Source organism: Canis lupus, chromosome 19, assembly GCF_048164855.1.
Source record: "Canis lupus baileyi chromosome 19, mCanLup2.hap1, whole genome shotgun sequence".
NCBI lineage: Eukaryota > Metazoa > Chordata > Mammalia > Carnivora > Canidae > Canis > Canis lupus.
The window spans coordinates 3,991,875-4,135,026 of record NC_132856.1 but is presented as its reverse complement, the minus strand read 5'-3'; the positions used below and the strand labels follow the sequence as shown (position 1 = coordinate 4,135,026).

The 143,152-nt window shown below is 48.2% G+C and overlaps 2 protein-coding genes, 2 long non-coding RNA genes and 1 pseudogene across 8 annotated transcripts; 3 read left to right on the top strand and 2 right to left on the bottom strand.

Moving 5' to 3' along the window:
* Nucleotides 1–50,731: 50,731 nt before the first annotated feature.
* LOC140609726 (uncharacterized) lies at nt 50,732–92,683 on the top strand. The gene is made up of 3 exons (XR_012011468.1): nt 50,732–50,830; nt 51,622–51,681; nt 92,294–92,683. It is a non-coding gene; the product is annotated as an uncharacterized lncRNA (long non-coding RNA).
* Nucleotides 92,684–93,156: 473 nt separating this feature from the next.
* LOC140609724 (E3 ubiquitin-protein ligase makorin-1 pseudogene) lies at nt 93,157–113,147 on the bottom strand (annotated as a pseudogene).
* Nucleotides 113,148–114,977: 1,830 nt separating this feature from the next.
* Nucleotides 114,978–123,788, top strand: GATA2 (GATA binding protein 2). The gene is made up of 6 exons (XM_072784901.1): nt 114,978–115,189; nt 115,844–116,120; nt 116,532–117,173; nt 119,049–119,194; nt 121,149–121,274; nt 121,829–123,788. The coding sequence occupies exons 2-6, from the start codon at nt 115,892–115,894 to the stop codon at nt 122,126–122,128; spliced, it is 1,443 nt and encodes a 480-aa protein (XP_072641002.1). The 5' UTR covers nt 114,978–115,189; nt 115,844–115,891; the 3' UTR covers nt 122,129–123,788.
* Nucleotides 123,789–127,882: 4,094 nt separating this feature from the next.
* Nucleotides 127,883–141,819, bottom strand: LOC140609723 (uncharacterized). Of its 5 annotated transcripts, XR_012011465.1 has the most exons (5): nt 141,638–141,819; nt 137,675–137,787; nt 136,644–136,867; nt 128,269–128,436; nt 127,967–127,981 (listed from the first exon to the last, which is right to left on the bottom strand). It is a non-coding gene; the product is annotated as an uncharacterized lncRNA (long non-coding RNA). The 5 variants fall into 5 exon arrangements; XR_012011464.1 differs by lacking the exon at nt 128,269–128,436 and having other exon boundaries at nt 127,883–128,234; nt 141,638–141,815; XR_012011467.1 differs by lacking the exons at nt 127,967–127,981; nt 128,269–128,436 and adding an exon at nt 130,956–130,979 and having other exon boundaries at nt 141,638–141,815.
* A 24-nt stretch (nt 141,820–141,843) lies between these two features.
* On the top strand, nt 141,844–142,942 carry DNAJB8 (DnaJ heat shock protein family (Hsp40) member B8). Its single transcript, XM_072784902.1, has one exon. The coding sequence runs from the start codon at nt 142,123–142,125 to the stop codon at nt 142,822–142,824; it is 702 nt and encodes a 233-aa protein (XP_072641003.1). The 5' UTR covers nt 141,844–142,122; the 3' UTR covers nt 142,825–142,942.
* The last annotated feature ends 210 nt before the right edge of the window (nt 142,943–143,152 follow it).

The window sequence follows — 143,152 nt, the reverse complement described above, 5'->3', positions numbered from 1 at the left end:
TCTCTCCATACTTTTAGGACTGTTATGGGTACAGCATCCATAAAGGGCCTTGGGGAGAGTAGGTGCTTGAGAACTGTTAGCTAGGAAGGTAGTAGTAGTAGTAGTAGTAGTCTGCTGATAACCTCTCCCCATCTCTCTACTGGCAGTTATAATTTTTAAAATATTTTATTTATTTATTCATGGGAGACACAGGCAGAGGGAGAAGCAGGCTTCTTGCAGGGAGCCCAATGTGGAACTCGATCCCAGGACCCCAGGATCACCCTCTGAGCCAAAGGCAGACGCTCAACCACTGAGCCACCCAGGTGTCCCTCGGCTGGAGGTTATGCTTACAACTCGGAGAAAGGAGAGACCATCACCTCAAGGGTGACAAATACGCGGTCTGCACACTGCCAGTCCCCCATTCCACGTCGGGCAGACATGGCCCATTGGCCACCAATACACTCCTTCAAGTTTGGACTGTGCCTTGAATTCCCATCGCAGCACCCGGGCAGCACGTCAGCTGACAAGAGGAGGCACATGAGAAGAAGCTTCTTTCTTATTCCAGCCCCAACTGACAGGAGGGGTGTAAACTAGCAGGGCAAGAAGTCTACACTCTGCTTCCCACTCCCTAAAATCCTCTGAAGTGTCTTGACCCTTCCTCTAGGAAGCCACCTCGTTGGAGGGCCTGAACAGGGCAGGGATTGGAGGAGCCAATCACATCTCCTCCTCTGCAGGCTTCCCACCAACCACGACCATGAGTGAGGAGGCCCCAGCCCGGGATGGGACATGATAGTGGGGCCTGGGCTTGGCTGGCACAGGATATCCTTCCCACAGGGCCTGGGATTTGGGCCATCTGTTCAGCAAGATGCTCCCAGGCAGCATTGTCCAGGCAAGGCCCGAGTGCCTGGGGTGTGGAGTGCAGAGGCGGTGGGGGGGCGTCATTGCAAAGCCTTGTAGCCAAGCTCGGTGGCATCCCAGCCTGTGAAGAATGGGCTTCAGGTCCTGAGCTCAGGAGACCAGCCCTTCTTCCTGTTCAGGGCTGAGGGGAAGACAGGGCTGGCAGAGCCATCGGGCCACATGCCCAAACCATGGCTATCTAGTTAGCAAGCCCAACCTTGGGATGCCCAGCTGGCCATGTCTGAGGGCATTAACAAGAGTGATGGAGGGAGCATTTGGAGTCAGGATGGTCCTAGCAAACCCAGCACTCCTGTCCCTCTGGCCAGTCCCCTATGCTGAGTCCCCAGACCCAGTTCTTTTTCCTTGCCCTTTAAACAAAGATGACCTCCCTATCCCCCCACTGTGGCCCTTCTGAGCACTTCCTTAGGGGGTCTGCACGCCTGCCTTCTCAGGTCCACGGCCCTTCCTATTGTGTTAGCAGTGGCGGAAGGTACCTGTCACACAACCTGTGGCACCTGTTCCCTTTGTTTTGGAGATTGTGACTATTGGTTATAGTCATCTGCCTTGTTCTCTTGTTTTGGTGTTTAAACTTTTCCTTTAGAGCACCTGGGTGGCTCAGTTGGTTGAGCTTCTGCCTTCGGCTTAGGTCATGAGCCCTGGGTCCTCCCGGGATGGAGCCCCAAGCTCATTGGGCTCTCCCCTCAGTGTTCCCGTCTTTGGCTCCACTGGTGGCACTGATACCAATGGCCTTATATACACATCTTTGGTCAACAGGAAAAATGCCCATAAAATAAATTCCTAAGAGTAGGTTTGCTGGATCAGAAGACCTGTGCCTGTAATATTCGTTGGCCAGGCCATATCACCTTCTAACCCCTTCCCCTGTCAGGAGCCCCCACGGACTCGCCCCCCAGGGTCTCCCCACATTTTACCACCTCTGCTGGTCCCCATCAATGATGTTCGACAGAGTTGAAAAAAAAAAAAAGATGAACAGAAACATTACAAGTTTAAAACGAGGCCTCCGAATTTGTCTCTGAACTATTAGATGGCATCAATGAAATATGATTTTGCTAGTGATGATTTATTTCAGCTATGTATGAAAAGATGGTACTTTTTCAGGAGGTGTCTTGGAGCTGCAGGGGTGGCGCGACATGAGCTAGGTGATTTACTTTGATATATATCAGTATAAAAAATAAAATGAATTAGAGTTTCCTTCTGCTGTTTGACTTCAGCTCAGAGTTTCATGTCTGCCCCTTGAGGGATGGTGGTCATAAAGTTGGGGACAGGCTGAAGAAGAGGTGGCTCTGAGGACAGAGGGCTCATCATAGGCAAGGCGCGGGGAAGCTGAGACTTGGGCTTGGAGAAGCAGGAGAGGGCCAGAGGGTCTGGCAGGAGGCAGCTGCGGGGCACAGTGGCCATGGGGGTGGCCCTGCGGCACCCCATCTTTCCTCCTCTGCCCGTACCCTGGAGCTGGAGGTGAATGCTGCAGGCAGGTCAGGGCAGAGCGGGGTTGGGGATAAATTTGAGGGTGCAAGATGGGCAAGGTGATACTGGAGAGTGGTGGGGCTTTGGGGGTGAGCTGGTGAGTCAGAAATCTTAGCACAATCCATTGTTACCACTTCTAATAGCAACTTAGAAGGACTTATTACTGGGGTGCCTGGGTGGCTCAGTGATTGAGCATCTGCCTTCCACTCAGGTCGTGATCCCAGGGTCCTGGGATCAAGTCCCACATCAGGCTCCCCGTGGAGACCATTATTTTGGATATATACCCAGAAGTAGGATTTCTGGGTCATATAGTAGTTCTATTTTTAATTTTTTTTTATTTATTTATGATAGTCACAGAGAGAGAGAGAGAGAGGCAGAGACACAGGCAGAGGGAGAAGCAGGCTCCATGCACTGGGAGCCTGACGTGGGATTCGATCCCGGGTCTCCAGGATCGCGCCCTGGGCCAAAGGCAGGCGCCAAACTGCTGCGCCACCCAGGGATCCCAATACATTTACATTTAATTAACTCATTTGGTCTTTGCAGCAACCTTATGAGATAGATATTGCTATTGTACCCATTTTAAAAATAAGGACACGGAGCCAAAGAGAGGTAGAGAGCTTGCCAGCCACCCTCAGCAGGGTAGTGGAGGAGCCGGGTGGGAACCTGGGCACTTTTCGTCCAGGGTCTGCTTTTGAGCACCAGCTTCACGGTGACGGGGGTCCTGGGGTAGCCTGGAAGCCTTGAGATTCCTCCGGTTTTAAGACTCCATTGATGTAGCCTGAAATATTATTATTTTTTTAATTTTTATTTATTTATGATAGGCACACAGTGAGAGAGAGAGAGGCAGAGACACAGGCAGAGGGAGAAGCAGGCTCCATGCACCGGGAGCCTGACGTGGGACTCGATCCCGGGTCTCCAGGATCGCGCCCTGGGCCAAAGGCAGGCCCCAAATCGCTGCGCCACCCAGGGATCCCTGTAGCCTGAATTATTAAACCAACATAACATTGCAAAAAGTCTTCAAAATAATGAAAACAAAACAAACAAAATTTTTCCCACTAAACTGCATCCCCACTGAGATCGCTTGGGCATGTTTTTGCCCAGTGAACTTTTCCATGGATATAACTTTTCCTCTCCTCTTCTTTCCCTCCCTCCATCCCTCCCTCCCTCCTGCCTTTTCTCCCCTCTTTCCCTCCTTCCTTCCTTCTCTCTCCTTCCATTTTATAATTTTCTGTGGCTAGATTTCCAGAAATAGATGCATGGGGCAAGGTGGATAGGTTTTTTTTGTTTTTTTTTTTTAAAGGTTTGTGGCAGCGATGGTGTGAGACCCAGCCTTAAACAACGGAATTCCTGTTTGTGGAGGCTGAATATGGGGGTTTCACAGATCAGAAGATGTATCTTAGATCACTTTTCAGAGGCTTATGGGAAGCACCCAGGAGGTCCCACGTCATTACCACTGATGGTCATCTTCACAGCATTATCTGAGGCACTTTCAGGAAGTGTGAGGGCCTGGGAGAGAATGACCCAGCTTCCAGCCTCGGCCCTGCCCTGGGGCTTTCTCATGAGAGACAGAGGCACACCACAGAGGGGGAGTACGGAACACATGGGACCCTGACCGTGAATGTGCCACCTGAGTTGGCAAACGCCAAACCTGCTGGGTCAGGTCGTGACTATAGGAGGTACAATTCACACGGATCATGACCCGATGGGCATCTCCCGCCCTCTGGAGATGAGCAGTGCACAGCCTTGACAACTTGATGAAGCAGCTATGGCCTAGCTGCTCATGGGTGACCAGGACATGTGTCTGCAGTCTGACTCCATATGAATATTCTTCACTCCCTTAAAATAAAACTCATGGCCCTTTGATTTACTTTCCATTTAAAAATTTTATTTATTTTTTAAAAATATTTTATTTATTCATGAGAGACACACAGAGAGAGAGAGGCAGAGACACAGGCAGAGGGAGAAGCAGGCTCCCTGCGGGGAGCCTGATGTGTGACTCAATCCCAGGACCCTGGGATCATGCTCTGGGCTGAAGGCAGATGCTTAACCGCTGAGCCACCCAGGTGTCCCTCCATTGTCCAATTTTTTTTTTTTAATTTTTATTTATTATTTATGATAGTCACACACACACACACACAGAGAGAGAGAGAGAGAGGCAGAGACACAGGCAGAGGGAGAAGCAGGCTCCATGCACCAGGAGCCCGACGTGGGATTCGATCCCGGGTCTCCAGGATCGCACCCTGGGCCAAAGGCAGGCGCCAAACCGCTGCGCCACCCAGGTGTCCCTCCATTGTCCAATTTTTGATAGAAACCTGAATCTGAAGAGCCGTGTCTCCACCCTAGGAAGAGCCACGGTTTATATGTGGCCTTGGCAAATGAAAACAGTAGCTCAGCTTCTGTGTCCTGGTGGCAATAGGAGTTGGGGGGGGGGGCGGTGGTGATGGTTGTAGCAAACTGGGGAGCACACATAGCATGTGTGGAAGTGCCTGCTACTTGGCTCCGGCTGAGGGGTGCTATGTGAGGGTGTGGGCCTAGTGCTGGCAGATGGTCCATATTTTCCCTAGAGAAATCCAAAATTTGGATTTTTAACAAATGTGCAACCCTTCAGTCTTGACCGGCTGACTCGGGTGTGTTGGAAATGTTGCTGAGGCCTGACACAGCACACGGTGGGTTGGATGAGGGCCGGAGTGGCCTTCCTGGCTCCCCAGGGCTGAAAACGGCACCTGTCTCCCCTCCATGTGGCAAGAGGCAGGCTCTCACAGGGGCCCCTGCCCACCCATGTCCGCCCCTTCGTCTCTAGTCCATAGGGGCCTCGTCCATGTCTGCAGGTGGCAGTGAGTGAAACAGAGATAAGACTCTTTAGCCAAAGGGACTGATGATAGCAGATGCAAATCCCTTCATCCGTATCAGCTCCGTTTAATCAGTTTACAAATGAGGAAACTGAGGCACGGGCAGGTTAAGGGCCTCGTGCAGGGTCACACAGCCTGAAGGAGGCAGAGGCCGGACACATCGTGGTTTCCCAGCCCTGTGCTCGGGCCCAGGAACTGGCAAGTTCTCTCGAGGAGGAAGGGTTGCTGCTCTGATGAAGCATCTCGTGAAGGGACGTGCTGGTGGTGTTTTTCAGTGAACACGGTTTTGCTTTCTGCAAGTGATTCCTGCCAGAAGGGAAGGGGCTCCAGGAAAAGGAGAGGGATGTTCTTGAGAAGACCACAGAACTCTGCTCCATCACTTTGGTTTTCCGAGGGGAAGGAAACCACATTTCCTGAGCACCCACTGCCCGCCGGACACTGTTAGAGTAGTCAGCCCTGCGTGTTGCTAGCCCCCCAGCACGCTGCCACAGTCCCCGCGCACACCCCATCAGACAGGCAGAGGCCCCAGCTCTGAGAGCAGAAGCCCCTTATCTGGAGGCACTGGCTGCGGCTCCAGCTGGGCCTGCCTCTCAGGTGAGAGACCCCAAAACGTCCACCCCAGTCCAAGTCGCAAAGAGCTCCTTCTGCGGTCCGTTCTGCTGAAGTCTGCCTCCCCGACTAGGCCTGCTTCTCAGTCCTGGCTCCCTGTGCAGCGGCAGGGAAGGCCGACTGTCCCACTGCGCAGACCGCCACGGCTCCTCCGTGGTCCCCTTGGAGGGCACGGCGCATGTCGTAGGGGTGGTGAAACCTTGATGGTCCTCTCCCGTCTTTCAGGCGCTCGTCTCCTTAATCCCATCTCAGCTCTGTCCTCAATACTCAAAAACTCTCTTCTAATCAAGCCTAAGCTTATGAAGCTGCAAGATGCACGTGCACTTTTAAAACTGGAAATCTGTATTCAGCCGATGTGGATCACAGTTCTTCCACCTGCTGGCCTTGCATGCACAGATTTTCATGATGGGCTCCTGAAGATAGAGAGAGACCTTCCCAGCACTGGGCTCCTTATTTGAGCCTCTCGGCAGCCCTGGAGATCTGTACGGGTGGCCCGCCAAGGAGTGACTTTGCCCTGATCCCACTGCTGAGACAGTGGGACCAGGACCGGCTCAGGACCATGTTACATCCACATACCTTTCCTTTTGCCTCGACCATCACATTATTGCTATTACTAGTATTTTAAAAAAGATTTTATTTATTTATTTGAGAGAGAGCGAGAGAGAGAGAGAGAGAGAGAGAGAGAGCGAGCAGAGCAGGGTGGAGAGGCAGAGGAAGAAGGAGAAGCAGACGAGGGGCTCAATCCCAGGACCCTGAGATCATGACCTGAGCTGAAGGTAGTTGCTTAACTGATGGAGCCACCCAGGCACCCCTACTATTATTATCATTAAAACAGCCATCCATGTTTGGTCAAAAAGGTCAAACAGGACAGAAGGGGACACAATGAAAAGTGTAAGACCCCTCTGGTTTTCCAGACTCCCTAAGGGAACCTCTGTTTTCTGGTGTATATATCTTTTTCTATGTATTTACAAGTCAATATGTGATATTCCTTTTTATTAAAAAAAACCCCAAAGCACACAGATTGACTCATACTACACCCCCTGTTAGCAACTGTTCTTCATTTAATCATGATCTTGTGTATCTCTCTGGGTATCTACGTATAGATCATTTTCATTCCCTTCTTTTAAATCTAAATGCATCTTTTAAAAAAAGATTTTATTTATTTATTTATTTAAAAGAGAGTGAGAGAGAGTGAAAGAGCACAAACAAGAGGAGGGGCAGAGGGAGAAGGAGAAGCAGACTCCCTGATGAGCAGGGAGGCCCATGTGGGGCTTGATCCCAGGACCTGGGATCATGACCTGAGCTGAAGGCAGATGCTTAACCAACTGAGCCATTCTGTGCCCCTAAATCTAAATGTATCTTAAAAGATAATACATTCCTGTGATTCAAGATCTGAAAGGTATGAAAGAGCACACAGTGAAAGCCCTTTGCTTCCACTGTCCTTAACCCAGATACGCTCTGTAGACACAGCCAGTGTTCTTTGTTCCCTGGGAGTCCTTCTAGAGACGGCCTTCCCGTACAAGCATTTGGCATATAAATTCTCCCCTGCCTTCTTTTTAATACCTTTTTATTGAGGCATAACCGCCATATTATGTTAGTTGCAGGTGAACAACATAGTGGCTTAATATTTGTGTAGATCACAAACTGATCCACCACCACACCCACACATAGTCACAGAATTTGTTTTCTGTGATGAGACCTTTTAAGATCTATGCTCTTAGTAACTTTCAAATATACAATACTGTGTTATTAGCTGTATTTTGCCACACAGGACTTGTTTATTTTATAACTGGAAGTCTGTACCTATTGACACCCTTCACCTTATTTTGCCCACCCCCCTGCCCCTCACCCCTGGCAACCATCAACCTGTTCTCTGTATCTATGAGCTTGGTTTTTGTTTTTTGTTTCTCTCTGCTTTTAGATTCCACATTTAAGTAGATCATACAGCATTTGTCTTTCTCTCTCTGACTTATCTCATTTAGCATAATGCCCTCAAGGTCCAACCACATTGTCACAAATGGCAAGATTTCCTTCTCTTCCTCCTCCTCCTTTTCCTTTTCTCTCTCTCTCTCTTTCTTTCTTTCTTTCTTTCTTTCTTTCTTTCTTTCTTTCTTTCTTTCTTTCTTTCTTTCTTTCTTTCTTTCTTTTCTTCTTCTTCCTCTTCCTCTTCTTCTACAGCTGAATATCAATGGGTTCTGCACCTTGATCTGTCTCCCTGAACAGTGTCTCTCTGGAATAGATTATCTTTCCTCTTTTTACAGCTGCATAGTATTCCACTGCAATGTATATGCTGTAACTTATGAAAAGTCTCTTATTTCTTAGGCTGATTCCAGTTGTCCTCTGTGTATACTGTAGGGGGTGAGAAGTTTCACGGTGCAATGCCAGGCACAGTGACAGGTGCAGAGAAAGCATTTGGGGGCAGGGGCTCCTGGGCGCTCCTTGGAGCATAAGTGCCCACCAAAGTTTGGGTGTCCTTGAGGCCCAGGGAGTCTCTGTGCCCAGTTGTCACGGGGATGTGTGTGTCAGCACATTTCCTACCAGTGACATTTGTAGGTTGGTGACTCAGAATGCTCTTCAATGTTAATCTTACTTCCTTTCTGCCTTTCACTTTTTCTAGCCTCCCTGCCTCATGCCCTCCTACCCCAAAAAGGCGTACCAAGTCTGAGATCTTGTGGAGATCTCCTGGCATTAACGAGTCGAAAAGGTCATCCTGAACTGGGACTGTTAGAATTTAGTTTTTTTTTTTGTTGTTGTTGGGATTATTTCCAGATAGATGGGAGCTGAGAAAATGTGGCTAAGGTTTCTTATTTGTGATCTTATGATCAGGGGCATGGTGACAGCCTCTGCTCTTCCTGGGGCGGTGGAGATAGAGCTCTAGTTCTGCTTTGACAGTTGATGAATTTGTGTGAACTTGGCAACAGCTCAGGCCTGAAGAGACCAGCTGGGCTGCAGCCTAGTGTCATGCTTACCTCTTTGATTATTTTTGGTGGTGTGGGTTTTGAAAAAGGAAATCTAATGCCAACAGTTTCATGGACATGCCCTTAAAGCGGCCCGTTTTGTCGAGTCAGGGAATATTTAAACGAAGGTTCTCCCTGGAATGCAACTCCCCCACGTGAGGCCCTAGGAATGGTTTGGATTTGGACTCTGGGTTTTTCCAGGATGTGCAGTGTAGGTGAACATAGAAAAATTTGATGTTGGCATTTGGCCCTTTTAGGATCTGATTGTTGAAAGTGCCTGGGGATGGGGGGAGGGGTGTGGAGGAGGAGAGGAATGGGCTGAGAGCGCACTGGTAGGAGCTCTCCGAATGGCTCAAGAAGGACCCCTGGTGACAGCGTGGGAGCGGTGCCGCCTCTGCCCCGGGTCCTGCTGGCTAGCTGGCTCTGGGGTCCACCTGCCTGGTCACAGGAAAGTCCATGGGGAGTTGCCTTCAGGATGCCCTGTGGTGTCAGCCTTGGGACAACAACTTTTCTTGAACTCCGTTTCGCACCAGGTCTCCCTGCCTGTGCCTGGGCTGCCTCCAAGAGGCCTCCCCCACCCTCTGAACGTCCTCCTCCTTGGACTTAGGTTTTTCTCAGGGGAGCCCCTGGCTCTCCTCACATGCAGCTCTCATCCATGCTTCACTCACGTCCATGTCTCTTTCAAGCCTGCCACAGACTCTGCCAACTGCAGGCCTCCCCTTACCTGCTCCCTGTGAGGTCTAGTTCTTTCCTTCATGGGCCTTTCCTCACCCCAAGGGGCCACGGGGCATGAGAAGGTGGAGGTGGAGGTCACCCTGATGTTGCACATGGGCAGGTCTCAAACTCAGAGCTTCAACATTCTCCCTAAAGCAAGTCAACAGCAAGAGGATGAAAACACAAGCTACAAACAGATAAAATCTTTGCAAAAGACACATCTGATAAAGGCTTGTTATCTGAAATATACAAAGAATTCTTAAGACTCAACAGTAAGAAAACAAACCACCCAACTAAAAAATGGGCAAAAGAACCTGAACAGACACCTCACCAAAGAAGGTATGTAGATGGGTGGCTCCATGGTTGAGCATCTGCCTTTGACTCAGGGCATGATCCGGGGGTCCTAGGATGGAGTTCCACATCGGGCTTCCTGCAGGGAGCCTGCTTCTCCTTCTGCCTATGTCTCTGCTTCTCTGTGTCTCTCATCAATAAATAAAATCTTAAAAAAAAGAAGGTATGCAGATGGCAAATTAACATGTGGAAAGATGCTCCACATAATATGTCATCAGAGAAATGGAAATTAAAATGAGATACTATTTCATGCCTATTAGAATGACCAAAATCTGGAATACTGACAACACCAAATGTTGGCAAGGATGTAGAGCAATATGAACTTTCATTCATTCTTAATGGGAAGGCAAAATAGTACAGCCACTTTTGAAGACAGTTTAGTGGTTTTTTTTTTTTAAGTGCAAGTTATCTTGAGGAGATTTATTTTGTCTCATTTTATTGAGAGGGATAGAGAAAGGAAGAGGGGCAAGGGACAGATGGAGAGAGAGAATCCAAAGCAGGCTCCACACCCAGCACAGAGCCCAACACAGGGCTTGATATTGTAATCCTGAGATCATGACCTGAGCTGAAAGCAAGAGTCAGATGCTCAACTGACTGAGCCACCCACATGCCCTAGTTTGGTGGTTTTTTACAAACTAAACATACTCCTACCATACAGCCCAGCAATCATACTTCTCCCAAAGGAGTTGAAAACTTATGAGCACAGAAAACCTACACATGGATGTTTATAGCAGCTTTATTCATAGCTGCCAGAACTTGGAAGCAACCAAGATGTCCCCTAGTAGGTGAATGGATAAATTGCAGCACATCCAGACCATGGGATATTATTCAGTGCTGAAAAGAAACGAGCTACCAAGGCATGAAAGGACATGGAGGAAGCTTAAGTGCATATTACTAAATGAATGAAGCCAATCAGAAAAGACTATGTAGTGTATAATTCCAACAACATGACACTCTGGAAAAGTCAAAACTATGGAAAAATAAAAAGATCAGTGGTTGCCAGGGGTTGTGGGGAGGGACAGATGAATAGGTGGAGCATAGGGGATTTTCAGGACAATGAAACTACTCTGTAAGATACTATCATGGTGGATGCATATCCTTATACATTTGTCAACACCAGTAGAATGAGCCCTCGTGTAAACTGTGGACTTTGGGTGATAACGATGTGTCAGTGTAGGTTCATTGACTGTAATGAATGCACTACTATGGTAAGGTATGCTGACAGTGGCAGAGGCTATGCATGTGTGGAGGTAGGGAGTATAAGGGAACTTTCCAAGCTTTCCACTCAATTTTGCTATGAACCTAAAACTGCCCTTAAAAAAAAAGGTTTTTGTTTTTGTTTTTGTTTTTTTAGGAAGTTTGAACATAAAATCATAGAACTTTACTGACATGGCTGAAAGAAAGAAGATGGTATTCCTCATTTGACTTTAAATTTGTGTTTCATAATTGTTCTCACTCTTTATAGAGGCTCCAGATTAATATATACATATTTGTATAAATCTCCTAATTATATTGTGTGAGTATAATTACACTGTGGCTAGCTTTTCTCATAAGAGCTTTAGTTTGTTAAATGGAAACACTTAAAATATCTTCTAATTTAGGTACCATGTTTTGGCATTTAATTTTTTATGTGCTGGTGGTACTCAAGTATGAAGGGCCCCACCCTCAGTCCCTTTCATAGGCCAGTGGTGTTTCACCCCTTAAGCCTTCTTCTCTTTCCTGTCATCTCCTACCTAAGCCTCTCATTTTGTGCTGTCCTGAGATGGACTTCATCTTCTGTTGTTCCCTTTGTGATCCTCAAGGCGTCATGTAATTTTGTTCCAACTCAGCCAATTCTGCATCCTGCAGGCCTCCCTTCCCAGCCAGTCTGCAGAGCTTTCTTCCTGGAGCACTTGAGGTGTCACCCTGATTGGAGATCCTTTCACATCTGATCATGCCATGCGGGGCAAGACAAATGAGCAAATATGGGATATCTTAATTCTATCATACTTGATGTCGCTGTGAACTTGGATTTGTTGCTTGGGAGCAAGGAGATCCTTATCTAAACTAAAAAGCTTAAGTTAAAAATCCTTTATATTGAATTTGGTTGGAAGCACGAATTCATGTATTTTATGTTAAAATGTTAAATGTATTTTATTCAACAAAAGGCCCCAGTCAGGGATCCCTGGGTGGCGCAGTAGTTAAGCGCCTGCCTTTGGCCCAGGGCGCGATCCTGGAGACCCGGGATCGAATCCCACATCGGGCTCCCGGTGCATGGAGCCTGCTTCTCCCTCTGCCTGTGTCCCTGCCTCTCTCTCTCTCTCTGTGCGACTATCATTAAAAAAAAAAAAAAAAAAAAGGCCCCAGTCAAGGCCAACCTTGGTTGTTGGATAATAGCAGTGAACACCCCTATGCTCAAATTGTGGTCTCTAAACACCTCTCTCCACTGAATGATATTAGAGGTCTATGGAGAAATGACTGATTCTGGTTCTAGGACAGGAGACGCACAAGATGAGTTTGGAACATCCAGTTGCACAGGATTGCTATGTTATCTAGGGTTATGCTAGGGTTCTGTTAAAAATAATCAGAGGCCAGTTCTAATGATGCCCACTTGCCAAAGATTAGACAATCACCTGAGTATCAATAAGAATAAGAATGGTAAAAAAGAAAAAAAAAAGAATAAGAATGGTAATGGATTGTAAACACTTAAGCTTAAATCCACGGGTTTGATACTAAAAGCAGAATCAAAATAACAAAACTCACTATCCCCATTGGGATATCTACTCAACATTTTGAAAATGGTACACAAGAGAGAAAGAATTTATCATTTATCCTTCCTTTCCTACATCATGGCACCACGGGGTAATCAAATAGTAGAAGTAATCAAGCTTTCCTTTTATGGGTGTATTCCTACTAATGAATGAAGAGGAATAATGGAAATAAAATGCCACCATTTTGTAACCCTAATGAATGAATGGATTTAGGCATTGATGGTCAACTTCTGTTAACAGTATAATTGAGAGACAACCAGGCATGATATATCTCTTGATGGAAGAACAATCACTACCTATGACATAGTCTTGGTGAAAAAAAAATTGAGCCTGAATCTGATCAAGCATCCAACTCTAACCAACAATTTTAGGAAATGGGGCAGAGAAAAGAATGTGAATTGTTTGTTTCTTGGGCTCTAGTGTGTGCACAAATCACTGGTGAGCTTGTGAAAATGAAGTTCTGATCCAGCAGGTCTGGGGTGGGCCTGGGATCCTCCTCGTTTCCAACAAGCTCCCAGATGATGCAGACCCTGCTGGCCTGTAGACATGCTCCCCACGAGTAGTGAGGTCTAGGTGACACCATTGAGATGCAAACAGCAAAAGCCACAATGTCATGAACTCCATGGGACAAACAACATGAATTTCTTTAACAAATAAATTGTCAACTCGTCTTATGAGATAAGTCTTAAGAGACATATCAGCTGGTCACAGCTGGTGATCCTTGTTTGGATCTTGATTTCAACAGACAAACTAAAAAAAATGGTGAAATTTGTGAGATAATTGGAAATTTAAACATTGACAAGATTAATTTTCTAGGGCTGCCTTAACAAAGTACTGCAAACTGGGTGGCTTAGAATAACAGAAATTCATTGTCTCACACTTGTGGAGGCTAGAAGCCCAAGATGAAGGTGGTGACAGGGCCACGCTCCCTCCGAAGGCAACAGGGCAAGGTTCTTCCTTGCTTCTTATAGCTCCCTTAGCCCCTGACCTGACAGCCCTTGGCTTGTGACAACAGAACTCCAATTTTCACAGGACATTCTCTCTGTATCTCCTCCCATGATGTTTTCTCCCCGCTGGTCTGTCTCTGTGACCAGACTTCCTTCTTCTCATAAGGACACCAGTCAGATTGGATTAAGACCCACCTTAATGACCTCATTTTAACTTGATCATCTCTATGAAGACCCTGTCTCCAAGTCAGGTCACATTCTGAGGCATTCTGAGCTAGGATTTCAGCATATCTTTTTATTTTTTGGTGGTGGTGGGGATAGGATTTAACACACAACACTTGATATTTGATAATATCAAGGAGATAGTGTTCTTTTTTTTTTTTTTAAGGTATGAGGATGGTATTATGGTTATGTTCTAAAAGTTTCATTTTCCTTCAGAGAAAGACACTAAAATACTTAAAAATGAAATGTTATGGTGTATATGATTTGCTGTGCAGTGATATTGAAGGGGGGCGGGTAAGTGCAGATCAACAAGCGGTAGAAAACATTGGCCCTGAGTTGATAATTACTGGGCCTGGGTTGATGGGTCTGCAAGGAGTTTACTATTTACTATTATAAAGGCTTGAGGTTTACTATTTACTACTTACTGTTTACTATTGTAAAGGCTTGAGGTTTTTTATAATAAAGGTAAAAGACAAAAAGACGAGCAACAAATACCAAAGATGTAAAACTTCTCACATAGCTGACTTGGCCCCTTCCCCATGCTCCCATGTAGAGCCCCCAAGGCTCACGTTCTCCCACTACAGGCCTCCCTTCATACAGGCAGTCTGGCTGGGTCTTCCTTCATAAATCCTGCAGGAACCTCTGAGGCCCACACATCCTGGTGGGCTGCACACAGCTCCCAACACCAGACTTCCTCCTCTCCTCTTCTACGGGCACCCCCACCTTGGCCAGCTTCCCCTGCACAAGACTAGGCCTGGTTGCTGTCTTTGCCCTCATGGGGGCAGCCACTGCTCAGGGAAGAGATGCCCCAGCTCCAGTGCAGCTGCAGGCCAGGATCTCAGGCCCTGGAGGATACTGCTGGGCCCCATCCTGTATGTCCAGGGCAGGCCTGATGGCTTCTGAAGGAAGAGTGGCTTGGGGATGGGCTTCCCTCCAACAGGAGACTTTGCTTGCATTCAGTTCTCTCAAGGCTCTCTGAGGGGCTCCAGGCCCGGCCCCAGGGGCACAACATGAAGGCCCAAGAGTTCCCTGACAGGGATACACTGTTCAGCAGGGGGAATAGAGCTACAAGGAAGAGAGTGTCCCCTAAGGGCCCTATGATCTCTATCCAGGGTTCCTCCCTCCAGAAGTGAGAGAACCTTCTAGAATATTAAGCAATGAAGGCAAGACAGAACAGCATTGTGGCCAACTGGGAGATCTTATAAGTGTTTGCATTGCATAGACTAATACCTTTAAGAAAAAAGGCTTTTGTAAGTGTGACCTTACTTGGAGATAATATCAAAAAGTCTAAATGTAAGGTTTTTGTTTGGTGACAGTGAAAGTCAGATAAAATGACCACTTCTGGGTCATCTCACAGACCTCATCTGGCTGGTTTCTCACAAGAGCACTCTTCAGAGGCTCATAGGGGGACTTCTCATAGGCCTCCTTCCCAGAGCCTTTTCCATGACTATGATCCCACGGAGAAGAGAGAAGCTTGGCTTTTTAGATCCTCCTGAGGATGAGCTTCTTGGCCTCAGGGCCTCCCAGCCCAGGTGCCATTGCTAGAGGACCAGGGCTTAGCTTCCTTTGCACAAAGCTGTGGAATGACCAGCTACATGTCAGCCACAGATGTGCTCTGGCTTGACCTGTGCAGTAAATTCTTTCCACATCTGTTTGTTGGCACCTACTCCCTGCCAGAGATAGTTCTAAGTCCCTGGGACACAACAGTAAGCACAAGAGACAATCCTTGCATTCTAGAAGGGGAGTAGATAAGAAACAATAAATGCAGCAAGTAAGGAAATTGTGTTAGGGATGTGTGCTAGGGAAACATTGAAAGGGGAGTGGGTTTCACCTGGAGTTCAGGATTTTCCAGATGAAGAGGACTCTCTGGCGGTAGAGGACTCTCTGGTGGTCCCCAGGGTTTGGATCCTGATGGGCAAGAATGGGTGGGGGGCACAGCTGTGGTGCCTTTCATTAGCCACAGTCCCCAGCTCTCCTTAGTGCCTCTCACAAGCCACCTCCCTCCTGCCTGCTCCCGTCGGTATTGACCCAGAATAAGGAATAGACACGTGCTCATCTTCAGCATTTATAAGTTCAGAGCAGGGATGCTCAGACTTTAATGTGTTTCAGTCACCTGCGGATCTTGTGAAAATAGAGGTTCTGTTCAGTAGATCTGGTTGGAGGGCCACTCTGAGCACACCCTGCTCTTCCATCAGGGGCTTCCACCCTGTACCCACAGTGGAATCACCTTGGAGAGTTTCCTAAAATACCCGCACCCCAGAGGAATTCAGCCAGGATAGCTTTAAAAGCTCCCAGGATGATTGCAATGTATTATCAGGGAGTCAGGGGTCTCTGTTGTGCATGAGACGAGGCATCAGAAAGCCCCCTGGAGCAAGTGAAAAGGCAAGCTGCCCGTGAATTGTGTTGAATGATAAGATGACATGGCTAGAGTTGGACACAAGCATCCAAGATCAGGGGAGAATGAAGCATGGGTGCAGCATTTAAATGAAAAGATTTAGGAAAGACCCTGCAGGAACCTCTTGAAGAACACTGTGCTTTAGCACTGACTTTGGCATCTGGGGTGGCCCAGGTGGGAAGACTGCAGGGATTCAGGGACTACTGTAGGGTGGGCACTTTGAGACCAAAGAGACTTGGGGAGTTGGTGGAGGCAGGTCAGGAAGGTGACTTGTCCTGGGGCTTTGTTTCTTTGGGGAATTTTTTTTTTTAATTTTTAAAAAGATTTAATTTATTTTAGAGAGAGAGAGAATTTCAAGCAGACTCTCTACCGAGCACAGAGCTTGATGTGGGGCTCGATCCCAGGACCTTGAGATCATGACCTGAGGTAAAATCAAGAGTCAGATGCTCAACCGACTGAGCCACCCAGGCCCCCCTCATTTGTGTATTTTAAACAGAATCAAATTTGTGCTTTAGAAACATTACTGCTATATGGAGGGGGAGGGCAGAGGAGAAGCTGGAGTCAGAAAAACCAAATTAAGCTATTGTCTTATTGAGAAATTACAGGAGTGCACTGTGGAGCAGGGGCTGGATGGGGTGCTAGGGTGGGGAGTGTGGGTGGGGAGATCCCCAAGAAGGCACCTGGGATGTCCTCAGAGTTCCTCAATGCTCTACAGATGTTTCCAGCCTCAGACCTGCAGATTTCATCTGTCCATAATGCCGTCATAGGTCAACTGAGGAGGAGGCTGGCAAGGAAGTTCCACCATCTTTCACTAAGATGACTCTTGCTCTCAACCTTATTTCTCCAAGGTTTGGAGGCTTACCTTTAATTACCACCATTCATGATTTCCTTAGTGGAGGGACAGGATTTGTAAGTTGGTCTGAATGTCTCAATGTCTCAATGCTTACTAAGAGGAAGGTGAGAAGTTCAGGGGCCAGGTCATTTCTGTGTCGCCTGCTGGCCAGAGAAAGCCCAAGAGAATAAAACTGGTGACATTTTGCCCAGAGATCTGCTTTGGTATGTGAATCTATCTATTCGTTCAGATTAGGCATTTTATTTATTTATTTATTTATTTATTTATTTATTTATTTATTTATTTATTTGGGCTTTTATTTGTCCTGCACAATCAAATTGGTTTATTTCCTGTTTCAGGAACTGTGTTCTTATGTTCGATCCCTAACCATGTAGTGCACTACAGTACTTATGAGAGAAAAATAAGGGCCTGGAGACAGATAGTAAATATAGATAGCCAGCACCAGAGCTCCTATTGGGGGGGGGACTGTCTTTATTCAGGAAAATACCTCTGTGCTGGGAGGGCAAGACTTGTAGTTTGGAAGGAGATGAAAAAATAAATAGAGCTACACTGTTGTGCTACAAAATGAGCTTCCCAGCCTGCCCTGCAGCTCGCAGGACCACATCACCTGTTCTGACGATGGAGCAGGGAGCCCGCTTCCCCAGGGTTCTGGCCCACCCTGCTGTCCTCCGGTCCTCCCGGAGTCCTGGAGCCCCGGTGGCCTCTCCGACCCCTCTGCTCTCTTCCCTGAGCAAAGACCCGCCCTGGAGTCCCGCCGGGAGAGGTTCAGCGCTGGCTAAACCCTGTGGATTGAGAATTCTCTTAAGTCACAAAAGTAAGACGTAATCAATGTAGAAAATGAAGATAAACCCAAGTATATACACTGAAAAAAGTGAAAGTCCTTCCGCCCTCCTTCTTCCATCTCTATCCAGAGTCTGAGGAGGTAGGCCCAGGTCACAGTTGGGGAGAAGCTCTGCACATTTTCCTGAGCTCTCTCTGCCATCCTGGAGCTTCTCCCTCCTAATTCTGGGCTCTGCATTTGCCTGAGCACTCAGGGTCAGCCACACTCTTTCCAGTGGCCCCAGAGGAGTCCCAGATTGGCCTCTATCCTAGCTTATTTAGTTATTCCTTTTTGAATGGATGGCTGTTGGGGGTGTGTATGTGTGTGAGTTTTTCACTAGAATATTTTTGCAGCCTCATTGCTTCATCTTCCCAAGAGGAAACCCTACTGTCATTGTCCTCATCATCGACATTGAGCGCGTTGCCACTGTATGTAGGACGCTGTGCTCCACTGGGGGACATAGACCAGACCTGGACAGGGCCCTTGCTCTGCAGGTTTGGCTGGGTGGATGGGGTCAATATGTCAAAAGGTAAGGTCACTCGCTGAGTACCAAATCAGGAATTTGGGGACGAGGGGGCTAGAACTTGGGGTGCTGGCCGGGGTGGTCCGCACCTGAGGAAGTCATCAGAGCTGGTTCTGGAGGTTTGCACCCAGGCCAGGGGAGCCAGGTGGCTGAAGGTGCAGAGGCAGGAAAAACGGGCCGACCTGGTTCCTGGGCGCTCCTCAGGGTGTCCAGCAAGCACTGGTCTTCCTAACAAAGGTAAAATTAAGGTGCCAGAATTCATTATCTGGACTTTCTCAGGGCTCACAGGCTCATCCCTGCTTCGGTGGTGGTACTCCCCCCCTTCTCTTTTTTAATAAAAATAACTATGAAGGGTTCAAGGCGCTTTTCTTTCACGACATCTCAGCACTTAGGTCCCAGCAGCGCATCGGTGGCAAAGAATGTCCCCTGTCACAGCGGCTGCTTGCCTTTATTTGAAGTGTCTGGCTGAGCTATCTCCCTGTGACATGCTTCTTTCAGAGCGAATTATTCATGCCCCTGTGGCCCCCACCTCTCCCTCAGCTCCTGGGTTCTGTTCATCCCGCAGGTGTGAAGACAGGCCCGGCCTTTGTGTGTGAGGAGTGTGTCCCCCTCCTTCACGCTCCCCCTTGGATCCCCTCCAGGCCTGTCAAGGCTTTCCTCGCTCTGCGCTGTGCTGCATGCGTGCGGGGCTGACGTCTCCTGTCATCCTGGCGAGGGCTGCGCGGCCCCCAGCCTGCCTCTAATCTCCCCCTCCACAAAGGGCAGCCCTGTCACTCAGGGAGACAGCAGGCAAACCTGGATCTGGGGCCATGCAGTAATGTGTCCACCCCGCCTGGGGTAGGAGGAAGCAGGCCAAGTGGAGTGGCTGCAGCCCTCCAAATGGCAGCAGGGCAGAGGGGCAGAAAGAGGGGATGTGGAACCATTTGGGGCCACCAGGGTCAGGGAGCCAAGTTTACGTTGGGAAAATGTGATGGCATCATGCTCAGAGCGAAATGGAGCAAGCTGGGCAATCCAAGCAGTGCTAGCTAGCAGTTGGTGTGCATGGGACGGGGCGGGTGTGTGTGTGTGTGTGTGTCTGGGTGATGCTTTCAGGGCCATCGTAGGAGAATGAAAATGACCTACAGAAATCCAGCCAGCATCCCCATGCTCCACCAGACTCCAAAACTCTTTCTCTGCCTCCTAGATGGACAGTGATGAGAATCTGATGTAGGGCAGCCCGGGGGACTCAGCGGTTTAGCACCACCTTGGGCCCAGGGCCTGATCCTGGAGACCCGGGATCGAGTCTCACGTCGGGCTCCCCGCAGGGAGCCTGCTTCTCCCTCTGCCTGTGTCTCTGCCTCCCTCTCTGTGTGTCTCTCATGAATAAATAAATAAAATCATAAAAAAAAAAAGAATAAAAGAATCTGATGTAGGGAGAGGCAGGAATGCAGTGAGCAAACCGGGAGTGGCTGGGTGCTGCTGTCCTACTGGTTTCCCTTTAAGGCCCCAGTCTCCTTGTCGTGTCTGCTGCAGAGGGAGGACACAGAGAGAATGAATGGACCACTGTGGGGGAAGGGCCTGGCAGTGCCTGTATGCAGAAGGTGCTCCCTGTTGTTATTGCTATCATGACACAGAGCAGAAGTGCCAAGTAGGGCCTGCAGGGATGTGTTACCTGCTGACAGGCTTCCACTCACTTATCCAGTGTTTATAAATTTGTACAAATTCTAATGTGGAAAAATGTGGAGATTCCACGTAGAAACCTGGCCTCACAGAGCCCACCTTCCTTCAAGGCTGGAGCAGGCTGGAGCAGGCTGGAGCAGGCTGGAGCAGAGCAGCATCTCCCAGTTGTGTGCTTTGCCTGGCTCCTGCAGGCATTGGTGTTTGAGAGACACCTCTGGGACCTGGAACACACTTGAGTTTGAATCCCTCCCTGCTGTTTGTGATCTATATAGCTAGCCTCTCTGAGTCTCAGTCTCTTTATCTGTAAATGGGACTCACAAGCCCCAGCAAAATGAAAATGAGAGGAGCATTGCGTACGTCACCTAACTGAACTGGGGGGAGAGAGCGGATCCTCAATAAAAGGGAAGACACTGTTGCTGAGGTTTGGTTGTCATTGTTCCTTATCAGACCAGCGTGGTGTGTTCCCCCTGGGACTAAACATCTCCCCATCCCCTGAGAGTGGGTGGCGGCTCAGCGGGCAGGGCACCAGTCAGGCAGGCCTCTGGGTTCCCAGGGCCTCAGCTGCAGCCCAGCCGCTGTTTGGTGCCCCACAAGGCAATGGGGGAACGTGGCAGGAGCAGCAGCCCGAGGGCCTCTGGAGGAGGCTGTGTCTGTGCAGAGGGGACCCCTCCTGAAAACCCTCTGCGGCCGGAAGCTGGCCTCTTGGAGGGGAAAACAGGTGCTGGCACGCCAACCCTGAGCTCCCCACTGTAAATTAATCCACCCAAGCAATTGGGAACAGAAAGTGCTTCCTGTCCCAGCCCGGGACAATGGACAATAAATGCAGCTAGCCCTCTGGGCCCCAGCCCCTGACCTCAGAGGCTCCAGGAAGAAGTTCCCAGCACACACACACCTGCGATGTGTTGAGCTCTTGGCACTGTTCTAAGCTTGGGGCTGAGCTGGGCCCCTTTCTCTCAGGAGCCTCCAGCTCTTTCTGGAACTGAGCCCCAGGAACCTTCCCCAAGACATGCATTTCCTGGGGAAGGAGACCCCCAGATGACACATGCTGAATAAGCTTCCTGAGGTTCAGTTTCATCTGATGCATATTTATAAAGCCCCTACTATGCAAGAGACCCATACGATTACCAGCACATCATCAAAAGGTTTTTCCTAAAAGCTGTTGTCTAACACTAAGCAAAAGTACAGCACGATCGTGCTCCTCCCCGTGTGGCTCCAGGTTGTGAGCCTGGAAAGGCACCCGAGTGATACTCACACAGAGGTTCGAACATCTGGTGTCGCTTGGGAAGCTTAAAGATGGGCACAATGGGGACGCCTGGGTGGCTCAGCGGTTGAGCGTCTGCCATCGGCTCAGGGCGTGACTCCGGAGTCCTGAGATCGAGTCTCACATCGGGCTCCCTGCATGTAGCCTGCTTCTCCCTCTGCCTGTGTCTCTGCCTCTCTCTCTCTGTGTTTCTCATGAATACAAATAAAATCTTTGAAAAAAAAAAAAGATGGGCACAGTGTAATATCGCCAGCGAGTGAAGACAATGAGGAAAGTGATTAATTACAATAATTTCTGACCCCAAAGATAATCATCATGTCAGTGAGACTCGGTCTGAATTATTCCCTGGGCTGACAGAGGCTCCGGGGGAGGTAGGGTCCTTGGAGTGAAGGGCAAGGCCGGGAGATTCCCCTAGGCCCAGGGACAGAAGGCTCCTTCTTACCTACTAAGCCTGTAGCCAGGGCTGTGGTTTGACCGTAAGGGACAGTTTACTTTCGGAGTCTGGGCATGAGCGCACACAGCTACCGTGAAGTTAGTGGCCATTCTGCTTTGCCCGGGGTGTGTGCAGATTCTTTTACAGAATAATGGACCAGTGCGTTCTTAGGGGAAAAGGGAAGGTCTCACGTCCAACCTGAGGGGAGCTGGAGAGCCAGTCCCAAAGCCTTTGGGCAGAGGTCGGGCGAGGAGCTCTCTCAATGTGTCTCTCCTGTTTTTCCCTGTAGAAAATCTGAGTCGCAGGGGAGAGTGGGACATCTGTTGGGAGCTCCAGGACAAGGCAGGGGGTGAAGGCTTCCTTGTCCTGGGCCAGCTCTGTGGCCGTCCAGCTCCTCGGTAAGCAGGTACTTGGAGAAAAATACGTCCCGAAAATTCTTCCTTAAAAGCTTCTATTTGTGGAAATCAGACCTGCCCATGGAGTGAGGCTTCTGAAGGTTCTCTGAGGCTGGATAGGGGTGGATGAAGCCGTGAGCTCATTTCTTTCTCTGGGTGTCCTCCTCACAGCCAGCTTGCTCCAGGCCAAGAGCCCTCTGGGGAGGTCCCGTGTGAAGGGCCGGTCCTTCCTGTCCCCTCCTTCTGACCATTAATGAACCACTCTCTCTCTCTCTCTTTTCCTTTTCAACGATTGGGCCGTTGGAATCAAAGCGGCCCTCCGGTGACTCAGGCGTTTCCCATTGCCCTATTCTAGCATCCTCTACTCTTAGCACTGAGAGTTTTTCACGTCCTATTTGGAACTGATAGGAAACCCTTTCATTGTTTCAGTACATGGATATTAGCACTGATGAAGGAAGCGTTCCATCAGATAATCGGCCGTTGCCGCGAGCTGGTTTCCAGAGTCAGCGCTCCCAGCATCACTGTGTCCCCACCTCCCAGTGACCCCCGGACTCGCAGGCCCTGGGGCACCCTCAGTCAGGACAGACAGGAGATCCGTGAAGCCAGGGGCTCTGCGGCTACAGGACACGGGAGCCTGGCCCCAGCCCCAACTGCCTCCACCCCTACCACCATGTGAATTGGTGCCTTCTTGTCTCCTAGAGAGAGAGAGAGAGAGAGAGAGAGAGAGAGGGTGATGACAATATCAGGGATGGGAATTGCCATTTCTCCGGTGCCCGCGGTGGGCTGGGACTCTGCTCGGCCACCTGCAGACATTTCCTCCCCTATCCCTCCCAAATGCTGCTTTCTAGCTGTGCTCCTTGATGCCCCAGGGTCCTGGGGATACTCTCAGAGACCTCTGAAAGCTTCCCTTTGATCTACTTTCCCTGCTTGCTTTTTGTGTGAGCCTTTATCTAAACAAAAGGTGCCGCCACTAAAAAGTTACCTGAAGAAAGGTTGCCTAACCATGGCTTTCTAGGGCAGAGATTTTATTTTGCAATTAGATATTTGTGGGTGGTTTGAGTAAAGTCTGGCTCTCCCACTGGACTCTCAGCTGTGAGGATCAGGGCCATGTCTCATGTTCAGTGTGGTCTCCTTGCCCCTGGTCAAAAGCCCAACCTAGTAGGTGCTCAATAAAAATCTCCAGAATGGATGAATGGTTGTCACCCTCCTCCCCCTATAGTTAGAGATGAGGATCTCAGGCTCAGAGAGGGCAAGTGATTTTCTCAAAACACACAGCAGGATTTGCACGCCAGATGAGTGGCTCTTCTTTTCCTGAGAGAGGCTGCAGTTGGGAGGTAAGGCTCAGGCCAAGCCAGTTCTGGGAACGGGGATGAGGGTGGCGGGAGAGAAAGAGTGGAGGGGTTTCCCACAGCACTATTCTGATTTCTAACAGGGAATTTCCCCTTGACAACTTCTGTCCCTTTTTCAGAGCTAAAGTGACAACCCATGTCCACATCCCCGGTTAAAGGTGCTCCCTCCTCTCCAGGAAACACATGTGCGTTTTGGATGGAGCCATCTGTGAGGGAGCTGCCCTGGAGGAAAATGCTGAACCGCTCGGCTATTCTCAGCTCTCACCTCTCTGCTGGTGCCAACTGGGTCGGCGTCTCCTGGCTCTTGAGTTCTAACTGTAGCTACCATTTGTTGAACTTCCCTTATGTGCCAGGTACCTTGTCGATGTTATCACCAACCCTCCGACTGAGCCCTCCACAACAAGCATTGCTGTGCCTAGCTCAGAGGGGGACACTGAGACCCAGAAGGCTAGATGGCCTGCTCAAACTCACACGGATTTGGTGACTTCAGACCTAGATTCTTCTAGGCCTCTCTGTGCCCCCACCTGACACCCCAGCAGGCTAAGTGTTCACGGGGCATTGGGGAGCTAGTGGAAAACACAGATTCCAGGCCTTATGGAGAGTCAGATTCAGCAGGCCCCCAGGCAGGGTCCAAGAATCTTCATGCAGGTCTGTAAATTGCTGGTGGGTGATTCATTGCCCCACTAGCTCCCCTGGTATAGGCATGGAGAGTTGCTTTTCTTGTGTGGTCTGGCTGAGATAGAGATGGTGGTAGGAGACTTATCTATTTTTTAGTCCCCAAAATCCTCCCTGGAAGGATGAGCCCTGGGCCCCAGGTTATCTTACCCTGAGATAACCCCAGAAATCTTATGTATGAGGCCATCTTTTAACAGCCATAGAAGAAAATCTCACCCTTTCCCAGTGCTGACTTTAGCTTTATTTTATTTATGTATCCTTAACGTGCTGAAATACACCCAATGGAGAATTTGCTGTCTTAACCATATTTAAGAGTGAAGCTCAGTGCCATTAAGTACATTTACATTTTTGTGCAGCCACCCCCACCATCCATCTCCAGAACCTTTTTATCTCCCCAAACTGAGATTCTGTCCCCATTAAACACAAACTCCCCACCCCCTCCCCCAGGCCCTGGCACCTACCACCCTACTTTCTATATCTGTGTATTTGACTCCTCTAGGGACCTCATGTAAGTGAATCCTGCAAGATTTGTCCTTTTGCGTCTGGCTTCTTTCACTAGGCGTAATGCCTTCACGGTTCCACCATGTCGTAACATGCGTCAGAATTTCCTTCCTTTTTTATTTTATTTTATTTTATTTTATTTTATTTTATTTTATTTTATTTTATTTTATTTATTTATTTATTTATTTATTTAAAAGATTTTATGTATTTATTCATGAGACACAGAGAGAGAGAGAGAGAGGCAGAGACATAGGCAGAGAGAGAAGCAGGCTCCATGCAGGGAGCCTGATGTGGGACTCGATCCTGGGATACCAGGACCACGTCCTGGTGCCAAAGGCAGGCGCTAAACCGCTGAGCACCCAGGTGTCCCTCCTTCTTTTTTTAAAGGTCAAATAGTATTCCATTGTATGGATAGACCACACTTCATCCATTCAGTCACTGACAGAATAATGGACCAGTGCGTTGGTCCATTGGGTTCCTTCCACCTTTGGCCATTGTGACTTCAGCTTTACTTTAGCATTATCAAATTGTGCACACCTGAAACTAAACATCTGTACTGTGTACCGCTACAACAATAAAACCAAAATAAATGTATGTATTTAAATACATTAAATACAGTCAACATGACAAGACTGATGAAATTCAAATGGACAACGTTACCTTCCAGCTGTGGATGATGTTGTCTCAGGGCAACCTGGCTGGAACAGGAAAAGGGTGTCGGCTCCCTCGGTGCAGACTGTGAAATCTGGCACGTTCGTTAGCCACTTGTGATGACTCAATTTTCCTACACTTTTCTCACTTGTACTATTGCAAAGCCTTAGTTTTTTATGACACGCATAAATGCTGCTTGCCCTTCTCTTGTCATAGATGAGTCCTTTACATCCCATGCCTGCCTTGGTTCTTAGCATCCTACGGCCATAAAGTTGTACTCAATGACTATCAGCAGATGACAAACCCCATCGCTGGTACGTGGCTGCCCTTTATTAGAAGGCAGCCATGCAAATGATTATGGAAATGACTTTCCGAAGCTAAAAGCTCTTGGTGCACTAGCAGAGTCTGAACCCTGTGCCCACTGGCCCCAGTTTGAGACACACTGGGCTAAGCTCCTGTTAGGCTTCTGCCTGCCTGTGATGTCAGCGGCTGTCTGAAGTTACCAGCTAGTCTCTCAGGCTACCAGCAGGCTTTCAGACCATCCTGGCTGACCAAAGAGCACCTCTTGTCCTACTCCAAAATCCCAAGTCCCTCTGAGACTTCTGTTTCAGTTCTGGTTTACCCACGTCTCGTCTCGTTTTCACCTCATTGCTGGGCAAGCTCTGAGATCAGAGAAACCCGCCTCCTCAGATTATGGGCTCTGCCCAGGGCCCAGGATATGTGGGCCTTCTCTTTGCCTGATTTCTTTCTTCTTTTCTCCTCCTGGCATGGTATCTTGGAGAACTTTGATGATTTTTAACAGTCCAAGTGAGCATTTATTGAGCACCTACTACATGCCACACATTATTTTTTCGAAGCATCACTTCCTGTCAGGAAGGTCTGTGGTGTCCCCACTTTCCACCTGGGACCCTCAGAGATGTCAGGTAGTTTGTCCAGGAACACACATGCAGGAAGTGGCAAAGCCAAGCCTGGCTGACTCCTCGGGGCTCCACACCTTTTCTACCACCAGGGGCAATTCTTGGGCCATCGATGTCTGGCACCATTCGTAGGAGGTGAACTGGCTCTGAAGCCAGTTCCCAGGCCAGGCCCGCCCAGCATGGAAAGTTGGCTGTCGGCTTCCAGGCCGGCGCTTCCTCAAGCAGCTGGCATGGAAGATGAACAAACATCTTTTTCTCCAACATCAGTTTTTCCCTGTGTTAAATAATGACTGCCACAGTCACTGAACTTACTCAGTTCTCTTTCACTGCAGATGCCTGATGGTCCATTGGGGTGCGATGGGCAAGCCAGGCTCCTTGGGGCTCCTTGGGGTGCCCACTGCTGTCTCCAACATTGTTTACGTGGGAAAGCTGTTCCATCATCCAAACAACAGCCTCACAAAAGAGTCTTAGGAACACAATTAGTTCATAAATTGGGAACTTCCTGTCTTTGTTGGAGCGGGGGGGGGGGGGGGGGGGGGATGGGCACAGTAGGAAGTTTTGAACACTAAATGAGATAATACATCAAAAACCCCACAGCATGGGGGCGCCTGGGTGGCTCAGCCCCTTATGCATCTGACTTTGAATTTTTTTTTTTAAAGATTTTATTCATTTATTCATGACACACACACAGAGAGAGAGAGAGAGAGGCAGAGACACAGGCAGAGGGAGAAGCAGGCTCCATGCAGGGAGCCCAATGTGGGACTTGATCCCCGGTCTCCAGGATCAGGCCCTGGGCTGAAGGCGACGCTAAACTGCTGAGCCATCCAGGCTGCCCATGCATCTGACTTTGGTTCAGGACATGATCTCAGGGTCCTGGGATCGAGCCCCACGTTGGGCTCCCTGCTCAGCGGGGAGTCTGCTTCTCCCTCTGCTGCTCTTCCCTCTCCCCGACCCTGCTCATGATCTCTCTCTCAAATAAGTAAATAAAATCCTTAAAAAAAAAAAAACCCACCCACAGCATGGTGCATTGTACCTACTCAAATAACTAGTTGCCATCATATTTTTATTATTGTTATCATTATTTCACATAAAAGCAAAATCTGCATGGCTCAGGGTGGCTGATTGGGACCAATGAGCTGTGACTGGTATATTTATTTGTCTTCAAGTAAAGGTTTCCTGACCCATTAAGGCTGTCCAAAAATGGAATGGGCTGGCAGTGAGTCCCCCATTACGGAGCAGAGAGGAGCCGTTGAGATGGGGAACATGTGTGGTGGAGGGAGGCTGGGGCCAAAGAGCCTTTGAGGATCTATCTAATGTCAGGTTCTAGCTTCTCTCCCTCCCTTGGCCAACCCTTCCTTGGCTTGAGTCAGGCCGAGTCTCCAGCACACCAGCATATATCTCTGTTGTGTCCTGTGGAATGCCTCGTGGCACCTTCAGAGGACTTGTCCAGGCAGTGGAGCAAGGACTTTGGAACCAGCGGATTCTGAGTTTGAATCCTGACTCAGCCACTGCTCAGGAGTTTGACCCTAGGCAAAGCACTTGGGTTTTCTGTGCCTGTCAGTGGAACTAACAGTATAAAGCAGCCGAGGCTGTTGAGAGGATTAAAGGAGAGAAAATATGTAATGTGTCATCTGGAATAAGACTCCGGTTGCCTCCCTTGCCAGCTGGGAAAGTCACAGAGTCTCTCTGCATGTCAGTATCTTCAACTCCGTGATGGGGCCATGACCCCTGCCTTAGCACAAGGTCATGGTCCTAGTGACATTGACAGTCACTGCAAAATAACCTGGCATGGGCTAGGCCCTTGAGAAATGGTTATTTCAGGCTTAGCCAAATCCTTCCCCTGTGCCATTGCCATTAAACCTTTCTCAATTTTCCTTTTATGCTACCACAGCTAACATTTACTGAGCACTTACGACTACATGCCAGGCATAGTTCTAGATGAGTTCCATAGAATACCTCGTTATTCTCACCATGGCCCTGTGGATGGGCAGTATATGGTCTCCACAGAAGAGGAGAGGCGGAGGAGTGAAATAGCTTTCCCAGAGTCACACACCTAGTTAAATGGCAGAGCCAGTGTTTGGATCTGGGTCTGTCTGTCTGCAAAGGTCTTGCTCAAGAGGGAATCCATCTGTAGGCCTGCAGGTTGCTTGGCTGGCCAGGCGCCCGATGTCCAGCTGCATCCCCTTTGCAGCGTTGGCAGGCGGCACCAGGATGCCGGACCGTGGGCTGGCTGCAAGGGCAAGGCATGCATCGGCTCCGGAAGAGTCTGAAACGTCCCTTCTGTTTTCACCAGCCCGGTGCTCTGAACCTCTGCAGATTCTTCTTAACAGCCTCTGGGAAGTCAGTTCCCAGCCTCAGCCCCCACAGCTCAGGGTCCCAGAGCCCCAGACTGTACAAAGGGGTGTGAGCAAGAGGTAGCGTAGAGAGTGGCAGGAAGTCGAGAGGCGGCAGCTCAACCCTGGCTCTGACCAAGTCAATGGCTGGGACTTTGGGCAAGCCGGTCAAACTCTCTGAATTTTCCCTTCCTCCTTTTTTAACATGAAGGGTCACTAGAGATTTCCCAATAGCAATTCCAACACAAAATTTCTCTGATTGTTAGGACGAGAACTAGGAATAGGATTTACATCAGTGGGAAAGTGAGTTAGGACAATACAGTCCAGAAGAGGGACCTTGAATGAGCCTGAATGTAAGGAAGTGGCTAAAATATTGACCAGGATTTCTCCTGAGATCCTAGAGTTTCTGTTACAAACTGTTCCCTCCCTATAGGGTGGAGATAGTGGCCAAATGGACTGAGCTGGGGCTTAGGGTGTAAAGAAGAGTTGCTGGCGGGGGTGGGTGCGGTGCTGAGTCTTTCTTCATCAGCAGATTTCCAGAATCCATCTTCTATATCATTCTTTCCCTATCGTATTTTGAGGCAGAGGTGTGGCTCTCAAACCTATGGGGACACTGTCCTTCCCAGTGACCTGCTTTTGGAACTTTTGTTTCCAATTTAGCTACTTTGCTACAAATAAGACATGCTGTCACCAAGTGGCAAGGCTGTTTCCATCTTGCCTACATGCTTGGGAGGTTTAATGGTGGCTGTGGTTTGTCAGAATTGAAGATTATACTGGTTTAAAGTGTGTGTGTGTTTGTATGTATGTGTGTAAACAGAATTATGCATCAGCATTTTGGTAGTTACCAACTCTGTTCTAGATACCATTAAGAGTCCTTTTTTATAATTTCTTTTTTTTAAATTTATTTATTTATGATAGTCACACACAGAGAGAGAGGCAGAGACATAGGCAGAGGGAGAAGCAGGCTCCATGCACCGGAAGCCCGACGTGGGATTCGATCCCGGGTCTCCAGGATCGTGCCCTGGGCCAAAGGCAGGCGCCAAACCGCTGCGCCACCCAGGGATCCCCCATTAAGAGTCCTTAATAGCAAAGCCTTTCTCTCAAATTCTCATCAATGAAGATATTACATCATGTAAGAGAATTCTTTAGGAATTAGGATAGGGTACATCTGTGGAATAGAAAGTCAGGCTTCTTTCCTTTGAAAAATGAGGTAAGAGTTTTTTTGACTTTTATAAAGATGACTAAGCAATTTGTCCCAACCTTTCCACAGGGGACAATTAGAAAAACTGGACCAACCAAAACAGAACAAAATGCCTGCTTGAAAGCATTGGAGAGCTAACAACACTGTGAAGCATTACTGGGCCAGCACCCAAAATAAAGCAAAAAAAAATCAGAAAGATGAGTTCAGCATTTGGGACTACTTTTTCCATGAGAGTGTTTGCCAATTTCAGAAGAGGTGATTGAGACCTGAGCCACTGCTCTTGACAGTTGGTGGGGCTAGGAAGAGAAAAGTTGTGAGAGCTGATGTACTGCTTGTGCTCTAAGTCCAGATCCTGAAGCACTATGCCCTGGGAGTAAGGGTGAAATGGAGGTGGACCTAGACTGTTCCTGGTGGAAGCTGCTGCTCAGTGTCAAAGAATCTCAAACTCTAAAACTAGACTCAGGATTTAGTGCCTAAAGAACTAGTAGTGCCTTTCCGGAAATGTTTAATACCTTTACATGCTTTTTGGGAGAAAAAAATTAATATCTTTCCAGAGGAACATAATAGCATTCTACACCTAAATTATTTCTACAAACAATGTTTAAAATTTTAATATCAAGGGGGTCCTGGGTGGTACAGTAGGTTAAATGTCCAACTCTTGATTTTGGCTCAGATCGTGATCCCAGGGTCTTGAGATCAAGCCCCGTGTGGAGCTCTACGCTTATTGCAGAGTCTGCTCGAGACACTCTTTCTTTCTGCCCCTCTCCCCTACACACTCTCTCTCTATTTATCCCAAGATAAATAAATCTTGGGACACCTGGGCAGCTCAGCGGTTGAGCATTTGCCTTTGGCTCAAGGTGTGATCCCAGGGACCCAGGATTGAGTCCTGCATCAGGCTTCTTACGTGGAGCCTGCTTCTCCCTCTGCCTGTGTCTCTGCCTCTCTCTTTCTGTGTCTCTCATGAATGAATAAATAAAAATCTTAAAAAAGATCTTAAAAACTTTTAATATCAAGTAACAATAAAAGTAGTTAGGCACAGGCACGGATAAGACCACAGGAATGAAAACCAGAAGAAACAACAGTCAGTGGAAAACAGATAAGGAGAAATGGACAAATCCACAATTTTAGTGGGAGATGTTAATATGCCCCTTACCCTCTCTCAGTAACTTATAGAACAAGAAGAAAGAAAATCAGTAAGGATATAGAAGATTCAAATAACGCGATCAGCAAATTTGACCTACTGGGCACATGTAGAACATGGAACACAGCTACTTTAGAATACACATTCTTTTCAAGCACACATTGGAAATTTACCAAAAGTGTACTTGTACTGGAAGGCAAATCTTGGGAAGCTTCAAAGAATTGAAATAATACAGAATATGTTTTCTGACCACAAGATGATTAGTTAAAAATAAAGATATCTAAAAAAAATCTTAAAAAGATATCTAAAAAAATTCTCACATTTGGAAATTAAGCAGTACTTAAAAAATACAAAAACTCTGAAGGCCAAAAGAAAAAACACGATGGGAATTAAAAATATGTTTTGAATGAATGGTGATTAAAATATCACATGTTAAAATATGTGGAATGCAGTTAAAAGTCATGCTTGGAGGGAAAATCAGCCTGAATGCATATATTAGAAAAGAGTAAAGGGGGATCCCTGGGTGGCGCAGTGGTTTAGCGCCTGCCTTTGGCCCAGGGCGCCATCCTGGAGACCCGGGATCAAATCCCACATTGGGCTCCTGGTGCATGGAGCCTGCTTCTCCTTCTGCCTATGTCTCTGCCTCTCTCTCTCTCTCTCTCTCTCTCTCTATCATAAATAAATAAAAATAAAAAAAAAGAGTAAAGGTTGAAAATAAATGAGCTAGAGAGTTGATTGTATTTGGCTCTATAGTTTTTTTTTTTTGTTTTTGTTTTTTATGATAGTCACAAAGAGGGAGAGAGAGAGGCAGAGACACAGGCAGAGGGAGAAGGAGGCTCCATGCACCGGGAGCCCGACATGGGACTCGATCCTGGGTCTCCAGGATCGCGCCCTGGGCCAAAGGCAGGCGCCAAACCGCTGGCCGCCCAGGGATCCCCGGCTCTCTAGTTTTTAAGTTGCACTGGGAGAACTTGACTTCACAAACAGGGCATGTGAATCATGTTATTTTCGCATCTTGCCTGAATGAAGTTTAACATTTTTGTGTGGCAAAATATTCTACATATCAGGGGCGCCTGGCTGACAGCTGGTGGAGCGTGTGACTCTTGATCTCAGGGTTGTGAGTTCTAGCTCCACATTGAGGGTAGAGATCACTAAAAAAAGAAAATAGTATTATACACATCACTGCAGAAGCCTCATCTAATTTGACATGTCATCAGCATTTAATATGGTTGATCATTCTTTCATTCTTGTAATTCTTTCTTGGAGCTCTTTCTTCACTTGGTGCTAGGGCAGGTCCTATCAGCTTGCAAGAGTTGATTGTGTGCCAACGACCTGTTCAGTCACATCTCATTGGTAGCTTGAAACGGGCCCTGGTGGGAGTGTTTACACCATGGAAATTAGAAAGCACTACAAATCAGTGCATCTATTATCTATCTATCATCTATCTATCATCTATCTATCTATCTATCTATCTATCTATCTATCTATCTATCATCTATACAGTTGTGTACCTGTTTTCAGCAAGCAGGTTTACAAGCTCTGGAACAGAGTTTACTGGCTGCTCTGAATTGGTCTCCAGGGGCTCTGACCACCCCCTGACTCCACACACATTAAATCTCCTGCTGACTCTGCACTTTTGGGTGGTTTAGATTTGCAGTGCCCATTAGCTATCCAGGGGGATGTGGTGCGACTCCCCTGAGTAATGGATTCCCTGAACAATTGTAAAGATGGATGGTCATTTGGGCTAGGAAATCTGAGGGAGAGGTGGCATGGGAAGGTAGGGAAGAGAAGTGGCTGCCACCCAGAGCTCTTAAAATACACCGAGGGAGAGTTGAGATTTAAGGACATTATTAATTAAAGTTGAACACCTGGGAAGAGTTCCTCTGGGGGTATAGTAGAGGGTTTTAGGTAATGTGCCAATGGGCATGGATATTTATTTAAATGTATCTTAGTGTAAGTGATAGTGACATAAAAGCTTTCTTTTAAAATATTTTCATTTTATTGTTTTATTTTTACTTATTTTTTTTGTGTAGAGGGATTAAGCATAGTTTTAAAAAAGATTTTATTCATTTATTTGAGAGACAGAGAGAGAGAGAGAGAGAGAGAGAGAGAACAGGAACAGGGGGAGGTGCAGAGGCAGAAGCAGAAGCAGGCTCCCAGCTGAACAGGTTGCCAAATGAGGGTCTTGATCCCAGGACCTCCGGATCATGACTTGAGCTAAAGGCAGATGCTTAACTGACTGAGCCACGCAGGTGCCCCAGAGATTAAGTATATTTAAGGCTGGAAGGTATACAGGGCAAGGAGACATTTGAAGCACCAAAGAGTTAGCACCTATTGTTGCCACCTCCCGGTAAGACATCCTTGACTACCACCATGTAAGTACCCAGGTACATATTACGTAGTGTATTCTTTTTTTCAGTAAGTGTTGGCTGAACACATACCATATGCCAGGTGCTATTCAAGGACTAAGTATAGGGAAATGAGTAAAACAGATTGAAATACTAAAATACTTTCATTTTAAAAAGCAAGCCCATCAAAAGGATTAATAGTAAGTAAATGATAATACAGGTGTTAGACAAATAAAGCAACAATTATGAAGGTGGTGTGAGAACAGAGGGTCTGAGAACTCAAACATATCAAAATAGGGAGGAGGTGGGATGGTGGAAGCCAGCTGAAACCTTGCTGTCCCAGGAAGCCAGGCAATGACGCTCCAAGCTGACAAATGAAGGGATGGCAGTTCCAGACTTAGGATTTAGGCGTATGGGGTCGAGCATAATAAGAAACTAAAATTAATGAATTACCACTGTTTGCTCAGGGGAGTCCAAGGTCAATCAGGGATCATTGATTTTCATTATAAGCCTTGTGCTACTAGTCTTTTAAAAAAATTAATAGATTTCAGTGGCACCTGGGTGGCTCAATGGTTGAGCATCGCCTTCGGCTCAGGTTGAGATTCTGGGGTCCTGGGATCGAGTCCTGCATTGAGTTTCCCACAGGGAGCCTGCTTTTCCCTCTGCTTGTGTCTCTGCCTCTCTCTGTGTGTCTCTCATGAATAAATTAAGAAAATATTTAAAAAATTAATAGACTTTATATTTTAAGACAGTTTTAGATTGATGGAAAATTAAGCCTCTCCCCAGTTTCCTTTATTATTAGCAAGGAAAGTGAGAAACGGTCACAGGAAAAGGAGCCTAAGGAGATGATTAAATGCCACATGGCACCCTGGATGGGGTCCTGGGACAGAAAAAAGACATTAAATAAAAACTAAAGGACATCTGAAAAAAGTATGGATTTGAGTTAATAATAACATTTATAATTAATTAATAATTATTAATTAAAATAATATTGTCAGTATTGATTCAATAATTGTAACAAAGTTACCACACTAATGGAAAATACTACCAATAAGAGGAACTGGGTGAGGAAGTATGGGAACTCTCTGTGCTAGTTTGCAATTTTATTTGAAGATGTTAATGAGTTTGAGGAGGGAGACCCCAGAGGTAAAGGGTCCTGATGTATCACTGTGGGTGTTGACATTGAGCACCTGGCTGAGGTCATGCTTGTCGGGTGTCTCTACTGTGAAGTTACTTTTTCTCCTCTTTTCCACACTGAACTCTTCAGAAGGAAGTCACCAGGCGCAGCCCACAGCGAAGGGGCGAGTCCTGTGGCCCCTCCTTTCATGTGGAATATCTTCATAACTCACTTGGGAGTTCTTCTACACAGGGGATTTGTCTCCTTTCTCCCACTTAGTAATTTATTCAGTCATTCCTTGATATCAATATGGATATTTATTCTTATATTTGGGCTACTAAATAGTAACCCCCCATTCCCTCCTCCCCCAGCCCCTGGCAACCAACATCCTACTTTCTAGGATACTTGTTAATCATCTGAATATATATATATATATTTTTAAGATATTCTTTATTTATTCATGAGAGACACAGAGAGAGAGGCAGAGACACAGGCAGAGGGAGAAGCAGGCTCCAGATCCTAGGACTCCAGGATCACGCCATAGGCCAAGGCAGAGGCTCAACCACTGAGCCACCCAGGCGTCCCTCCTCTGAATATGTTAATGAAAGTCTTGTCTGATTTCCCCAGAGAACAGACCAAGGAGGACTATGTGCCCAGGAGGTGCACCAGGGAGCGTCCTGGGGACTGCACCTGTTAGGTGGTCAGGCGCAGAGGTGAGCTGAGCTGATGCTGCTGGACAGAGGCCTCAGGACCCTGCCACTAGGGCCCCCAACCCTTGTGTGGGGGTGGGGGAACCTGGCGCTGGACACCAGTCATTCAGGCAGGCCTGAGCCCTGGGGAAGGAGGGTGGCCTTGGGAAGGCGACACCACGTTGCTGAGAGCAGTTCCTGGAGAGGGTCACAACTGTGTGCCCTCAGTGGCCAGCACCCCGGGTCCCTGGGGAAAAGGTGCCGCCGCTGCTGCCTCGGTCCGGGTACCACCCACGGCAGCCACCTGCTCTGTGTCTGCAGGTTTGCCGCCACGCATCCAGCGCTGGCTTTCCTCTCATTTCTCCTGTTCAGGACTTTCGCTTGTCGATGTTGAGAATTCATCTTTTCAATCAGTACTGGAGGATTCTTAGCCAGCATCTCTCTGACTACTTCCTCCTTCCAGGGCTCTCGTCTCTCTCCCTGCCACTCCCATGCAATGTACTGGGCATTTCATTCTCTCCTCTGACCCTGGCCCTCTTTCCTGTAGCTTCCATCTCCCAGCCCCTGAGCCAGGACCCAGACACCTCATCAGCTCTGTTTGTCCTTCTCTAATCTGCATCCCTGTGTCTTGTTTGAGTCTTATCCTTCTATTTCTTTAATTGCAAATATTTAAATGTTTTGAGGCCCACTTGGTTCTTTTTCAAATATGCTTTTTTGAAAAAATAGTTTCTTCTCTCTCATTTCAGATTACTTATTTTATAACTTGGTTTACAACATGCTATTACAGTTTATGTCTGATGATTCTGTCTGTGGTTTTAGGGTCCCAATCCTGTCATCTGTTGTGTTTCTGATAGCCGGTTCCCTGTGTGTTTTGGTGTTGGGTTACAGGTGCATCGGTGGCAGATCTGCATCCGTGGTCTCTGCACAGCCTAAGTTGCAGGGGGTGGGGGGGGTCTCTCTTGGAAGATACCGTGTTGCTTCTTCCAGGTAATGTTCTTCAAGAACATTACCAGCCCAGGATTGCTTTTGATATTAATTGATCGGCTTGGGGAGTATAGCCTAAACTCTAACCCACAACTCCAGTGTTGGTGGAAGGGTAGTTGGAATTCTCACGGAGAGAATTTTGTTTAGGGTCCTGACACTGATAGCGATCCTCTTGGCTACCTTTGTCTCTCCAGGAACTTTTCTACCAGCTGCCATAATTTCATTGAGATGGGAGCTCTTCAAGGGTCCCAGACAGGGCTGGGGATTCTGTTATTACCTCCTGACCCCACAGGCTGTTCCCAGAGGGCTGTTAGGACCCGAGTTTTGGATGGATTGACAGTTCTTGCTATCACCCCACCCCCGCAGAATTTCTGAGTCCTGTATTCTTTTCCAGTTGCTCCTTCTCTTCTTCTTCCTCTTCTTCTTCTTCTCCTTCTTCTTCTTCTTCTCCTTCTCCTTCTCCTTCTCCTTCTCCTTCTCCTTCTCCTTCTCCTTCTCCTTCTCCTTCTCCTTCTTCTTCTTCTTCTTCTTCTTCTTCTTCTTCTTCTTCTTCTTCTTCTTCTTCTATTATTATTATTTTTTTTTATTTTTTATTTTTTTAGAGATAGAAGTGTGCAGGGGTGGGAGGGCAGAGGGAGAAGGAGAGAAAGAATCTTATGCAGGTTCCATGCTCAGCACAGAGTCCAACATGAGGCTCAATCCCATGACCTGAGAAGAAATCAAGAGTCAGATACTTAACCAACTGAGCCACCTAAGCAGCCTTATTTTTAGATCAGTTTTTAATTGTAGAATAACTTGAGATTGGTAGAAAAGTGACAAGGAGTTCTCCTATACGGTGTATCCAGTTTCCCATACTATTAACACAGGACATTGGTGTGGTACATTTGTCATGATGAATGAACCAATGAACATATTATTATTTTTAAGACTTTATTTATTTATTTATGAGAGACACAGAGAGGCAGAGACACAAGTGGATGGAGAAGCAGGCTCCATGCAGGGAGCCTGACGTGGGACTCGATACCGGGACCCCAGGATCATGCCCTGGGCTGAAGGTGGCGCTAAACCACTGAGCCACCCAGGCTGCCCTGAACATATTATTATTGATTAAAACCTGTACTTTATTCAGATCTCTTTTAGTTTTTATCTAATGTACTTTTTCTGTCTCAGGATCCCATCTAGGAGATTATGACATTTAATTGTCAGGTCTCCTCAGGCTCCTCTAGACTGTGGCAGTTGCTCAGATTTTCCTTGTTTTTTGATGACCCTGAGAGTTTTGTGGAGTACTGGGCAGGTATTTCATGAAATGTCTCTCAGTTGGGATTTGTTCTGCCTGTGGTTTAACTGTGGTTATAGGTTTTGGGAGGAAGACCACAGAGGCAAAGTGCCTTTCTCATCACATTATAGGTGCATGTGTTGATGTAACATATCACTGTTGGTGTTGACCTTGACCACCTGGCTGAGGTCATGCTTGTCAGGTGTCTTCACTGTGAAGTTATTTTTCTTCTCCCCCTTTCCATACTGTCCTCTTTGGAAGGAAATCATGGTGCACTGTCCACACTGAAGGAGTGGGAGTTTTACTTCACTTTTTTGATGCTCCTTCACTTTTGACTCTTAGGAATCTTACTCTCTCTCTCTCTTTCTCTTTCTTCTTTCTTTCATTCTTTCTCCTGTCTCTCTCTCTCTCTTTCTTTCCTTAAAAGATTGTATTTATTTATTTGAGAGATAGAGCTTGAGCAGGGTGAGGGGAAGCAGAGGGAGAAGGACAAACAGAGTCCCTGCTGAGGAGGGAGCCCAATGTGGGGCTCCATTCTGGGACCCTGGGATCATGACCTGAGCCAAAGGCAGACACTTAACTGACTGAGCCACCCAGGTGCCTGTCCCTCCCTTCCTTCCTTCCTCCCTTCCTTCCTTCCTTCCTTCCTTCCTTCCTTCCTTCCTTCCTTCCTTCCTTCCTTCCTTTTCTTTCTGCAAGATCTGCTATGTATTGAAAAGAATGTTTATTATACTTTAACCAATTCTAGGAGATACTAGACCATTCAAAACTGTGTGACTTGGGCACTTAACCTTTCTGTGCCTCAGTTTTCTTATCTGAAAAATGGGAGACTCATATTCCCGCCACAGCAGGTCACTGTGAACAAACATATAAAGTGTTTAGGGAGTACCTGGGTGGCTCAGTTGGTTGTCTGTGTTTGGCTCAGGTCATGATCCCAGGGTCCTGGGATGGAGCCCCACATCAGGCCCCCTGCTCAGTGAGGAGTCTGCTTCTCCCTCCCCCTCTGTCCTTCCCTTCTGCTTGTGCTGTCTCATGGTCTCTCTCTCTCTCATAAATAAATAAATAAATAGATGAAAAAAAAAAAGAAAAAAATAGAAAACACAAAGTGTTTAGAACGGTATCTAGATGTAGTAAGCGCTATGTAAGTGTCAGCTATTATTAGAATGATGACTGCATATTGTCCACTGTCATTTTGCTGGAAATGGAATTCCCATGTACTCTTTTATTTTTTAAGTAGGGTCTATACCCAACACAGGGCTTGAACTCACGACCCCAAGATCAAGAATTGCATGCTCCACTGACTGAGCCAGCCAGGCACCTCCCCTGACCATATACTCTTTTTTTTTTTTTTTTTTTGAGAGAGAGAGAGAGTGAGAGAGCTAGAGCTCTCATGTAGACAAGTGGACAGGGGGAGAGGGAGAGAGGATCTCAAGTGTGGAGCCTGGTTTTGGGCCTGATCTCACAACCCTGAGGTCATGACCTGAGCTGAAATCAAGAGTCGGACATTTAATCAACTGGGCCACCCAGGTGTCTGTGTACTCTTCTGATTAAAAATATTTTTGAAAGAATGATGGTATTCTGGGGCTGTGTGGCTGGGTCCATTGGCTTGGGGCAACAGCAAGACAGCAGCACCCCATGCACACAGCCACGTCCAGGGCACAATGGCCAATACCTGTCCAAGAAGTATCAGGAAGTCCATGTGAAAGAGAGTGGGATGGACAGGCAGAGCAGATGGTCGGAGAAGCAGCTTGTGAGCCAGGCGGTGCAGCCAGGATGAGTGCTCAAGGCAGGATTCCACACTGGGAAAAGGCTGATGGGAGCCAGTGTGTCTCTTGGACACAAGGTTAGACTTCCTTTCCATGTCAGAGATCAAGGCAGATGGAACATTCTAGAAGCCTGAGATTCAACTGACTGGCTCTCACACTGGGCAGGAATTTGCCTTATATCCCTCACCAGAAGCTTGGAGAGAATTTTCTGAGGCCAGCCTTGAGTTGGAGGAAAGCTCCTGGTGTCATTCCAGCCTGAACTCTCACTGGTTGCAGGACCAAGCATGGCTGTTGCTGTGTGGCTGGAGGCTCACTTGAGTGGGGCCAGTTGGGGCAGGGCCCAGGCTGGCCCACAGCAACAATGGCAGCTGGTGTGCTGGCACATGTCATGGCAGACACTATTGGTCTGCTGTCCTACATCCATCCCTATCTTCTGCCTATAATATATCAGCAGATAGTGACTGAAGTAGCTTTGAGGAGGCCTTTTCTTTCCTGACAAAAAGAGATGGACTCAGCTCCAACCGATCCTCATTCTTTCCTCTCCTTGTCTTGGATGTGGATCTAATGGCTGGAACGACAGCACCCGTCTTGTGACCATGAGGAAAGAGACTCACAGAGGTTTCAGCCATTGAACCGCATTTGGGTTTCTCCTTATGTGAGATAAATAAATCCTAATCTAAGTCACTGAAGTACATACTGCGTGTGTGTGTGTGTGTGTGTGTGTGTGTGTGTATGTGTGCGTATGACTGAACATAATCCTATAGTCATACCCCAGTCTGTCATCAATTTCGGCACCCCTAATGATCCTCCAGAAACACAGGCATAATTGTGCCCCTCTCCTTGGGAGATAACACTCTGCTCTATCAGACTAACAGAAAAAAACTGAGAAAACTCCAGGCTTGTAGGCGTAGGGAAATAATTCCCAGCATCCACTGGGAATTGGTGCGATGCTCTGTGAGGACAACTGGCGATAGCTTTCCAAATTAAAGATGCTCACAACCTTCTTGCAAGCGATTGCACGGAGTTAGGAGAGCAGAGCTCCCGCACACCGTGACGCTGGCCCAGGGACCACCTCGTGCTGGCCGGCGAAGCTGGGCTTGGCAGAGCTTGGGGCCCATCCCAGCTGAGGCCTGCAGTGCTGTGGCCGGTGGCCGTGGGCTTCCACCCAGCCGGCCTGCAGCTGGGCCCTGCCTGACCGTAATAAGGAACATGGCGACCTCACTCGCCCGCCTCGGCCCAGCGGCAGGAAACATTCCAAGAGCACCTGTTTCCTGAGGACTCAGTCGGGGGCTCCCGGGCACCATCTGGGCGCTGCCCCACATGTTGTTTGCATTAGGCGTTTAGCAAAACAATTCAGCTTTGACTAATCGCTCTTTAATTTTTTCAGGCACATCCAGAGTCTCACCCCTGCCCTACTCCCTCTTTCCTCACAGCTCTTCTCAGGAGTTCCCGGGCTGGGCTGCCGCGCACACAGGCGCAGTGTGCTCACGATACACCCACTCACACCCCACGCGCACCACACACACCCCTACCCACACCCCACTCAAACACACACACACTCACACATATATGCTCGTTCACACAATACACTCACTGTTACAACTCCCAGACACTCCCGCATGCACACACACACACACACACACTGTCACACATGCACATTCACACACACATACACCCCTCCACCTTACACAGTTCTGAAGAATAACCTCCTCTCCCTGGAAAGATGGGGGCTTTACTCCTCTGAGGTTGGCAGGGGAAGGGAAAGCCGGAGGCCTTAGTGGCTAAGAACTTGGGGATGCAAAGCAGAGTTGAACACCAGGGTCGAATCCTAAGTCTGCAACTTTCCGCCTCTGGGCATCTTGTCCCCCTGTCTGTGGTTCAGTCTACTCCTTCATCAAAGCGTGGAGCTACTGCCATTGCTGGTGCCTCGGTACAGGTGAAGAGCTTAGCACAGTGCCCTGCTCAGAGTAAGCGCCCTATGTGTCTGGTCTAGCAAATTCCACAAATCAAAGTAACACCGAAACTCAGTGCTGAAATGAACATGCTTTGCCTCCAGATTTTTCTGATTGCATAATTCTGCATCAGTTCCCCAAAGCTGAATGTTTCTCCTCCCGTGGGTGTCCCTGCTTTACTGCATTTACTGCATCTGTGACAGACATCTACGGGGCATAGGGGCGGGGAGCCTGTGGCCTCCTGGGTCAGGTCTGCAGTTTCCACTGTGAACCGGCCAGGGAATGCCCCCAGGGCAGATTGCAGTGGGGAGGGGGGAGGAGGAGGGGCAGGGAGGGGAGAGGCTGGGGGAGGGCTGGGGAAACTGCCTGGTGGGAATTAGTTGGGATCGGTGGTAGGCAGTGGGCACAGCCTCAGGAAACTGGGGTGGCCTCAGCAAAGCCCCCCAGCTGGAGTTAACACGCCTGTCCGGCTGGACCGGGCCCAGTTTCCAGGTGGCTCCAGGGCGGGGTGCCCAGGGGGGTCTGTGGCGCCGGTGGGGTGGAGGGTGCCCCGAAAAGGGCTGGCAGGACCAGCAGGCAGTGCCCAGCCCTGGAACCGGCTGAGGGCTTCCTGAGGCCTCATTCTGGCCTGCCCCCCAGGCCACGGCCCAGGCCTGATGGCCCTAGCAGGGCCGCCATGTAGAACAAAGCGTCCTGCAGGAATTCCGGCTGGGTAATGCGCTGCATTGTGGGGCTGGGCCCAGGGCCCAGGGCCCGGCCACCCCACCCCCACCCACCCCGGCCCCCCAGCTGCTCATGATCTGGGGTCTTGGAAGTCACCATCAGCACTTAAGATGGCCAGGACCCCCTTGGTGGGCCCGCCCCCGAATTCCACAGCTGCTTTGATACTCACCTCACCTCTCCCCTTCCTGTCCTCAAAAGTGTTTGCCTGGGACCAGCGAGCCGGCGGGAGGGGGCACTTCCTGCCGGGCTGGACTGCTGGGCCGAGCCGAGACTCCCAGACTGTTACAGCAGCGAAGATTTCCTTCCTGAAAAACACAGCAGCCTCTGCTTTCTGTCCCTCTGGGTTTCTCTCTGGAGAGCCTGGGCAGCCCCCACTCCTTTGCTCTCCGCTGGGCCCAGCCCTCCTGGACCAGCATCCCCAGGGGACAAGGGGACAGTCAGTGGTTACCTGTGAGCATGCCTGCTGTCCTCCGTGGGGTCAGGGGGCAGGACGCGGCCTCTCACAGGCAGGGCCAGCGCCAGTTCATTAGAAATAGGCAGCCCCTTCCTCTGGGTGTCCCCACTGCCAGGCAGGTGCCTTGACTGCGCACAGCCTGCCAAGGTGGACTCAGAGTCCAGGACAAGTTTCTTAAGATCCTGTGCTCTGCCTTCTCATCTGTATAAGGACATCTTTTTCCCTCACCCCATTATCCAATCTGCCCACCAACACTGCCCGCATAGAATCCTTTGCCCACCCCCTGCCACCACCCAGCCCCAGCCCTCCCTGGGCTCCCCACCTCCTGCCTAAGTCCCTGTGTTCCAACCACAAACTTTTCTCCCCACAGCAGGTGGCAGTATCCCATTTCATCCAGTCTTCCCTCTGCTCAAAACTCTCCCAAGGCCCCCCGTGTCATCCAGAGAGGGAAAGCCCTCCCCTGCTTTCCTACTACTCACCCTCAACCACACCCCCTCCACACACACACACACACACACACACACACAGTGACTTCCTTCTGTACCTCATACACACCGGCAAGGCCCTGCCCCAGGGCCTTTGCAATGGCTGCTCCCTCTTCCTGGAAGGTGCTCACCTCAGGCACCACCAAGGTTTGCTTCCTCACATCCTTTGAGGTTCTCCTCAAATGTCACCTTCTTTGTTTAAACCCTCCTCCGCGCCCCTTCCTGCTTCAGTGTCTCCCAGGCATGGCCAGGCTTCATGAACCTTGCTTCTGTAGCTCCTTCTTGCGGTAATGTCAGCATGGAAGATTGAAGGTGTCGAGGCTTGCTGCTTTGTTGATGGTTGTGCCCGTGACACCTGGAAGGTCCTCAGAAGGTGCTTGATAAACAACTGTTGCAAGAGGGAATGAAGAACACTTCCCTTAAGAAGTTATGAGCACTGCCTAAGTTAATATATGTAAGGTACCCAGCTGGTTCAGACATGGAGCCAGTGCTCAGTGGATGAGAATGATGATGACCATGATTAGTGGTAGTAGTATTGTAGTTTTGGTGGCTCTTTGTTGGAAGTCCTTGGTGGACAGCATCCATTCCCTCTTTTTTTGATAACTCACTCCATTCACCCTGGGAATGATCACTCCCCTCCCCAACTCTGGGCCCATGTGATTGCCTGGGACTGGCTCCCCGCTGATCCTGGGGTGGACCACCCCCCAGCCACAGCTAGCCAATGCCCTGCATTCCCCTGCCCACCACAATAGGCACAGAAATGGTTTTGATCTGAGTCCACTGGAGACATTCCTGTTTCTGATGGCCTCTGATGGCTGAGCAGATGTAAGGGCTGGAACTACAGCAGCCCTCTCTCCACCAGGAGGAGAGAGAGGCCACCAGAGAAGGTGAGCCAAGCTGAAAGAGCTGGGAACACCGTTATGGTGTTGAGAAACCTTCTTAATTTGGGCTTAATCCGCATCTGAGTTTTTCAGCTACTTATGTCAATAATGCTCATTTTAGACCAGTTCAGGTTAGGTCACTGTCACCTGCCACCAGAAAAGTCCTGCTTCATTTGGAATCTGACGTGGAATCCTCTGGAAATTTTCTCCCTCCACCCCCATCCTTACCCTTCACTTCCTTCCATTGAGAAGGATGTTTAGCCCCTTCTGTCTGGTGTTTGGTAGCCAGTAATCCCTGTCTTTATTTGATTCAGCTCCCTTCCCCAGCTACACATCTTTCCTAGGGAGCCAGAACTTAGGATGTCTGAGTTTTAACACACTACTCACTCATTTACCAAAGTAATGAATGGCATTAATGCTTGAGCATGGAGGGAAGGACGCTCTGGTTAATCAAAGGCTCTGGTTGATTGAGAGTTTTCATGTCCTCTTCAGCCTTCCTCTGGGACCCTGTCTCCTCCCTTCTTCTCTTGCTTATCTATCATAGCCATCCTGCATCTGTGTGCTCCCTGGACATGTCAAGTCCTTTCCTGCCCTGAGAACTTTGCACTGGTTTGGATGAAAGCAAAGAAACTTTGCTTCTTTCCTTCAGATCCTCCCATGGCTGCATCCTCATCCTTCCATTAACAATCCAATTGTCACCTCCTCTGAGAGGCCTCTCTGGGCCAACCTGTCACTTTTTATTCCAATGCTACCATCCTTTTGGCAGCACTTATCACTTTTGGAAATTATTTTATCCACTTGTTTATCTGTGTCCCTTGCCAGAGTATAAGCCACACGAGGTCTGGAGTCTCACCTGTCTGACCTGGCATCCCCAGGATCCATGCTCTCCCCATGGCACCGCACTGCTTTATTTGCTTCCTAGGACACATGGAATCTCATTGGTCTCTGACACCTGGGATTGGAGACCTTGAGGAGACCTTCATGCCACCGTTACCAAGTCTGGCTTATTTTTCATCCCGACCCTTCCCTTCTGCTCCATCCCACCATCCCGACCTTAGTTCAGGCTCTTGTCACATCAGGTGGTAACTCCCAGGGAGGCCCCCTACCTCTCTGCTTCTCTTCTCTGTCTGCAGCAAGGCTGCAACACCCATGCCAGGCACTTCATCTGCATTTCATTCATTCTTTTGTTCTCTGCCTTGTGTCTCCTGTTAGAGGGAACAGAAGTCACTCTAGGTAGGTATTTTAAGCAGGAGGGGAGATTTAATACAGGGACTTGGGGGCAGCCCGGGTGGCTCATGGGTTTAGCGCCGCCTTCAGCCCAGGGCCTGATCCTGGAGACCCGGGATCGAGTCCTGAGTCGGGCTCCCTGCACGGAGCCTGCTTCTCCCTCTGCCTCTCTCTGTCTCTCATGAATAAATAAATAAAATCTTAAAAAAAAATACAGGGCCTTGGGTGCTACAAAATCTTTGCGTGGGCTGGTGGAGTGGGTCTGGGCTGAGCCTCCAGGATGAGCTCAGAAAAACACGGCGGAACCTGGCCCCAGCTGTGCTACCGTCTGACATTAGGGGATCACAACCACCGCTGGAACTGCTAGTTCAAGAACATGACCTTTCAGCTGTGACCCAGGGATTGGAAACCGCTTCAGCTGCAGAGCTACTGGTCGAGGCCCTGAGGCTGGAGCCTGGAGCCTGAGGCCCAGGGCCAGAAGCAAGCCCGCGGAGACCCAGCATCTCCAAAGCCATCCTTACCAGCAGAAAATCCCAAAGGCCTGCTCGCCTTCTAAATCACACATGAGTGCATCTGATTGGTGGAATCTCCCTTGTCGTAAAGGAGTCTGGGACATGTAGTTCCCGTGTGCCAGCATCTGCCCCCACAGTGTGGGCTGCAGAGGAGGTGGGGCCAGACCCTGGGGGCCCAGTGTGGTGTCTGCCACAATGACCCTGACCCCAGGACCTTTGGGTCCATCCCGGGGAGGCCTCCCCCTCTGCTGTGTCAGGCCGGGCCCCTCTCACACGTCCTTGTGACAGCTTAGGTTTCTTCTTAGAGTGCACATGGCGGTTCCTACGGATGATAGTGTGCGGCCACCAACGAGGCCTGTCTTTGTGGGAGACTGTGGGTCCATGAGGCAGGGGCCCCTCGTGCGAGAGGAGGCCCTGGCACAGGGAAGGAGCTCCAAGGGGACGATGCTGCTGAAGGAACCCCACAGCCTTCCTCCCCACTCCTGAAGCATTTCCTGCTTGGACGGCCTTTCCGACAGCCCCCCCTGCTATTTTGAACTGCTTCCTGTCTTTGGGGCAACTGCCCTCCTCCAGGCAGTGGGAAGGAGGACCTCTCTCAGAAAAGAGAGGTCAGCTTAAACTCCCAGGAGAAGATGTAAGGAGGGGACACCTGCCAGGCCACCTGCTGAGGTGGCCTGGGCCTCCAGGCCTGAACAAGGACCCTCACTTGTGTCCTACTACCCACCCCACTCCCTGTACCCCACCACCCTGGTGTCTCTGGAGATCCGCCCATGTCAGTGAGCTGGAGCACTGTGAAGAGAGGGCAGATGGGGTGCAGGGGCCGGCAGGGTAAAGGCTGCTCCCAAGAACTGCAGCCAGCAGCCCAGCCCAGAATGCTTTTGCTCTTCCCCTTCCTCTTACCATTGCCCTCTGTGCCCTCTCTGCCATCTGGCACGTGTGGGCTGCAGGCAACAGCTGGCTTCCCTGGAAAGCTATCTGGGGTAGCCCTTGCTTCAAGGGGCCCAGGTCTCATAGGAGCCCATTTCTGCCTGCCTCTCACATCTGCTTTCTTCCTCACTGGAGCCTCCCTCAGGAATGTGTGCCCCACGATGTAACTAATGGCCCCGGCCACACCAGGGCTCTGCTTCTCTCAGGTTCAAATCCTTGTCGGGGCACTGCCTGCCAAAGTGCTGTTATTCGCCCTGGTTGGACCAGCTTGGCTAGCATTTCCACCCTGAACCAGTTATTATGGGGTGGGGGTAGGAGCACAGGATCTGGAGGTGGTGGGACCCCTGAAGGTACACTGAGGCTTAGGAGGCGCTCGGTAAATGCATGAATGGCTGGATGAAGGATGGAACACGTGGGCACTCAGCCTCAGATACTAAGAGGAGATGGACTCCAAAGGCTTATATCCGGGGGGTCCTTGTGCTTTGGGGCTGGCGTGGGGGGATCCGGGCTAGGGGACAAGAGGCCAAAGGGGCTTCTGGAGAGTTGTTTCCTCCCTGGGGCACAGAGGCCCATCCTGGGGGACCAGGGCTCTTTCCACACCCTGTACAGGTTCCTGTAATGACCACTCTTGTGTTTACTCCCTTAGTACTAAGCAAAGTTCTTGTTTGGAGGACCCTGGTGGAAGAAGTTTGTTTCTATGTGACCTTGAATATTGTAGGCACATGGGTGTGGATGCCAACTGGCCCCAGTATCTATTCTCTTCTTTCCACGGTCACAGAACTTTCAGTGAGACACGTAACCACTTCTGAGATCACATCCCCACATCCCTGTAGTTTGACATGGTCACAGGAGAGGTTATGAACCATCTTCTGCCTCCCTCCATCCTGCTGCCTGGAAGGTGGCTGTGGGGATGGGCCATCTTGGACCATGCAGAGATGTTAGAACAATTAGCCAGAGGGAGCCTGTGTCTCTGACACCGTGCAGCCACTGTATTAGCAGAAAGGCTATGCCCAGACTAGTAGTGACAGAAAGACAAACTCCTATATTGTTAACACTATTCTTAGTTTGGGTTTCTGTCCTATAACCTGACTAATATATCAAGGAGGCACCTCCTGGGCTGGATGTCATGGCGGCCAGAGAAGTCTGAGAGAGGGACCCCCATGGAGCAGCTCCTTCTCCACCCATCAACAGGATTCTTTGCTTGCGGATCTTTCTAGCCTGACACCACCACCCTTCCACTCCCCACCCCTAACCAATTAGAGTCCCCCTGGCCTTCCTCTCTGTCCCCTTCTGCTTCAAGGACCCTCTTGGCCAAAAGTACGTGTCTTACAATGGAATAACTCCCTCCCCTAGCCCGAAGCCCAGGGTACCCCCGTGGGTACAAGTGCCCCCTGTCACTGCCTCTCCAAGTCTCCCCCCTTCTCCTTTCTTTCCATGCCCACTCCTCCTGCAAGACCACTGAGGAGATGCCTACCACCTCATTTCCAGTTCTCATCCAGGAACCCTCCTGCTCTCCCTCCCCCACCTGTGCCCTGGCATGTGCCTGGAAGTGCCAAGGATTCCCCAACCCTGAAAGTGCTCAACAGTGAGGCCCATGGGCTAGTCTGCCAGGCCTCTCCAGGCTGCCCTTCCAGAAACTCCCAGCCCCTTCCTGCCTGGCTTCCTGCCCAAACCCTTCCTGGAAACTGGGCCCACCCTGCCCCCAGCCCAGGGCGCCAACATTTCCATGGGGTAATTCAGCCAGCCCTCCCCGGGCAGGGCCCCTCCTTTCACTTACAATATTGAAAGTTTGGAAAACAACTTAGGGGATGGGAGGGAGAGTCCAGGCCAGCAACCCCTCCTTCTGTGGTCTCCAAAGAGGGTATGAAAGACAAGGGAAGAAAATTGGGGAGTTTTTATATAAATGTCATCCAAAGGGCACCTGGGTGGCTCAGGGGTTGAGCATCTGCCTTTGGCTCAGGTCATGATCCCAGGGTCTTGGGATTGAGTCTCACATCTGGCTCCTCATGGGGAGCCTGCCTCTCCCTCTGCCTGTGTCTCTGCCTCTCTCTCTGTGTCTCTCATGAATAAATAAATAAAATCTTAAAAAAAAAGTCATCTAAATGAGGAATTAGTGAAGCTTTATTTATACATGAAATGTGAATAGTGTTGCAAAATATGTAAAATAAACAAAGATATTGGGATGCTTGCTCAAAAGTATTTTACTATTAGGTGCAGGATCCACAGTTTGGTGACTATCAACCTAAGGCTGTTTCTGCTCAGTCCACACCCTGAACCTGTGTCCCTCTGCTGGGAGACATGGTCTTCATGGAAGTAAAACTCTAGGGCCAGACTGGTTATCAAGAGAGGTGGGTGGGGCCGGCAATTGCTGCTGGGGAACTGCCATGTTGTGGTGTGTGTGAGGGGGGTGTTCAGGTCAGGAAAAGGTTGGGCAAGGTCCTGGGAAGATGCCAGAATGACTGGAATGATGGTTCTAGGTATGGAGGATTTTATTTGCTTACTTGATGAGAAAGGGGCCAAGTTATCCCTTGTAAAACAAATAGAACCCTGGCTTGACTTTCATAGTTTATTGTGTTCAACAGGATCACTTCACTGCATTCAACAGAAACTCAACTCAATGCCTTAAGGAAAAAAGATAAATTATTGATTTATGTAATTGAAAACTCTTCCAGTTTCAGGAATGGCTGGCTCCAGGGCTTCTGTGTGGGCTTCTTTCCCTGGATGCTTTCTCCTTATGCTAGCCAGATAGTTCCAGAAGCTTTAGGCTCATCATTAACAAGTTCAACAATTTCAGTGGTATGAGAACTTCCTTTTCCTATTAGTTCCAGGGGAACACACAAGGCTGACTGACCTTGTGGTCATATGCCCACCTCTGAACAATCATGTAGATTGCGATTGGCCAGCATGGATCACATATCACATGATATAGTCTTGGTGCTGGTGTGAGGGGTGACATCAGCTGCTCTCCCCCTTCAATAGAGATTCTCCCCCACCCCAAGAGATTCTCCTTGGAAAAGTCTATTCTGCACGCAAGGGGAAATAGAACTGGCTATGTCCCCACATTTACATAGCTGACTATATGGATGTGTGGTTGTTATAGCATATTTCCAACAACTATGCATTTATTTTTTCTCTAGGAAATCAGGGGGAGGAATATATCCCTCTCAGCCAACAACATGTTTGTGGCAGCAGAGGGGGGTTTGATGGGGCCTCTGCAGAGAGCTAAGTACAGGACCCAGGCCAGGTATCCATGGCTTGGGTGCTAAGGTGGTGGGGCAGCTTAGTCCTCCCTTGGTGTCCTGGTCCTGGGATCTAGGGACTGCAGAGGTGAGAAAATGAGTGACAGACAAGCTGTGCAAACCAGTAGGGAGGCTTTCCTATTACTTCGATTTGGGTTCAAATATGAGCTTGGTTACTCTATCATAGGTGACTTTGAGGAAGTGACTTCATCTCTTTGAGCCTTGGTTTTATCCCCTATAAAATGGAGTATTCCCTTCACCCAAGGGGGCTTTGAGGAGTGAGAGAGATGATCTATCTATAGTGCAGAGCACAGCCCCAGGCACACAGTAGGGCTGGTGACCAAGGTGATTATTATTGTAGGTGCTGGGCGTTAGGAATGTGTGATGGTGGAGTAGAGGGGTCTGGCCAAGGTGTGGGGGCTGTCTTGCTCCTGTTGGGTTGGTTTGGGTTATAGCTGTGGCTGGCCTGAGTCAACAGGTGGGAGGCCTCTGATGATATGGCTTAAAGGCTCTGAAATTCAAGGCCAAGGGGTAGGAGCTGGCATCAGGAGCTCCTGCTTCGGATTCCTTTCCTGTTGCTGCAAAAAGTCCATCCTCATAAAGCTCCTCAGCATAAGTGGATATGAAGGACTGGTGCTCAACATCTGTGTCACCACCTTCTGGCATCCTTTCCAATACTGTAGAGGTTGGGAAGCAAGAAAAAAACCTTTTCCAAACTCCTATGCAGCTAGAGCTCTGGGAATGATTGAAATTTCAGCAAATACGCATCTGGCCCCTAAAAATGACCCCTGGGGCAGAGGGTCCACAGGACATTTTCTCGATCAGATCTTTGAGTAATACATTGGTGAGGGGAACATCAGAATTTTGAAAGTAAAGGCTATTCTCTGCAGGATAGTGATGACAGTGGGGGATGTTCCCATTGAAATGAGCTCCCTGCATGGATTGTAGAAATGGCCACAAAAATTCTTCCTGTTGTATCCACAGAAATCTGCAGTTCTTCCCAGGTGGAGTCCGGTTCTCCACATCTTGTATCTGGATACAATATCTCCAATATTTAATCTGCTTTGGACAATGGAACAGTAACAAGGGTGGCCCAAGCCAAAGTTTGAAAAATATTTACACTCTGGAGCTTGTCTGCCCTTTCCTCCTGCTTTGGAACCTGGCCTCTAGTTAAGAATTCTGGGCTAGGCTGCTGGATGATGAGAGACACGTGGCCCACTTGTCCTTGTCTCTCTGGCCAACAGCCAGCCAATTGCCAGATATGTGAGTGAGGATGTCCTAGGTCATTCGGCTACCAGCTGACTACAGGCACATGAAAGGCTCAGCGAGCCCACTCAGACCACAAGAACTACTCAGCTGATCACAGAATTGTGAGCAAAGTGACAGGTTGGTGTTTAAGCCACTAAGTTTTGGGGAAGTTGACTGATTCAAGGAAGCAGGAGAGTATGGGTGGTGCCACCTAACCACCAGAGATAAGGCGGGAAGCTGGGCAAGAGCAATAAGCAGGATGCTTGGCCCACGGAAATCTTCAGTGGTAGCGAAGTGATCATGGTGTCCCTGAACTAAAATACATGGGCAGCTTAGTAGTCCTATTTGATCTGCATGCCTCAAATTCTGATATGTCATATTTTCATTTCTGTTATTCAAATATTTTCTACTTTCCTTTGTAGTTTCTTCTTTGACTCCTGGGTTATTTGCAAGTGTGTTGTTTAGTTAATTACTGACTTCTAATTTAATTCTTTTGTGGGCAGAGGGAATATTTGAATCCTTGTAAATATATTAAGACTTGTATCATGCAGAAAACCGTTTGTTTCGGTGAGTGTTCCATGTGTACTAGGAAAAACTGTGTATTTAGATATCCTTTGTATGGGGATCCCTGGGTGGCTTAGGGGTTTAGTGCCTGCCTTTGGCCTGGAGTGTGATCCTGGAGTCCCAAGATCGAGTCCCACATCGGGCTCCCTACATGGAGCCTGCTTCTCCCTCTGCCTGTGTCTCTGCCTCAGTGTGTGTGTGTGTGTGTGTGTGTGTGTGTGTGTGTGTGTGTGATGAATAAATAAATAAAATCCTAAAAAAATAGATATCCTTGTGTATAATGTTCTAAAAATGTTAATTAGGTCAATTTGGTAATGTCATTCAAGTCTTTTATATAAGGAGGTGTAATGTTTTTGGCCTTGCAGGCTGTACCATCCCTGTTGCAACTACTCGACTTTGCCATCATAGCAAAGCAGTCATCAACCGTATGTAAATAAATGTGCATGGCTATATTCCAAGAAAACTTTATTTACAAAAACAAGACTGATCTGTTTGCTGACCCCTGCTCCATATCCTTACTGATTTTCTGTCTACTTTGTTCTATCAGTTATTGAGAGAAGTGTGTTGAAATCTCCAACTGTAACCATGGATTTGTCTATTTCTCCTTTTAGCTCCTCAGTTTTTGCTTTATGTATTTTGAAGCTATGTATTGACATTTAGGATTTTTAGGTATCAATTAACCCCTTTGTCATTATGACGGGCTCTTTTAAATTTCTTGTGATAGTCCTTGTTCTGAAATCTACTTTATGTGATATTAATATTACCACCCACCCAGCTTTTTATTTATTTATTTATTTATTTATTTATTTTATTTTTATTTATTTATGATAGTCACACACACACAGAGAGAGAGAGAGAGAGGTAGAGACACAGGCAGAGGGAGAAGCAGGCTCCATGCACCGGGAGCCGACATGGGATTCGATCCCGGGTCTCCAGGATCGCGCCCTGGGCCAAAGGCAGGTGCTAAACCGCTGCGCCACCTTTATATATATATATTTTAAAGATTTTGTTTATTTATCCATGAGAGACACAGAGAGAAACATAGAGGGAGAAGCAGGCTTCTTATTGAGCCTGATGTGAGACTCAATCCTGAGACCTCCAGATCATGACCTGAGCCAAAGGCAGATGCTCAACCACTGAGCCAACAGGCACCCCAGTAGCCTTTATATTTAAAGTGAGTTTCTTGTAAAGGCCTTAGGTCTTGTGTTTTTATCCAATCTGACAATCTGCCTTCTAATTAGAATGTTAAACATTTACACTTAATGTGATTATTGACATGGCTGAATTTAACCTAACATATTTTAGTTGATTTCTGTCTCATCTGTTCTTCATTCACTTATCTTCTTTTCCTGCTTTCTTTTTCTTTTGCAGTGTCTAATGTGCTATTAATCCTATTTAGGGTATTGTTCATTTGTGGAAGTTTGGTTTTAGTCTTTTTTTTAAAAGATTTTATTTATTTGTTTATTTGAGAGAGAGAACATGAGCAGGGGAAGGGGCAGAGGGAGGGAAAGAGAGAGAGAGAGAGAGAGAGAGAGAGGGAGAGAATCTTAAGCAGAGTCGGAGCTGGGTGCAAAGCTCGATGCGGGGCTTGATCTCACAACTGTGAGATCATGACCTAAGCTGAAATCAAGAGTCAGGAGCACCTAGGTAGCTCAGTTGGTTAAGTGTCTGCCTTTAGCTCAGGTCATGATCTCAGGGTCCTGGGATGGAGCCCTGCATCTGGCTCCCTTGCTAGTGGGGAGTCTACCTCTCCCTCTCCTTCTGCTTCTCCTCCCTGCTCATGTGCATATATGCTCTCTTTCTCTCTCAAATAAATTTTTAAAAACCCAGAAATTAAAAGTGAGATGCTTAACTGACTGTGCCACCCAGGAGTCCTGACTTTGGCCCTTTTTATATCAATTTCTATCTTCATCATGTTCATGTTCTCCTCTCCCTTCTTGAATATATTGAGTATGTTTATAGTAGTTAACTATTATAAACATCCTATTAATACCATTGTCTAACCATTTTGTCACCTGTTTTATTTCTGGGTCTGTTTTTGATTACTTTTTCTCCTTTATTTATTTATTTTTTACTTCTTTGTGTGCCTGCTAATTTTTGTTTGGATGACAGGCATTGTAAATATTCTGTTCTTGATTGCTTGATTTTATTTGTTTTGAATTTCTTTAAATATTTTTGGGCCTTGTTCTGGGATAGAATTTAGTTCTTTTGAGGCATGCTTTTAAGCTTTGTTAAGCTCAGGACAGACTTTAAGTCTAATTAGGCTCCATTACTGAGTTGGGAGAACTTTCCACTCTGGCTGGTGGGAACACAATCTGTGTATATGTGTAGGATTAGGAGAAAAATAATGGTCTGAATAGAAGAACAGAAATAAGAAAAAATGATATTCCAGTTATCTATGGCTGGGTAACAACCTATCCTAAAATATAGTAATGTGAAACAACTCTTCTACTATGCTAATGGATGCTACGGGACATCCATTTAGACATTTGGACAAGCACAGTGGGTCCTTTATGCTTCCAACTATCTAGACCCTCAATTGGGATGACTTGAATGGCTGGGGGTAACTTGGACAACTTCAGGGCTAGAACAGTTGGGATTGGAGGATCCATTTCCCAGAGGGTCTTTTCTTTTTTTTAATTTTATTTTATTTATGATAGTCACAGAGAGAGAGAGAGAGAGGCAGAGACACAGGTAGAGGGAGAAGCAGGCTCCATGCACCGGGAGCCCGACGTGGGATTTGATCCCGGGTCTCCAGGATCGCGCCCTGGGCCAAAGGCAGGCGCCAAACCGCTGCGCCACCCAGGGATCCCACAGAGGGTCTTTTCATTCATGCATCTTGCACCTGGGCTAGAAGGACTGAAGTATGGGCTCAGGTATGATTGTCTGCTAGATCATCTACATGTGGCCTCTCCAGTGTGGCAGAGGGATAGTTGAACTTCTTAGGATGGTTGGACTTCTTACATGGTGGCTCAGAGCCCTGGGACCAAGGGTTTCAGCAATAAGGTGGAAAGCTGCATTACCTTGTATGAACTAGCACTGAAGGCTCTATAGTATCATTTGTACCATATGCTATTAATAGAACTGGTCAGAAGCCCTCCCATTTTCTTTTTTTTAAAGATTTTATTTATTTATTCTTGAGAGACACAGAAAGAGAGAGGCAGAGATATAGGTAGAGGAAAAAGCAGGCTGCATTCAGGGAGCCCAACATGGGACCTGATCCTGGAACTCTAGAATCATGCCCTGAGCCAAAGGCAGAAGCTTAACCACTGAACCGTCCAGGTGTTCCAAAAGCCTTCCCATTTTCATAGGGAAAGGGTTTAAGGGGGGAAAGGGTCAGAGAATGTGCACTCATATTTTTTAAAACCACCACAAATGTTATCTTGGACCAGAGGTAGAGATGGATGATTAACAGTGTTAGATGATGTTGTATGAATAGGTACATTGAGGGAAGAAGAACAAATTGTTGAATTAATCACCATGGTAATTCTCTCAAGGGCTAATAAGGCAATGGGAAGTGGGAGAGCCAAAATAGCCAGTGTAGACTGTAGGAATGCTGCAGATAGACTTCCTAAAGTAGGTAGACCAGCAGAATAGAGATCTGCAACAAATACCTTTTAGGAACGTCTGGAAAGAGTTGTCTGCACTTCTGTCTTCCACTTCTTTACTACCTGCTGACTCCCTGAACCTTAGAAATCTGGCTTCTGCCTCCACCATCACTGAGACTTCTCTGGGAAGAACCTCTATCATTTGCTTGGGCCTTCTGACATGTGGATTCCTTCCTTTTCCTTTGATTTTTTTCTATCCCTTGTGCTCTCCTGTACAAGAAATAGAAAAGTGTCTTCCAAGGATCTTCTCTTGTTCCTCTTCTCTTTTGACTTCTTATCCACTCTCATGGTTTCAGTTCTCACTTCTTTGTTGATAACTTTCAAACCTCTCTTTCCCCACCGAGCTTCTCTCTTGCACTTTAGACCTCAGTATGGCATTGCCTCCTGGACATTAGAATGTCACACAGGCATTTTATTTATTTTTTTTTTTTACACAGGCATTTTAAATTCAGAATATCCAATGTTGAATTCATTATCTTCACTTTTCATCATATGGTTCCTCTTCTTGGATCCCTGTCTCTGTGAAGGAGCCCACCAAACGTGAAATTGCTAGATCTAGAAACCTTTATATTGTCCTGATCTCTTCCCTCTTCTCACATCCAATCAACCAATCAATGGATTTTATTGATCCTACCTCCTACATGATTCTTCCACTCACATCTTCCTCTCCATCTTCACTGTTAACCACTGCAGTTTGAATTTCTATCAATGGTTGATTATATTGTTCCAGACCAACCCTTCCTCTGAGAATAACTAGAAAATATGAACTAAATATCTAAAAACCATATCTCTGAAGAGTTACCATAGCAATGAGGGATTGTGGAATTAAAATATGGGTGAGAAGGGACACCCAGGGAAGTCTATCTGGTATTTGGCTCCATTTCCTTCTCAAGGCAATTATTGAATCTCCCAGAGGCTGAGGCCAGAGGCCAGACCTATTTTGGGGCAAGTAGTTAAATTCTTTACTACACATTGTTTCCTTCAAAGAAGACTGCTTTTGATTGGATCAATATGTGGAGCAATTATGCCCCAAGGCATTGATGAAAACAGTAAAACAATCAACCCCAATTAGTGAAGCTTAACAGCTGGATAGGGAAAGAAACAATCAAGATGAGATCTGCCCAAATCATTTTTATCCCAGGGTGACTGTAGGCATACTCAAGGCTGCAACCTCTGAGGAGCAACATCAGAGGCTTCACACTGCAGGATGGTAGTGAGAGAGGACTTCACTAATATACCCAGCCTAACACTAAAACAAACAAACAAACAAACAAATAAATAACAATATCAAATCTGGTATAGGAGACCAGTGCCAGAGAAACCAGTATCCAGAATTGCTGTAATATATCATCTAAAATGTCAAGTTTCCAACAAAAAATTATGAGTCATGCAAAGAAACAAGAAAGTATGCCCCATATACCAGGAAAAAGGAAGGCAACAGAAACTACCTGTGAAAGTCATCAGACTTGGATTTAACAAAGATTTCAAAGTGGCCATTATAAATATGTTCATGAGATAAAAGAAAACCATGATTAAAGAAATAAAGAAAAGTATAATGATAAAATTGCATTAAGTAGAGGCTATCAATAAAGAGAAAAAATTTTTAAAAAATAAATGAAAATTCTGGAGTAAAAGAGTAAAATTCCAGAGAAAAGGATGAAAGATGAAAAAATTAATCTAGAAGAATTCAATAGTAGATTTGAACTTGCAGAAGAAAGAATTAGTGAACATGAGGATAGATTGATAGATATAGGGGATCCCTGGGTGGCGCAGCGGTTTGGCGCCTGCCTTTGGCCCAGGGCGCGATCCTGGAGACCCGGGATCGAATCCCACGTCGGGCTCCCTGCATGGAGCCTGCTTCTCCCTCTGCCTGCTTCTCCCTCTGCCTGTGTCTCTGCTTCTCTCTCTCTCTCTCTCTCTCTCTCTGTGACTATCATAAATAAATAAAAAAAAATAAAAAAAAAAGATTGATAGATATAATGTGATCTAATGGGAAGAAAAAAGAATGAAGAAAAATAAACAGAGCCTTACATGGAGAGAATCCATGTAAGCACACCAACATGCATTTAATGGGAGTACCAGGGATGCCTTGGTGGCTCAGTGGTTGAGCATCTGCCTTAGGCTCAGGGCATGATCCCAGGGTCCTGGGATTGAGTCCTGCATTGCGCTCCATGTAAGGAGCCTGCTTCTCCCTCTGCCTGTGTCTCTGCCTCTCTCTCTGTGTGTCTCTCATCAATAAATAAATAAAATCTTAAAAATAATGGTAGTACCAGAGGGCAGAGGAGAGAAAAAAGAGCAGAAAAAATATTTGAAGAAGTAATGATTGAGAACTTCCCATATTATTGAAAATATATTAATTTACATGTCTGGGAAGCTTAACAAATTCCAAGTAGGAAAATGAAAAGAGATCTACAAACAGACACATTAAACCATAAAAATGTCAAAAGTCATGGGATCCCTGGGTGGCGCAGCGGTTTGGCGCCTGCCTTTGGTCCAGGGCGCGATCCTGGAGACCCGGGATCGAATCCCACGTCGGGCTCCCGGTGCATGGAGCCTGCTTCTCCCTCTGCCTGTGTCTCTGCCTGTATCTATCTCTCTCTCTCTCTCACTGTGACTATCATAAATAAAAAAAAAAAAATGTCAAAAGTCAAAGACAAGGATGGGGTGCCTGCCTGGCTCAGTCAGAAGAGTGTGCAACTCTTGCTCTCAGAGTCACAAGTTTGAGCCCCACGTTGGATATAGAGATTACTTGAAAAATAAACTTAAAATAAGTCAAGGACAAGGAGAAAGTAGCAAGAGAAAAATGACATCACTTACAAAGGAATCCTAGTAAGATTAACAGCTGATTTCTCATCAGACAATGGAGGTCAGAAGGCAGTGGGATAACACATTCAAACTGATCAGAGAACAGTTTTTTCCAAGAATCCTATATCCAGCAAAGTTATATTTTGAAAGCAAAAATGAGGTAAAGACATTATCAAAGGGCAGCCTGGGTGGCTAAGTGGTTTAGCACCACCTTCAGCCCAGGCCCTGATCCTGGAGACCCAGGATCGAGTCCCACATGGGGCTCCCTACGTGGAGCCTGCTTCTCCATCTGCCTGTCTCTCTCTCTCTCTCCCTCATTAAATAAATAAATAAATAAATAGATAAATACATACATACATACATACATAAATAGATAAATAAATAAATAAAAACAAAAAAGACATTGTCAGATAAATGAAAACAGATTTTTTTGCCAGTCAACCTGCCTTACAAGAAATACCTAAGGGGGTTCTTGAGGCTGAAATTAAATTTCCCTGGACACTATTTTGAATCCACACACAAAAACCAAGATCACTGACAAAGATAATCATGTAATTATAAGAAAGAGTATAAATACATATTTTTTCTTTTTCTTCTCTTATGTGATTTATTTATTTTTTTTTTTATTTAAGATTTTTTATTTATTTATGAGAATGCACAGAGAGGAGAGAGAGAGAGGCAGAGACGCAGGCAGAGGGAGAAGCAGGCTCCATGCACCGGGAGCCCGATGTGGGATTCGATCCCGGGTCTCCAGGATCGCGCCCTGGGCCAAAGGCAGGCACCAAACCGCTGCGCCACCCAGGGATCCCCTCTTATGTGATTTAAAGAGCAATTGTATAAAACAGTATGTATATAATAATGTGTTGTTGGGCCTATACCACCTTAAAATGTAATGTATAGCACAAAGGAGATGGGTGGAACAGAGCTGTATTGGGGATAAGGAAATGACTCCAGATAGTAACTTAATTCACATGAACAAATGAAGGGAGCCAGAAATGATAAATAAGAAGAGCAATTTAGCTAAACCTATAAATATATATTTGATCTTTCTTCTCCGTTTCTTTAAGAGACATGAAATTATATAAAGTAATAATTATAGTAATGTAAGGTTGAGTTTAGAACATTTACAGAAATAATAAGTAACATAATGACAAAAAAACGATGAAAATGGAATAGGATTATATAGAAGTAATATTTCTATATCTCACTAGAGTTAGGTTAGTATAAATCAAAAGCTGATGGTAAGTCCTAGAGCAACCACTAAGGAAATACCTCAAGAAGATATATTAAAAATGTCACAAAGAAATTTAGATGTTACCTTAGGAAATATTGTTAATGCAAACAAAAGCAGGAAGAATACAGGAACAAAAAGACTGGAGACACCTAGAAGCAAAAAGTAAAATGATAGATGTGAATCTAACTATATTAATAATAACATTAAATATGAATGAATTAAACAATCCAGTAAAAGCAGAGATTATCAGATCGAATAAAAAAATAAGTTTCAACTCTATGCTGTTTACAGGAGACACACTTTAGATTAAAAAATACAGACAGATTGAAAGAACAAGGATAGAAAAAGAGGTATCATACAGACAGCAACCACAAGAAATCTTCACTGGCTATACAAATATCAGACAAAATGGACTCAGAACAAAAGAAGTTTCTAAAGATAAAGAAGGACATTTTATAATGATAAAAGGGTCAATCCATCAGGAAGATATAATAATTATAAACATGTATGTACTCACAAACAGAGCATCAAAACACATGAAACAAACACTGACATAACTGGAGTTGTAAACAATTCAACAGTCATGGTTAGAGATTTCAATACCCCACTAACAGTAGTGGATAAAACAACCAGGCAGGAGATAAAAAATCCAGAAGACAACACTATAAACCAATTAAACCTAAGACACATCTATAGAATACTCCAACAAAATACACATTCTTCTCAAGTGCACATGAATGTTCTTCAGGACAGCCCATATGCTAGACCATAAAACAAACTTCAGTAAATTTTAAAGGATAAAAATAACACAAGGTAAGCTCTCTGGCCAAAATGGAATGAAGTTAGGGATCAATAACAGAAAATAATTTAAGAAGCTCACAAATATGTGGAATTTAAACAACATTCTCCTAAATCACCAATGGGACAAAGAAGAAATCGAAGATAAATCAGAAAATGCTTTTCAGTGAATGAAAACAAAGACACAGCATATCAAAACAGCCAAAGTAGTCTTAGAGGGAAATATACATATTCAATAAAGAAGGAAGATCTCAAATCAATAACCGAACTTTCCACCTTAAGATCTGGGAAAATAAGGGCAAATAAAACCTAAAGGAAGAAAAAGGAATGACATAGTGAAGATTAAAGTAGAAATTAAGAAAATATAAAATAGGAAAACAATAGAGACAAGCAGCAAAACCAAAAGCTGATTCTTTGTGCACTGCTGGGGATTTACCCCAAAGATGCAGATGCAATGAAACTCTGGGACACCTGCACCCCGATGTTTATAGCAGCAATGTCCACAATAGCCAAACTGTGGAAGGAGCCTCGGTGTCCATCAAAAGATGAATGGATAAAGATGTGGTTTATGTATACAATGGAATATTACTCAGCCATTAGAAATGACAAATACGAACCATTTGCTTCAACATGGATGGAACTGGAAGGTATTATGCTGAGTGAAATAAGTAATCGGAGAAGGACAAACATTATATGGTCTCATTCATTTGGGGAATATAAATAATAGTGAAAGGGAATAGAAAGGAAGGGAGAAGAAATGGGTAGGAAATATCAGAAAGGGAGACAGAACATGAAGACTCCTAACTCTGGGAAATGAACTAGGGGTAGTGGAAGGGGAGGAGGGCGGGGGGTGGGGGTGAATGGGTGACGGGCACTGAGGGGGGCACTTGACGGGATGAGCACTGGGTGTTATTCTGTATGTTGGCAAATTGAACACCAATAAAAAATAAATTTATCATTAAAAAAAAGAAGATCAAGAAAATTGGCAAACTTTTAGCTAGATTAACCAAGAAAAAAATGAGAGAAGACTCAAATGACTTCTGAAATGAAAAAGACATTACTACTGACCTTACAAAAATAAAAAGAATTATAAAGGCATACTATGAACAATTTCATGTTAACAAATTAGACAACTTAGATGAAATGAACAAATTCCTAGAAAGACAAAAAGCACCAAAAGTGGCTCAAGAAGGAATAGACAATCTGAATAGATCTCTAAAAAGTGAAGAGATTGAATTAGTAATTAAAACAACTACCCACAAGGAAAGCAGCCAGGGCGAGACGGTTTCACTGGTGAATTCTAGCAAACATTTATAAAATTAATACCTATTCCTGGGCAGCCCAGGTGGCTCAGCAGTTTAGCAGCACCTTCAGCCCAGGGCCTGATCCTGGAGACCCAGGATCAAGACCCACGTTGGGCTCCCTGCATGGAGCCTGCTTCTCCCTCTGCCTGTGTCTTTGCCTCTCTCTCTCTCTCTCTGTGTGTCTCTCATGAATAAACAAATAAAATCTTTAAAAAATAGTAATAATAATACCTACTCCTCACAAATTCTCCCAAAAAATAGAGGAAGAGGAAATACTCTCCAACTCACTCTATGAGACCAGCATAGTATCAAAATGAAAAACATCACATGGAAAGAAAACTACAGACCAATATTTCTTATGAATATCAATGCAAAGCTCCTAAGCTAAATGCTAGCAAACAGAATCCAGCAACATATATAAAAGAATTATGTACCATGATCATGTGGGATTTATGTGACATTGCAAATTTGAGTTAACACCCAAAAATCTAACATAATACAACTTGTCAATAGAATGAGGGATAAAATACAATAATCTCAATAGATACACAGAAATAACTTGATAAAATGCAACACTCTTTTATGATAAAAACACTAAAATGTTGTAATAGAAAGGAACTTCCTCAACCTGATAAAGAGCATCTACAAAAACCCCATCACTAACATAATACATAATAATGAAAGACTGGATACTTTCCCTCTAGGAATAAGAACAAGACAAGAATGCCCACTGTTGCCACTTCTATTCAACATTGTTTTAGAGGTTCTAGCCAGAGCAATTAGATAATTAAAAGAAATAAAATAGGGACGCCTGGGTGGCTCAGCAGTTGAGCACCTACTTTTGGGCTCCTGGAGTCCCGGGATCAAGTCCCACATCGGGATCCTTGCATGGAGCCTCCTTCTCCCTCTGCTTGTGTCTCTGCTTCTCTCTCTCTCTCTGTCTCTGTCTCTCATGAATAAATAAATAAAATCTTAAGAAAAAAAGAAAGAAGATACATTCATATTGGAAAGGAAGAAGTAAAATTATTTCTATTCACAGATATGAGGGATCCCTGAGTGGCTCAGTGGGTTTAGCGCCTGCCTTCAGCCCGGGGCATGATCCTGGAGACCCAGGATTGAGTCCCACATCAGGCTTCCTACATGAAGCCTCTTCTCCCTCTGCACATGTCTCTGCCTTTCTTGCTCTCTAAATAATAAACAAAATCTTTTAAAAATATATTCACAGATATGATATTTTATATAGAAAATCCTAAGGAAACCACTAAAAGACTATTAGAGATAATAAATTCAGCATGGTTGCAGGATATGAGATTAATATACAACATCAATTGTATTTCTATACACTTGCAAAGAACAATATGAAAATGTAATTAAGAAAACAATTCAATTGACAATAGTACCAAAAAGAATAAAATACTTATATTAAATTTAACAAAAGAAGTATAAAATTTATATCTTGAAAACTACAAAACTTTGTTGAAAGAAAATAAGTAAATTCCAAATAAATGGAAAGACATTTCATATTCATGGATTGGAAGACTTAATATTACTTAGATGATCGTACTCTCTAAATTGACCTACAGATTCAATTCAATCTGCATCAGAATCACAGATGACTTCCTAGTATAAATTTAAAAACTGATCCTAAAATTCAAATGGAATTGCAAGACACCAAGATTAGCCAAAACAATCCTGAAAGGTAAGAACAAAGTAGGAGGACTCAGATTTTCCTATTTGAAAACTTACTACAAAGCAATAGTAATCAAGACAGTGTAGTAGTGTCATGAGGACAGGCACATGTGGAGCAGTGGAATAGAATCGAGAGTCTAGAATTGAACTCATGTGTCTATGGTTAATTGATTTTGGACAGTGTTACCAAGATGGAAAAGGAATGGTCTTTTCAACAAATGGTACTAAACAACTGGATGAATTTGGACCCTTATATCACAACACACATAAAAACCAAAACAAAATCAATCAAGAACCCAAATATAAGATCTAAAACAACAAAACTATTAGAAGAAATGCCTGAATAAATCTTAATGGCTCCATATTTGGCAATAGATTCTAAGATAGCACACCAAAAACAGGAGCAATGGTGGAAACAAAAACAATTTATATTGAACTCATCAAAATTAAAAATTTTTATGCTTTGAAGGACACTATCAGGAAAATGAAAAAACCACCCACAGAATGGGAGAAAATATTTACAAATCATGTATGTGATAAGGAATTTGTATCTAGAATACATAACGAAATCTTAAACATGGTAATAAAAAGACAACCCATTAAAAAGAACCGTTAAAAGATTTAAGTGGGCATTTTCCTAAAGAAGATATACTAATGTCCAATAAACATGTGGAAAGATGCTCAACGGTCATTAGTCACCAGGGAAATGCAAATTAAAATGACAGGATACCACCTCACACCCATTAGGATGGCTCTAATAAAAACAAGTCGGGCGGGGGATCTCTGGGTAGCTCAGCGGTTTGGCGCCTGCCTTTGGCCCAGGGTGCGATCCTGGAGGCCCGGATCGAGGCCCGGGTCGAGTCCCAGATCGAGTCCCGGATCGAGTCCCACGTCGGGTTCCTGGCATGGAGCCTGCTTCTCCCTCCTCCTGTGTCTCTGCCTCTCTCTCTCTCTATGTCTATAATCAATCAATCAATCAATCAATCTAGAAAAAAAAACAAGTCGGGCAATAGCATGTGAAGTGGAAACCCTCATATACTGGTGGTGTGCATATAAAATGAAGCAGCCACTTTGAAAAAGTCTAACAGTTCTTCGAATGGTTAAATACCATATGACTCAGAAATTCTTCTCTTAGGTATCTACCCAAGAGAAATGAAAATATTATTCACACAAAAACTTGAATACAAATATTTATAGAAGCACTATAATAGCCAAAGGGTAGAAATAATTCAAGTATTCATTAACTGATGAATGAATAAGTAAAACGTGGTCAATCCATACAGTGGAATAGTATTCAACCACAAAAAATAAAGAAGTACTGATACATGTTACAACACAAATGCACCTCGAAAACATTTGTGCTAAGTGAAAGAAAGCATTCATAAAGACCATACATAATACAGTTCCATTTATATCAAATATCCAAATAGGCAAATCTGTGGAGACAGTAGATTAGTGGTTGTTTAGCGCTGAGGGAAGTAGGAGTAATAAGAGAGGTGATAAAGTGTATGGGGTTTCTTTAGGGCCTGTGAAAATGTCCTAAAATTGACTATTGATAATTGCATGTATCTGTGAATATTCTAAAAAACATGGAATTTTACACTTTGAATGGGTGAACTGTGTGATATGTGAATTATATCTCAATTGAACTGCTGTTAAAAATAAGGATGAACCAGAAACAGACCATCCTTCAGAGGGTTAGATTAGATGGTTAGATTAAGATGATCTGGGATTGGAATGTTCCTAGCTGTTCTCCAGAAGAATAATGTATCCAGAACTTTATATTATCTATGATTTTTCACATACAACATCTGACACTCATCCTATGCATCCCCTAATAACTTGTCCAACATCTGTAAGCAAATTATTTCACTGTGTTGTTTGCAAGTTTTGCACAAATTAGGATTTAACTTGTGACAGAGCTTCAGTCCTATCTAACCCTTCCAAAACAAAACATAAATATATTATTTTTTCACTTATTTTTTAAAAAGATGTTATTTAATTGAGAGAGAGAACGAGAGAGAGAGCACAACCAGTGAGGGAGGGAGCAAATGGAGAGTGAGATGCAGGCTCCCCACTGAGTGGGGACCCTGATGTGGGGCTCCATCCAAGTACCCTGAGATTATGACCCCAGTGGAGGGCAGACGCTTAATGGACTGAACCATCCAGACACTCATTTTCTCACTTATTTTTAAAGTAAATATTGAAGTTGTAATATAACATATATACAGAAAAGTGGATGACTTGTAAGTGTACATCCTTTTTTTTTTTTTTTTTAATTTTGAAAAGAGAGAGGGCAGTAGTCAGGGACAGAGTCTTAAGTGGGTTCCATGCTGAGTATAGGGCTAGAGGCGGGGCTCCATCACACCACCCTGAGATAAAACCAAGAGTAGGACTCCTAACCAGCTGCACCACCAAGGAACCCGATAAGTGTACATCTTGATGAATTTTCATAAACTCAACAGTCCCATGTGTGCAAGTAGCACCCAGATCAAGGAATAGAACATTCCCAGCACCCTGGAAACTCTTGTTGTGTCCCTTCCTAGCCACTCACCTTTCCCAAGGGTCACCAATATCCTGTCCTCCAACACCTGTCTTCCTATGCTTCTAAGATTAATTTTGCTTATTTTTAGTTCGATGTATTTTCAGAGAACACAAAGATGTGTGTACCAGGATGTTTAATGCAGCTTCATTTATGCTAGCAAATGCCTGACAACAGCCAAAATGTCCATCAGTTGGGGACTGAGTAAATTTATTATGATGCCTCTTAAAATAAAATTCTATGCAACCATTAGAAGTAAGATCCAGATATGCATATGCTGACATGGAAAGATGTCCAGGTTATGTTAGTAAAGTGGAAAACCAAGTTTTATATCCATCTATATCTCATTCATATAAAAAGAAAAAAATCTGTATTTATGTACTATTTGTGTGGTTGTAAATGAAAATGGTCTGGCAATATATATGCCAACTGTTCACAATTGGGAGGAGAGATAAGTTAGGAAAGGAAAAGGACTTGCACTTAAAAAAAAAAAAAACCCATCTGGATATCTATTCTTTTTACAAGAAACATGCATTCCTTTTGTGTGCAACATTTTTTTAAGACTATTTTTTTTTAAGATTTTGTTTGTTTATTCATGAGAGACAGAGAGAGGCAGAGACATAGGCAGAGGGAGAAGCAGACTCCCCACAGGGAGCTTAATGCAGGACTTGATCCCAAGACCCTAGGATCATGCCCTGAGCCAAAGGCAGATGTTCAACCACTGAGCCACCCAGGTACCACCTGTTTGCAACTTTTAACTGCAATTTAAACATTTAAGAAAAATCAGTTAAAGTAACTCAATTTAAGAAACTCAATTGAAAATAATGGTCATGGATTAATGAGTTTTTACCAGTCTATATATATATATTAAAATTAAAAATATATATATTTATATATATATATATTCTATATATATATATTAAAATTATAAATTCACATACTGTCTGACACTGGGGTTCCACTTCTTTGGAAATGAAACCTTTGTTTATATACCCTAGAAGGCACCAGTGAAGATGTTTATTGTTTGTAAGGGTGAAAAAATAGAAGTAACTTCAGTGTCCATTCACAGAGGAAGAGCTATGAAACCATGGTGTAATCATTCCCTAAATAAGGCAGCTAAGGAGTATGGAGTAAATCTATATTCATTGGCATGAAGATGCCTCCAAGATATATTGTTGAGTGAAAAAAGCAAGGTGCATAATAATATATAAAGCATAAAACTTATATCAGATAGCCCCTCCTCAGTGAGCATACACACATATGTACACAGGGCATGTGAAAATGTCTAGAAGGATGCATTCCAACCTGATGTCATTTTTTTGCCATCCTTGGAGGTGGTGATCCTTAAGAACAAGGTTTCAGTTTGAGGATTTAAGGCAGCTAGGTGGTGAGATTGAAATAAAACCAACTTTCCTTTTCTTGAACACTAACTGTATGTGTGCCAGGGGCCCTCGTGTCCTTTATCTCACATAATCTTCCAAGAACAACTACAGGCTTGGAGAAGGTAAATGACTTCCGTGGTGTCAGAGAGTAAATAACAGAGCTGAGATTCAGATTCAGGTGGGTTTTACTTTAAAACCCATTTTCAGTCTGTTTTTCCCTGGTAGAGGGAGATGTAGGGGCCCAGGGGAGCAGGAGGGGCTTTGGCGGTGGTCTACTCCTCACCTGGTTCCCTGTTTAATTTGCAAAATTCCTTCCATTACTTTACTTCTTAGGAATGGCCAATGATGGTCCTGAGCAAGGGAGTGGCACCTCCAAGCTGGGGCAGAGATGCTGCTTAGCTTATTTTGTGACATCTGGCAAGTGGTTGTCTAGTTCCTTCTGTGATGAGTCCACTCTCTTTCCATCCTATCCATGGAGAGCTCTCAACAGGAGGAAGTTCTCTCTGAGAGGGAATTTGGCTCTGTCTCCCTGTAACTTCACCACGGGTCCTAGCTTTGTCATCTATGCCCCTGAGGGCCACTTGCTTCCCCCCTTAGGACAGTCCTGCAGAGGCTTAGAGCCACTGGCTGGATCTCCTTCTCCACAATGACCCACTTTACTCCTTACAGGATGAGGTCTTCATTCTCCTCCCCATTCCATCCAAAAATGTCCCCTCCAGACTCCCTCTCAAGATTGGCCCCATACCTTTGTAAGGTGGGACCTCCTGTGGAGGATCTGGGAGTCTAAGGGGCAGCTGATAACCAAATGAGAGTGTTTTTTGGAGTCTGTAGAGTGTGGAGGAGAGAGTGGATTGGAGGTTCTCAGAGGAGAAGATGTCAGAAATCCTGGGACTTGTGGCTCACATGCTTCCAGGTGACTTCAGGGAAGGTCTGTCACAGTTCTTGACACCCCACAGCCTGGGCCACTCCAGACCCCCAGCATGGAACCCCAGCCTGTGGCCAGGGTGGCAAAGACAGGCGCTTCTCCTCCCAGAAAGCGTCTCACGGTGGTTTCCGTAAGTTGGTGGCGATTGCATAACTCTTTCACCAACTGCCATGCCGGATATATTTTGCAACCCAGCCCGCTGTGCCACACGTGTTGGCTGGCATGGCCAAGCCCCTACACAGGCCGGAGGAAGTCTGAGAGTGAAACACAACTGACAGTACCTCCCAGGAATCTGCCAGCGACAGGACTCGCTACTCACTCCCTGCCAGGCACAGAGTCCCTGCTGGGCACAGCAGGAGGCTTTCAGGGCCCCCTGTCTTCCAACCAGAGAGGGGAGCCATGAATTCCACAGAGCAGCCGGGTGGAGGTGTGCACTTCTGAGAAGCCACCATCATATGCCAATAGCTCTTCTTGGTGTTCATGGGAAGATAAGCCCCAAAAGTTCCATTGGAAGGAGACTCCCACCCATCACTTCATGGGCTGAATCCTACTGGGGCAGGTGCAGGAGAGGATCCACAGGTGTATCATTCAGAGAAGACATGGTAGAGGGTGAGTTCAAGAGTGAGTTCTGAGCATAGAGGAGGAAGGAATGAGGGGTCCACTGGGTGACAAAGGGAGGGGAAATCTGACCAGCCTAAGGACCAAGGACACCTGTAGGGGTTGACTGAGGGGGTTTGAGGCTTGGCCATTTGCTCACAGCTCTTTGGGCACTGGTGTTTCAGGGACTGGAGAATGATCCAGATGGCATCATGGTGCTCCCAAAGTAAAAGTCAGGGATCTCTGAGAAAATGGAGCCAAGTATGGAGAGGACTAGGGATATTCCCACTTCCTGACAAGTTTCTGACAAGAGTCAGGAGTGTAGTGAATACTATAATATGTCATGCAGATCCCCAAATTACTCCCCAGCTGCTCGGAGACCTGGCTGATAATGGCTCTCTGCTGAGTCCCTGTCTAGTAACCATTCACAGTTAAAGAGAGCTATCTCTACCAATCCCAGACCCCCTTCTTGAGGAGTCTGTGTCTGATGACTGGTCAGGGCAGGAGTCTAAAGGCTCAGCTCCCTTGCTCCAACTTGGGACAATTGAAGGCCATTTCAGCCCCAGAGCTCCCCACGAGTTTGGCTGAGTCTTTGTAGTGACTGTGCCACAGTCTATCTTCTCTGTCCCATCCTGCTTCCCTTGTTCCCTCACAAGATGCTGATTTTCAGAGCTCACCAATAAACCTCTTAGAACCTTAAGACCCAACCTGGGAGAGTATGTGGAACCACAGAGGAATCCTGTTATACTCAAGGGTGGAGACCAAACTATTCAGATATGTGCTATTCAAACTAGTGGTTTCTCTGTTCTTTGGTGCTAGTGTATTCCAGCCAACTCTTTCTGGCCACCCTTGTTTGGGCAGTCTTGGCACTGCCTTAAACCAAAAAAGGCATCCTCTGGTTGGCAAAAGAAAGCAATTGGCCACTAAATAAAAGATTTGGAGACATATCTGTGCCCAATTAACTTTCTAGGGGGAGTTGCTCAAATGAGTAAAATGAATATTGAACTTGAGTTGGATATAGTCACTTGTGAGTTACTTTATTTTGTAGAATCTCTAGAACATTTTTGGAGCAAGGAAGCCATCCGATTGCCGCCCCCCCTCCCCCGACTTTTTAAGTAGGCTTCACAATAGGCATTGAGCCCAAGGTGGGTCTTAAAATCATGACTGAGATCAAGACCTGAGCTGAGGTCAAGATTCAGACGCTTACCCGACTGAGCCACCCTGGGGCCCCCATCTAATTGCCTTTTAATTTCCACAGCAAAAGCAACCATCTATCTAAACTCAGGCAGGACAAAATCAGTACTAGCCAGCAGCAGTTGTACTAAATCATTCAGCAGAAGTGATTTCATACGTATATTTGGGCTGATCTATTTACCAAGTGGCATTCTGTTTTTCATCATAGCAGTTGGGAATCCCAAACCATCTTTAAAAAAAAGAAAAGGAGATATTGCTTCATGTAACTGGAAAACCTAAGAGTGGTCTTCAGGTATGGTTTGATTCAGGGTCTTAAATTATGTCATCAAAACATCAAAACTGTCTGATTTCTCTATGAGATTCCACACTCAGACAGTCTTTCCTTTTGTGTGGCAAATTAGCTACAGCAGTCTGGTGTAGCTAACACCCTCCACAGTTGAAGAATTGAGTGGGAAGTGAATCTAATTTCCAGCTGCCTAAGCAAAAGTCTTGGGATTCACTTTGCTTGGCCCAGTTGGCTTGGCTTCAGCCAACTCTGAACCAATTATTGTGCCTCTAGAGAACTGCTGTGGCCTGACTGGTCATATCTAAAGTTCATCTGTAAATATTTTCTGAGTATCTGCTTGGTGTTAGACCTTGTCATAGGTTCTGGGGATTATATCAATATTGTCATTCATTTATGCAGAAGAACTCAGTTTCTAGTAGGATAAAGTGACATATGACAAACTTTAAAAATAATCCATTATCTAATTTAATTCACACAAATATCTTGCAAGAGGGGCAACTTATTCTGCAGATAAGGGAAGAAAGACTCAGGAAATTTAATAGCTCTCATACAGCTTAATGGACTGATAGATACCAGATAAATCCTGACGTTGGGAGGAGTGGAGATTTCACAGCCCTTGGTAGGCCTGGCCAGAGAGGGATCTGATAGAGACTGGAGATCCTAGATCTTTTCACCAAGGCAGGAAGAGTGCAAAATCTTGAGGCTTCCTCCAGCATGGAGCCTGGGATGATTTGGTTGAGGCTCCATGAGCTACTGAGGAATGTCTCCAAATAGAATTTCTTTGGCTGGAAGCACCAGAAAAACTGGCTATAGGTGGCCTACACATTAGACCATCATTATCTCATGTAACAGGGAGTCTGGAAGTAGGCATTCTTGAGTAGGTTTATACAAAGGCTCAGGGACAGCATCCAATACCCCTGGACTGCCCCTCTTTCCCCTTTGCCAGCCTTGGCAACGTAGTTTTCATTCCTAGGATTGGCTCTTCAAGGTCAGCAGATGACTGAATCAGCCACAGGATTCATAGCTTTACACAGCAATGTCCAAAAGCCAGATGGAGAGAGGGTTCCTTCCTTGTGCACCTTTGGACAGAGGAAAACATTTTCTAGAAGCAGTCCAGAAGACCACCTGGCGTGTCTGGTTGGCCACAATTATGGCATATGATCATGCCTAGTCAACATAGGACTCAAGCTTAGTGGCTGTAACAAACATCCAAAAATAACAGTGGCTTAAACAAAAGAGATGTTTATTTTTCTCTCAAGGTAAAGTCCAAGTAGGTAGTCCTAGGCTGATTTCTATGTCCACAATTAATAGAGACCCAGGTTCTTTCTATCTTATGCCTCCTCCATCTTTAAATTGTGGCTTTCATCTTGTGATCTAAGATGGCTATGCCAACTTCTCCCAGCATGTCTTTGTTTAACCAACTAGAAAGGCAGGAGGTACTGGAGGCATTCCACTTTCCCTTAAGGGCATGACTCAGAAGTTCAGATGTGATTTTGCTCATTTCTCATTGGTTCAACTAAGTCAAATGTCCACCTCCAGGTGCAAAGGAGGCTGAGTAATTTAGGCTTTATTCTGGACAGTTACTACAGGAAGAAGAAGGAAATGAATATTAAGGAACAATGAGCTGTCTCTGCCACAGAACAGAATTATTAGAGGATTAATCTAGGCTAGACCCCTGGTGCTAGAGAGAGAACCAGTCCCTCTCAAGTACGTGGCTTCCCAATACATAGGCAAATTTGGGATTTGATTACAAGAACAGAAAGAGAAGAATGATGGTTCATAGGTATGGTAGGCAGAATAACGACCTCATAAATATATCTACATCCTAATTTCCAGGAACCACGAAGGTTAGCTTAAAGGATGAAATTTGGAACTTTAGAGCTGATGAGACTTAGGTGAGATTTTGGGGTTGATAGTGGATTTAATGGGTTTAGGGACCTTGGGATGAGGTGAATGTACCTTCTGTGTGGGATGCACGTGAATCTTTGAGGGCCAAGAAACTGCAATAGGCTGAATAATGACCTCTAATTATGTCCACATCCTCATTTCCAGAACTGTAAATTTTGGTTTCTATATATAGTGAAAGAGACTTTGCAGATGTGATGAAGTTAGGGAGATTATCCTGGATTATCCCAGTGGGCCTGAGGTAATCACAACAGTACTTATAAGAGAGATACAGGAGGAGTCAGAGTCAGAGGAGAAGTAGCATAGCAAGGAGGCAGATATTGAAGTGACATGCTCTAAAGATGGGACAAAGGGGAATACAGGAATACAATACAAGGAATACAGGCACCTCTTAAGAAGCCACTTAGAGAACTTCAGGGAGACAGATTTTCCCCTCATAGCCTTCAGAAGGAACTGCACTGCTAATGCCTTGACTTTAGACCAGTGAAGCTCATTTCAGACTTCTGACCTCCACAACTGTAGGAGAATGACATTTGTGTTGTTTTAAGCCGCTAAGTTTGTGGCCATTTGTTATAGCAGCAAGAGGAAACGAATACAGTAGGCAACCAACAGTGCCCACCACAGCACAACCAAGGAGCTGCAAGTCATCTGATGGATGCAAGCTGAAGGGTAGAGAAGGAAGTGACAGGTGATGCTGGGGTGGGGAATAGGAAGCAGTCCTTGGTGTCCCAATCCCATCATGTAGTGAGGGCTTAATGTGTTCCAGGCACTATGAAAGGCAAAGTTTCTACTTCAATCTTCACAACTCAGCAAGAAGTAGGTATTTGAGGGACACCTGGGTGGTTCAGTGGTTGAGCATCTGCTTTTGGCTCGGTAGTGATCCTAGGGTCCTGGGATTGAGTCCCGCATCAGGCTCCTTGCAGGGAGTCTGCTTCTCCCTCTGCCTGTGTCTCTGCCTCTCTCTCTCTCTCTTTCTCTTTCTCTGTGTGTGTGTGTGTCTCTCATGAATAAATAAATAAAATCTTAAAAAAAAGAAAGGCATTTAAATTTCAGCTCTCCTAGATGTTGCCAAATAGCTATCAAAAATGTCCATACATCTTCCTTTTTTCTTTCTTTAACATTGAAAATTTTAACCAAGCTTTACATATACTGATTCAAAGAGTCAAATAATTCTGCACGACTTTTTAGGAGAAATTGCATTCTCTTTCCAAGTTGTCTCTTTCAAATGTCCTGACTTACTCTTAAAAATTTTTTTTTATTTATTTGAGAGAGAGACAGAGTGAGAGTGCACATGATCAGGAGAGGCAGCAGAGGGAGAGGGAGAACTAGACTCCCTGCTGGGCAGGGGGCCAAACTCACAAACCTGAGATCATGACCTGAGCCCAAACCAAGAGTCAGACGCCTAACCAACTGAGCCACCCAAGCTCCTGACTTACTCTTGTAATATTTACCTCCATATCTCTAAATCCTATACTTGCTCTGCTACTTGAATATCAGCTTTAAATTGTCATGTAAGATGAAGATTTAATGCCCTCTTGTCCCCAGTGCTCCACCCACCCCATTTTCTCCCAATCTTTCCCTGCAGTTAGACCATAACTTTGGTTAGATCATTATAATGAGTATGTAAACACTGCTTGAAATAAATGATGCTTTGAAATAAATGATTGAAATAATGATGCTTGAAATAAATGATTTTCTTTCTTCTACAATTTTCTTTTTTTCCCCTGGAGTTGGTCTGTCTTGGTTTCTGTTCTCTTTGTTTGGTTTTCGATGTACATTTACTACTAACTTCAGACTCTCAGCAGATAGTCTAGCTGCCTTATTAAGATGTTTAATGCATCACACATTCTTTCAGTTTACTTCTTGGTAACACATCCCCTGAAGCCCTTAGGCTTGCTCCAATCTGGATAGCTCCTTCTCCCCTGACTTGGTACATGTCTGGGGCCTGGGGATTCTCTTCATTTTTCTTTTCTTTTCTTTCTTTTTTTTTTTTTTTTTAAAGAGTGTTTTCAGGAAGGCTAGTTTTATTTTTTTTTTATTTTTATTTTATTTTATTTATGATAGGCACACAGTGAGAGAGAGAGAGAGGCAGAGACACAGGCAGAGGGAGAAGCAGGCTCCATGCACCGGGAGCCTGACGTGGGATTCGATCCCCGGTCTCCAGGATCGCGCCCTGGGCCAAAGGCAGGCGCTAAACCGCTGCGCCACCCAGGGATCCCTTCTCTTCATTTTTCTCATCCTTGTTGATTCTTTTGTTTCCTCTGTGCTAACCAAGGAGTCATCTCTGCGCCCTCATCTCTCTTGGTTTCCTCCTTCATTATGGTAAAACACATCCTCCAAAAATTTCTGAAAAGGGTTACGTAGAAGACAATTTAAAAAAAAACTTTCATGTCTGAAAATGTGTTTATTTACCTCATACCTGGTAGATAGTTTGGCTGAGTATAGACTTTATGTTTTTCATCCTCTTACCCCAATTCTGGATATAGCCAGTGTTGCCCCTTAATGAGCTTTGAGGATTTTGTGGTTTCAATTGAGTGAGTTTTCAGTTTTCCTTACTTCTGGTTTAAGATTCCACCTTTTGGGCCTTTCACATCTCTGTTTCCAAAATCTACAGGGTTTTCTTGCTGGGGCTGTGGTCTCAGAAGCTGTAGGAAGAATTTCAAGAAAACTGGGTTCAACATTATGTGAGGAAGACCTTCCTTAGAGCTCTGAAGAGACTTCTCAGAAGGAGGGAACCTGTCATCAAGGGAGACAGGCAAGCAGCTTCTAGAAGACCACGTGGTAGGAGACAGGCAAGCAGCGTCTAGAAGACCACGTGGTAGAGGTGTCAGTGAAGGACTCTCTGACTTTCTGAAGGGTTGTTCTTAAGGATGCTCTAGGGCACTTCCAGCTAGAGTCTGTGAGTCCCTGAATTAGCCTCTATATTCCCAATCAGGGTCCTTTCCAGGGGAGAAATGCTCCATGGAACCCTGAGTTGAGTTCTGGGAGTTGGATTTAAGGCTTCAACAATCTGCCTGCAGAAACGGGCTTACCAAGGCTGGGAACAGGGCCCGTTCTTTGATGGGCAGTACTGGCCTTCAGCTTTCCTCTGAGTGTGAACAGAGCACCTCTGGGTCACTTCTCCCAAATCCATCCGTTAAGGATGGCTCTTTTGAGCAGCCAATTTGCATAAGGATCAACTCACTAAAGGCCATATTTCCATTATCATAAGACAAGTATAGTTGCAAGAGGAACACACTCCTTAAAAGTGTTCTTAGAGCAAGTAGATAAATTGCTATATTTGGTAAAATTTTCAGAAAATTATTTTTCTTTCTTTCTTTCTTTCTTTCTTTCTTTCTTTCTTTCTTTCTTTCTTTCTTTTCTTTCTTTCTTTCTCTTTCTTTTGTCCTTCTCTTTCTTTTCTTGCTGGCAGATTGGCCTCTTCTGAGGGACACCGTCCTGGGAAAGACAGCAGGGCATTTCTCTTCTCTACCCTTTCAGAGGTGTCCCTGGGTCTTTGGCTTCTTCACCCATAAAAGGAGAGAAATGCCAGCCCCATGATTTTGTAACTACTTCACATTTAGATATGTCCTCTCTTGGCATGTCATGGAGGAATGAAGTATGAGGAGGCAGGTTGCTTCCTACTCACTTTTCCCAGCATGGACTTCTCTCCTGAGCTCCTGTGTGTCCAATAGCCTCAGGAACCCTCCCTCCAAGTCTATAACACAGACCCTAGACCTCTGTCTCAGATCAGGTTTCCTAGAAGCAGAGCCTGAGACAGGGATTTGGGTGTCTGTGGCTGATTGAGGGAATGCTCTCGGAAGAACCCTGGAAGCGAAGAGGAGAGCAGGGCCAGGTGGGGAAAAGAGGTGAGTAAGAGGGCGCTCCCAGGTAAAATAGGACTTCAGTCTGATACCATGAGGAGTCTGGGGCATAAATGGCACCACAAAGCTAGTCCCTCCTTTGAGTCAAGGCACTGGCCTTTAGTACCTGTGTCAGGTTGTCATCTGTATTGGGCTGCCTCACAGAGAGGGATGTCATCAGATAAGAGTTATTCTGTGATGCTGCAGAGAAGGGGCAGCAGTGAGTCTTAGCAGGCAAGGCTCACAACAGCTGGGTGAACTGGCTCAGGAAAGGGGGTCTGAGGCAGAGCCCTAAAATCATCCACTGCAACATCCAAAACTGAATTCACCTCCTCTGTGGACTGAACTTGCATTTCTGGTAGTGCTGGCACCCTCCTCCTGGACTCCACTTTCCTCTCTGTGCAACCACCACCAGCACCAGACCCCAGCTCCTCTCCCAACACTCTAGACATCCTTAGTCAGGGAGTTCCCTTCAGCAAAGGGAATCCCCCACCCCAGAAGGGATACTCCCAGCTTCTGTGGAAGTGCCTTGGTCTTTTTTTTTTTTTTTTTTTTAGTGCTTTGGTCTTGAAGGAGACCTAAGCAGCACATCACAACATCTACTCCACGTAGAGGTCATTTGCATTTTATAGAGGAAGAAACTGAGTCCAGAGAGGTTAAAAACATGTGCAAGGGCCCCTGGGGGGCTCAGTTGGTTAGCATCTGCCTTGGGCTCAGGTCATGATACTGGGGTCCTGGGATCAAGCCCCACATCAGGCTTCCTTCTCAGTGGGGAGTCTGCTTCTCCCTCTCTCTCTGGCCTCTCCCTTTCCGCCACGCGCCATGCGCGCTCGCTCTCTCTCTGTCATAAATAAAAAGAGAGAGAGAGGGAGGGAGAGAGAAAGAGAGAGAGAGAGAGAGAGAACATGTCCAAGGTCACACAGTTACTAAACACAGAGCTATGACAGGTACCAAAAAGTAAAATTTCTGAGTCATATGCAGGGGTGTGGTAGAAAATGTGTAATAAAATAAAAACCCCTATTAGTAGTGCTTGCCAATTTCCACAGCTGATTTCAAGTGACATGATGTTGCCAAGTGCAGAGTTGGGAAGAGCTATGCATCACTGTATGGCATTTCCACCACAAAGACATAATATACACAATCTCAAGACATATACATAATAATAAAAGGTAATAAAACAGGAAGTGATAAATCGAGTATTTTAAAAATTCTATTCTTAATATAAATTAATCATAAGTTTATGTAATTTAATTTTTAATAGTGGTGTGCTTAACTATTGGCTCACAGATTTCCAATACATTTAACTATCAATCTTGTGAGTTGGTATGAGCCCGCCCTGGCACACCACTGGTTAGTTTCAATTTTATGGGGAAGCAGTCCTTCCAAAGTTCAAATCTGATCATGTAGCTCCCTCACTCAATTACTGTCAGTGGCTCCTCAGTGTCCCATGAGAAAGTCCAGAATAAATTTACTTTTCCAACCTCAGGTCTATACTCTTTTCTCCCTGATTCTCCTCCTGCCAGTCCATAACCCAAACCTGCTCCTTTGTTTATTGTGGTCCTCCTGCCCTGCTCTCAGCACCTTCTCTCCTCTGACTCATCCTTTGAGGTCCAGAGTGGGCCCATATCCCTGAGCTTGCCTCTGAACTTAGAGAGCACTTCCTTCTCTGAACACATGCCAATTAATATCCCCCTTCCCTATCAATCTCTGATTGGCGCAGGTCACACTAACTTCTCTTACAGATCTTAGGAGCTTAATGTGATAGAAGTTTATAAGTCTACTCCTTAATTTCCATCACCTATTTCACCCATTCCCCCCATCCACCTCTTTTGGTTTTGATATAGCATCTGTCCTGTTTTCCTCTTCTGATCTTCCGCTTTCATATTGTATCTGCAAATTTCTTCTACTAGCAGGAGCCCTTTGCACCCTAGTGACCACTGTAATAGTAATACCATTAGATTACTAACATCCAAGATAAGAAGTCCCATCTTCAATGCTCCAAATAATACCTCTTCGCCTTCCTTCTTTGGCACTTATTATTACTGATGGAAAATTCATCCTGAGAAAAGATATGTGTGAGATTTTCTCTACTCATATGATGGTTTTCTCCTAAATGTCTGACCTTGCCACTATTGAATCAGACTTGTGGGAATTACAAAGATACACAGTTTGGATTTAAATTAGGAATCTGGGGGATCCCTGGGTGGCTCAACAGTTTAGCGCCTGCCTTTGGCCCAGGGCGTGATCCCATGTCGGGCTCCCTGCATGGAGCCTGCTTTTCCCTCTGCCTATGTCTCTGCCTCTCTTTCTCTCTGTGTGTCTCTCATGAATGAATGAATGAATGAATGAATGAATGAATCTTAAAAAAAATTAACTAGGAATCTAAATGCCTTTCATATAAACGAAAGATAAATGTCAAAAAATAGTTTATGACTTCCATTCAGTGGCTTGGGGTGTGGTGAAGGTGGAGGCTCAGCTCTGTGCTGCTATTTGGGGTCCAGGCTGACAGAAGTTCAGCCCTCTTGGACAGGGAGTTTCCAAATTTGTCCCAGCTGACCAACATCCAGCTGGGCAGAGAGAGTAGAGGAATGGGGCCTGAGGCTTTTCTAGAGCTGGCCTGGAAACTGCTGACATCACTTCTGCCCAGAATTCAAGCACATGGCCCATATGACTAGAAGGGAGGCTGGAAAATAGAGTCTAGCCAGTGTGCAGAAGGAAAGGGAAATCGTCTGGGTAAAGAGCTAGTCTGTGTCTGGAGTCATTTGCATGCCATATGCCTGCTTTCATTCACTGACCTTCCCTGTGCCTCTGGGACGTGCCTTCCAACAAGGGTGGGAGTTCTTCAGGCTGTAGAGGCTATACTCAATCATCTGTACCCAGAAGATGCTCAGTCTGAGTGGCATGGAAATCATTAATTGATTGCCATAACAACCCCACAAAGCCGGAACTCTTATTCTCCTTCCATAGGTGAGAAAACTGAGTTTTGGAGAGGCTTGTGTCAGAGCAGGGCTCAGTGCCTGGTTTCTCTGACTGAAGACTTTGGGTTTTCTCCCTTACACCACAGATGAATAAATGACTGGGTGCATCAGGTAAATTGGTGTGTGGGATGCTTATCTTCCCTTGCCAGTTCAGTGCCAGAGATGTACTGAGGGGTATTGGTGGCTGGATAGTCTCTGTTGATGGGAATCTCCTTCCCTGCCAGGGCTTCCCATGGTGCTCTCACCCCCTCTTAGCTCTCCTCTTCCTGGTGGGCTTGGTGTGAGTCCCATGAATCAGGAAACCCTTTTTTTTTTTTTTTTAGTACCAACGTACCAACTATATGGCAGTTTAGTTCTAGGCTCAGAATCAACTTATATCAAACATATATTTAATACTTAACAACAACCACCTCACCCAACACCACTGGAGAACACTAGGGAACCAACTCATTAGTTTGAAAACTGGTTTTTATTTTTATTTTTATTTTTTTTTTTGAAAACTGGTTTTTAAAACAGGGAAAGAAGTAAGCATTTGATCTATCTTTCCTATACAAAGTGCCCCTCAGGGCCATCCAATGGTTGATGAATGGAAGCGTGCCTTGATAGAAGTATGTCAGCTCATGAATGATGAAAGAATGATAGAATTAGAAGACCATCAGTGTGTACACAGTAATGAAGTAAAAGATCTGGGCAGCTATCCTTAGTGGCTACCAACATCACAAAAGGAGAGACATCTAGATGTTATGTGTCCCTGAAGAAAGTAGACATCACCATCTATGAAAGAATTTTGCCCCCAAAATCAAAGCTGAATCTCATCAGGCTCTAACAGAAAATAGAGAGAGGAGCATGGTAAAAGACACCAACAGGGATTCAAATTAGCAAAATGCAAGAAGTAAATTACAAGGAACAAAAGAGGAGCATCACAGGTTAAAAGAAATCTGAAAAATGTATCAATCCACTGCAATATACAGACCTTATCTGGATCCTTATTCAAACAAACAGTAAAATAAGAATTATGAGACAATCAGGGACACCTGAGCCTAGATATTTCATATTACTAAGTAATTGCTGTTGATTTTTTAAAGTGTGATAACTTTATTGTGGTGATGTTTTTAAAAGCCCTTATCTTTCCTAAATACATATTGAAGTTTTTCCAGATAATAAGATGATGTGATGTCTGGGATTTGCTTCAAATAACCCAGGGGAGGGCAGCCCCAGTGGCTCAGCAGTTTAGTGCTGCCTTTGGCCTAGGGCGTGATCCTGGAGACTGGGGTCAAGTCCCACATTGGGCTCCCTGCGTGGAGCCTGCTTCTCCCTCTGCCTGTGTCTCTGCCTCTCTCTCTGTGTGTCTCTCATGAATAAATAAATAAAATATTTAAAACAAACAAACAAATAACCCAGGGGAGGGACACCTGGGTGGCTCAGTTGGTTAAGTGTCACCTTTGGCTCGAGTTGTGATCCCAGGTCCTGGCCGTGTGGTTGGGCTCCTTGCTTAGTGGGGAGCCTGCTTCTCCCTCTCCCTCTGCCTGCTGCTTCCCCTGTTTGTGTTCTCTCTTCTCTCTCTCTCTCTCTCTCTCTCTCTCTCTCTCACTGTCAAACACATAAATAAAATCTTAAAGACAAAAGAAAACAAAATAGCCCAGGGGAGAGAGTATGTGAGGTGGGTGAGGTGGAGTGTTCAGGATGGCTGTTTGTTGATCATCATTGAGACTTGGGGAAGGGTACAGAGGGGAAATTACTTTTCTATTTTTGCTGTAACAAATTGCCACAAATCCAGGGACTTAAAACACCACATACTTATTATCTCATAGTTTTGTAGGTTAGGAATCTGACACAGGTCTCATTGAACTAAAACACAGCATCAGCAGGGTTGTTCTCTTTCTGGCTCTAGCACAGAATCATTTCCTTGGGATCCCTGGGTGGCTCAGTGGTTTAGCGCCTGCCTTTGGCCCGGGGCCTGATCCTGGAGACCCGGGATTGAGTCCCACATCGGGCTCCCTGCATGGAGCCTGCTTCTCCCTCTGCCTTTGTCTCTGCCTCTCTCTCTGTGTCTCTCATGAATAAATAAATAAAATCTTAAAAAAAAAAAAAGAATCATTTCCTTGTCTTTTCCAGCTTCTAGAGGCTGCCTGCACTCCTGGGCTCGTGGCCCCTTGCTCTGTCTTCAAAGCCAGCAATATTGCATCTCCAACCCTACTGTTACATCTCTTTCTCTAACTATAGCCAGACAAGCAAGGCTCTCTGCTTTTAAGGATTTATGTGATTAGATTGGGCCCATCTGGGTAAACCAAGATAAACTCCCACCTCAAGGTCCTTAACCTTAATCACATCTGTATAGTCTCTTTTGCTAAGTAACATATTCCCTGGGGTCTGGAATTAGGATATGGACATCTTGGAGATGGGGTGGGGGCGTTATTCTGTCTACTGTGGCCTAGAGTCATCTTATCTTATCTCTCTACTCTTGTGTGTGTTTCAAATTTTTCATATTGATAGGTTAAAGACAGTTTGCTAGATGTTGCTGACTGGGGGCTGTTATTTTAGGAAGGGTGGCAAGACAAGTCTGGCTGAAGCAGTGACATCTGAGCTTAGATAGGATGCACAGTGGGAGGTCTATAAACAGCCCATGTAGCTCAGGTGAGCACAGGGAGCAGTATATCTGAAAGACAGTGAGACCCTGGTTCCCTCACTGTCTCAGCTACAGGGTCACTGGGCAGCCAAGGAGCCCTGTACGGTTGGATGCTCATCAGCTCAGTTTATGTGGTAGGATAGGGGCTGATGGGTGCTAACAGGCACGAGCCCCTTGCCCCTCGGTAATTAGCAGTATCGGGCAAGGTCTGACCTGGGCATCAAAGGTCATCATAAAATGTATGCTTTGTAGCCTCTTTGTAGTATGTATGGTTTCCTAGAGCTCACTTTATATAAGGCCTAATTTTAGACACTTTATATCAACTCATTTACTCTTCACCACTGTCCCATGAAGAAGGTAGGTAGTATCTATGGTCTATGAGCCAGGGTTCAGTCAGGGAGGAACCAGTGAGAGATCTTCAGTAAGAGATTTATTGCAAGGGACTGGCTTATGTGATGTTGGGGCTGGTTGGGCAAGCCCCAAATCCTTAGGGCAAGTGTTCAGGAAGGACAGACTGAAACAGCAGCTGCGAGACACAAGGTGGAAGGCTTCTACAAAGAAAGCCTTTATTCTGCTCTCAAGATTTCTCAACAGATTGAATCAGGCCCACCCCAATTATTGACGATAACCTCCTTCACTTAGAAGAACCAGTTATGGACTACTTTAATCTCATCTATGAAATACCCCGAAGGTAACACCTAGATTTGCATTTGATTGAAAACCAAGACTATAGCTTTGCCAAGTTGATACATAAAATCATCACAGATGGGGAAACTGAGGCACAGGTTAGTGAAACGTCTTGGCTAAGGTGTCAAAATACATAAATAGCAGACTTGAACCAAAGGATGTTGGCTCTGGGGTCTATCCTCAACACTGTTGTGCTTGCTCCTCTTAGCCACTGGTCATGGAGTTAACCTTGGCCCTGGCTGCCTTCCTCTATCTTGTTATATGGGAATGATGCCTGTGCTGGAGTTGGAAGTAAGTCAGATTTAAGATGTGGGGGCTGGGGCAGGTGGCACCATGGTTGGGAGCACCAGCTGTGCAGCAAGACTCTCTAGGCTCACGTTCTGGCTGCACTCTTAAGAGTTGTGTGATATTGTCAGATAGGTTTCTTAACCTGTCTGTGCCACAATTTCCCCATCTGTAAAGTTTGCATAAAATAGTATCTGACTTGTAGAATATTGTAGCAATGAAATGAGATAACAGAGATAAGATACCTGGAATAGTAAGCAGTCAATGAATGTCAGCTCCTAAATTCTGAATGAAGAGCACATTGTGCCCCCGACACCTGAGGGCTTCCCCAGAGCTGCCTGCTTCTCAGTTCTGTGGCCCATCAGAAGCCTGCTAACTCTGCTTCATGGGAGGTTGCCCTCCTGGAGGGTAGACAGGTAGAGGCAGCTCCCCTAGCCATAGTGGCTTCTGAGAGACATGTGGCTTCTGGTGCTGCCCTGTACAGAGCTGTGTGCTGGCAAGAAGTAATACACAGTCACCTGGCCCGGGCCCATGCCACCTCTGGGACCAGCAGGTGCCCTAGGTGCAAGGGAAGCCTGAGGTCCAGGAGGAGGTCTATGGTGGGAAAGGCAGGCTCTCAGGAAGTAGGACTGGCCAGGAGCCACAGGTATATCAGAGATAGGGTGCTGTCCAAGGATGCAGAGGCCAGGGACTCTGGTAGGGTGAGCTCTCTCAGCTTCCGTTAAGGGAAGGAGAAGCAGACTGGTCCCCAGGCCCTACCCCGAGCCTTGTTTCTCTGCTCCTGCGATCCTGGGATAAGATTGGTGTCAGTAGTAAGCCCCTGATCTCATCCTAGGCTCCCTCCACCCCCAGTCCGTTAGCTTCTCCTGGGTAAGAAACCACTCCAAGATTTAATAACCTCAAGTGGCAACCATTTATTATTGCTCACAAGTTGGGAGGGGTAACTGGGTCATTCTGCTGATCTGGGCTGGGGTCTACTAATCTTGTCTCTGTCCCTGTAGTTTTGCCAGAATGTCATATAAATGGAGTCACACCGTATATGACCTTTGAGTCTAGCTTTCTTCTTATTTTTTATTTAAATTCCAGTTAGCTAACATACAGAGTAGTATTAGTTTCAGGTGTACAATATAGTGATTCCACCCTTACATACAACACCCAGTGCTCATCACAAGGGCATTCCTTAATCCCCATTCCTATTTCACCCATCCCTCCACCCACCCCCACTCTGGTAACCATTAGTTTGTTCTCTAGTTAAGTCTGTTTCTTTGTTTCTCTCTCTCTCTCTCTCTCTCTCTCTCCTTATTTTTGTTCCTTTTGTTCAATTGTTTTCTTTCTTAAATTCCACATATGAGTGAAATCATATGGCATTGTCTTTCTCTGACTAACTGATATCATGTAACATAATACCCTGTAGGTCCATCCACATTGTTGCAAATGGCAAGATTTCATTATTATGGCTGAGTAATATTCTGGTGTGTGTGTGTGTGTGTGTGTGTGTGTGTGTGTGTGGTATATATACCTCATCTTCTTTGTCCATTTATTGACCGATGGGTGCTTGGGCTGCTTCCATATCTTGGCTGTTATGAATAATGCTGCTATAAACATAGGAGTGCACATATCTTTTTGAATTAGTGTTTTGTCTTCTTTGGATAAATACCCAGCAGTGGATTTACCAGGTTGTATGCTGATTCTGTTTTTAATTTTTTGAGGAACCTCCATACTGTTTTTCACAGTGGCTGCACCAATTTGCATTTCCACCAACAGTGTATGAAGGTTCCTATTTATTATTTTATAGATTTTATTTTTAATAATCTCTATATCCAACATGGGGCCCCAACTCACAGTCTGAGAACAAAAGTTGCATGCTCCACTGAGCCAGCCAGGCAACCTCCTCAGGGTTCCTATTTCTCCACATCTCCATCAACAGTCTAGCTTCTTTCATCTAGCATAACTGAAATTCATCTATGTTGTTGTGTGTATCGGTTTATTCCTTTTATTGTGTATTTGTTTCCTACTGCTTCTGTAACAAATTGACACAGTGACTTAAAACAACACAAATTTATTATCTTATAGTCCTAGAGTTCATAAGTCCTAAAATCAAGGTGTTGGCAGGCTGGTTATTTCTGGAAGCTATGAGGGGAGAATCCATTTCTTGGACTTTTCTTCTAATAGTTACCTATATTCCTTGGCTCATAACCTCTTCCTCTATCTTCATTCCAGTCACTGCTTCCAGCATCAACAGCTTTCTCCTCTGACTGACCCCTCCTACCTTCCTCTCATGATTACACATGGACACATCCAGATAATCGAGGATAATCCTCCCATCTCAAAATCCTTAATCACAGCTGTGAAGCCCATTTTGCCATGTAAGGTAACACATTCACAGGTTCTGGGGATTAGGATGTGGACATCTGTGTGGGACCATTATTCTCCCTACCACTCTTGCTGAGTAATAATCCATCATATGCTTATACCAGTGTGTTTATCCATTCAACAATTGAAGGACAAAAGCATATATTTAGATTCTCTGGTTGACCAACTTTTCTCCCAGGAGAAAGTGAGAAAAACTTACTTCACCTTAAGGTGAACTAAAAAGATTAAACAAACAAACAAGAACAAGAAGAACAAGAAGGAAAACTCCTTTTTTATTAGGATTAAATATTTTAAGTTTATTATTTTTTTAAAAGATTTTATTTATTTATTATGACAGACACAGAGAGAGAGAGGCAAAAGGAAAAGCAGGCTCCACGTGGGGAACCCGATGTGGGACCCGATCCCAGGTCTCCAGGATCACACCCTGGGCTGAAGGCAGGTGCTAAACTGCTGAGCCACCCAGGGATCCCCAAAATTTTTAAGTCTAAAAAATAACTTCATTGAGGTATATTTACAAACAATAAATTTCTTTCATTTTAGATGTACTGTTTGATGAATTTTGGTAATTGAATAGTTATGTTGCATCCACCATAATCAAGATCTAGAACAATTCCATCAGTCTAAACATTATCCTTGTGTTCCTTTGCAGTAGTTCCCTTTTCCAACTCAAGAAACCACTGATCTGCTCTCTATCACTGCATACTAGCACGTTTTTAAATTAATTTATGTCATTGTATAAATTAATGTTTCATTCTTTTTATTGCTGATATTCCATAGTATGGATAACCACAATTTGTTTATCTATTCCCCAGATAATGAACATATGGGTTGTTTCTAGTTTGGGATTATTATGGATTATGAATATTTACATGAAATTTTTTTTTAAGATTTTATTTATTTATTAATAAGAGACACACAGAGAGAGGTAGAGACACAGGCAGAGGGAGAAGCAGGCTCCCTGCGGGGAACCCGATATGGGGCTCATCCCAGGATCCTGTGATCACGCCCTGAGCCAAAGGCAGATGCTCAACCACTGAACCACCCAGACGCCCCTATGTGAAAGTCTTTATGTGGACATACATTTTTATTTTTCTTGTGTATATACCTAGTAGGATTGCTGAGTAACATGGTTAAGTGTATGGTTAGCTTTATGAAATATTACTGTACTGTTTCCCAAAGTGACCAAACCATTTTGCATCCCCATCAGCAATGTGTGAGAAGTCTAGTTGCTCTGTTTCATCTTTAACGCTTGGTATTGTCAGTCTTTTTAACTTTAGCCATTTTAGTGGGTATTTTTTTTAGTTTTTTACTTAAATTAAATTTAATTAACATATACTGTATTATTAGTTTCAGAGGTAGGATTTAGTGGTTCATCAGTTGCATGTAACACCCAGTGCTCGTTACATCAAGTGCCCTCCTTAGTACGTATCCCACAGTTACCTCATCCCCCTACCCATCTCCCCTTCCAGCAACCCTCAGTTTGTTTCCTATAGTAAAGAGTCCCTTATGAGTCCTCTCAATCTCTTTTTTGTCTTATTTTATTTTTCCCTCTACTGGGTATATTTTCACCCACTAAATATTTTTATATTTTACAAAAAAATTTAAAAATATTTTATTTATTTATTCATAAGAGATACAGAGAGAGAAGGGAGAGACATAGGCAGAGGGAGAAGCAGTCTCCATGCAGGGATCCCAATGTGGGACTTGATCCCGGGACTGCGGGATTACATCCCGAGCCAAAGGCAGAAGCTCAACCGCTGAGTCACCCAGGAGTCCGTATTTTACAAAATTTTTATGTTTATACAAAAATATTTTTATATTGTAAAGTGCCTTTAATTTGCATTTCCTTGAAGACAAGTGATATTGAGCATCTTGTCATGTCCTTGTTGACCATTTTCTGAAGTGGCTGTTCAAATTGTCCATTTAAAAATAATCAGATAATTAGTCTTATCATTGAGTCACAGGAGTTGTCTTTAAGAAATGAATTCTGGATACAAATTCTAATCATATATATCTTTTTCTAGTCTGGGGCTTGATTTAAATTTCAATCTTAAGAAATTAGGAAAAGAAGAATAAATTAAGCCCAAAATGTTGAAAAAAGGAAGCAAAAAAGAGCAGAAATCAATGAGACAGGAAATAGAAACACAATAATCAATGAAAACCAAAATCTGGTTCTTTGAAATGATCAATAAAATTGGTAAGCCTATGATTACCTTGATCAAGAGAAAAAATACAAATAACCAATATCAGAATGAAAAAAGAGACATCATTACAGATACTGATAGGTATTTAAAGGAGTATAAAGAAATATTATGAATAAGTTTGTGCTAGTAAATTTGACAACCTAGATGAAATGCACTATTTCTTTGAAAGACACAAATTACTGGGTGTCTCGGTGGCTCAGTAGGTTAAGTGTCTGTCACCTTTGGCTCAGGTCATGATCTCAGGGTCCTGGGATTGAGCCCTGCATCAGGCTCTCCGCTCAGCAGAAAGTCTACTTCTCCTTCTCCCTCTGTAATCACTCTTGCTTTTGCTCTGTCTCAAATAAATAAATAAAATATTTTAAAAAAAACTTAAAAAAAACCTTCCTAAAGGGAAATATTTAGGAAAAAAATAATGTAAATCCTGTACAAGCTACTTCAGAAAATAGAAGATGGAGGAACACTTCTCAACTAATTTTCTGAGGCAAGTATTACCCTTATGCCCAAAGCAGACAAAATATCTCAAGGAAAGAGAAGTATGGACCAAAATCCCTCATGAACATAGATGCAGAAGTTTTTAACAAAACTTAAACAAATTAAATATAGCAACATATAAAAAAGATAATATATCATTACCGTGTGGGGTTTACCCCAGGAATGCAGAGGTGATTTTCAGATTCATAAAATCAACTCATGTAACCCTCTATATTAATAGAATAAGAGGGGGAAACCATATGATTCTGTTGAAAGATACAAATAAAGCATTTGACAAAATTTAACACTGATTTACAACAAAAATTCTCAGCAAACTAGGAACAGAAGGGAACTTCTTCAGCCTGATGAAGGACATCATGAAAATCCTTAGTTAACATCATACTCAAACATGAAACACTCAGTTTTAAGATTAGGAAAATACAGATGTCTGCTATCACAAATTTAAGTCAACAGTTATACTGAAGGTCCTTGCCAGTATAATAGATAAGGAAAAGGAATAAATGGCACACAGGAAAGAAAGATGTGAAATTGTCTTTACGTGCAAAAGCACGATTGTGTACACAGAAGACGCTAGGGAACAATTTTTATTCTTATTATTTTGTTATTTATTTATTATTTTATTTATTTATTTGAGAGAGGGAGAAAGGCAAACTCTCCGCTGAGCAGGGAGCCCCATGTGGAGTTCCATCTCAGGAACCTCGGATCAGGACCTGGGCTGAGGCAGATGCTTAACTGACTGAGCTACCCACAGGCTTCAGGAATAATAATTTTTTAAAAAGCTACTAGAACTAACAATGAATAAAAGCAAATTTTCAGGATAAAAATCAACATACAAAAATCCACGTTTTTCTTTTTCTTTTCTTTTTTTAAAGTAGTTTCCATGCCCAGTGTGGAGTCTAATGTGGGGCTTGAACTCACAACTCTGAATTGAAGACCTGAGCCGAGATCAAGAGATAGACGTTTAACTGAACCAGCCACCCTGGCACCTCTCCACATATTTCTATATCAATGAGAAAGTGGAAAGTGGAATTTAAAAAATAATTTATGATATCATTAAAGATAAAATATGTAGGAATCAATTTAGTAAAAGATGTGTAAGATGTGTCCACTCAAAACTACAAAATCTTACACAGGGAAGTTAGAACAGATCTAGCCGAATGGAGTTCTATATCATATTCATGAGTCAAAAGATCCCATATTATTAAGGTAACAATTATCCTCAAAATGATCTATACATTCATGACAATTCCAATAAAAATCCTGGCTTTTTTAAGAGATAAATTGAGGGTGCCTGGGTGGCTCAGTTGGTTAAGCATCTGACTCTTGATTTCAGCTCAGGTCATGATCTCAGGGTCCTGAGCTGGAGCTCCACATTGGGCTCTATGCTCAGTCAGGAGTCTGCTTGTAGATTCTCTCCCTCTGCCCGTCTCCCAACTTGCACATGCTCAAGCAAGTTCTCTCTCACAAATAAATAAATAAATAAATCTTAAAAAAAGAGAGAGGTAAACTTACAACCCAATTACAAAATTATGTAGAAATGCAAAAAACCTAAAAGAACCAAAATAATCTTGAAATAGAAGAACAGGGTCAGAAGGTTCACACAATCTTATTCCAAGACTTCCTATAAAGCTATAGCAATCAAGATAGTGTGATACTGATATTAGGATAAACCAATGAAATGATCAATGAAAAAGAGTCCCAAAATAGATCTACACTTATATGGTCAATTGATTTTTTTTTTACAAAGATACCAAAGTAATTCAATGGGGAAAAATGCTGCTTTTTAAACATATAGTAATATAGTTTTAGAGCTTAAATAATTGAATATCTTTATGGGAAAAGAGAACTTTGCTGTACTGAAAAATTAACTCAAAGAGATCATAAATCTAAATGTAAGAGCTAAAAACTCTTAAAAGTCTAGAAGAAACCATAGGAAAAAAACTTTGTGACACTGGATTAGGCAAAGATTTCTTAAATAGGACACAAAAGGCACCATCTACCAAAAAAATGAAATAAGTACCCTTTTATTATTTTTAAATCACATACTTATTACATATTCTTTATTAGATTGTTGGAAGTCCTTATTGTTTTTTGGATTATGAAAGATATATATCTGTTGTTATAATTTAAATGATGCTGCTCATAGACAACCCTAAGGAATACATGCACACATTATCATATAAGGTTTTAAAAAATAGTAATGGAATTATAATACATCTATTATTCTATAACTTGTTTTTCTCCACTTGAAATAAACAATGGACAATATTCCCTATCAGCACATCAGGACTTTTGCTAACAATGTTTGTATATTTATTTTGTCATGTGCTACTATTTCTGCATGACATATCACTAAGTGTGTGACTGGGTAAGCACAGTTTAAATTTAGGTAGATCCTTGCTAATTGCTCTTGCTAAAAGTTGCATCAATTTATATTCTCACCAATAATAGAGGAGGGTGCTTGCTTTCTGATAGGCTCACTATCAATGGATGTTATCACTCTTGTTACTTGTATAATTTTTTGTGTGTGGCCCATCTGCTAAATGAACAATGGTACCTCATTGTTGTTTTTAATTATCATTTATTTGACTATAAATGAAGGCATGCTTTCCTTTCATATGTTTATTGACCATTATATTTCTTCTTGTGCAAATTGCCTATTTTTCTATTGCGTTGTTTGTCTTTTCCTTATCGATTTTTAGGAACACTTTGCATATTATAGATATTGACTGTTGCTTCATTATAAGGATTGCAAATACCCTTTCTCAGTCTATTGTTTGTCCTTTAAGTTTGTGTATAGTATCTTTCACTATACAGAAGTTGGAACTTTTTATGTAGTCCAGTGAATCAATCCTTTTCTTTATTTTCTGCTCTCTGTGCAATGCTTAGAGAATCTCACCCTACCACAAAGTTACAAAAAAAGCTGTGTTTTTTCTTCATGTAGTGAATTCCTGTGTTTCAATTATACTGGTGATATTTTATTTTATTTTATTTTTTATAAAGATTTTATTTATTTATTCATTAGAGACACAAAGAGAGATAGAGACAGAGACACAGGCAGAGAGAGAAGCAGGCTCCATGCAGGGAGGCTGACGTGGGACTTGATCCTGGGTCTCTAGGATCAGGCCCTGGACTGAAGGCAGGCACTAAACCACTGAGCCACCCAGGCTGCCCTACTGGTGATATTTTAATGCTTGATCTGGGTATTGGGTACATTTTTTATATTTTTCTGCTTAATCTTTTGTGTGCCTGATATCCTCCACAATATGTTTTTGTGAAGAAATAAAGGGGGGGAGGAGAACCTAATACTTTTTTGATGGGTTTGCACTACCAGAAAAACTCTAAATCTGGCAAAAACAAACAAACAACACAAGACTCTGTGATATTATGACTGAATCTAAGCAATCTCTAATGTCTGGAATCTGCACTATTAGGAACTAGCTACTAAAGAGATGAGAGCCCCAATGCCCACCTCAGACACAGACACAGAGAAGGAGGGGCAGGAATCACCACTCAGAGAGCAGAACTGGGGCAACTGAACAGCCTGCCTAAGAGGCTGCAAAGAGTTCCTGACATATGAATGACCTTGCCAACGTTATAGCAAGTGATAGACACCAGTCACAAAAGACCACAGAGTGTATGGATGCCTTTATATGAAAATTTCATAATAGAGACAGAAAGTAGATTAGTGGTTGCCAGGGCTGGGAGGAAGGAGAGATGTAGAGTGACTGCTAATGGGTACAGGGTTTTTTGGGCGGGGGGGGGGGGGGTGTATTAATATCTTCTCAACTTAGATTGTAATTGTGGCTGCATAACTCTGAATATATATGAATATACTAAAAACCCTGGTATACCCATTTGCTGTTGTTCTGCTTTTCCATGTTGTAGTATGAATCAGCATTTCATTCTTTTTATAGCCAAATAATATTCTACTGTAGGGGCAGACTAGTTTGTTTATCTGTTCACCAGTTGACTGGCATTTGGATTATTTCTATTTTTCGGCCACCATAAATAAAAATAATGCTGCCTTGAACGTTGATGCACAAATGTCAGTGTGGAGACAAGTCTCCTTGTCCCCAAGTTTCCAAGTGCCTTGGGTACATAACTTGGAGTTGCATTGCTGGGTCATATGGCAATTCCGTGTCTAACATTTTCCAGTATTCTGAGTTGTGCTATGAGCTAGTGCCCACTGCGGTGGCTAATCATGTACTCTCCCCTTTCCCACGCAAGAGTTGATATCATACTTCTCCTTTCTTTTCTGCACAAGTCACATGGGGGTGATGGGGGAGTTAAGATCTCAACCCGGATGGGACGCCTGGGTGGCTCAGCGGTTGAGCATCTGCCTTTGGCTCAGGGTGTGATCCTGGAGACCCGGGATTGAGTCTCCCCGCAGGGAGCCAGCTTCTCCCACTGCCTGTGTCTCTGCCTCTCTCTCTCTCTCTCTCTGTCTCTTATGAATAAATAAATAAAATATTTTTTTAATAAAAAGATCTCAACCCAGGGTCACTGGAATTCTGGTCCTAGGGCTGGATGTGTGACGGGAAGAGGCAGTGTGTTCCCTCCAATATACCTTTCCATTGCTGCTATAACAATTTACCGCAAACTAAGAGGCTTAAAATGGCTTCCCTTCAGTATCTCAGTTTCCATGGGTCAAAGGTCAAGGCAGAGCGTGCCTCCACTGGGCTTTTTGCTTAGGGTCTCCCACAGCTGATCAAGGTGTCAGCAGGCTGGACTCTTTTCATGAGGCTCTGGAGGGAGAGCCACTTGCTTGCTGAGGTTGTTGTCAGAATTCAGTTATTAGTTGTAAGATGGGATCTCCCCATTTCTTTGCCAATGTTTCTTTGTGATCATGCTTCAAACCCTCCTCATGCTTTGCATCTCTCTTCCCCTTGCCTATCCCATTCTAACTTCCTCTTCTGCTTTCTTCTTCGGCAACCTGCTGGGGAACGCTCTCTGTTTTGAAGGGCTCACGTGATTACATTGAGCACACCAGGACAATCTAGGATCATTTCCGTACTTCAGGGTCAATGGGTTAGTAATTCTACCTATATCAGCAAAGCTCCATTAGCTATGTGAGAGACAAATTCAGTTTCCAGAGATTAGGGTGGGCATCTTCAGGGTCCATAATTCTGCCTACTATGCTTCCCTCAGGAACAAGCACGGAGTGAAGGAAGCTTATGGATGTTGGATAGTCAAGATGTGAGCTGAATGGGCTTCTGTAATTCTTGCCACCCAGCATCCATTCCCATCCTTCTGAAACCATATCCTGATCTTCTTCTAGGATCACTGCCAGGCCCCCAGTGAGTTGCTGCAGGTGGGCTCCTGACTCAGGCTTAGTGAGTCTGGCCATTGTGTCCTCTTGGCCACAGAGGCCCCCTTCAGGGATGAGCATGTGACCGGAATTAAGGCCAATGAGAACATGGAAAGAAATCTCCTCACTGCGTTTGGACATGCTGCAGCCATTTCGCAGCCAGGAGGCTAGAGCCTGTCTGAAAAGGGACCTACCATGGAAGCAAGAGGAGACTGTGTGGGAGTAAGAATGTCATCTGTGTTCTGATTGAAGCCACCTGAAGCATTCCAACCTGGAATTTTCAGTTCTGTGAACTAATGAATTCCCTTTTATCTTAAACATATACAATTAAATGAACACCTAAAGTGTGTGCTTGAGGATATATATCTGTGGAAATATATGGTCTTTGATGGTTTGATTCTAAGTGGAGCAGACAGATAAGAACCAGAGGCATGGACCAGGATATTTCATAAGTGGGGAGAGGCTGTGCTGGGAGGGAGAGGTTAGGGGGCTATTTTTATAGAAGAGATTTTTTTTCATATTGGAGAACTCTTATCTTTAATATAATTTCCCATATACTCTTTACCTAGATTTACCAATTGTTTACATCTTGCCCCTTTTGCTTTATCCATCGTTCTGTATTACCATGGACATATACATATGTGGATTTTCTGAACCATTTGAGAGTTTGTTGGAGACCTGATGCCCCTTTCCTATTATATATTTCAATGTGTGTGTCCTAAGACCAAGAATATTTTCTTAACATAAACACAAAACACTTAATCAAAATCCGGACAATATGATACAGGACAAGACTGTTCTCTAATCCCACAACCATATTCAAATGTCATCAATTGTTTCAGGAGTATCCTTTATTTATTTATTTTTTTATTTTTGTAACTTTTTTTTAAACAGAGAAAAACGACACACTCCTTGGGGGAAGGTGAGGGATTGAGAAGACAGGCCCTGGGTAAAAATAATCACGACAGCACCTGGAGTTGATAGGCCTTCCTAGGAGAGACATGGGCACTGCCACACCAGCACAGGGGACAGCTACTGTCTGAGGCTCAGCAGACCAGTTCACATGCCACACAAAGCTGCTATAGATCCAAGTCATAAAAATCTTCCAGCTCATCATGAAACAAGTCCCACTCGTCTTCAGAGTCTGTCAGGTCGTAGTCCCCACCTGCAGCCAAAAGCATAAGCAACATCTCACTCAGCTCAAAGGTGACAACCTCCTCTTCTTCGTTGTCAAAGGGGTTGCTGTTCTCTCTTTCCTCAATGAGCTCCCAGAAGTGGTTCCTTCGTTGGGCCCAGTATCTGCTTGATGTTACCACTTTCTGTCTCTGTGGCTCCTCTCTACGGCCATCAGGGTACACATGCTTGTAAAAACAGTTCCCTCCAAATGGGCAGCTCCCACGTCCTTCATCAAAATGCACGCCTTGTTGCTCATTGCCTCCTTGTATTTCTGAATGAGTTTCTGCTTCTCTTCTTTCTCCTCCACCCAGTACTCACTTGGGATGACAAAGTTAGATGTGATCCGGCATTCGGGGCAGGACTTTATGATCTTGCTCTCAAATTGCTTAGCACTCCTCCACTTGCGAATACACCTGAGACAGTAAGTGTGGTTGCAGTTGGAGAGAATCCCAAAGCGACGCTCACTGGGGTTGGCTTTCTCATAGACCACCTCCATGCAGATCCCACACACCATGTCCTTACTGCGCTGGACAGCAAATGAGAGCTCCATGTCCTTCTCATGGGCCTCAATGCAAGATTTTATATGTTGTGATCTCGGCGGCATCCATTGGATGGAGGACCTGCAGCCCACACATGTCACACGAGTCTCCGTGGAGATATACACAGTTCTCCCCATACCGGTACTCTCCCACTGCAGCATAGGGGCAAAGCTGCTTCTTGGTTTCCACTGCTGTCTGTTCTTTCTCGGATTCTTCCTTGGTCACAGAGCCCTGTGGGGGTGCTTCAGTGCAGGAAGGGGCAGTACGGCCACAGTAGGGCTGCCCGGGAACAAACTCAATGGCATTCACCCAGTCTTCTGAACCTGCGCCGACAGTAGCAAAGTTTGAATTTCTGGACTCTGCTTCGCCCATATTCATTTCAACAACTGGTCCAACTCCCGATGAGAGACTTGAGGAAGCAGCAAGAGATGATTTTGCAGTTAGATCTGCAGCAGTCACTTCTTCCTGTTTCAATGGCTTGCTATGTTCATATCTGCAGCGGTCTCTGTAAATACAGTATCCTCGCTGAAAATACTTGCACACTACACCATAAGGACTGTCAGAGAGATCATGCGAATAGCGACAGTTATCTCCTTCTTTACAAACCCCGTGCATGAAATACCTTAGCTCCTAGTTTTTCTTCTTGCTTTTGGTATGGGTTGAAGTGGTGGACTCGGAGCTGATGTCCAAGAAAGAATTCTTAAGAGGTCTTCAGTTCAAAAAAGGTGGTTTTACCAAAACAAAGGGACTAGGTTCTTGGACTGAAAGAGCTGCGGCCCAGGAGTATCCTTTAAGAGCTATTTCTGTCCTGGTCTAGGATCCAGTGGAGGATTACATGTTGTTGGGTCCCTTTTGTCCAAGACATGATTAAAAAAAAAAGATTATATTTATTTATTCATGAGAGACACAGAGAGGGAGGCAGAGACACAGGCAGAGGGAGAAGCAGGCTGCCTGTGGGGAACCTGATGTGGGACTTGATCCCAGGACTCCGGGATCATGACTGAGCCAGAAGCACACACTCAACCACTGAGCCACTCAGCTGCCCCCAGGAGATGATATTTGAATGTAGCTTGGCGTCTTTGACCTCCCCGGGAGTAGAATCTGCCAGAAGACCAAGAGCCTCAGTGGGATAGGGCTCCACAGCTAGCCTACTGTTCTCCATGCAGGTGGAGATTTGGGCTTCTCAGGATACTTTTAAGACAACTACTAGTGGCTCAGGAAACACAAACCTTCAATTTCTTCAGAGAACAAGTAGTCTGCAGTGGGAGTTCTGGACATGGCACAGCAGCTTGGTGAAATTATCAGGGACCCAGACTCTTCTTGTCTTTCTGCTCAGCATCCTCACCATGTCCCCCAGGCAGCTGCCCACGCCCACATGTCATGTCCTAACACAAGTTGGTTCAAAGAGTGTGTATTTGTTTTCTAAGGCTGCCATAACAGGCACCACAGGCCAGGCAGCTTCAACAACAGATATTTATTTTCTTACTGTTCTGGAGGCCTGAAGCCTGATATCCAGGTGTCAGCAGGGCTGTTGTCATTGAGGCTTCTCTCTGGTGTGCAGATGGCCACCTTCTCCCTGTGCCCTCGCGTAGGTGTTCCTCTGTGCGTGTCTGGATCCTAATCTTTTCTTGTTATAAGGACCTTGTCAGAATGCATTAGGGAGAACTCATATGACCTCATTTCACCTCAATCACCTCTTCAAAGGCCCTGTTTCCAAATACAGTCATGTCTGAGTCCCTGGAGGTTAGGATCTTTTTTTTTTTTAATTTAAAGATTTTATTTATTTATTCATGAAAGACACAGAGAGAGAGGCAGAGACACAGGCAGAGGGAGAAGCAGGCTCCATGCAGGGAGCCCGATGTGGGACTCAATCCCAGGTCTGTAGGATCAGGCCCTGGGCTGAAGGCAGGCGCCAAACCGCTGAGCCACCCAGGGATCCCAGGTTAGGATCTTAATATATGAATTTAGGGGAGACTCAATGCAGCCCATAACAGGGAGAAGGGGACGATGACGATCCTCCTCATGTTTCTCTCTTGTCTGAGAGGACAATTATCCCCAGAAGTCCTGGGCAGACTTGAAAAAGTATAGACTGGGGCACCTGGGGGGTGCTCAGTCAGTTAAGTCTTTGCCTTCGGGGGATCCCTGGGTGGCGCAGCGGTTTGGCGCCTGCCTTTGGCCCAGGGCGCAGTCCTGGAGACCCGGGATCGAATCCCACGTCGGGCTCCTGGTGCATGGAGCCTGCTTCTCCCTCTGCCTGTGTCTCTGCCTCTCTCTCTCTCTCTGTGTGTGTGACTATCATAAATAAATAAAAAATTAAAAAAAAAAAAGTCTTTGCCTTCGGTTCAGGTCATGATACTGTGTGTTCTGGGTTGGAGCCCCGCATTGGGCTCCCTGCTCAGTGGGGAGCCTGTTTCTCAGTCCGCCTGCTGTTCCCCCTGCTTGTGCTGTCTCTCTCTCTCCCTCTGACAAATAAATAAATAAATAAAATTTAAAAAAGAAAAGAAAAGTATAGATTATTAAGTTGCACCTTTGAAGGGTGGAAATAGCCAGGAGGCCTGGCTCCCAATCCCAGCTTTGTTACCCACAGGCCGCTTGCCTTTGTGCAGCCTGCTTCCCTCCTCGCAGCCCTGTCCACCTGTAAGGTGAAGTGCATCTACTAATGACAGTAATAATAGCTACCATTTCTGGAGCTCGGTGTCATAGCAGGAGCTGGGACATCCTCTGTGCCTCCCAGCCCCTGGCAGGGGGTGCATGTCATGCAGGCACAGGACCCATGCACCTGCTGTGACCTGCTCAAGGGGCAAAAACACCACTCTTGGAAGATCCCTTAGGTCATCCACAGAGGGCTGAGTACCCCAGTTTTGATTCATGGCCCTGTGCACAAACATATGTGCAAAAGCATAGACTGTCCAAAGTATCTCTCCTGTTTTAAAACACTATCTACATGGAACTTACGTATGTGCTCTTCTGTGACTTCCTTCTCTCACAGTGTCATTGGCAAGGCTCCTCCACATTGATGCGTGGTATTGTCCTCTATGTTCACGGCTGTCCATACTCCACTGTGTGGCTATGATACGATTCCTTTCTCCTTTCTCCTTTCTCCTCCCTCCTGGGAGGATCGTTAGATTGGGTTGTTTTCAGGTGTGTTGTTACTTCGGGTGTGGATATATCCCAATCCTTTGATGCCGTGGAGAACTTTGCCCATGACCAGCACCCATCTCTTTATTAGCATTGCCATCTGCTGCCAAGACTCTTTCCGCTGTGTGTCTCATACCCGTCCCGACTGCTGTAAGGATTCCCAAGGAAATAAGCCCATCCGATGCGCCTTGGCAGCATTGCCTCTGTCTTGCTTCTCAATCCAGTAATTGTATGTGGCTCTTTGCAGATAACTATTGTTATCTATTTATCTATTGCCGCATTTTTAAAAACTATCCTGTGGGATGCCTGGGTGGCTCAGTCCATTAAGGTCTGGTCAGGTCATGATCCCAGGATTCTGGGATCAAGTCTCCCATCAGGCTCCTTGCTCAGCAGGGAGCCTACTTCTCCTCCTGCCTGCAGCTCCTCCTGCTTGTGCTCACACTCTCTCTCTCTGACAAATAAATAAATAAAATCTTTTTTTTTTTTTAATCGAAAAACTACCCTGAATTGTAGTGGCTTAAAACATACTGTATCCCACAAAACTTGGGTCAGGAATTTGTTTTAAGATGTTATTTATTCATTCATGAGAGACAGAGAGAGAGAGGCAGAGACACAGGCAGAGGGAGAGGCAGGCTCCCTGCAGGGAGCCCGATGTGGGACTCGATCCTGGGTCTCCAGGATCAGGCCCTGGGCTGAAGGCGGCGCTAAACCGCCGAGCCACCTGGGCTGCCCCTATCTGCTCCATGACATCTGGAGCTTCAGCCAGGACGGTTCAAACATTGGTGACTCGTTCTCAGCATGCAGTCTCTCCACTTGGCCAGCTAGAGCTTCTTCATGGCCTGACCTCAGGGTAGCTGGACTTTTTACCTGGTAGCTCAGGACTCCCATGGAGAGGGTTTCAAGAGACAAGAGGTGGAAGCTAATAATTGAAGCCCTGGAATTGGAAATGTAGTGTCCCTTCCACCATCTTCTCTTGTCAAGTAGTCACAGAGACCACCCCAGACTCCAGGGAAGGGGACATCTCTCTCAGTAACAGAGAATTTGTGGTCAACTTTAATCTATCACAACTTGAATTACCAAGACTCTTTAGTTGTGGGAGACAAAAAACCCACTTCAGACTGGCTAAAGGAGAAACACGAGAGGGGCTGTATTATTGGCTCATGTAACTCGAAAGTCAGGGACATGTATCGGCTTTAGGCACAGGGGTTTAGGAGTCCGGGGGGAGGGTTGGCCCTAACCCCAGGCTTCAGGGATGCCTATATGTCCAGATGCTGATAGAGCTTGCAGTGCCTCTAGCACCCATCTGTACCCTGGCTGTCACCCACAGCTGGCTTGACCCTTTCCAGGAAAGCCTCTCGGGAAAGGCAACATTTGGGCAGAGACCCAAAGTAAGGAAAGAAGCCATGTGGATAATTGGGTACAAGAAACAACAGGTGCAAATGTCCTCCGGCAGGCATGTGCCAGATATATTTGAGAGACAGCAAGGAAGCCATTTGGACTAGACTTGAGCCTACCAAGGGAATGAGGTGAGAGAGACAAAGAGGGAACTGATGGTGTGGGTTCCTCTGAGTGAGGCAGGAGCCCTGAGTAGGTGTGAAGTGGAGCAGGGACAGGGTCTGACTTATACTTCCACAGGATCCCTCTGGCTGCTGTGTTTCTGAATGGACAGAAGGAAACTGAGGGACTTCCACTGAGGAAGCTAGTCCAATAATCTGCACGAAATGATGGGGAGGCAGTAGCTGTGTTGATGCCAGGAGGTGGTCAGATTTGGGAATGACACATTGAAAGTGGGTGTGGGAGAGGGAGCGGGAGAGGGAAGGATGTGGCGGACCCTGGCTTACACCTGACTATCTTCTAGGGATTGTCATTGTGGCCACTTCCCTGCTCGCTCCTTCCCCATTACACCCCTCCAGTTAGTCCCTCCTGCCCACAAGGTGGCAGAGTAATTTCCAAAAGTAAACTTAACCCATCCTACCAGGGAAATTCCAGACTTTTTATTTCTTCATCTTAATAGTCAGACTATTTCTACATGATTCAGAAAATATATAATGAGCCCATTGAACCCATGATCCTGCCAGTAATAGAAATTTACCTTTTAGAAACAATTTGGTGGGATCCCTGAGTGGCTCAGTGGTTGAGCGTCTGCCTTCAGCTCAGGGCGTGATCCCAGGGTCCTGGGATCAGGTCCCACATCAGGTTCCCCGCAAGGAGCCTGCTTTTCCCTCTGCCTGTGTCTCTGCCTCTCCCTGTGTCTCTCATGAATAAATAAATAAAATCTTTAAAAAATAGAAACAATTTGGTTTATAAAGACAGAAATTGATTTAAAGTAAAAAGATTAACAAAATAGCACAGGTATGAAGAGATGTGACAAACAATTCAGAACATGGTAATGGATGTGACCTGGCTTTGGGGAGGCTTGCCATGCACCTGGGCCTCCCCCTACACCCCAGCCATTCTGAGTGGCTGCTTTCTCCAGAACATGCTGGATCCTTTCACCCTCCTGTCTTTGCACGTGCTGCTCCTCTGGCTAGCTCTCAAGTGTCACCTCTGAGGGTTTCTTTGCAAGTCATTTATTTTTCACATTAAAATTCGTAATCCATCTGGAATTTATTTGGATATATGAGGGGTCAATTTTATTTTCTTCCTGTGCCAGCACCAAGTATTTCACGATCTACCCTCCCCCACTGCCTTGAAATACTACTTTTGTCAAGTATTATATACTCTTCCACACACCGGAACCTATTTCTGGGTTCTCTCTTCTTCCCCATGGTCTATTCTTATGCCAACACCATGTTGATTTGATTATAGCAGCTTTACAGTATGTTCTTATTTTTAGTAAGGTGAAAACCCCGTGTCGTTCTTTTTCCAATTCTCCTTGGTTATTCCTGGGCATTTATTTTGCCATGCGATCTTTGAAGTCCATTTTACCTAGGTTTTTAAATCACCCTAAACACATTTAATTTGCATTTAGAAACTGTGGAGGAATCGACATTTTATGGCATTAAGTTTTTCCATCCAGGAACATGGCATGACTTGCTCTTATTTTTCAGGCTTCCAGAAGATTCAATTCCATTACGCCTTTAGACTTTTACTTCATATGCCTCATTTCCATAAACAATATACAGTACAGTTTTGTGTCTAAAATTATGCCATTTCTTTCTTTGACAAAGACATTACTTGCCTTGTACCTGCCCATACAATGTGACTGCAGCACGGCACTCCATTCAAAGAGCTTTCCACTGTTTATCCAATACCCTCAAGATGGGCCCTTAGTTTGCATTCAAAGTTTCTTTCTTTCTTTTAATGATTTTTTTAAAAAAAAAGATTTTATTTGAGAAAGAGAATGAGTGAGAGAGAGAGCACAAGTAGGGGAAAGAGAGGGAGAGGGAGAAGCAGACTCCCCACCGAGCAGGGAGCAGGACTCGGGGCTCCATCCCAGGACCCTGGGACCTGACCTGAGCTGAAGGCAGGCACTTCACGGACTGAGCCATCCAAGTGCCCCAAAGTTTCTTTAAAAAATTTTTTTTCTTTCTCTCTCTCGCTTTCAATAATGCCCCATGACTATCCTTGCCCACGTCTCTTTTGTTCATGTGTGAGATCTCTCATATGGCTAGAAGAGGACTTGCTGGGTTGCGTGGCATTTCTATCTTCAACTCTCTAGGTGCAACCAAATTACCCTGCAAAATACTGAATACCAGTTTACACTTTGGTCAAGAGGGCAGGAGAATTTTTTTTTCTCTACATTCTAGTCAGCGATGGGAAACTTCTGTTCCAACTCTTCTTGCAAGGTTCTGTTCTTCTTCATCTTTATATTTTGTTAATATTTTTTTCTTTATTTATTTATGATAGTCACACACAGAGAGAGAGAGAGAGGCAGAGACACAGGCAGAGGGAGAAGCAGGCTCCATGCCCCGGGAGCCCGACGTGGGATTTGATCCCGGGACTCCAGGATGGCGCCCTGGGCCAAAGGCAGGTGCCAAACCACTGCGCCACCCAGGGATCCCCATCTTTATATTTTTTAACGAAATTTTTTTCCATTTTGGTTTTAATCTTTAGGGTTTTTATTAATCTTTACTTTTTTGTATGGGATATACATGTGAGTATGTGTGACTGTGTATATCTATCTCTATCTCAATCTCTGTATCTCTATCCATCTGTGGAGTTTCAACAGTAACCGAAGCTTACACAGTAGAAAGTCCTCTCTGATCCCTAACCCCAGCCACCCACACCTCTGTCCTTTTGTGTGTGCCAGCAATTGTTAATGATTTCTTCTGTTTTCCATCCAGAGAAAGTCTATAAATATGTACACAAACATCTTCTCTCCTATCTTCGTTTTCAATCAAATGGTAGCACACCACACTTACTTTTGTGCACTTTTAGTTTTCTGCTAAATCTATTTGGGGATCACTCAATATCCTTACTTCTCCTTCCTTCCTTCCTTCCTTCCTTCCTTCCTTCCTTCCTTCCTTCCTTCCTTCCTTCCTTCCTTCCTTCTTTTTTTCCTTCCTTCCTCTCTCTTTTTCTTCTTTTTCTCCCACAATAGCAGCACAACTATTCTATTTTTTGGTCGGATGACAATACTTTTACCATCTCTTTTACACAAACATCTTTTGTTTCTAATTATTTGCCACAAAGTATAAAGCTACAGTGAATGTCCTTACAAATTTCACAAGTGTAAGGGCATATCTATACCCCATAAATGGAATCATTGGTTCAAAGCATACATATGTTTGTAAATATGATAGTGTTACATTGCCTGTCCTACTCCAAAAGGGCATCAGTTGATGCTCCCACCAGCCTGTCTCCCCACTCCTGTAGGAACATAATATGTAATCAAATGTTTTGATATGGCTAATACTGATAGATATGAGATGGTATCTCAAAGTGTTTTAGGATTTATTTTCAAACAGCATTATGTGGTATAATTTACACCATAGAGTTTATTCATTTTAAATGTACATTTCGTAAATTTTAGCAAATTTATGAAGTTGCAACCATCACCACAATCTGATTTTAGAATATTTCTCTTCCCAAATCTTTCAATGTGTTTTAAATTTTCATTTCTGAGTGAGACTGAGCATGTTTTTATCAACCTAAGAGCCATTTCTAGTTCCTTTTTTTTTTTTTTTTAAGATTTTATTTATTTATTCATGAGAGAGAGAGAGAGAGGCAGAGACACAGGCAGAGGGAGAAGCAGGCCCCATGCAGGGAGCCCGACTCGATCCCGGGTCTCCAGGATCACGCCCTGGACCGAAGGCAGGCACTAAACCCCTGAGCCACCCGGGCTGCCCCATTTCTAGTTCCTTTTCTGTAAACTTTCTGTTCATACCCTTGGCCTATTTTTCCTCATATTTTTGTCTTATTAATTTGTAGGGACTCTTTATATCTTATGCTCTCAGACTAGGATAAGTGCCTCTCCCCCAAGCACCCTGTGTTTTCAATTCTTATAGGTTGGAATGAACAGGATCTCTTAATGTGCCTGTATCTCCACCACCCTGTGAGTTGTCTGCACAAGGTGACTATATCTGGTTTCATTCTATGCCTCCACCTCTCGGCATAGGACCTGACCCAGAGGAGGTCGCTGCGAATATACTTGCATTCAATATTTGTAAATATATGTTCTTTGCCCCTCAGAGTTCCCATCACAATTTGTGATGATGTATTACTCTGTGTAGTTATGTCTGACTGTTCCCTGTGGATAGGTACCATGGATGTTTTAGTCGATACTCTATACCCGGAGTCCAAAACACTATGGCCAAACACATTATTTTAAAGTGTTGATTGGATTAATTAATTAATTTATTATTAAGTGGTTTACAGTACCTGGATGGAGAAAGATATTGGAAATTCCATCAAAGGATACAGAGAAGGAAGGCTAAAACCAACATAGCCATGGCACACAGTATTTCTATGAGGGACACATTCCTGACCCGTAGGCCCCAAGTGGGTAGGGGAAGACCCTGGTGCCCAGGGGGCTGGTGATACAGGATTCCAGCATTACAATACCATGCAGGAATGTAGGCCCAGAGTATCCAATCTTCCAAATTTTCAAGAGAAGCTGGAGATGAAGTTCTTTATGTGGTATCTCCCACTTTGAAATGTTGGTGACAAGGATGCCTGGGTGGCTCAGTGGTTGTGTCTCTGCCTTTGGCTCAGGACCTGATCCTGGGGTCCTGGGATTGAGCTCTGCATCGGGCTCCCTGCATGGAGCCTGCTTCTCCTTCTGCCTGTGTCTCTGCCTCTCTCTGTGTGTCTCTCATGAATAAATAACTAAAATCTTAAAAAAAAAAAAAGATATGTTGGTGACAATGAGTCACTGCATGGGTCCCTGAGACTTGGATTGCCAGTTTTCTTTTCTTTCTTTCTTTTTTTTTTTTTTAAAGATTTTATTTATTTATTCATGAGAGACAGAGAGAGGAGAGGCAGAGACACAGGCAGAGGGAAAAGCAGGCTCCATGCAGGGAGCCGGACGTGGGACTCATTCCAGGGTCTCCAGGATCAGGCCCTGGGCTGAAGGTGGCGCTAAACCGCTGAGCCACCTGGGCTGCCCCTGGATTGCCAGTTTTCAAGGCCTGGATTACAAAACTCTTTTTAAATACACGCTTATGAGTAATTCACATAACCCTGGAGGGAGGTTTGCAGAAGCAGACCTGAGGCTCAGCGAAGGAAAACATCTTGCCTGAGGCCACCCAGCAAGAAGAGGGGTGAGTGTGTATGCTGGGGGGGGGGGAGGGGAGTCCTGGCCCAAAGCCCTGCCTTAACCCAAAATCCTCTCCAGGGAGGGCACTTCTGAGGGAACAGGGAGCTAATTCTCTGAATCTTTGGGCAAAGCCTCTTGCAGGGTTTGTCTCAAGTGCACCTGAGCAGGGTGAGACTTAGCCTCGTGTCTGATTTGCCCCTTCCAGCCTGCAGACAGGCTGGCTAGACTCCCACCTGGAAGCCCAGTGGGGCTGTGGCCTTCTCTGGTTCTACTTACTTCACTGTCCATGCTCCATGCATAAGCAATTAATCATCACCACCTCATGACAACTCGGGCATAATTATCTTGTATTTTGAGTGAAGTCTCACCCGGTGGCCCCGGCTTTCCTGGAGAGGCCATGGCTCCCTGAGAACACAGGGTGAGATGTGTTCCCTGCCCCAACAAGCAAGGAAGGCGCACCTTGCTCCGTGATCCTCTCTCCCTTAATTCCCAAGCCTCTCTGGACTTGCCGATGGGGCAGATTGGTGGAGCCAGGCGTCCTGATGCTCGGGTGAGCAGAACACAGGGGGAGGGTAGAGGGGAATGGTCCAACAATAAGGAGAGATGATAATGATAGCAGGGCCTAGTCTGGCCCACTTGCTCTGGCCTCCTCTTGTCCTCATTCGCTTGTTCCCAAACTTGCGCCTGATGCCAGACCAGTTGTCGCTGGAGATTCCAGCCCCTGGGCTATTGCTGGGGAACAAAACAGACTCCCTTTCTGCAGGACAGGAGAGCTGGCAAGTTGTATATACAGAGAGGAGACTATTTTACATCGTGCTAAGTACTCACTAGAAAAGAAATATATGGTACAGACCAAGAAAAATCTGAAGGCTCAGTTTTTCTCTGAGGGGTGACATTTGAGCAGAGGCAGCACACACTCTGGGTAGAGGGAACAGCAGACACAAAGGCCCTGGGGTGGGAATGTTTTGGCTTGTTCAAAGAACAGAGGGAACGCCCCTGTAGCTGGAGCAAGAAAGAGAGAAAACAGGTCTGAATGACCAGCAGAGGCTGTTACGGGTTCCAGAGGAGTTTGGCTTTTATACTAAATTCAGTGGACACAGTCTAAGAAAGGACTTATTGCCAACTAAGCTGGGTGACCTCTGGCAGTGTGCTAGGTCCATAATTTCCTGCCATCCATCTATCCTTTCACAAAACTCTTATGGAGCATCCGCGGGATGTCAGCCCAGCCCTGCGGACAGGGCAGTGACATAACAAAGCCCCTGCTTCTGGAGGGTCCGCCTCCTGGAGAAAGGACCCCTGCCCGAGCCCTTCTGGAGACTTGGGCTCCCGCGGCCGGCTCCGGGGACCCCGCTCGGGCACCGGTGGCCGCCAGGTGGCGCTCGGCGCCTGCGCAAGGGCCGCCGCTCGGGGGTCGCGGGGCCGGGACCGGACCCCGGCGGGGGGAGGGGCGGGGCCCGCGCTGCAGGTTGTGTGACTTTGGGTTTGACCTGCCTAGAGATGAGCTAATCCCGCCGTATAATAGACTCCGGGGAGATAGGGAAAATGGCTGCGGCGCTATCTGCGTCGCCATGGGGACCATCGCGCGCGCGGGCGGGGCGCGAGCCTGGAAAAATACAGCCTTTGTCGGCGGCGCGTGTCGCTCACGGCGCGGAGACCTCAGGCGGCGGGGCTCGGCGCTCTCTCCTCGGGCGCCCTGGGGCCCCTAGCAGGGCGCGCCTGCGGAGGCGGGTGCGGGCCCCTGGGTGTCCCCAAATTCCTCGGAGGACCCCTCTTCCTTGCACGCCCGCACACCCCGTTTTCTGTCACTTCCTCCTACTGTGGCGCCTCTCACACCCGCACACACCCTTCTCTCCCCGCTGGCTGCCGCTTCCCAAGCTGGAGAGGGGTCCCAGCTCGCGTGTCCTGAGCCTACACCGGCAGGCGCAGGGACAAGCCCCGACGACCGCCCCCCCCTGCAGAAACTCAACACACCGCGACCCCCCTGACGCAGACCCGTGCACCCCGAAGGCGCACACCGGGGTGAACGCGGACAGCTGCACACTCATTCACTCCTGGCGCTCACGGGTATGCGTGGATACACGCTTACGGACACCGAGTGGGGTGGGACACCTGCAGACACACCACACTCAGCAGAGTAACACACCCATGGCTGAATCTAAAGGTAGACACGCTCCCCGGTGGCAGAGGACACCACCTCCTGTGTGCACTCCTGAACAGCCTGGGCAGGTACAATGAGGCACTCACGATAAGCTCACCCACATTTGCACACACGGATTTGCACACCCACCCCTTCACGTGTCTACCCACCCCGAGTAACATGCATGCCTACACACGGGCGATATCCCTTCCTCTGTGCGCCCTCAAACAGCCTCAGCTGGGCCCTCTCTGGGCACTCACAGCACACACGCCCGCCCCGTGTTTGGGCGTGGGCTTGCACACCTGCACTTTCTTTAGCACGCTTCTTTGACACACCTGCATGCACTCCAATGCCCTTTCTTGTTCGGTGCCCGTCCACGCTGGCACACGCGAGAATGTCCATCCAAACATGCCGGGCACACCCGAGGGCTCACACGCGGGTGCCCCCGGCAGGCGGGCAAGCGGGCTGGCGGCGGGGCACAGGGCGCCCGGCGTGCCCCCCGCGGACGGCTATCTGCCTGCCCATCAGCGCGCGGATCTGCGGTGGTAAATGATGCATTCGATGGCGGGCGCATTTGTTGTGCGCGCTCTGAAAGGGCTCCGATAATCTGGAAGGCAGAGATAAGGAACACCATTTATTCCGCGGCACTTTGGAAACAATTCCCAGCCCTGTACAACCCCATTCTCGGGCAGCCTCCGGGAGCCGGGCAGATAACGATTGGCTATTCATTATCTTCGCCGGGAACAAAGATTAGCCGGCCGAGATGAAAAATTACCCCGGACAGCGGCGCAGCCCCACGCGGACCCCCCCTGCCCGCCGCCGCCCGCGCCTCGGTGCCCCGCCCGGCCCGCGGGCTCTGCGCTCACGCCCTCCGCCCCGCAGCCCCGCCAGCGGCCTCCAGCGCTCCTTCGCGCGGGTGCGCGGCACTGCCCCGGCCCCTCCGTCCATCTGTCCATCCCGTCCAGCCTCTCTTTCCGCGTCCACACTTGTCCCCTGACTGCCTTCCCTCTTCTCTCACTGCTCTCAGAGCCTGCCCCTGCTCCCTTCTGTCTTCTCATCTATTTTTGCTTTGTTTTCCTCTCCCTCTCCTCTGTATCTCTCCCTTGTCTCTCTGTCCATGTCTCTCTCTGGTTAACACTTTCGCCGCTTTTCTTCCCTTGTCTCTGACTCTGCCACTTCTAAGTTGTTTGTTTTTGTCTGTTCCTGCACGTCCTCAACCCACCCCTCCTACTGGTGTCTCTGCCCCTCTATGGCAGTTACTTTTTAAAATCTGTTCTTGGGTCTCCCTGTCTCGTCCCCGTTCTCTTTCTGTCTGGGTCTTTCCATTTCTGGGCCTCCGTGTCTCTCAATCTACCCCTACCCTAGAGGGCCTCGCATCAATGGGTCTCATACCCCGTTCCCTCTTAAGGCTGTGTTCCTGACTGCAGACCAGAGGCTGGGAGGCTCCAGCTGGCTCCCGCCAGCCCAGCCCAGCCCAGCCCAGTCCCGCAGAGAGATGACAGGTGGAGTGGAGCTGTAAGACCTGGAACCCCCCTCTGAAAAAATAAGAGAACTAGAAAAGGCCCACTAGACACTCAGGCCCTGCTGGGTTTGTGGGATCTGCTCTTGTGCCCCAGCCCTGGCTCCCCCATGCCCCTCCCCACTCAGGCTCGGGTGGTCCCAGCGCGGCCACCTCATTAGAGCAGTTATTCAGCATGGCGCTGGTGTCGGCAGATAAGCCTTATCAGTTCATCTCCCCCTCCCACAGACAGACAGTGCCTTCGAATGGCACCCCGGAGCTCCACTGGCCGCCTGCCCTGCCAGTTAGGGATGGTGGGTGATCTGGGAAGACACACATACTGTGTGTCACCCAGGAACACACTCCTCCCCAGACAACTGGGTAGAGAAACAGACATAGTTCAAAGACAGATTCATACACGCAGATGCCCGCACCCTAGGTAAACAGACACAAACACCCAACACATATCGGTTCATACATGGAGCTATACACAGTTACGCAGACATACTTGGTTACACTCTACACTGTCCATCCTCCCATAATCTGTTTGAAGATACAATGATACACACCCAATACCCAGTGCTGGTAAAGACACACACACACACACACACATACACACACCAATTCATAGACACAGGATACCAAGACACACACTGCTACTGACCCACATAGGGACACACACCAACTTATAAATAAATACTTGGAAATACCCACTTCCCATCATATGATTCATGGACACAATGATCTCACAGATACACAGCCACAGGGGACACACATCCAGTTTCACAGAGACCCTCTCCCACAGGCACTAATAGGGTCATGCGCTGAAACTGCCACATATAATACACAAGGGTCTCTCTCAGGGACCCACAAAACACAGATTCTCAATATACAAACTCTCAAGGACCCACAAGAAGAAATGGGCATACGAATACACTCAGTTTTGCAGACTTCCCATGTGCTCACAAACGCACACAGACACACAGGGGCACTAAGGATAGATATTCTCCTGCATGCACACAGCAAATACATATGCAATGCAGTCACTATCAGCATCAAAGAAAGACCCACAGATAGAAGATGCCCACAGAGATGGGGGGCTGGATACTCCTCTCTGGGACACACACTAGTTTTCCCAGGACCAGGGACTTCCAATCCTTCCAAAGCAAAGCACTTTCTCTTTGGGCCCAAGATCCCCAGGCCACTTACTCACTCCCTGGGCAGCTGGAATGGGACCAGCATCACTAACCACCGCCCCCCCCACTCCTCCCACTGTGCTGTGGAGGTGAATTTTGAGGTACAGACTTTGGAAGTTCAAGGACCAGATTCCCCTAGCTCACAAACCCAAAAGCAATCTTGACTGAAGACTCTCACACCCCAACTCCTCTGCCTAGCCTTCCAAAGACAAGCCCTCTACTCCCTAGCTCCCTACAGTGAGAGGGTTCCTTGGGGATGAGCCAGGGACCTGCCTCTTGCTCCACTCCTTAAATGCTCTGGTCTGCTCTGGAGTTGAGGAATTCGAGTCGGAGTATACTTGAGGAAGAGAGAGGCTATGTGTCTACATTTAGCCGAATCAGCCTGGAAGTAAGGGAGGTGTGTGAGTGTGTGTGTGTGTGTGTGTGTGTGTGTGCGCGCGCGCGCGCGCGTGCCCGCGCACACGCACGCCCTGGCGCGAGCGCCACTCGCCACTCATACCAGATTCTCAAGCTACATTTGGGTGTGAGCACGTGTGCATGCCAGTGTGATCCACATCTCCTGGCTGAGGATGTCCACGCAGCCACAGCTGTGTGCGCTAACGCGTGTGCACACATGTGTGCGTGCATGAGCGCTATTGGAAGCGGGTTGGAGAAGGAGGAGCAGGCAGCTGTGTACGTGTGTGCGCGCTTGTGGCCACGGTTCGTGAGGGTCCCCGGGGAGAGTCTCCAGAAAGATGTCCCGGACTTTCCAAACATACACCCTTGAGAGCAGGGGTGCTCATTTGTGCGCCCCTGCGAGGGCGGGAGTAGTCTGGAGTATGGGCGAGTAGGATGTTGCGCCTTGAGTGCCTCCAGGCCCTAGGCCTGCCGCCCGTCGGCTGGACCAGGGAAACGGGGCGCAGAGCTCAGGGCACCCTCCTGCCCCCCTGCGGCGCTCCCGCCCCCTCAAAGTGCTGTCGAAATAAAAAGCAGCAGCCGCTGCGGCCGGGAGAGGGGAGGGAGAGGTAGCGGGAGCGAGAGGGAGGTAACAAGGCCAGCGCCGCCGGCTCGCCGCTCCAGCCTCTACCTCCTGGCCGCCTTCGCCCCCACCCCAGCCGCCCCCGTCGGCCACCGGGCGAACAAAAGCGCCCGCCGCGCACCATGCGGCCACTCGGCGCGCCGCCCGGGCCCCGCTGGTGACGCCGCCAGCCCGCCGGGGTCCTGTGGGCCCACCTAGCCACACACAGGGCTGTGCGCCCCGCTCCGCTGCGGCCCCGTCCACCCGGGGGCGCCGCCCGCCGCACCTCGCTCGGTAAGTGCCCCCAACTCCGCCCGGCCAGGGCCCTTCCAGCCCCCAGGTTTGGCCCACCCGCCCCGTAAACGCCGTCCGCCTAGCCCAGTGGCCCCTGCCATGTGGCCTTCGGGATTCGCCCCGGTCCTGCGGGCGGCTAGAACCCCAGGTCATAGGGGCCTAATCCCGAGGGAGTATTTGCGGAGTTGAGGGCAGCAGGCCCGCCTCCGGCCTCTCGCTTTCCCATTTCTCGGATGCAGCCGTACACAGGCCGCGAGCCCGGGTTATCCCCAGTGCCTCGCCCCACCTCCTGGCCCCCGAGCTGGGGTCTTTGTCTCGGCCGCCCCCACCTCCGGGCCACGGCGGCGGAGGCGCCCAAGCCCGGCAGCCGAGCGGCGGCTGCACCTGCCGACTGGTCCCGTGCGCCGGCTTTGCGCGGCTTAACCCGCTCGCTCCTGCGTGCGCCCCCGCGCGCTGCGCCCCCCGGCCCTTTATCCTGGTGGGTGCGGGGGCGGGGGGGAGCGCCGGGTCTGCAAGTCTCCCCTCCTGCCCCAAGCCCCAGTCGGAATCTGTTTAGTGGGATTTCAATAAGAATGGGGCCGCCGCGGGCTCCGGGATCTGCCGCCGGGAGGCGTAGACGGCGGTCTGGGTCTGTCTGGACGCCGGGCATTTAGAATCCTTCAGCCGCGGCCAGGCTTGAACTCCAGGTTGCCCCGACCGCGAGGGGAAAGATCCGGCGTTCAGGGCCCCCGGGAGTGGCGACCGCTCCTTTCCGGGAAAACACGGAAGGAAATTCGTTGTTTTGGAAAAAGCTACGTCTCCCGGGGATCGGGAACATCTGGCGGTGAGCTCCGCGTCTACACAGGCACCTAGTGATGGGATTCGTTTATGAGTAGGCAGGATTGGAGAAGCAGGTAGGGCCAGTGCGGCTGCCCAGGCGTCTGGAGAGCGTTTCCCGGCCGAGCTGACAAATTGCAAACAAATTGCGTCTAACGAAACGGATTTACCAGTTGTCAGGCTGCGGGGCCGCCGGCACCCCGAGCCAACCTCGGCCTTCGGGAAGCCCGGAGAAACGCTGCCCGATTCTGCAGGTCTCAGCCAGGCTCCCGGGGCGGCCCTCAGGCTCGGAGGTGGGTGGTTAGAACATGATAAGGAGGAACACGATCCCCCAGGCTCCTGACCCAGGGTGGGGCAACTTCTCGACCACGGCCGGGTTTTACAATTCCTAAAGGCCCAGGAGACCGTATAGGGTGGGACAGCCATCATGGAGGCCAGAGGGGAGGGAGCCTTCACAGGTGGGGGGCTGGAAGTGAGCCCCAATGAGCAGAAGGGGCCGTGGGGACCCTGGTCCGGCGCTGCAGAACCCCTCAGGAGCACCGCCCGCAGGCCTGAGCACATCTGAGGCCTTGCCCTATGGGGACTGCTGAACCCCTCTGGCTAAGGCAGCCCCCACTTCCTCCTCAGTCCCCCCTCAAGGCCCATTGCCAGTGTGGGGCTGGGAGGCCGCTGAGTTGACAAATTTCCCCAAGGAAGGCAGCCCCTAAGCAAACTGGTTTCTTTGAATCCCCCCTCCACTGCCAGCCAATTAAATGCCCCTAGGGAAAGGTGGGAAGAATTAGGTTACAAAGACAGGACAAACTTACAGACCCAGAGGGGCTACCTGGGACCACGGAAGTTTAAACAAAGGGTGAGGAGGGAAGGGCCGGGTAGGATGGGGAAGACTGGGCAGCAGAGAGCCCTGACCCGGGCGGCCAGGCCCTGTAGACCCAGGCCTCGGATCCCTGTGCTGCCAGCTCCCGGGAGAAAGCATCCTGAGCCGCGGGGACCCATGCTTTCTTTGGGGACCTCAGGCCACTTGAAAAAGGCAGTTAGAAGATTCAGTTTCTCTGCTGCCCTTTCCCGGTCCTTCCTGAAGTCTCCTTCTTATGTAAGGAAAGTGACAGCTTCTCGGTGCGAGCAAAAGGCAGCACCCGCATAAGCAACAACCCTTGGAAATGAACAAAAACATGAAAAAGGGAATGCATCCCTCTGAAGGTGTTCTGAAGACTCTGAATCCTGAGGCTCTAAACAATAAATCTGCTCTTCTCGGGTGCAAGGATGCCCCCTGCAATCCTAGCCGATTTGGGGGGAAGCCCTGATCCTACCCCGCCGTTTGTTTGGGTACAAGTGATAGGATGGTCTCCGCTTTCTACTGGGCAAGATGCCTAGCTAGCGTCTGTCTGGCACACACGGACACTCATGATTGGAGTGGGGGGTGTTTTACTGGCCAGCTGGGCCCTCTCCTCCCTGGAGCCCCTCTTTTTGCTCCCAGGCGGGTTGGTTTCTGCGAGAGAATGCAGCAGTCCCGCGTCCAACGCAGGAGTTTCAATTATAGCGGAGGCCTCCTGCCCAGCCAGCTGCCTGCCTGCCTTTTGGAGGAAGGCAACCCCGGCTCTCCAGAGACTTAGAGGAGCTCCCCCGCCCGTTTTTTTTTTTCTCTCTCTCTCTCTCTCTGTCTCTCTCTCTAGGCCAGGACTGCGGGAAGGGAGACTGGTGCGGATCTCCCGAGGCCCCTGCTCAAGCACTGCTTAACTGCCCTGCTAAGCTCCTCTGCCCGGCGATTTTCTGAGCCGCCGAGCGGGGTAATTAAATCCCCAGCGGAGGTCGGTTCTGCGCCGGGCCAGCGGGCAGCTCGGGGCTGCTGTTCAGGCAGGAGCCTGGCCTGGCTGGTCACCTCTATGCCAGCGGTGGCCCAGACGCTGCTCCAGAGGGACTTCGGGGTGTCCCAGAGGAGCTTTTAGCCAAATTCCGAATGATGAAAACCTGCAGACCCACCCAGAATGGGGGTCATTTGAACCATGCCTTTGGGGGAAATAAAGCGAATTACCTGTTTTCCCGAGGGCCTGGCGTGGCCACGTCCCTGCGAGCCGAATTGCGGATCGCAGCCCCACGGAAAGCTCCCGCTTGGCTCTGGCGTTCATGCCCCGGGGCCGGCAAGCGGCCGGCTGCGTCCTGCGCTGGGTCCCGCAGCCTTGCCCGACGCCGGGGATTGTCCCCGGAGCCGCGGTGTCTTTGATAAGCTCGCGCTAGGCTCCAGGTACGCAAGACAGGCTCGGGGCTCCGGCGATCGCATTTTACGCCTTGATGAAGAATCGTAAGCTAAATGCAAGGAGGAGAGACAGACGAACAGAGGCAGCGAGTCCGCGGCCAGAGCGCGCGTTGCGGGGAAGGAGAGACGGAAGGCACCGAGGCCAGTCACCTGCCCGCCCCGGCCGCGGAGGCCCGGCCGCGGCCTCGCGCTCCCACTCCCCGGCCCCGGCGCGCTGGCCCCGGCTGGCGCCGGCCTCCTTTCAGCGGAGCGGAGTTCCGAGAAGCCCGGGCTGGCCCGCGCGCCCGGAGTGGAGCCGAGCGGGAGGCGCGGCGGGCACGGGGCAGGAGGGTCCCTAAGCGCCGGGACGCGCTGGTTCCCAGCCAGAGGGGCTCCGCGCCTTCGGCCCCGCGTCTTTACCTGAGCCAGGGCCTCGGACAGATGATCGGACAGCGGAGGCAGAGGCAGGAGGCCCCTGGCCCGAGCCCGCACCCCCAGGCGCTGCCCGGAACTGGCCTGGGAGAGGGTGACTGGGGCGCGCCCGCGGAGCTGGGCCTGGCCGGGAGCCCCCAGAGCCGAGGGGACCGAGGGCTTTCCTCCCTCCTCGGATTATTAAAAAGTTCATTTCCTGGCGAATCGGGTGACGTCAGGGGCCCGGCGTCGCGGTGGCGGGGCCGCCCGGCCGGAGAAGCCGCCTCCAGTTACCCAATTACCGACTGTCAATCCCGCCGCCCCTCCCCCCACCCTCCCGGGGGTGGCCCGGACCCCCGCCCTCTCCCGGGTCCCGGACCCACCTGGGATCCCTCTGGGCTCCTACTCCGAGAGCCGTAGACTCAGCTCAGGAGAGGGGCTGCAGCGCGACGATTACTCCCCTTACCCCCGCACCTGTCTCAATCCCCCCAAAGTTCTTTGTCTCCGGCCCCCCTCCCGCCCCCACCTCCGCCTCCCTGGTCGGCCATAGGCTCCCTTGGAGCCTCGGTGTCCTCCGTCTGTACGACGGGAGAGAGCAAGGCGATTTGTGCTCGGCCGCTCCCCCGCAGAGCTGGGTCTCTGCACTGGAGGTGTGTGGAGAGCAGTTCCAGGTGACTTAGGGGAAGGAGTTCTCAGTGTACCGCCGCCCTCTCCCCAGGGGCCGCCCTAGGGACCCCCGGGGTGGGGGAGAAATGCCTCCTCTTGCCCGGAGGCGTCTCCTTCGAGCCGGCGCCGGCGCCAGTCCGGGTCTCCGCGGCCTCGCCCCAGGCAGTTCGGCCCGCTGGTCTGCGAAGGCCACGCCCGGGAAGGGGACGCCCCCTCCCCCTCTCGGGGGCCGCCGGCCAGGCCACCTCCACCCGGTCAAGCACAGGCCTAAGCGGCCTGTTGTCCGGGACCCAGAAGCCCGCTCGTGTGGCACAGTTCCTCCCCTCCTTGCGCCTGCTGCCCCTCAGCTGTCCCCCCAACAATCCCCTGCCCAGCCAGCGCCCGAGGCGGGGGAGGGAATGGCCGGGTAGGTAGCTGGGACTCCAACCAGCTGCTTCAGGGCTAAAGGAGCTGGGATCCGAGAGTGGAATAGCTGGGGTCCCGGGGAGAGGACACTCAGACACCCGGAGGGTGCACCCCCCGTGCTCCCGGGGAGGGGTCCCCCGTTGGAGGTTAGTTACTGGGACGCGGGCCCTGAGGTTAGGGGGATCCAGGAGCGTTCGCGTGAGGGGGCGCAGCAGGCGGCCAGCGGGGTGAGGGTCCTGGCGGGGGCGGGGGGGCGCGCTGGCAGCAGGGGCCGCCGGGAGGGCGCTGGGAGGGGGCCCGCGGGCGGAGGGGGGCAGGCCCGCGGGTCAGTCCGGGAGTCCGGCGGCCCGAGTTGCGGGCGCAGCCAATGGGGGGCGGAGGCTGGGCGGCGCGCGGCGCTGATTGGCTGGCGCGGGCTTCTTAGGCGTGCACGGCCCCCGCTTCATGTCTGTGCAGGAGTCGCGAGCTGGCGCCAGGGCGGCCGGAGGATGCCGAGGGGCCGGAGCCGGGCGGGCCCGAGGCCGAGGCGCGCGCTGTCCCCCGCTCGAACCCCGTGAGCCCAGCGGCCTGAAGCGCAGTTCCTGAGCCCGCCGCTCCTGGGGCTCCGACCGGTGCTGATCCCCGCCCCCGAGGCCGCAGTCCCCTCCCCGCGGCGCTGCGTGTGTAAGTTTGGGGTGCGAGAGCTGGCCGGGGGCCTGGGGCGCGCCGAGCTCCGAGAGGTCTCTTCCGGGGCTCAAGGCCGCCGGGGCCGGCTGCGAGTCACTGCTTTGATGTGCCTCGGGGGAGGCCGTGGTGCGCCGCCTGGGAGTGCGCTCAGGGGCTGGCTCCCAGCCGCTGGGGCAGCGTGTGCGTGTGGGGGGCGGGGGGCGCCAAGTCGGTGTGTGTATCCGGCGCCAAGTGTAGGTATGTGAGTGCCGCTGGGATCGTGTGCCCCGGTGGGTGCCCAGGCGTCTGTCTCTAACTTTTGGTCTGTGTGTTTGTGTTTATGTAGCGGGAGGGAAGGGAGTCGGGGTGAGTGTCTGACTTAAAGAGAGACTCTGTGTGTTTGCTGGGGTCGCTGCTGTCGGGGCTTGTCCCCGAGTGTAACGCGGCGCGCACGAGCGTGCGGCTCTGGGACCGGGGGTCACCAAGCGAGTGTGCGCGCCTGAATCCTCTCCTCCGCCTTCCTTTCGTTTTGAGCTTTGAGCCTTCCTCCCACCCGGGACTGTCCCTCGGCTGCGCTCGGCTGGGGCGCGGCGGCTGCGGGACTCCGCGTGGCGGGACCTCGGGGGATGTCAGGCCGTGGCGGCGCCCCTCACGCCCCCTTCCGTCGCGCAGGGACGCCGCCACCGCCTCGGCCCAGATCCCGAGCCTCCCCCGCCGGCCATGGAGGTGGCGCCGGAGCAGCCGCGCTGGATGGCGCACCCCGCCGTGCTGAATGCGCAGCACCCCGACTCGCACCATCCGGGCCTGGCGCACAACTACATGGAGCCCGCGCAGCTGCTGCCTCCCGACGAGGTGGACGTCTTCTTCAACCACCTAGACTCGCAGGGCAACCCCTATTACGCCAACCCAGCCCACGCGCGGGCGCGCGTCTCCTACAGCCCCGCGCACGGTGAGCCCAGGGCCGGTGGGTGACTGGGAAGCCCGGCGCGGGAGGGGAGGAGGCCCCGACTGCCTGCTTCCCGGATGTGAGATCCGCAGGAGTTGGAGCAGCTGAAAAATTGGGGCGGGAAAGGTGGGGGCAGCAGCCTCTTGGGGAGGGTTTGGGCACCAGGGGGTTTCTGCCCATTTGCTGCTGGCCTGTGGGGGTTCCCTCCAGGCCTTGGTGGTCCAGTGGGTTCCTTCTGTGCCACTTGTCCTTCAGCTCCCGAGTGACATTCTTGATTATTGCCGGTTGGGGTGTTATGTTTCTGGTTTTCTTTGGGAAGAAGGTTACTGCTGGTTGTGAGTTGTGGTGTTGTGTATCTGAGTCCTGGCCAGGCTCAGCCTCTGCCCATCCTGACCCCTCTCCTTCCTCCTGCAGCTCGCCTGACTGGAGGCCAGATGTGCCGCCCACACTTGTTGCATAGTCCAGGGTTGCCCTGGCTTGACGGGGGTAAAGCTGCCCTCTCAGCCGCAGCAGCACACCACCACAATCCCTGGACCGTGAGCCCCTTTTCCAAGACACCACTCCACCCCTCAGCTGCTGGAGGCCCGGGCGGCCCCCTCTCCGTGTACCCAGGGGCAGGGGGCGGGAGTGGGGGAGGCAGCGGGAGCTCTGTGGCCTCCCTCACTCCCACTGCAGCCCACTCTGGCTCCCACCTCTTCGGATTCCCACCCACTCCACCCAAGGAAGTGTCTCCGGACCCCAGCACCACGGGGGCTGCCTCTCCAGCCTCCTCTTCCGCAGGGGGTAGCGCAGCCCGGGGGGAGGACAAGGATGGCGTCAAGTACCAGGTGTCACTGACCGATAGCATGAAGATGGAAAGCGGCAGTCCCCTGCGCCCAGGCCTGGCTGCCATGGGCACCCAGCCTGCTACACACCACCCCATCCCCACCTACCCATCCTATGTGCCGGCCGCTGCCCACGACTACAGCAGCGGACTCTTCCACCCCGGAGGCTTCCTGGGTGGCCCTGCCTCCAGCTTCACCCCTAAGCAGCGCAGCAAGGCACGCTCCTGCTCAGGTAACAGCAGGTGCCAGTGACTTAGTGGAAGTGGGGTTGGTTTGTGCTTTAGGCGGGATGTGGGGTGGGGGAGGTGGGGGGGTGGGGAGGGCTGTGATAGGGGAGACGGGGCAATGTCACCCTTCCAGATCTGGGGATGGGCGATGATCCCCTCAACAACTTCCAACAGATGTTTGAGACTCCAGCATGGGGGAGGAGGAGCCCTAAAACTTTTGTTCATTTCTTAACTGTTCCCAAGGGTCCCCAAAGTTCGTTTCCCTTCCCCCCTCCTCACCCTCCCTTCTAAGGTTGGCCACTGCCAGACTGAACACAGAACGGGAATTCCCCCTTCCCTTCCCCTTAATCTTAAGTGAAAATGTGAGCAGCCTCTTGACTTAGTGTGTGAGAGAATTCGAGACTCGAGTGACAGCAGTGAGGCTGTGTGTACGTGTGTTTGTGAGTGTGCGTGCATGCTGTGGGTGCACTCGTAGGTGCTCCAGACCCTCAAGGAATCTGGTTCTCCGACTCAATCAGTCCTATCTTGGGATTTCGATGTTTCCCAATCTCCTTGGGAGATTTCCCCCAAAGCAACATTCCCAGGGCTTTTTCCTGCTCCCTGCCCCCTGGCGTGTCCTTCATTCTCCCTGCCTGAAGGCAGGAGTGAGGGGATGAAGCTCTAAGTGCCTCTGCCCCTTTGCCGGAGGAGAGGGCTGGGGCCAAGCTGGTTTGTCTAAGAATCTGGCCAGAGAGCTGAAACCAGGGCTAGTGCCGGGCTTTTACTGTCAATGCTTACCTCCCGATCCCTTTAACCAAGGAAGAGGAAGATTTTTTTAAACTTTTACTCCTGAGTCCAGGAACCTTTCCTTGCCCCTATACATCGACAATTTAGTTGAAAGTAAATGGGGAAACATTTTCCCGGGCTACGTGATGCAGGGCATCTGGCTACCCTGCCTGATTGCTGCCGCCACCTCGGGCACCCACCCCAGCCCCGCCTGGGGAGGGGGGCCTGTTCTGCTCAGGCTGGCTACCTTGCCTTTAATTAGCCCCTTCTCCCAAGTTTGTTTTACACATTCTATTTGAATTCCAGATGGTCTTTGAGTAACAACAACAAAAAACAAAAACCAAAACCAAACAGCCCGCCATCCATCGACAGAAGACCAAGGTCACTTACTTAGTCTACTGGGCTTAAAAACGAAAGGGCTTATGGTTGATTTTATTTTAAAGAATGCCACCCTCGATCCGAGTCGGGGACCTGAATTCTAGGGCCTCAGTGGAAAAGGGGGAAGCTGGGGAGAAAGAAGGAAATCCCCCCTGCTTGAAGAACAGAAGCGGGGTGGGAGCTGCGGGCAGAGGATCCTGAGGTGGCAGACGCAGCTGGGGCAAAGGGAGAGATAGAAGAGGAGAGGAAGACCTAGAAAGTGAGCCAGGACCCTCCCAGGCCCAGCCCGGTGGAGCGGGCGACTCCCGCCACCGCCCTGCCGCCGGCGAGGTTTGCTGTAAATACCCTTTCTTTGTAGCGCGGAGAATCCCTGGGGCCCTGGCCCCACTCCTCCTTCTGCCCCGTTTCCCTTCCTTCCACAGAGAGTTTTATTTTATTTATTTTATTTTATTATTTTATTATTTTTTTCAGAGTGTTATCCTTTAATGAAGAGCTGGGTCAGTGGCCAGAGAGGGTTTTAAACAGGGAGCTTCAGCCTTAAGGCTACTTTCCGAACTCCTCTCCTGCAGGGGAACCTCCTCAGAGTTCCAAGGAAGGGGAACCTTCCTGCCCAGAGTCGGAGCTCAAAGTCACCCCGGGGCAGCCCGCTGCCGCCTTCTGGGCGCCTCCGCCCCCGACTCTCTCCCCTGACCCTGTCCGTTAAGCTGGCCTGCTGTATCTCCCTGTCCCCCCTGCAGAAGGCCGGGAGTGTGTCAACTGTGGGGCCACGGCCACCCCTCTCTGGCGGCGAGACGGCACTGGGCACTACCTGTGCAACGCCTGCGGGCTCTACCACAAGATGAACGGCCAGAACCGGCCACTCATCAAGCCCAAGCGGAGACTGGTAGGCGCGGGCAGCAGGTGGCTGGGTGGGTGGGTGGGGGGCCCAACCTGGGCTGAGCCGCGACTTATTTAAAAAATAAAAGTAACATCACCCAACCCTTCCAATGCAGCTGCTTTGCCTCAGATCCTTTTATCATTAAAATCACTTGGGGTCGCCTTTCTTTTAGGCCAGATTTTTTCGGCCCGGGCCGGTCTCCCCGGTCTGCAGCCCACCAGGTAACCTCACCCCACCGAGCTCAGGGATCCCCCACATTGAGTGTCCAAGGGCCCAGCTCCTGTGCCCTGGCCTCTGGCTAACTCTTTTTAAAAATAGGGCCATGAAGTAAGTTTCCTTGTAGCCCAGCACACAATCTCCTCGCGCTTATTTAAATAAAACACACACTCACACCAACCACCAAAAAAACCTGCCCTTTATTATTTTTCCATGGAGTCACCTATACTGTGTATTTTCATTTGAGTGATTTAAAAAAAATGCCCTTTCGGATCTCCTGCCGGAGTTTCCTATCCGGACATCTGCAGCCTGAAGATAAGGAAACTTCGCGTATCTGTTTCCGGACTCCGCGAGTTTTAGAGCCTCTCCTCGGCTCAATCCTGCCTCTCGCTGGGCTGTTTTGAAATTTCTAATACCCTCCGCTCTGCAAATAATGCGTAAAATGCTAAGAATAATAAATATATTTTTTTTCAAGGCGAAGTGATTTACGAGGCTTAAATCGCTTGCCACTTTGGGGGCCCCCTCCCCCTCCACCCGAGTGAGCGAGGCGGGGTGAGGGCCCAGGTGGGGGTAGGGGTAGAGGATACCACGTTGGCCCTTGAGTCAGAATTCCAGCTCCAGGCTGCTTACTCACCCTCACCTCCCTGCCCCCCTGCCCCCACCAGGCAGCAGTCAGGCAGGTCCCTCCAGCGGCGCTCCTGTGCTCTTTGCCTGGTGCTAGGAGCTCCGGCCCAGGCCGGCCCAGCCTCTGATGGTCTCCTTCCCCCAGCCGTCCTGCTGCCTGCTGCTCTTTGGGAGCTGGTGGGGCGGTGGTGGTGGTGGTGGTGGTGGTGGTGGTGGCCTGGGAGGGGGACAGGGCGGGGGGGGGGCTGGGGGGGGTGACAGATGAGTTCTGTCACCGTGGGGCTGGTGCTTATGGGCCCACAAGAGGGCATCTGCTTTCTCCGGTCAAGACTCTCTTACTTTCCTTTGTCAGGAGACTTCAGGTCCCTTCTCCAGAAACCAGACACTCATTTCCAGTCCCCCTCTGGTCTGCATTCCCTGAGGGGCTATGGGGCCGCTAGCGCTCTGTGGTTTGGGGTACAGCGTGCCTGATGGACCAGCATTGTGGTGATGGGAATGTTCTGGCTCTGCACTGTCCACTGTGGTTGTGACTGTTGATTCCTTGAAATGTAGCTAATGCCATAGAAGGAATTGAATTTCTCATTTTACTAAATTGTAGTTCAGTTGAATTCAAATAGCTCCCACGTGGCTAGTGGCTACATACGGGATGGAGCAGCTCTAGACTCCCTAAACAGTTGACGTCCCCACCCTGGGCAGGTACAAGGTTCCCCTGCCCTGGCCTCTGTGGTGCCATCACGCCCAGGGTTGTGGAGTTTGAAAGGAGGCACGTGAGAATGCAGCGCCAGACCCAGGGGCTCCAAAGGGATGGAGCCAACCTCCTCAGGGCCTCAGTTTACCTGTCTGTGAAGTTTGTTTGATGGTTGGGGGAAGTAGCTGATTTGTCCTTTTAGCTTTGCAACCCGGTTGATACTGAGATCAGGCTTCTAAGTGTTCTTTAAGTTCTGCACTGGTTTCGGTCTCAAATTCTAAAATTCCACGGCTTCGGAGATGCCTGGATTCCCTTGTGAGATTTCCCACTCCTGGGCTAAGTTGGGAGGGATGGGGTGGGGCGAGGGTCCGGAAGGGAGGTCGAAGTGGGGCGTGGGAGCCCAGCCTGCTGACGCCGCCTCTCCCCTCCCAGTCCGCCGCCAGGAGAGCCGGCACCTGTTGTGCAAATTGTCAGACGACAACCACCACCTTATGGCGCCGAAACGCCAACGGGGACCCTGTCTGCAACGCCTGTGGCCTCTACTACAAGCTTCACAATGTGAGTCTGCCCCGCCCCTGCCCGCCCCGTCCCTCCCGGGGGACCGCTCCCTCTTTGTGCTGCCAGGCGAGGGGCCCCAGCCACAATCTCCAGCGTGGCTTGGCTTGGGAGGCGGCTGCCGCTGGGCTGGGCAAGCTCCCAGTGCCAGAAGGGCTTCCCATAAGAGGGGACAAGCTGGCTAGAGGTGTGTCCCCCAAAGCGGGGGGGGGGGGGGGGGGGGTGGTGGTGCGGGGGGGCGGGGAGGGTGTGCTGCAGGTCCAGGGAAGTGGTGCCTCTTTAAACACAAAAAAGACAGGCATACAGTTTGGTTGTGTTGATGTGGGGGCGGTACTGGCACTTAGTGGGCTCAGTGCCCTGCAGGTCCCACACAGTGAAAAGCCCTTTTCTGGAAAGCGTAGCACGCTGGCTTGGCAGGGAAGACCATGATGGGCCGAGGGCATTTGCAGGTGGGATCCCTGTCCAGACCTGCCTTTGCCCCCATGTGGAAGCTGGGGGTGGGGGTCTTGTTCTGGGAAGGGAACTGGATCTCCTGAAGGTTTTGTGGTTGCCCCCAGGTCAACAGGCCACTGACCATGAAGAAGGAAGGGATCCAAACTAGGAATCGGAAGATGTCCACCAAGTCCAAGAAGAACAAGAAAGGTGCAGAGTGCTTTGAGGAGCTGTCCAAGTGTATGCAGGAGAAGGCCTCCCCCTTCAGCGCTGCTGCCCTGGCTGGACACATGGCGCCCGTGGGCCACCTCCCACCATTCAGCCACTCGGGACACATCTTGCCCACCCCAACGCCCATCCACCCCTCCTCCAGCCTCTCCTTTGGCCACCCCCACCCATCCAGCATGGTGACCGCCATGGGCTAGGGCCAGGCCCCCGGCAATCGGATGGAGAGATGCCGAGAAGGGTGGCCAGCAATGCAAGGCTGGGCACCCCTAGGCAGGGTGGGCTACACCCTTAGCGGTCTGCCCTTCCCCGAAGACTGATGCCACTCCTGCCAGCCCAGCCGGAGCCCCACGCTGCCTCTCCTGTGGGCGCTCCCCTTGGCCCTCAGCGGTCACTGTGAAGATCCTCACCCAGGCTACGAGGCAGCCTTGGCCCGGCTCACTGCCCAGGTGGGGTTTCCATCATGGATTGTTCAGAGAACAGAACGGACAACTTTATGAAGAGAAGGGGTGGGGGGTAGGGGACAGACGAAGAAAGCTGTTTTTAGAAGGAGAAGGGAGTAGGCCAAAATAATTTATTTTGTTCTCTTTTCTAACAAGGACTGGGAGACAGAGATCTGAGCTGCCCCCTGAGTTCTCTGGGTTTTCTTTTGCTCCAAGGGCCACCTGGCCCATCTGCTTGCTAGGGCCCTGGGGGTAGGTGTGCGAGGGGCTGGGGGGTGGCCTGCATCTTCTCCCCTGGCTTCCTCTCCTGAAGCAGCTGAAGCCCAGGTTGGGCTGAGCCAGTGCAGGCAGGCCACCAGCCCGGGGAGGCGGCGCGGTGCGTGCCCTGGCGGCCAGGCCCAGTAGGGCAGAGACAATCATGGGCGGTCCTGCGCAGATTCCCAGGCCAGGGCTGGGTCACAGGAAGGAAACAACATTTTCTTGAGAGGGGAAATGTCTCCCAGATCTCTCCCCTGGCTCTGAGGCCGAAGCTGGTGTGACCCGTGTACCCTTAACAAGCCTGAGCCACAGCCTGACTCCTTTGCCAGGTGGACCCCTGTACATACATCCCTTTTCTGCTAACCCCTCAACCCCTTCCCCTCCCACTCTGAGACAAAAGAAAAAAATATATATCTATATAAAAAGACTGCATAAGCTTAACTCGCTGAGGAGTTAGTTGTTTTATTTTTAAACTCATTTTGGGTCCAGTCAATTGTACGTTGCCACGGAAGCCCTCGCTATGGAAAGGAATAAAACCTACAAACCAAGGCTGTAGCTTCGCAATTATTTTTGGAAAAGTACTTGGATCCCACAGCCCTAGGATGGGGAGCCCGGGGCCTGGGGAGGCTGCTCTTGGCTTCCAGGGGCTGGTCTGGCAGGTGGCGAGGCAGGGGTTGGGGGTGGGTCCAAGGAGAGGCCACGACCCTGCTGGGGTCCCTGGAGACGCCTGGGTTCTGCTCTGCTTCGCTGTGGCTGTCTGGATCCTTCCCAAGGTACAGCTGTACATAACTGTGTCCGAGCTTAGATTCTGTATGCGGAGGAGGTGGGTGCGGCGGCCGGCAAGGGCCTGGCCGGGAGGAGGATCCTGCCGAGCCGAGCCGATGTAGTCGACCAAGTGCAATATGGGCCGGCGATCGCTGAGGGGGTGGGGGGCACCGCAGCCAGAAGTAACTTATTTTGTACTAGTATCCGCATAAGATAAAGAATCAGCAGTATTTTCTGTTTTTATGTTTTATTTGGCTTGTTTTATTTTGGATTAGTGAACTAAGTTATTGCTAATTATGTACAACATTTATATATTGTCTGTAAAAAATTGTATGCTATCCTCCTATTCCTTTAAAGTGAATACTGTTAAGAATAATAAAATACTTTTTGTGAATGCCTCTGGCCGGTCTTGTGGGCTCCCGGGCTGCTGAGTCCTGGGTGTGGAGATTGGCAGTCAGACTAATGGGTCCTCCCGGGCCCAGTGATTTAGAGAGAAGGGCTCCTGGAATAGGGGATGGGGCGGTTTGGCTGGGGTGGGAGATCCTGATCCCCCCTGCATTGCTCCCATCTGAATTTCCTCACTGTCACCCCACTGGGGCTCCTGGTGGATAGGTGGCTACTGGGGAAGCATGAGGAGGCCATGGTTTCTCCAGCCTTTGGTCTACACACTGATCCTTTTCCTGGGGCGTTTGTGGAACCCAAATGCTCTTGTGGAACAAGAGCCGCCCCTGCCCTCTACTCCATCCATTTCCTCCCAGATACTGATCAGTTCCTGTTTCTGAGCTACCTGGTCATCAATATTCCTGTTCATTGACAGATGTGATCACCAATGTTTTTGATCACTGATGTCACTGATTGCTGTCATCTTCTGTCAACAAAGCTGGTCATTGGAGATGGCTACCATGACTGATACTCTTCATTAGTGACAGGTCTGATCACCAGAGCCTGTGACCATAGACATCTGATTACTAACAACTGATCACCAACACTCAATCACCAATATTTTATCAATGCCTCCGATCAGTGACATGTCTGGTCACCGACAGCCATGAAGTGTGATCACCAGTGCTTCAGTGACTGTCTTGGCTTACTAGTAATACACCTGGTCATGAGTATCGCCTACCACCAATATTGCTGATCAGCACCTCTATTCATGTTTAATATTCCGTGTGTCTGGTGCCAACATCTCTGACGACCATTGTGTTTCTTCAGTATTTCTATTCACCAGATTTGTGACCCCTGGCACCTCTTATCATTCATGTTCTTGATTCCTGATGCTCTAGTCTTCAACACACCCAGTCATTGGTATCCTAGTTCATCAAGAAGCATGATCACCAATGTCACTAATCAATGGTTTTCTAATCATTGATAGATCTGATCACTCATATGTCTCTCCAATATCTCTAATCACATTATTTTCATCACCAATGTCTCCTTAACAGTGACTTTGGTCACTTGTCTCTAGTCACCAACATCTCTAACCAACAATATGCCTAATGACCAATGTCTCTGATCATGGGCTCCTCTTTCCACCAAATTTTCTGTCAGTGCAATCACCAGTGGCCCTGGTGACTGACATCCCTGGCTCCTCAGTGTGAATCACCTGGCTTCTAATGTCCAGCATAGGGATTGTAGAGTCTCATCTTCCAAGTCCCTGATGACCAGTGTCCCTTATATCCTGATTCCGGGGGGCACTGACTACTACCAGCCCCCTGGTCATCAGTATCCCTTAGCCACCTGTGTCTCTGTCACTAAAGTCTCTAACCATTGCTGCCTTTGGTCCCCATTAGATCACTCATCTGCAAGATCTCTGGGTGTCTCCAGCCATTGAATATGATCACTTGTCTCCTCTATGCTCAGTCATTAAGGATACGGGCACCAGTATCCTTCACTAACACTCCTGTTGCTCACTTCTTCAGTCCCCCATGTTCATGATCAATGATGAATCATATATCAAATCAATGCTGATCACCAAGACCTCCTGTTCCTCAGTGTACAGCCACTACCTCTCTGATCATGTGTTTGAATGATGTCATCTCTCACGATGCCACTGTCTCTAATTACAAGTCATTCTATTCATATGTCCCTGATGGATGACTTCTTTTAGCCCTAATCACCATTTCTGATACCCTGAGTCCATGACAATTAGGATTTCTGAAGTTCAACTTCCTTGCTCCTTGGCAGCCCTGATGTCCACATGTTCCAGAAGGCCCCTCCTTTCATCCTTCCCATCCCAGGCTGCTGGTGCTGGCAGGGTGCTTGTTAGGCCCAGAGAAGCAATGGTCCTGTGGAGGCCACATGATGCCTGCTGTGAAGTCCCAGATACCCCAGCCCATCAGGGTAGAGCAGCAGAAGCATCCCTGGGACTCTGACATAGGAGCCCTCTGCTAAGTGCCACCACCCTAACCCACCTAAGTGGTGCTAGGTGCCACCACCCTAACCCACCTCCTTTTCCTATAGACTAGAAAGCTAGAAAGGCAGAACCACCCCAGTGCATAGCTGGCTGGGCACTTGACTGCCCCTCTCAGCCCTTCCCCAGCTCATGGCATTTTGGCCTCCCCTCCATCAGCTACAGTTACAGTGAGGGCGGGAAAGGTCCTGCCCTCCCATGCCCTGGCTCTTGACTGCAGGATTGTGTGTCTATATGATCACGTACTCAAGTGTGCATGTATGTATGCCTGTTGAACACCTCCTACACACCAGGCACTCTTCTAGGTATGGGGGCTACTCCACTGCATGTAACAAACAAGAATTCCTGTCCTTGAGGAGCTTATCTTCTATGCAGTAAACACATTAATGACTCTACCTGGCCTCTGGCAAATCATCCTATTCCCTGGCCCCAAATCCAGAGCTCAGAGACAGAACCTGGAGTCCAGAGCTTTGAGTCCACAACCGGTACCCCAGTACTCAAGAACCAGACTCAAAACACAGAGCCTGTCCCCCAAATCCAGAACTTAGAGCTTGGAGCTCAGAATCCAGAACTCCTATCCAACTGGGGCCCAGAACCTGGACCTCAGAATTCAGATCTCAGAACATGGAGCCCAGAACCCAGAGCCCTGAGCATGGACTCTCAAATCCATAGCCCAGAGCTTGAGGCTCAGAACTCAGGACCTAGTACCAAGGATGTGGAGCCCAGGGCCGAGAATCTAGATCCCAGAGCGGCAATGTGGTTCTGGACCCGAAGGCTAGAATGCAGAGCCCAGAAGAACCATGGAAAGAGGCCCCTTGCCCCCTGTTTCTCATTACTGCCCTGGTCTTAGTTCCTTCTTACTGTCAACCAATATTTTTGGAGCTTCCAGTGGCAGACACTGTTGAAGGTGTCCGAAGCAGCCAGCAAGAAACAAATAGATGAGTGGATCCCCTCTGCCTGCAACATCCGGTCCAAGAGGCCAGGGACTGTGTCTGTCACTTTTGTGTCTCCATCTCCTCTAACGAGCCCGAGGTAGGTGCTTCCCAGATGTCTGTTGGATAGATTCATTCACTTATCCCACATGTGTTTGTTGATGCTGTTGGTTGGTGGCATTCTGGGGTGGGGATGAAACACACACATCTTGCCCTGATGAATCAGCTCTCTCTGGCTGCCAGGAAACTCTTGGAGGGAAGGGGTTGTTTCTGACAAAGGCAGCAGCCAGAGCTGGGGAAGGCTGTGGTGGCAGTGGTAGGAATGGTGTTGAGTGGGTGACCACCAGGAGCGGGGACACATGTGGCTTTGGAGGCCCTAAGCTCAAGCCCCAGGCACTCCTGCCCTTGCAGCTTCTGTTCCCTCCGCCATAAAATAATCAGCTCCTAACAATGATTCCTGCTGCCCAGAGTCATTGTGCGGGTAAACAGTTTCGATTTTGTGGCCTCAAAGCTCCCAGGCAGGGCAGGGCAGGGCAGGCAGGCCAAGTGTTGCAAGTGGCCGCCTTAGCAGGAGATGGTGCCTTTATGATTCCACAGGGGCCTGGCGCCAGGGTGCCTGGGGTGGGTTGGCCTTTGTTCCATCTGTTTGTACCCAGGTGGGGCTGGCTCAGCTGAAGGCCCCTTCCTCCCTTCCTCCTGTAGGGATGCTTCCAAGCCCAGCATCTTATTCCCATTTTCTGTTGGAAGAAACCAAAACCCCTGCCCTTCATAATTTGTAGAGACCATGTCTATCCTTCTCCAAAGTCCCTCTCACCTCCTGGTGACCACCACTAGAAATAGGGAAGGCAAACAGCCTTCCCAGTCCCTGGGGCCACAGAATGGACACTGCCCCAGGGGAATAAGATTTGGGAGGAATGTCTGTCATCCACCTGATGAAAAGGATGGACAAATTCCCCTGAGAGGCAAGGAAGCAGTCAAACACCCATGGGGCTGCTCCTAAGGCGAGTGGGCTGCCCCCTATGTGAATTTATAGCACCAGACAGTAGATCAAAAGTCCACTGTGTGTGTGCGTGGTGGGGAGCGGGAGTGGTTTAGGCAAAAGGATAAAATGATTCCAAACTTTATTTGTAAATACTAACAAGACCAGCACAAGTCAGAAAATTCAGGAAAATAAAGGGAGTCATGCATGTAACACATTCCAATATGAAGATTCTAGGATCACAATCTCTCAAACCTGTGGTTCTGCTGTAAGAATAAGATCAATGGCTCAGACTTGAGTAAGCCCAAAATAGACCCTATTATTTACACGATAATAACAGATGATAAAGGGGGTATCCTGAGTCAACGCAAGGGTGGAGGGTTATTTAAGCAAGTGGAGTTGGAACTACTAACTGGCTGGCATCTCACTGGGTGAACATCTAACTCAGATCTGGAACCAGCAGCATGTGCGGACGAATCTTGTTTTGGTTGCATGAGGTTTTGCAAAAGTATAGATGAGCTGCAAATGATTTTAGATCAGGAGAGTCACTTACAAATAGGCAGAAGTTCTGGTCCCAAGGGGGCTCTCTGTCTCCAGGGCCATTTGTGCAGGTCTCCACTCAGGAAGCCCTGTCTCCATCTCTATCTGCTCTCATGCCCACACCTGCCTGGGTCTTGGGTCTTGGGGATGCTGTTTGAGTCTTGACATCATCACACATATCCTATTACACATTCAAGATTTATTAAAGCTTTAGTCTTGAAACCAACCAAACACTGCAACCCACCTGGGTCACCTAGGGTGGTTCCACCACAGATAACTTGGCAGAGGGACCATGAATCTCAAGGTTAAGTTCAGCCTTTCTAGGAACCAAAGAGGGAAAAGAAAACTGTTGAACTGGGACACCTAGGTAGCAACTCCTTTTGGCTCAGGGCGTGATCCCTGAGTTCCGGGATTGAGTCCCACATCCAGCTCCTTGCATGGAGCCTGCTTCTCCCTCTGCCTATGTCTCTGCCTCTGTGTGTCTCTCATGAATAAATAAATAGAATTTTTTTTTTTTAAAGAAAGTTTTTGAACATGTAAGATGTAAAAGGATCTGCAGCAAGGAGGGAGTGGAAGGATAATTTGGGAAAGTGCTTTTGAAATGAGCTCTGAGAATTCTAAGACTCAAATGTTAAGTAATCATCCAAGTATTTTTGGCAGGAAGCTCTGACACGAGGTGTTTAGGACATTATGGTTTATAAAACCAGGAGACGGGATCCCTGGGTGGCGCAGCGGTTTAGCGCCTGCCTTTGGCCCAGGGCGCGATCCTGGAGACCCGCGATCGAATCCCACGTCGGGCTCCCGGTGCATGGAGCCTGCATCTCCCTCTGCCTGTGTCTCTGCCTCTCTCTCTCTCTCTCTCTCTCTCTGTGTGACTATCATAAAAAAAAAAAAAAAAAAACAGGAAACTAAACACAACCTAAATGCTCAACAAAAGGGCACAAGGAGAGTATATACCCAAAAGAATTGGAAGCACGGACTCGAACAGATATTTGCACACCCACGTTTATCGCAGCATTATTCACAACAGCCAAGAGGTGGAAACAATCCAACAGTCCAGGGATAGGTGCAGGATAAGCAAAATGTGGTGTAGACATACAATGTAATATTATTCAGTCTTAAAGAGGAGGAAAATTGTGATACATGTTACCACATGGACGGATCTTGAGGACATTGTGTTAGATGAAAGAAGCCAGTCCCAGAAAGACAAATACTATGTGATTGCACTTATATGAGGCACCTAGAGTAGTAGTCAGATTCTTAGAGATAGAAAGAGGGTATAGAAAGTAGGGTGGTGGCTGCCAAGGGCCGGGAGAGTGGAAAAGGGGAGTTGGTGTTTCATGGAGACAGAGTTTCAGTTTGGGGAGATGAAAGAGCTCTGGAGATGGACAGTGGAGACGGCTGCATGACAGTATGAAGGTACTCAATGCTACTGAACTGTACACTTATAAAGGGTTAAAATGGTAAATTTTATGTTAGGTGCATTTTACCATGGGAGGGAGAAGAGGAAAATACGGGACTTCCACTAGAAAGACTTTCAAATGCTTCCTGAAGGTTATGCCCTTAGAGCCAAGTCACGGAATAGAGATTTACACGTAACATGATGACATCTAAGGGGAGAGAACTGTCACCAAATGTTAGCAAACAGTGACATCTATGTCATAGACACTCTCCCCCTTTTTCTCATTTCCCAGCTGTTCTGTAATAAAGTGTAATAGCTTTAACAATTAAAGTAACATTTAACAATGATTATTGCAGAATAGGGGATAATTTGGCAAAAATATGCAAAGCCTCTAATACGAAAGCACAAAAAATAATAAAAAGACCAACTGCCACCCCAAAAAAGAGAGAAACAAGTGAAAGACACATCAAGAGGTCTTTCTCATTAGAAATGTAAATAAACATTCCAACATTCCAGCAGGTACTCTACCTCAGAAATGATCGAGGACATGAAAATCATACATGCAAATTACCACAGTCTGCTTCTCTTAGCAGAAACAGAAGAGGCTGCAGATGTGTAAAAACAGACTCTGGCACATTCCATTACTGGGAATGTTGATCAGAATTCTGCGTGCTCTCTGGCCCAGTGAGCCCTACTCAGGTGCACCTCACAGAAACCAGAAAGAAAAAAAAAGCTAAATTGCAGGGGATTTTTTGGGGGGGAGTAAATTGCAGAACAATGTATATAGCATAACTCTTTGGGACTATAAAAATATTTGTGTAGGGGCGCCTGAGGGGTTCAGTCAGTTAAACGTCTGCCTTCAGCTCAGTCATGATCCCAGGGTCCACGTCGGGCTCCTTGCACGGCGAGGAGTCTGCTTCTCCCTCTCCCTCTTCCCTGCCCACCCCCCACTGCTTGTGCTCTCTCTAGCTCTGCTCACTCTCAAATAAATAAATAAAATCTTTTAAAAAATAAAAATATTTGTGTAGATGTTGAAAACAATCAGGGAAAATACATACCTAATGAATAATAGTTGTTAGTTTGGGAAAGTGTGATAGTCTGGGGGCAAGGGAGAGGGTACTTTTCACTTTAGAAACTTGTGCCATTATCATAACATGTTATGACCATGCGCCGCTTTTGTAACCCCAAAAATAATCATCACAAACACCTGTTTACTTTTCTCTGCCTTGTCTCTTGATCTTGATCTCTCTCCCTGGAATGGTCTCCCCTTCAGAGCTGCCTGGAGAACTCCTCTTCCTCCTTCAAAACCCCAGTCAGAGATCCTAGAGGAAATCTTATTTGAGTTCTCCTTTCCCTGAGCCCCTCAGGGCCTCCCCAGTCCCTCACCAACGTGTCTCAAGGACAAGCCTGGCTGTGGTGCAGACACACCTGCCTCTTCCTTGCTGTGCAGCCCCAAGCAAGTAAATGGCTTAACTTCTCTGAATCCTGATTCCTCACCAATAAAAACAAGACGGCACCTTGCAGGGTGTTTTGAGGGTAATATGAGGAAGACAAAGGGTCCTCATTCCTTGGAGAGCCCACCTAGCAAGGAGACCTTGTTCTAATGCTATTTCAGCCCACTGGGCTTCAGATTGAGCCCCCGCGCCCTTCTTCCTTACCACGCATCCCCTAAGGCTGTCAGGGTCCCTTGGGAGTGCCGGTGGGTACCTGGCTATTTAGTAGCTGCTTTCAGTATTGGTCCCCACTAGCCAGGGTCCCCACAGGTCATCCATCCTCTACAGCTGGGGAAACTGAGGGCCAGGCAGGGATGGGGGGGTCTCATTTCCTGGGAGGAGACAGAACAGGATGACTCCCACTGGTATGCAAGCTAGAGTTGGGGGGGTTCCTCCTCGAGAGGGCACTCAGCGGGCTCTGTGCAGCCCACTCCCTTCCACCGCTCTGCCTGCCCTCACCAGCCCACACTGCAGGGCTCCCTCGGGCAGTCTGGGAAAACACCGTCCTTGCTCCTTTTTTCCCTGCCCCTCCCACCCAGGTTCATCGGTGTGGGGCTGTGATCCAGCTTTCCCAGACTTTGAGGGGATGCTGAGATGGACCCCTCTGTTTTCTCAGAATTTAGGAATGGAGGGGATGTTTTTACACAAGCCCACACCACACCACACCTCCAACTGGCACCCTCCAAACTTTACCTCTAGGTCCTCTTCTCTACCACACATGGACCAGCACCATCCCTTCACCTGCTCCATAGTGCCAGCCTCCTCCCCAGCCCCTCAACCTCTGGCGGGTGCCCACCTGCAACCCTATCTCTTCTTCCTTAACCTTTTTATTTCAATTATGAAACATTTCAGATATCCAAAAATAGAGCTAGTATCATAACGAACGCCATGGTACTGGTTTTCTTTTTCTTTTTTTTTTTTTTTAATTTTTTTTTTATTTATGATAGGCACACAGTGAGAGAGAGAGAGAGAGAGAGGCAGAGACACAGGCAGAGGGAGAAGCAGGCTCCATGCACCAGGAGCCCGACGTGGGATTCGATCCCGGGTCTCCAGGATCGCGCCCTGGGCCAAAGGCAGGCGCTAAACCGCTGCGCCACCCAGGGATCCCGGTACTGGTTTTCTATGCTGTGTAACAAATCACCACAAACTTAGCAGCTTAAAACCACACCCATTTATTATCTTACCATCACTGTGGGTCAGAAGCCTGGGCATGGCTTAGTGGGCTCCTCGACTTAGGGTCACACAAGGCTGCCGTCGAGCTGTTGACCAGGACTTGGTTCTCAACAGAGGCTCGACTGGGGCAGGCTCTGCTCTGCTACCAAGCACCCTCAGGTTTTTAGCACAAGGGGCTGCCTCGCAGCTAGTTGTAGGTTATGACAGATCACTCTTTCAAAGTCAGCCACAGACAGAGACTCTATAGGAGAGTGGCCAACACACAGGAGTTTTAGATAATGTCCCACAATCCGGGGAATGACATCCTGTCACCTTCGCCATATTCTATTGGCTATCCACAAGCCTCAGGTCCTGCCCAGGAGGCAGAGGCAGGAGAATGGAAGGCAAATTGCAGTCCTTCTGACACCCCCCCACCTCAGGTTAAGAAAGAAAACCTGATGGTATTATTGAACCCTCCCAGCCCTATCGCCTGCCTGCCTTCCTCCCCAGAAGTTGCCAGGGCTTTATTAGTCCCCTGTATGTTATATTTTTACTACTTATGTACAAATCCTTGAGCCACAGATCATATTATTCAATGTTTTTTATATTTTGTATAAATGGTATCATAATGGTAGATTTTTTTTCTATGACTTGCTTTTTTTGTTGTTTACTGTCACGTTTATGGTGTTGTTTCACAGAAATATATGAAGTTCTGGTCCATTCGTTTTTCACTGCAGTGTATACTATTCCATCGCATAAATAGAACATAATGTATTTGCCCATCTTCCTGTTTCCTGTTATAAATGGTGCATGTGTAGCTGTTCTCACTCCCTGCCATGCATGAGTGTTTCTCTGGGAGTGTAAGCCGAGAAGTGGAATGACTGAGTCAAGGGACTTGGGACCCTCACATCTATAAGATGAGACCAAAGAATTTTCCAAACTGGGTGTTCCAATGTATATTCTCACCAGTAGGGGGTGGAAACTCCAGTTGCTCCACACCCTTGCAGACACTTGGTAACGTCAGACTTTTACATTTTTACCCGTTTGTTGGTAACACCAATGCAATATTGTTGTTACAGAGAGATTTCTCCACAACATGCAGTTGATTACATTCTCCCTCTGCTTCAAATCCGCCCAAGGGCTCCCCAGCTCAGTACCTGATTTCAGCTCTTGGGTCTGGGATCCAAGCCTTGCATGACCTTTGCAGTCCCTGATCCCATACAGCCCCCATGCCCCCTTGCCACCTCCCTAGGCTCAAACACAACAGACTACAGACAAGTGCTCTCCCACCACTCAGGGCTTTGTGTCCACTGTTCTCTCTGTATGAAGCTACCTCAGTGTTTCAAGGCTCCTGCTTTACTAAGAAATAAATAACCTGACAGGTCAGCTGTGTGTTTTAAACGTTCACATTAAAGAAATGAATGCCTTAGGCACACTAAAAATACAAATGCAATATAACTGTGCTCATCACGCAATGGTTTCAGGGCTCAGACCAGAGTTTTCCACCTCAACACCACTGACATTTGGGACTGGATCATTCTTTGTGGTGGAAGTTTGTCTAGTACATTGTAGGATGTTTGGCAGCATCCCTGACCGCACCCTATGAGATGCCAATAACAGCCCTGCCCCCCCCCCCACCGAGTCATGACAATAAGAAATGTTTCCCATCATTGCCAGACATGCCCTGGGGAGGGAAGATTGACTCTGTTGAGAACACTGATTTATTTATTTATAAAAATATTTTATTTATTTGTTCATGAGAGACCCAGAGAGAGGGAGAGACAGAGGCAGAGGGAGAAGCAGGCTCCGTGCGGGGAGCCCAGTGTGGCACTCGATCCCAGGACACTGGACTCACGAACTGAGCCAAAGGCAGATGCTCAACCACTGAGCCACCCAGGCGACCTGAGAACACTGTTCTAGAAATTCATTTATAATGTACCTAGCCTAAAAAAAAAAAAAAAAAAAAAAAAAAAAATATAATGTACCTAGCCTGAAAGTGCAGTTTACAGTCCCATGACAAACACCATCCTCCCACCTGGAAATATTTTTTCCCAATGGGGCAATTTACTTCATTTGGAAAGGAGATCCAATGTCTAAACCCAGGATTATCACCTGTGTGAGGTCACAACCAAAGGCCAATGTCACTCCTCCCAGTAGACCCTGCTGGAACTACCCTCTTCAAGCCCTGCCCTCTGCTTGTCACTTCCTCTGCTCAGTCCTCCCTTCTCTGCTCAGCTGAGAATGTCATCTCCTCTGCTCAGCCCTCCCAGATGCCCCAAGACAGGTATCACTTCTCCCTCAATGCTTGTTGCAGCTGCATTCACATGTTTGCGTGTGTCTGTTCCCTTTCTAGTAGCCTGGGATTGGGAGGGTCCTCTGTGGGTGGAGAGAAGGGGGTCACAGTTGAATTCAGCTCTGTTTCCAGCTTACACCCAGACCAGCGCAGGAAAGATTCATGGATCTGAATGGCTAATTGCGAATAAGTCACCTAGGCCCTTCTCTAGTTGATCCAGCAAAACTCAGATGTGTGCTGAGCTCCAGGCAGGCAGACCTGGGGAGGGTCCTGGGGACTGCAGGGAAGAAGGAAAACAGTTCTGGCCAGACAGGTGGGCCAGACACCCCCAGCTGGGGTGGGAAGGGGAATCTCTGGAGACACCATACCCCAATGCCCAGGCATAGCAGAGCTTCTGTCTTTGTGGGAGGCCCAAGTGTGTTCGCATGCACATGTGTACATTTGTGTTGATGTGTACCGGCATGCACATACATGTGGGGGCACGAGTGCCTGACATGCATATGGAGGTGGGAGGGCCCTATCTGTCTACCCTATCTGAAAGGGAAACTTCGTCACTCTAAGCTTTCCTTCTGCTTTGTTTTTCTTCATGGCATCTATCACTACCTGACTATTATTTATTCATTATCAGTTTCTTGTGTCTCCCCTACTAGGTGGCAACTCTATGAGGTCAAGGCCCTGGCTAGTGTGTTCACTGTCATATACACATGCAGCACCCAGAAGAGTGCCTGGCTCATAGTATATGTATGTATAGGAGCTCAAGAAACAGGTGGGATAAAGTGGTTAGATGGATAGATGAAAGGCTGGCTGGCTGGATAGGTGGATAGATGGATGCGCAAGTGGTTGGATGAGTGGATGGATGGATGGATGAGTGGGTGGGTGGATGGATGGATGGGTAGTTGGATGGATGAGTGGATGGACAGATGAGTGGGTGGGTAGATGGGTGCATGGGTGGATGACTGCTGGTGTGAATGTGTGCATATGCATGTAGGCCATGACTCTGGAAGATACTTCAGGCTTCTTTGTTCTATACTCTTTCCAGAAAGACCCAGGAATTCCACATCCTAGAAGCTGCAGAGGTCTAGAGGTGTGTGTGGAGGCTCTGGGGGTTGAGTCTTCCTGGAGGCTTGGGACCAGCTGTTGGAAGTGGGATTAGAGCCCTGCCCAGATCTGTTCCGTGTGGGGATGTGCCGAAGACTAGGGCACTGTGGGTGGGGAGAGGAGTGGCTGCCCTAACAGGCTGGTGCACTTTAGAACTTAGGTGTCCCACAAATGATGCCTTTGCTCAGGCGCTAAACCCCCACCAGAGGCTAGATCTGAGTTTCCAGACACCACATGAGCCACCACCAGGAAGGGTGTTGCCTGATTGGGAGTTGAGGGGAAAGAACCCAGTGGACACCCATTACCACTAGCTAGGAGGGTTGTGTGGAAACTGTCCTGGATGTCCTAGGAAGGGAAAGGGAGTCTGAGCCACATCTGTGTAGGGACCTGAGCAAAGATCATCCTGTTAACTCTGGAGAAGAGGAGAGGCTGCTCCCCATTTCCCATGCCTCCCTGTCTGGCCCTGAGCACTCACTGTCTCTTCTACCTGCCTGGTAACCTACCACCTGACCAGCTCTCTATCAGCTCACCAATTTCTATGTCCATTTATCCTACCTATTCTTCTACTGACCTGTCCATCCCCCACTCTTTCCCTTCACTCATCTGTCTGTCCTTCTATACATCTGTCTATCCACCAATTACAACATTGCCATCATTAGGCTAGCATATCCATATATACAGCCTTTCCTCTATTCTAAGCTATCCTCACAGCAACCCTATGAGGAAATGCTATTATTATTCCCATTTTACAGATGAGGTGTGGAAATTGAGACACAGAGAGGTTAAGTGACTTCCCTAAGAACACACAGCTGGTAAATGGCAGAGCTGTCTGACCTAAAAGGCTGAGTTCTGAACCTCCCAGTTTTCACTTCATCCATCCATCCATCCATCCATTCATCCATCCATCCATCCATCCTCATAGCTGTCCATCATTCAGTTCCTTCACTCACCTGTCAGTGTCCATCCAGTGGCCCATCCATCGCTGTCACCCATCCATCCTGAAGGTAATGCAGTTAGAGAACCAAGGGCCCTGAGGGGAGCGAAGGCCCGGACTGCCCATCTGGCTGGGTCGGTTGGACTGCGGGGGTGGGGTGAGCTGCCCCAGGCTGGGCAGGGCTGCAGGAGGCTGGAGGGAATTAGCCGAGTGATTGCCAGGATCATCTAATTAGGAACGCTAGTGATAAGCAGATAGGATCGAGGGTGATTAGAATCCTTTTAAAAAGCCACTCCATTAATTACAGAGACAGAGAGGGGCCTCTGGCTGCTCAGAATACCAATTGGCTGCCTAATCGGCCTCCATCAGCCCGCCCTGGGGAGCAGTCCTGGGACTGCTGTGTGACCTTGGGTGCCTGCCCTCTCTGAGCCTCCCTGTACACCAGATCAGGCTCTAAGATCACCTGTCACCCAAGATCCCCTTTCTCTAGCCAGGCCACGAACCAGGAGGCAGGCTTTAGGGTGGGCCTGAGGCTGGGGTCCCAGGAGGGACACAGAAGCCTCTGGCCAGGGAGGCTAGCCCCAAAAGGGAGGAGTTTCTGTACCCAGCTGGCGAATGAGGACAGAGAAGCTCAGAGAGGGAAGGAAAGTAGCCAAACAGCCAGTGAGAGTCAGGAGGGCCGGGGCCTGAGCTAAAGTCATGCCTGCGCATCCCTGTCTCTCCACTCAGATCCCAGAGGTCCCTGCTGCTAACATTTTCAGTTTTGGGTTTCCGAGGACATTACTCAGAGCCATTTTCTGAAGGGAAGATCACCTCCGCACGCTGCCAGATTCCACACGTGCCTTTGCGGGAAGCTGACCCCCACCTCGCCCTTGGTACACTGGAGAGGGCTTCCCCTCTCCAGGGCATCTCCGTCAGCGAGGAGCTCGGCTCTGCCTCCGTGTAGCTGGTACACCCTCCCATGAGGCCTGCGGCGTGCTCTGCTCTCTGAGCCCCGGGACATCCGTGACCCAAGGGGGTGTCCAGTCCCGTCTCCATCCCCACTACCTCTTACAGAGCACCCCGGGGTGGGGGCCACAAGCACAGGGCCTGAGGTCAGAGCAGTGCAGAGATCTTGCTGCGGGGGCTCCGGAGCCAGCAGTGGCCAGGAAAGTTCCTCCCTGGAAAGACAGTGCAGGCAGCACAAGGCTCAGGCGAGGCAGGGCAAGGGGCGCCTGGCTTGAGGGGAAGTATCTGTGGGATCTGGGGTATCTCAACACCCTGGATCCCTTGTCCCTTGATGAAACCACCCACACACTGCCTCAATTACATTGCTATGGGATCCTCAGGCTTCAGTTGTAGTGATGCCGTTGTCGCCAACCACCCCCCGACCAATGTCACATTACCCTATTACCATCGCCATAAACATACCATCATTCCTCCCTTCACTGTCATCACCACTACTACTCCTGTCATTCCTGCCGTCACTGTCATCACCACATGACCATCTCCTCCTCAGCCAGTATCATCACTGACCACACCACATCACAATCATCACGCCACCACCACCATCACCACCACCACATCCCACCGTCCCTCCATCACCTCAACCAGTATCACTGTCACTGTGACATCCACGAGGCCCATCACTGCTGTTGCCCAGACCAGCACCATCATCATCACTGCCACCATCCCACCTCTGACGCCACCTCCACCATCACCATAACCACCCACCTCCACCTCAACCAGTATTCACATTACCTTGACCACCAGGATGGCCCTCATCACCACCACTACCACCACCAGCATCGCCACAGTCACTGTTGTCACCACCACCATCTTCACCTCCACCACGTTACCATGACGACCATTTCTACGATCACCATCCCCTACAACACCACCGTTTCCACCTCAACCACCTCCCTCATTAGTACCATCATCATCTCCTATATCACCTCTGCCACCTTCACCACCAATGCCGCCTCTGCCATCATCACATTGTCACCATTGCCTGCACTGTCACCATCAGAGCCACCTGCGCCACTACCACCATCAGAGCCGCCGTCGCCGTGACCAGATGCACGCAGTTGCTGACTCTAACAGGTATGAAGGCATTTAATAGGAGTTTTCACAACCATAGGATGACCTGAGGCATAAAGACTGGGAACACAAGTCATCCTGAGGGTCTGCCTGCTGCTCCAAAGTGCGTGGATCTCAAGAGCTTGCCTGGAAGCTTCAGCCTGCAGCTCTGAAGCAGAGGGGTCTCAGAGAATTGCCTGGGACTTGCTGCAAACCTCCGGATGTCATCTGCCTTCAGCTGCCTCTTTCTCTTCCACTTTCGAAATCACACGCATTGGCAGACTCTACCTGGAAACCACATGGGTAAGAGGATTCTGGAAAATCTTCCCTAATTCCCTAGGATGCAGAGGAGATGGTGGAGGAGGGTGGCGGACATCACATCTGCTGCATTATTACCGTCGCATCAGCACTGTTGCTGGAGCACGTCATGACTCCTACTGTTGTCGGCATCCGTCCATTGCTGTCACAGCTCCATTCGGCCAAGTGGAACCATCATCAGCACTCGCACTGCCATCGCCAGCAGCACCAGGGCCACCGTTACTACCATTTCCATCACCCACACGATCACCGGCAGTCTACTGCAGCATTGCCCAGCTATTGCTGGAGACTTGTAGAACCTTCCTGAAGGGGAGTACCATTCCCCACCCCACTGATGTTGGCCTGGGCCACGTGGCGAGAGCACAGGTGACACAGGTACATCACATCCCAGGAGAAGTCTTCAGAGGCACTCCACGTTTCTCTCAGCTCCCACTCCCGCCCTCTCTACCATTTGAATGGTATGTTCCAGACCAGGGCACTCCCTCATCCAGGATCCAGATGAGAAGACCTGTGAGCTGGAGCCCCAGTGATGTGGGCAAGGGCCAAATGTCCATCATAAGGCTTCGAGATGTGGGGGGCGTTACTGAAGCAAAGCCGTACAGCAAAGCCATGACCATCACCAGCGTCACCACCTCCAGGACCACTGTCACCATGACCAACTTCCCCAACAGTGCCACTACTAGCCTTTCTATCACCTCCTGTCACATCTCCACCATCACTATCAATATCACCTCTATCACCCCTAGTCCCCAATTACCATCCCCTCCATTGTCACCACCACACATTACCTTCGCTACAAGCCTGACTACTGTCACTGCCACTAGCACCTCTTCTGCCATTAACAACTTCACCATCACCACCATAATTGCTCCGACACTCACCACTGCCTCTCTCCTGTTCATTTCCTCTGTCAAGTGACATGTGTTGGGTGTTAGCCCATGTGGGTGGGTGGACAGGGGCCACGGTGGACAAGTCCCGCTCCCAGTAAGGCAGGTGGGAGCGACTGCCTCTATCACTCTAAGTTGGGCTTGCAAAGTGTCTCCAGATTCTGCTTTCATTCCTCTTGGCATTTGGGACTGGCTGGAACCTGCTGTCCCCTACTAGGTGCTGGGAACCAGCGCTGATGGGTACGGAAGGAGGAGAGAGAGACAGAGAGAGAGAATACAGAGAAGGGTAAGGGCTATAGAAAGGAAGAAGAGAAGGAAGGCATAGGGGTAGATTGCTGGGGCTGGGAGAGGAAGAGGCATGCCCTCTTAGGTAAGACTTGGTGATCCGGGGGTGGCTCGGTCAGTTGAATGTCTGCCTTCAGCCTAGGTCATGTGTGATCCCAGGGTCCTGGGGTCGGGCCCTGCATCAGGCTCCCTGTTCCCTTCTGCCCCTCCCCCTGCTCGTACTTGCTCTCTCTCTCAAAATAAATAAATAAACAAAATCTTAAAAATAAAAAAGACTTAGTGATCCCAATAGATCTGTTCCTCATTGGTGCAGCTACTAAGTAGTGTGTTCCATCTTAACTAGAGGAGAGTGAGGGAAGAGGAGGAATAGATGTCAATCAGTATTGTTAATTGCTATTTCTCAATATGATCTAATATCGGAGCAAGAATTAAAGAAATGTAAATGCCTAGGAACATGTGGTTCCTTACTCACTCATCTTATTGGCTTTGCAGGGCTGCCAGGGCATATGATCACAAACTGGGTGATTTAGAATGAAAGAAATGTAGCCTCTCACAGTTCTGGAGGTCCAAGAGAAGTCCAAGAGCAAGGTGTCAGCAGGGCTGTGCAGTTTCTGGTGACTGTGGGCTCCCCCTGTGCAGATTGCCACCCCTGTTCTGTGTGACTCCATAAGGACACTTGTTATCGGACTGGGGACCTGTCTACATAATCCAGGATACTCTCGTCTCAACATCCCTAATTTAATTACATCTGCAAAGACCCTTTTTTTCCAAATGAGATCACATTCACAGGTTCCACATATTAGGACAGGAACATAACTTTGGGGGGACCACCATTCACTCCACTATACTCACTAGTCACACTATCAGTCCCTTATTTTTTAAAAGATTTTATTCATTTTCTATGAGAGACACAGAGAGAGGCAGACACACAGACAGAGGGAGAAGCAGACTCCTCCCAGGGAGCCCGATGTGGGACTCGATCCCTGGACCCTGGGATCACGCCCTGAGCCAAAGGCAGATGCTCAACCACTGAGCCACCCAGGTGTCCCAATCCCGATTTTTCTTATCAGAATTGAGTGGAATGCTTCTTTCTTTTCATTTGCTGTCCTCAGACGGCCCTGTCTGTCTGCATCTCTCTCTGTCTCTCTCTCTCACTGATGTGCCGTGTGGCCTCGAGTACATCCTACATGTCTCTGAGCCTCTTTCATTCAACAAATGTTTATTGATTGCCAGGCACGGCCTTAGACACTGACGAACACCGCTGCCTTTGCAGGCCTTACTTCTGAGGATCTGACCTGATAGAGGGCGCAAGAAGAATTAATTCCTGCTCCTGCCTCCCTTCCTGGTTCCTCACGTGCCCCCGCCAGCTCCATCCTAACAACCCAGCCAGTGGGCTAAGCGGATGTGTCCAGGAAGTCCTCCCTCCCCTCCCCTGACGGTGGTCCCGACCTGCACTGCCCACCTGGGCTCGGTCCTGCGGCTGACCCTGCCTCTGCTCCTTGGCTCCCAGGAGCCCGGCCCACAGGCCCAGCAGAAGCAAGCTCCAGATCCCAGCCCCGCCAGGGTGCCGACCTCGGCGGTGGGGGGCAGGCTGGTGTGCCTGCCTGTGCCAATGCGGGGCTGGCGGCGGGATCCGCCCCGCCCGGGGGCTGATGTCACAAAGGGCCAGGCCTCGGCTCCGCAGGGGGGTGTGCCCCTGGCCTGGCCCTACTGTGGCAGTGTCCCCCTCCCCCGACCCCTCTGAGTGGAGGCGCCCACCAGTCCCTGAGAACTGGTACTATGAAAAGGTAAAGCCGCCAGGCAGAGCCGCGCCCGGAGCCAGCAGATTCCAGCAAGGCCCCCGCAGAGGGACCCACACCAGCTGCTGCCTCCCCCCGGCTCATCCCAGCCCCCGGGCCGCGTGCCCAGCTCACCTTCGCCCCGCCTCTGCCCCCACCGGCCGGCGGCATGGCCAACTACTACGAGGTGCTGGGGGTGCAGTCGAGCGCCTCCCCGGAAGACATCAAGAAGGCCTACCGCAAGCTGGCCTTGCGCTGGCACCCCGACAAGAACCCTGACAACAAGGAGGAGGCCGAGAAGCAGTTCAAGCAGGTGTCCGAGGCCTACGAGGTCCTGTCCGACACCAAGAGGCGCTCGGTGTACGACCGCGCGGGCTGCGACAGCTGGCGGGCGGGCGGCGGGGCCAGCGCCCCCTACGGCAGCCCCTTCGACGCGGGCTACACCTTCCGGAACCCCGAGGACATCTTCCGTGAGTTTTTCGGCGGCCTGGACCCTTTCTCGTTCGATTTCTGGGATGCGCCCTTCAACAGCGACCGCGCGGGCCGGGGCCCTGGGCTGCGGGGCGCCTTCTCGGCGGGCTTCGGGGAGTTCCCGGCCTTCATGGAGGCCTTCTCGGCCTTCGACGCCCTGGGCCGGGCCGGCGGTGCCAGCCGCACCACCTTCTCGTCCACCTCCTTCGGGGGCTCCGGCGCCGGCAGCTCAGGGTTCAAGTCAGTGATGTCGTCCACCGAGATGGTCAACGGACACAAGGTCACCACCAAGCGCATCGTGGAGAATGGGCAGGAGCGCATGGAGGTGGAGGAGGACGGGCAGCTCAAGTCGGTGACCATCAATGGCAAGGAGCAGCTCAAGCGGGTGGACAACAAGTGAGTGGCCGGCCGTCCCTGGGGCCACCGCTGTCGCCGCCACCACCCGCCGCCACCCACCTGCCGCGCGGGCCGCAAGCTAGGCTCATGGTTAATAAAAATGCCAAGTGAGTTCATGGAAACAGCTGGCCTGAATGTGTGGGGCGTGGGGACCTGCTGGGCCGGCTGGGCCCCAGCCCCATGCAGAGGAGCGCAAGCGCTCAGGCCCCTCGGCACCACCTCCACACCCAGGCTGCGTTACTGGGAGATGCGGGGGTGATCTCTCTTGTCTGTGTCATCTGGGCTGGGGTCTGTCTATCTCAACCCAGCCCTGTCCCTCTGTGCCCACCATC

Excerpts from the sequence above, each read along its gene's own strand:
- GATA2 (XM_072784901.1), top strand. The coding sequence starts at position 115,892 with ATGGAGGTGGCGCCGGAGCAGCCGCGCTGGATGGCGCACCCCGCCGTG. Across the intron at positions 116,121-116,531 it reads CTCCTACAGCCCCGCGCACG|CTCGCCTGACTGGAGGCCAG; the intron begins GTGAGCCCAGGG and ends TTCCTCCTGCAG. Across the intron at positions 121,275-121,828 it reads TCTACTACAAGCTTCACAAT|GTCAACAGGCCACTGACCAT; the intron begins GTGAGTCTGCCC and ends GGTTGCCCCCAG.
- DNAJB8 (XM_072784902.1), top strand. The coding sequence starts at position 142,123 with ATGGCCAACTACTACGAGGTGCTGGGGGTGCAGTCGAGCGCCTCCCCG.